Source organism: Manacus candei, unplaced genomic scaffold (assembly GCF_025592945.1).
Source record: "Manacus candei isolate 608988 ecotype Guabito, Panama unplaced genomic scaffold, ASM2559294v1 h1tg000047l, whole genome shotgun sequence".
NCBI lineage: Eukaryota > Metazoa > Chordata > Aves > Passeriformes > Pipridae > Manacus > Manacus candei.
The window spans coordinates 7,444,744-7,566,639 of NW_026138095.1; the positions used below are offsets into that span (position 1 = coordinate 7,444,744).

Consider the following 121,896-nt stretch of genomic DNA (forward strand, 5'->3'; position numbering starts at 1 on the left):
GAGAAGAGTGAGCGGCTCACCCACGGCAGCAAACGTCTGTCTGTACACCCAGTCCGTTCCCAGTGCACGCCCAGTTCCCCCAGCAGTCACTGGCACATGCTGTGGAGCCACCAAGCCCTCTCCCCCCCAGGCTGGCTCTGCTCCCAGCCTGTGCAGCCCCGCAGGAGGCAATGGCTGTGGGGGAGGTGGCCCTTCATTAGTGGGTGCTGAGCCCACGCGAGGGCTGCTGTGTCCGTGGTTCCCCAGCTCCTGGCTGGGAAGGTGCTGGGAGCCTCCCCCCTGCCTGGAGGGGTGATCCAACCCCGGGGGATCCCAGCTGGGCAGCTGGGGGGATGGAAGAGCATCTGGGCAGGAAGGGAAGACAGCCAATCCTGCCCTTGCTGCAAGTGCTGCCCCAAAAAGGGGGTTCATTTTCGAGGACTGAAGGTCCTGCTGACTTTTCCAAGTGTCACAAACACTGTTTTGTCACAGCCTCGGATGCCAAGGGCTCATGAGAAGCGTTCCCATGGGTTTCCCAGGCAGGCACTACACGAGGCAGGTTCCTCCCAGCTTTGCTAACTCAGCTCAAAGCTGTGCACGAGTGGGTGGTTTTGGCAAGCAGGAGGTTCTGAGAGCTCTCCAGGGCTGCGTGCAGGAGGCAGGTGGGTTTGGGATTCTGGCATCTGGAATTGCTCCTCTCACTCCTCCACCTGCCTCAGGGCTGGCTTTGCCCCAGGAGGATGAAGCCACCTCCAAATTCTCACCTGGGCAAGCAGGGCCCTCCGTAAACATTGCTGCAACCTGGTGAGTGGGATCCCCCTGAACATCCTGGGATGGTATCCAGTCTGGGGAAACACACACTGGCATTGCTTCTCCATCACATCCCTGCCTGCTGGACCTCACCTCCATGGGACCACCAGGGCTTTGCAGAAGCCCCACATGGACCCTCACACACCAACTGCTGGGTACAACTGGCTGCAGATGCTGCTTCAAGTTTCCATCCCTCCACCTCCTCATTCCCTCTCCCTTGGCTGGCTGGTCACCACAGCCACATCCAAACCTGCAATGGCTCTCTCCAGCTCAATATATTTTCACACCGTCCATTTGCAAAGTCCCTGGTTTGTTCGTTGGGGGTTTAAATGCCAATTTTCTTTTTTTAATTAAAACACTTCAAGGCACTTATCACACTGGTCCCACTCAGTCCCCAAACCCAGCAGGGGAGAACACCCAGGGGAGAGCTCACCCTTGCAGGCTGAGACTGAGACCATTACCAAAAAATCTCAGTGCCCCCAAAACTTGGAGGTTCCCTGAGCCCCTCATGCTGAGGCCTTCATAGGAGAAGGGCATGGGGATGAACTGAGGCTGGGTCCTCCCTCCTGCCCCCCAGCATCAGGTTAGGGTCCCTGTCCCGGGGGTAACAGGGAAGGAGGGCAAGGAGGGTGCTGGGAGAGCCTTGTTGAGGGAATGGGGGAGCCTTGCTGGGGGAAGCCAAGGCAGGGGGTTCTGGGGAAGCCCCTATGGGAGCAGCCCCCCGTGCCTGGGGTACCCTCAGGGCAGCAGAGCCCCCCTTCAATGAACTCCCACCTCGGTGAACCCCCCCCTTAATCAACCTCCCCTACAGTGAACCCCCCTCCCCTCAATGAAGCCCCCCCTCAACGAGCCCTCCCTACAATGAACCTCTCCCTCAATGAACCCCTCTACAATGAGCCCCCCCTCAATGAACCTCCCCCTCAATAATCCCCCTAACAATGAACCCCCGCTACAATGAGCCCCCTCCCTTGACAAACCCCCCTCTCAATGAACTTCCCCTACAATGAGACCCCCTCAATGAACCTCCCCCTCAATAACCACCCTTACAATGAACCCCCCCCTCTGTGACCTCCCCCTACAATGACCGCCCCACAATGAACCCCCCCCACAATGAGCTCCCCTCCCCTCAATGAACTCCCTTCTTAATGAACCTCCCTCTACAATGAGCCCCGCCCTCAATGAACCCCCCTCTCAATGACCCCCTTTACAATAAGTCCCCTTCCCCTCAATGGGCCCTCCCCTCAATGAACTCCCTTCTTAATGAACCTCCCTCTACAATGAGCCCCGCCCTCAATGAACCCCCCTCTCAATGACCCCCTTTACAATAAGTCCCCTTCCCCTCAATGGGCCCTCCCCTCAATGAACTCCACTCTCAATGAACCTCCCCCTCAACGAACCCCCCCTACAATGAATCCACCCTACAAAGAAACCCCCTCCCCTCACGGCCCCCCCAATGAACCCCCCTCTCAATGAACTTCCCCTACAATGAGACCCCTCTCAGTGAACCTCCCCCTCAAGAACCTCCCCTTTAAGACCCCCCCCAATGACCTCTCCTCTACAATGACCTCCCCTCCCTCCCTCCCCTCCCAATGAACCTCCCCCTCAATAACCCCCCTACAATAACCACCCCCCCCAACGAGCCCGTCCCGCGCCTCTCAATGAACGTCCTCAATGAACGTGACGTCACCAACGCCTCACACTCACACACCCCCCCCGCTCCCCACGCAGCCAATCAGCGCCCGCGCCGCTCCTTCTCCGCCTCCCGCCGGCCAATGGCGGCGCCGCCCGCAGCCAAAACACAGGCGGCGGCCAATGGGGGGGCGCCGGCGCAGCTGGAAGGTTCGAGCGGGGCGCTGGGCGGGGCGCGGGGCCCGGGCCCGGCCAATGGGCGCGGGGGGGCGGGGCCGCGGCGCCCCCCGCTGCCCGCGGTGTCGGCGGGCGGGCGCGGCGGGCGCGGGGCGCTCCGGGCGCTGCGGGGCCGGGCCGGGCCGTGCGGGGCTGGGGCCGCGCCGGGGCCGCCCCCGCCATGTCGGTGAACATGGAGGAGCTGCGGCACCAGGTGATGATCAACCAGTTCGTGCTGGCGGCCGGCTGCGCCGCCGACCAGGCCAAGCAGCTGCTGCAGGCGGCACACTGGCAGTTCGAGGTACGGGAATGGCCCCCCCCCAACGCTGGCACGGATCGGGATACCCCCTACCCTCTCCCCCTGCACCGGGATACCCCAGATCCCAATCCACACACCGCCGAGCCGCGGGGCGGAAGGAGGGGGGGCCAGGCCGGCCCGGCCGCGGCCCACGGACACGCGTGGCCGGGTTTTGGGGGGTCCTGCCCCCCCCTCCCCCGCACATACGCGGCGGGGGGGACCGGCTCGGAGCTCCGCCGGTTCTATTTATATCCAGGCCGTAACCCGAGCTGCGGCCCAGCGCCCCGGCCCCTCCCTCCCCTTCGATCTGGGGGTGGGGGGCCCGCCGGGAGGGGGGGGGACGTGTAAACAAGGGGGTTGGGGTGTCCCCCCCGCGCGTGGGGAGCCCCCGTGTGAGTGGGACACGATCCCCAGTGGGTCGGCGAAGGGCAGCCCCAGCCTCCCCCTGCCCTAGGCCTGGAGGGGTTGTGGGTGGGGGGCACCCCTGGATGCCCCCCGAGGGGGAATCCCACGGGGTTGGGGTCGAGGAGGGGGCTGCGGGGTGGGCGTTGGGGGGCCCGTGTGTTCCTTCCCCCTTTGTCTCGGGTGGACTGGAGCTGACAGCTTGTCCCCACAGACAGCCCTGAGCGCCTTCTTCCAGGAGACCAACATTCCCAGCAGCCACCACCCCCCCCAGATGGTAAGTGGGACCCCGGCCCCCCTCCTCACCCCTGCACCGCTCCATCCCCTCCCAAACTCCCACCGTCCCCAAAAAACACCTTTAAACCTTCCCCCGAGGCCAACCAGCCCCCCCGGCCCCCCCCACCTACGAGCACCACGTGGCTCAGGACCCCCCAGACCAGCAGCCCCCGTCTCGAGGCGGCCCCCGAGGGTCGCGCAGCCCCCCGGCCCGCGGAGCTGTCAGCTCCCCTGCCAGCCATATTGCTCTGCGCCCGCAGGAACACGCAGCCGGAGAATGTAAACACGAGCTAAAATGTCTGCCAGGAAATAGTTTGTCTCCGCGAGCATCGCGCTGGAAGTTCGGCTCCCCCAGCCCGGGGGGGGCCACGTCTGTCCCCCCCTCCGCCTCCTCCTTCCCCCCAAACACCACTTGACCTTGGCCGAGGGCACATCCCCCTTGGCCGAAGGGAGGAAGTTATTCCCCTCCGGGTGTTTTGTGTTGTGTTTCTTGGGGTTTTTGAATTTTTATTTTTTTTTTTTTCCTCCCCCGGTGAGGGAACTGAAAGGGCCGTGCGCGGGGGAAGGGGTGGATGTGGGTTAAGCCGAATTTTCCTCCTTTTCTCACGCTGCCAGGGAATCTCCAGCCGGCCAGGCACTGCCGGCAGCGAGAGCTCCCTGCCCCTCAGAGAAAGTCATTTTGCCGGCCGGCTCCCACTGAAACCCCCTTTTATTTTAATTCCCCCTCCCCCTTGCACGTTTTATTTGCCACCTCTGGGCGTTTGCAAAGGGGTCGTTTCGTGGAAAACCTCGGTTCCCGGTGGGAAGGGGGACGGGAAAGCTGCCGGCAGATCCAAGGCCTCGCTGTGTTTTCACACCAAAAGCCTGGTGGGGCGATTCCTGGGCGGCTGCCGGAAGCAGAATGCAAAGCAGCGCTGATGAAACCCATCCCAGCCCTTTCCCTGAGCTCCCCGGGGCCGAGTGAGACCCACCACCCACCCCAAACATGACACCCCCACCCAGCCCAGCACGCAGAGTCCAGAGCTGGTCAGCTCTCCCCCACCCCAGCTGTGTGTTTTCCTAACACCGTGTGCCCCACGTGGTGTAAAAATACCTTTCACCTTCTCCCCAGATACTCCCACTTTTAGGATTTATTTTTTTTTTACTGTTTGCCCCCTTCCCAGCACCCTGATTCCTGCAGTCTGAAACGCCCCACACGGCTCAGGGCAGGGGTGAGATGAGGAGCTTTGTGCTTGCGGTTTCTATTTCTTTTTCAAGCGTCAGGGAACAAAGCTGTGAGAGCAGCAGCCACAGTTCAGAGTGGGGCAGCTCGTCACTGTCACCCCTGTGGAGGGGGGGAACTTCCCAAACCCCTCCAAACCTCTGCAGATTCCAGGCTGGGGGACTGGGATTCCCCAGAGCTGTTTGGGGTGTCATTGTGGCTGCTTGTGGTGGGATCGACCCTCAGAGCTCCTCCACAAGTGTTGGGGAAAGAAAGCAATAATTACATGACAATTCTTTTTTTTTTTAATTAATGTTTTAAATTAATCTGGCAAACACCACCCCAGAAGCTCAGAGCTGTGTCGCCCCTCCAGCATCACATCCAACCTCAGTCCAGGGCTGGCAGTTGGGTTGTGTGTGTATGGCTCTGGTGGTGGTTGGGTTTTTTTCAAAACAGAGTAAATTACATTTTTTTTGTGTGTCTTTTTTTTTTTTTTTGCAACAGGTATCTTTTCAGATGCTGCCAAACGTATAGGTTATTTAAAAAAAAAAAAAAAAAAAGCTGGATCAGCACCACTTCAAGCTGAGCTCTGAAATGAGTTCTGTGGAAGAACATCCCTGGTTCACCACAAACCTGTTCAGTGCCAGCCTGGCCATGATTGCATTTTTGGGGTGCCCCAGCTCTGCAGGTTGATGGGAGCTCATCCATCCCACAGCCAGCACAGAGCACCCCAACTTCAAATAGACTGGCAACCAGGGTTTGGCCATTGCTCCTCTGATCCCTGCATCCCTAAGGGTGGCCGGGATGGGGATGAGGGCGAACCTATAACAGGGATTTAGATGTTGGCCTGTGCTGGGGAGCATCAGGGGGCTGCTGAGCACCAGCCAGGGGCAAATCCCAGGAAAGGGGAGATGCAGGAGCTATTCACCATCAGAAACTCCCCTCAATCCCCCTTGCTAAAGGCAGCAGATGCTGCCCAAGCCCCTTAACTCTGCTCAAAGTCCCCACAAGCATCTGACAGGAGCTGTGGCTCCCTGAGGGCCACAGGGATTTGGAATGGGTTTAACCCAGAGGGGTGAAGCCCCCACTATGCATGCACCACCCCCATGTCCAAGCATCCTCTGGCAGTGCATCCCCCTGCCCACATGTGCCCTCCCTGCCCATACCCCCTCCCTGTGTGTGCAGCCTCATGGGAGTTTGCACACACACCCACATCCCCCTTTTATCACCCCCAGTACTCAATTTAACAAGTGCTTTGCTGAACTGGGGGTTCCCTGTGCCAGCCCCTGAGCCCCAGTGCTAGGCTGGGTCCCACCTGATGGATTTTCCTCAGCTGGGGAGATTGGCTGGACAAAGGCCCAAATCCATCACTGTCCAGGTGCTAAATTTAGCTGGATACGCAGAAGGCAGGGGCTGTACCAGGAACTGGGGGGGCCTTGAGGGGCACTGCCTGCCTTTTGCTCTCCCTGCCAAAGCAGGGTGCAAAGGGGAAGAAGGGTCAAGGAACTGGATGAAAGAGGGTCCTGCAGGGCCAGGGGAGACCCCAACACCCTCCCCACCCATCACACTGCATCCTTTTGCATCAGCCCTGTCCCTGCTGCTCCCCAAACCTGCCTCATCCCTGGGCTTTGAGCATCCTGGATGGTCCAAAATGTCCTTCCCAGATTCACTGGAGACACTCCCCAGGCAGCTTTGTGGGAGCCACGCAGACCCTCAAGGGCCAGATCCCCCAGTCCTGGGCTCTGAGCATCCCTGGGATCTGTGGGGTGCCAGGTGTGGGATACAGGCAGGATCCCTAGTGGTGGTGAAACACGGGTGAAAGGCGATGGCTCTGGCTACTGTGGGTGGGCTGGGACCCCCCTCCCCCCCCCCAAAAGCCTCTCTGACTGACCTGACACCCCCCTTTCTCCCATGCCCCGCAGATGTGCACCCCCAGCAACACGCCGGCCACGCCGCCCAACTTCCCGGACGCGCTGGCCATGTTCTCCAAGCTGCGGACCTCGGAGAGCCTCCAGAGCAGCAACAGCCCCATCACCTCCATGGCCTGCTCCCCCCCGGGCAGCTTCAGCCCCTTCTGGGCCTCCTCGCCCCCCAGCCACCAGCCCGCCTGGCTGCCCCCGTCCTCGCCCACCACCCACGGCCTCGCCCACCACCTGCACCACCCGCAGCCCTCCTGGCCCCCTGCCCCCCCGCCTGCAGCCCCCCCACAGAAAGCCGTGGCCACCATGGACGGCCAGAGATAAGACTGGGGTTGGAGGAGGGTTGGGGGGGAGGGTTTGAGGGAAGGGGGAGGGGGGTCTGGGCCGGGGCGTTGGGAGCAGGGGCTCGCCAAGAAACGCACTGGAATAATTTTCTAGGTTTTATTATTATTTTTAAGGGGGGGGGGGGGGGTTTGGAGCACGTGCTGCTGGGGAGGGCACCAGCCTCTGAGTGCCTCTGCAAGAGTCGCTGGCTGGTCTTTTCTCCTCCCCACCCCCCCTGTTTTTTTTTAAATATATAACTATAATATATAAATATATCTAATGTATATAAATCCAGAGAGAAGGAGTAGCAGTGTGGAGGCAGCTGCTGGGTGTCTGGGGGGACGTTTCCCTATGGCTCTACCCCCACCCGGCATCCCTACATCAGGGCAGGAGAGGGAAGGGGGGGGACAGGAATAACAAAAATGAATGGATGGAGGTGGCTGTCAGCACCCCACATCACAGCCATGGGGACACAGAGCCACTGAACACCCCTCTCCCCCCAGCTCTGGATTTCCTGGACACTTGTCACAGTGCCCAGAGCAAACCGGCCTCTCCTCTGGCTTCTGAAATTCAGCCCAGCTTCTTGCACAGACCCCCCCTGGACTTCCCCCCAACCCCATCCTTCCTCCCTCCCTCCCTCAGCACCCCCAGGGCCTGGGGTATTATCAAGGTGATGCCCCCTCCATCCCTGCAACTGCCATACATGGCCCTTCCCCAGGGAGAGTTGGGGGGTCGGGGGGGTTTTTTTAGTTTTCAAATCAATCTTGCTTAAAAAAAAAAAAGAAAAGAAAAAAAGAAAAAAAAAAAAGAAGAAAAAACCAGCAAAAAACAGGTTGAAGGTTTTTTATTAATTTAAAAATAATAAAAAAAAATACCAAAACAAAAACAAAATCACTTTTTCAACACCAGCTGTCCCTGCCTTTTCTCTCTCCTGGGAAGGATGTCCCTGGCTGGGCACTGAGAATGGGGGAGACAACCCCCCCTGTGCTACAGTGTCACCAGTGGGGACTGCCCCCCCCCCAGGAGCTCCCCCAAGTCCCACGCTCTGCCTTCCCAAACCACTGCTGCCATCCCCAAAGAGGGGGGCAGAGGGAAGGGGAGACCCCCAGCACCCCCAAAGCCATGGAGGTGCTGTCCCAGCACAGCAAGGACCCCCCTGTGCCAGGGGGTACAGCCCAAACCCCATCTTTGTCCCCTCACAAAATCTCACAGCCTGCAAACCGCCCCATCCCCACCCATGTGATGAGCCCCCCAGGCCTCAGCACTGTTGGGACACTCAGGGGCTGCCAGGCTTTTGGGGAAACCATGTGCTGGGGGTGATGCCCTCTGACTGTCCCCCACTGCAGAAGGGCCACCAGCCCAAGGCCACACAACAAGCAACTAGGGTAACAACCCCCAAAATGGGAACACAGCAGATCTGGAGATGCCAGGAAGGGCTGGGGGGCTCAAAGCACAGTAGCAAAGCACCCCCCCCCCCCCAGGGATGGAGAGACCCCCAGGATAGCACAACCTCCAAGGAGAAAAGGCTAAAAAAAAATCCCCCATCTGGGGCTACTCACCTGCTCCAGCAGCACACAGAGCACCCGAGGAGGGACGTGAGGCTGGTGTGTGTTTAGGGGGGTACAGGAGGGTGGGGGTGTTAACAGGGTGCAGCTGGGTCTCAGGGGCTGCAGATGGGGCAGCGGGTGGGAGGTGCTGAGCGGGAGGGATGATGAGTGCCAAAGGGGTCCCCCCAGCTGGGCCATATCCTGAAAATGCAATTAGTCCCCAGGGTGTTTCTCAGCCCCTCAGCCCCACCCAGGGGTGCAGGATGGTTCTTTGATGGCTCTGCTCTGGTGCCTGGTGGTTTGCTCAGTGCTCCCAGTTATCCTACTGGAGGTGGCACTGGGGGGACCCCACCCCAGATCCTGCTGTATCCACCTCAGCACCCCCGAAGCAGGTTTTGAGCACTCATTTTTCCCCCCTGAAAAAGCAAACCCACCAAGGAAAACATTCGGGGGGGGGGGCTCCCTACAGACTAAGGTGCCTCTGGAGCAAGGATGGAAGGGATGGAGTCTGTGTGGCAGAAAGTTTTTGGGCTTCCCCCTGCAGTTTGGGGAGAATATTCACCAGGAGAGCAAAGTTTCCATGGGGCAGCCCCCGGGGACACACCACGGGGGTTGAGGGGATGTTCCCCGTAAGCTCTGGGTCCCCCCTGGCTGCCTCTGGGGTTCCCCTCGGTGTTTCTCACCCTCCCACTCATCCGAGAGGTGCCACCGGCTTTGTGTCCCCCCCTCCCCCGCGTGTCGTTGCCGGTGTGCTGTGGGGACAACCCCGGCCACGTGTCCCCAGCCGTGACACCCCCCGGCTGGCACGGGAGGGGCTGGGGAAAGCAGCGCTAATCTCTGGGGGTGGGATAAGGGAAAGGAGGGGGCGTGTTCCCCCCAGGGGGGCAGGGACAGGTTACGGTGCTCCCGTCTGGAGGTGGGAAGCAGCGGGGCTTCCTCGTGCCTTCCTCTTTCCGTTGATGGCAGCGCTGGAGAGGGACGGAGGGGGTGACAAAGGGGAGAGGGACAAGGGGCTTCCTTCGCTTGGAGATAAAGAAAGCAGCCCGGTGATGCTCAATGGGATAATCGATAGCAAACCAGCGGGCTTGGGGTGGGATTCGTTTTTGACATTAAACCGTGTCCTGCTGCTGCTCTTCCCACTGAGACCCCCCCCTTTCCCACTGCCTCCCTGGAGGCAAAGGAACATCCTCCTTCTGTGGCACCACTCGGCCCCCCCAGACCTCCTTTGGGGCCAAAGGGTCCCCTGGCAGGGGCCAGGGGGTGTCAGAGGGAGCACGGGGCTGACACAGACCCTGGAGTTATCAGCTCCTCCAGCAGCCCCTCCTTGTTCAAGAAGGAAAGATCCTGATCCAAGGCCACTTCACTCAGGAAGCACAGGTGCTTGGCTGCTTGTAGCTCTTTACTGCAGATTGGAATAGGTTGCTCCTTCCATCCAGGACCCCATAGGAGTCCTCCTGCACTGCCGGCCCCGGTAGACGATTCCATCCCTGCCCACCAGGTCAAACACGCCGGGCTGGGAAAGAGAGAGGGGTATGGCTGGAACTCTGGGCTGCATTCAGCATCCCTAAGCCAACCTCCCTGCTCAGCTCTTCCGGGGGGAACTGAGGCACGGATCCCCCCAGGACGCTCAGCATCACCCTCCCCGCCTCGGCTGCCCCAGCCTATAATCCCATCTTCATCATCCCTACCTTGCTGGGGTCTGGGAGGAGGGGCTCCATCGGCTGCACTGGGCAGATGCTGGTGTGCCGGCCCCCACAGTACATGGGGGATCTGCGGGAATACCCCTCTGCCTGCTCCCTGTGGGGTGGGGCACAGGGATGCTCAGTGCTCAGCACCGTGTTTCACCCTGCTATGCCAGGGAGGGGGACAGCGGGGGCTCCCTGGGGGGCTCCCGGCTCCCCTCCGGCTGCTGCAGGAGACCCGTGCCCGTCCAGCCCTGCAGGGATCTGCCCTCTCCCCGCAGCCGCGGACGGACCCGCGGCCACGGCAGGACCCTGTGCCCTCCGCAGGGGACGCCAGGAGGCAGGAGCTGGGCTGTCCCAGCCGCAGGGCTTGGTTTTGGGAACTAATTCACAGGAGGCACCCGAGCCCCCACCAAGCCTGAGCTCAGGCAGAGACCAGACACAACTCGCCACATGTGGCCATCGAGACCGACCCGGGCTAGACAGGGTGGGGCTGTAAAACCTCCTGACCCTCCGCAGCCCCTCTCTCCTGCCGGCGCCCCCGGGCCCCTCCGCCCCCACCCAGAGAAGAGCTCTCCTTGCTGGGCAGGGCTCCCCCACACCCCCAGGGCCCACGTCCCGACCTTTGGCCGCGCTCCTGGTACTGTTTGACGATGGGGGGCAGGCGGCCCGTGAGGCCGGGGGACGGCGGCGGCGTGTAGGGGATGATATCGGAGCGCCTGGAGCGGGCAGGAGGAGATCCGGGCGGAGAGAGCCCAGGGAGGGCAGGAGACCCGGGTGGAGAGGGCCTGGAGAGGGCAGGAGACACGGGTGGGTGACAGGGGCCAAACGAGCCATCCCTGCCACAGCAGGGCACTGCCAGCATCCCCCTGCCCCTGTCCCACCTGCGCACCCCCCGAGGCACCGGTGCCGCTGATACTCACGGGCCAGGAAACTGCATGGTGAAGGGCTGGTCTCTGGGCAAGAAGTCGGGAGAGGACACCTTTAGGAGCTTCCTAAAATGCGAAGAAAAGGGCTGGGTGAGCTCCAGGGGTGATGCAGCCCCGCCTGTGCAGGCAGCAGCCAGTGCCAGGCACATCGCTGCAGGGAGTTACGGTGTTCCTAGGGGGAATCGCGGGGTGCTGAGCGTGGTTTCTACCCCACCCCAGCACAGCCCAACCCACTGGCTGGTTACAAAATAAAGGAGGGCGATAGGGGAGGTGGGTTATTTTCCGGGGGAGAAGCTCCAGCTCATACCAGGCAACAGTGAATCTGCAGGGAAGTGCCCAAAAGCCTCGGGTCCTGATGGTGTCTCCAAAACGCTTGGGCTGCTCGTGGCTGCCCAGGCCAGGCAGGGAGGTGAGGTGGCACCACACCTGCCGTCCCAACCAGCCCTCACACCCGTGTCCTTGCTTGGTCAGTGCTCAGGACCCCCCTGAGCCATGCCAGGAGAGCAGGTCATGCCCGGCTCTGGCACTGTCACAGCACTGCCTGGGGGGATGACCTGCCATCCCCTGTCCCCTACACTCATCAGGAAAGTTTGTACTCACATCCCAGAGGGCTCCATCCTGAAGCTGCCCCTTCCTTGTGCCTCCTTTGCTGTCTGGGACCTGCTACCACTGGGAGGAGACAGCACAGCTCCATCACCAGCATCCCCACGGTTCGATCAGCAGATAAATGGGTCTGATGCCAGGGCCCCACATGGGCCCTGTGGAGGAAACAGGACCAGTGCTGTACCCAAAGCCATCACTGTTCCCGTGGCACTCACCTGTCAGTCCCAGCCACACTCTCAGCTGGCATCCAGAGGCTCTGTGATGCTGGGTGGCCTCGTGCTGCCTTCGTTGGGATGGGGGCGTGGATGCCAGGGGATCCTGGATGCACTCTCGGGGCAGTGACACTGCCATCCAAACTCTTTGTCTGAGCAAGCAGAGGGTGTTTCAGCCCCAGCTCTTGCCCCCAAAACTCCACTCCCTTCTCTCAGTGAAGCTCCCTGTGCTGCTGTGAGCTTGGGTTTAAACCAGGCCTTGGTCTAAGGGCAGCACAACGGTGGTGCAGACCCCAGGGGAGGGGGCATCCAAGAGGGAGCACCCAGGGGGCTGGGAAGAGTCTACCTTAGAGAAGCTCATCTCAATTCCTTCGTCCTTGATCCGCTCCATGTCGCTCATCTCAGGGGGAGAACCCAGCGGCCTGGGAAGAGACTCTGCCTTGGAGATTCTCATCTTGATCTCTTCGTCCTTGATATGTTTCACGTCCTTCATCTCAGGGGGAACATGCAGGAGGCTGGGAAGAGCCTCTGCCTTTGAGATGCTTGTCTTGATCTCCTCATCATCCCCGCTCTGATCCACGTCATCCCATCCCACGTCACTTTCCACGAAGGACACTCGGGGGCTGCTCGTGACCCCGTGCAGCAAGTTCTTCCCTCTGCTCCATGCCCTTGAGCTTCGAACAGCCGCTCCCTTGGAGATGCCCATCTTGATCTCTTCATCCTGGAACTGTCCCGTGTCATTCCATCCCATATCGCTTTCCATGAAGGACACTCGGGGGCTGCTCACAGCCCCATGGGGCAAGTTCTTCCCTTTGCTCCATGCCTTGGGGCCGGGAAGAGCTGCTCCCTTGGAGATGCCCATCTGGATCTCTTCATCCTTGATCGGCCCCATGCTGTTCCGTCCCATGTCGTTCCATCCCATGTCACTTGTCATGAAGGAGACTCGGGGGCTGCTCGTGACCCCAGGTGGCAAATCCTTCCCTCTGCTCTGTGCCCCGTCTGTGGCTTTTGAGGGCGCAGGGCTGGGGGTCCGGGGATCCCGCTGTCTTGGTGAGGATGCCCTGAACCTGTCCGTGAGGACAACTGGAAGAAGAGAACAGGGGGAACTCTCTGGGGTTGGGGGAGCCCTGGGGAACACAGCTGGGGGAAAACCCAGCAGTCCACAGGCCCCCTGTCTGCCCCACTGTGCCCCTCCCACCCACTGGATCCCCTCCCCAGGCCTGCCCAGACGTACTTTCATTGCCAATGACGATCAGCCCCTGGTCCTCCCAGGGGTGTGAGCGCGTGCCAGGCCCCTGCTGCCAGTCCGGGGGGACCTGCTGCCAGTCTGGGGGGACCTGCTGCCAGTCTGGGGGGACCTGTCCGTCCTCGCCCATAATGTCCTTCATGGAAGGCTGGGAAGGAGACAGTGGGATGGCTGCAACATGGGGCTACATTCAGCATCCCCAAGCCAGCCTCCCCACCCAGCTTTTCCTGGGGAAACTGAGGTATGGATCCCCCTAGATGCTCAGCACCACCCTCCCATCTTGGCTCCCTCTCAGCCTTCTCAAGGCTGAACAGGCCCAGCTCCCTCAGCCTTTCCTCAGGAGACAGATGTTCCAGGTCCCAAACCATCTTTGTCACCCTCCACAGGATCCAGAGGAGCACAAACCCCCAGCATTGCTGCCCATCCCCTGATGTGGGGGGACAGGGTGCACTGGGGGTGCAGCCACATCCTGGAGCAGGGCCCGGGTGTGCTCAGGGATGTACCGTGACAGTGTCCATGACAGGGTCTGTCAGCTCGTTGTGGAGGTTCTCTGCCATATCCTCCAAGTTTGCCTGGAGTGGGGCAAGGAGAGGGACAGGAGTCAGAACACAGGAGCAGGATTTAAAAGGAACATCTACAGATTAGCTCAGGTACAGGGCAGAGGGACTCTGGGCAGGGCTGTGCCCAGGGGCTGTGGCTGTATTGCACAGGTGGATCTTTATCTCCCCTCCTTCCCAGCACCCACTTTACTTTTCTGGTGGCTGTTTAGTTCACGAGTGCTTCAGCATCCCTGGCTGAGGCAGGCAGTGACTTCTACCACTGGTCTGACCTGCAGGCAGAGGTGCCCTTCTGCCCTCCCTGGGGCAGTGCTCTGGGGAGGGGGTGGCTCTGGGTGGGTTGGCACATTCCACTCTGGGGACACCCTTCCCACTCTTCCCTCCTGGTGCCCTTCACACTGGGAGCCACCAAGGGCTGTAGAGCAGGATGGCAGGGCAACACAGTAAGGGGCAGCTCCCAGGGGCACCGCTGGCAGCTCACCGTGTCCAGAATCTCCTGCATCTTCTGCATGTTCTCCTCCATGTGGGACTGCTGCTCCTTCACCTCGTTGATCTCCACACGGAGCTCCTCGCAAAGAGCCCTGACCTAGGAGAGGGGGATGGCAGGGTGAGCCCCAGGGCAGGGTTGCTGGGGAGCAGGTCCTTCCCCCCACTATGATCTGCACAGAGCCAGGGGCAGCACAGGGCACAGGACAGGCTGGCACAGGATGTTGCTGGGCCTCCATCACATCTTCAGCTACCAAGAAGGGGCAGCAGCTGCCCAGTGGTGCAGACCCCAGAGGAGGGGGCTGGGAAGAGCCTCTACCTCAGCGATTTCTCTTTCATTGGCTTCCGTTTTCTGCTTTAACTCCTCAAGGTCAGCAGCCATGGAGGCAGCTGGGGGGATTGTCGGGGTCCCCTCCGGGGGTTCCCCGCTCTCCTGGACGACCAGATCCCGCAGGCCCAGGTTCACAAGCATCCCGTTCAGCAGGTTGCGCAGTTGCTCGAAGTTGATGGGATCAGTCTTGGGCATCCCGATGGCCGAATCCAATATCTGGCCCAGGGTGAGCTCTGCCATGGCTGCTGACCTGTCCAAAAACACAGACCTGCTGTGAGAAACGGCCTTTTGTGCTACTGCTCCAGACAGGAGCAGTGGGATGGCAGGTGATAGGAGGTGTGGCAGGAGGTAGAGCAAAGGTACGCAGCTGACAGGCTCCTTCCCCTGCGGTCTCCCCCTCGTTCCTTGCTACATGTGGCTCTGTTTATGGTGTCCCCTGTTTCAAGGTGATGGCCCACCCTGGCACAGGTCACCCATTGTTACACAGCAGCAGCCCAGCCCTCTGTGGAACATCCCCATTGTCCCTCACTGCTGGCATGCCCAGGTCCTGGCAGCCGGTGGAATCCATGTGCCGAGGCGCCTCCAGCTTTACCATTTTCAGCCCCAAAATGACCCCGGGGACAGCTCACATTGGGCAGCCCATGCCCCAGGTGCCCCTTGCAGGGTGAGCTGTGCCCTGTGGAGAGGTGATCCACGTCCTCACACACACTGGGCCGTTCCGGAACACTCTGGGAGATCAGGCCCAGAGAGGTTGCACTGCCAGCTGTTCACTTTTTTGAGATCTCAAAAGCATGACAGAGTTTCCCTTCTCCTTTAAATGTGGGAATGGTGGAAGGCTGCTGCTGCTGGCATAGACACAGGGATTTCCAGCACCTCGCTCCAAAGCAGAGAGCCATACAAGCAGGGAAAAGCAGATAAACACGTGCTTCCAGACAAGCCTAGGAAGTAAAGCACTTGAATGCTGGGAAAAATCTTTTGAACCAGAGTGACCCATCAGACAAGTCCTTACAAAAACCATCAACAAGAAACTCTCTTATGAACTTGCAGATTCAACCATCAGGCAGTCAGAGTGCTGACATCTCCCTGTTCCAGCAAGGCTCTGGAGCCTTGAGCACAGGAGGGCTGGGTGAGCTCCGGGGGGATCCTGGCTCCTGGGCCAGGCATGTCCTGCAGGGAATTACAGTGTTTGCAGGGGGAATCACAGGGTGCTGAGCCTGGTTTCTCCCCCACCCCAGCACAGTCCAACCCACTGGTTGGTTACAAAATAATGGGGGAAATGGGTTACTTGTGGGTTCCCACCTGGGAAAAAGCGCCAACTCATATTAGGCAACAGTGAATCCACAGAGGGAAGTGCCCAAAACTCACCACTGTGGGAATTCCTCCCAGAGGCACCCACAGCAGCCCAGTCCCATGGGAACTGGGACAGGTGGCAAGGCCAACATGGGGCTGGATGCTGTGGCTGCAGGAGCTGGGGGGTCTCTGTGGGGTGGGCAGCCTTTGCCTTTGGGCTCTCAGGGGGTACTCGAGTTTGGCCCCATGAGCTCAGGGACTGGGGACAGGCTGAGGGGGCCTGGGTCTGCCCTTGGTGCTGACCAAGCAAGGACAGAGGTGTGAGGGCAGGTTGGGATGGTGGGTGTGGGTGTCTGTGTCCTTTACCTCACATCCCTCCCTGCCCTGGGCAGCCACTGCGTTTCAGAGGGGCTCCATCCTGAAGCTGCCTCCTTGAGTGCCAGGAACCTGCTACCAGTGGGAGGAGACAGGACAGTTACATGAGCATTCCCAGGGATTGTTTGCTGGCTAAATGGGTCTGGTGCCAGGGCACCACACAGGCCCTGGCTAGGACAGCCAGAGGGAATGGCTCCAGTGCTGTCCCCATGGCACTCACCTGTCAGTCCCACACTGTTGCCCAGAGGGTCCGTGCTGCTGCGTGGCCTCGTGCTGGCTGCACCCTCGGGACGGAGGTGTGGGTGCTGGGGAATCCTGGATGCAGGACCTGGCACTTGCCTTTGTTGGATTTCAAAAGGTTCCTCCCCAGCCCCAAGGGTTTCGGAGGGGCTGTGGTGGGATGTCAATCCAGGCTGGCCCTCAGGGGCTCCCAGCTCCTGCTGTTTTCCCCACCACCCTGAACAAGGCCCTTTTCTGAGCAGAGGGCACACACTGGACCAGCTGAGGAGCTGCCCTGGCTCTGCCTATGCCAGGTCCTGCCTCCCTGTGGGACGTGCAGGGAAGAGGAGAGCTGAGCAACCTTGGCAGAGGCCCTGGGGTGTGCAGTGGCTGGAGGTGCTGGGGGCTGCCAACAACTTTGTTGAGCTTTCACTTCTGTATTAAACCTGCTTTTACCAGTGATTCTATAAGTGACCTTAAAACATCCATTCACCACAGTGACCCCAGGGACAGCAGCACAACCCTCTGCTCACTGGTGCTGTGGTTCCAAGGTTTCTTCCCAAATACAGCCCAGTTAAAATAGGCTTGAAAGGGCCAACAGCCCTCAATGAGCCCTGGCCTTGCTCCTGGCAGGTCTGACAAGCAGTTTGAAGGGGAGAGAAGAGCAATACCTCTCACATTTTTAACACTGGTTTTCAGGATGGAGATCATGGTCTGGTACTGGCTTGGAACAAGGGGGCACACAAACGTCTACAAGGACTTCACATGCTTCAGTTGATCCTTTCAATACTTGCAGCACAGCAGTGTTACCCTACCAGGCTGAGGAGCCACACTGTGGCCACAGAGTACAGCTGGGATTTGTTTGTGGTACTCTGAAAATGCAGGAAACCCATCAACAGCTTTGAGACCTCATCCAGCCCTGCACACCCCTCGTGGGATGTGGCTCGGAGGTTTAATCCACGCTGATCCAACCACTCCATGCTGAGGTACCTTTGTCTGCCTGGTGTTCAAAGCCTGTCCTGCTCAGTCACTGCCAGCCCCTTGGCCCCATACATATTTTAGATGCTGGAGTGGAAGAGAAAGGTGTAGAACAAGGATAAGCAAAACTAAACAGTTCTTAGGCTGTTGAAGCAACTGCTTCCAGCAGCTTTTATTTGTTCCTCACATCAGCAGGCTAGAAAGCGGTGTAGGTTTTACTGGAGTGTGTTTGTCTCATCAAGGGGGAAGATCACAGTTTGGGAATTTATCCTTCTATCATCCTGGAGACAAAGCCTTCCACCTGCATCTTGTGCTCCTTCCTCAAGTGTCCCCTCCACCCAAAAATTAGTATCACTCAAGACAGGAGTGATCAGCAAGTCCTACTTCTCTGTGGGAGAAGGCTGCAAGCCAAGTGAGCCTGGTTACACCAACAGCCCCACTGAACACACACAGCAGCTGCTCAGAGGGTACAGCATTCACAGGAAGCACCGAAATTGAAAAACCTCACACTTTTTATTGCAGTTCAGTGTTAGTGTTTTGGAGAGCACAGCTGCATTAGAAGCAGATATTGTTCCAACTTCCCTTCCCCACGAGACTCCGCCACAAACTCATCAGCCCCAGGCAACTCCAAAAATTGTGCCTGGCTTTGCAGTGCAGACAAATGTTCAAGTGAGGACCAAGACCCTCATGTGACTTGTCACTGAAGAACAGTAATGATCCAAAAGCTTGCGAAATGAAAAGGCCAACACATTAACTAGCATTCCCTGCTCTGCTGGGAGACACGTGAGCTTGTTCCCAGCTCCCTGACACAAGGATGTGAGTAGCCCTGCGAACGGGTTGCCCTAAGCTGTCCTCTTGGGATGTTCCGCTAACTTAGTTCTGATGAAAGTCCTTGCTCTGCTGTGCAGGAGATGAGAGGCCACTCACTTGGCAAGGAGCTGCTGTGCTGCTCAGCTCTGCCAGCAGAACGTTCCCTTCTGTGCTCTCGGGTGAGCCACAGGCAGAAACAACCCCAAAGGCTGCTCTTGCTTGCCCACACAGCAATGAACAGTCTCTATTCCCTTCTCATAAGCTGACAGCTACTTCTGTTTAGCTTTTCTTTCCACCCCTACAGGGCAAGAGATATAACACACTAAAAAAAAAAAAAAAAAAGAAAAAATCATTAAAGGAACTTAAAAATTCAACACCACCTCTCTTAATTACGGTGTAACCCTCCCCATTGCCAGTGGCCTCTTCTATTCAACTGTAAAGTGCTGGTCAGGTTGACTTTTTTTCTATTAGATCTCATGGCTCAAAGACCCTGAAAGCCTCCACACTCCTACAAAAATAAACAGTTGTGTTATGCCTATATTTTATGGTATTGCCTTTTCATGCACATTTCCTTCTCCCGTGGAACCCAGGACGGGGGCAGAGCCGGGTCTAGTCATCCACAGTGATGTTGCGGAAGAGATAAGCCATGGACTCGCCGTTGTGGATCCGCCGGATGGCTTCCGAGAGGATCAAACTGATATCCACAGTCTTTATCTTGGGGCACTGCAGCTTCTGCACCTCATGAGGAACTGTGTTGGTCACCACCACCTATGGATGGAAAGGAAAGAAAGTTGTGCCACTGGAACACTCGCTCTCCCTGAGAAGCCACCCTGGATTAGCTCCAGGAGGGGTGTGCCCCTGCTGTTCCACAGTTCAGGGGGAGAAATCCTTGTGGGATTGAAATAAATGGTCTCCCCTACATGACAGTCAATCTGTTGAGGGGACCAGCATAACCAGCACTCTCCAACAGCCACCTCCACACAGGCTGATGGGTCCACTCAGTTCACAGGATCTGACATGTCTGTTACTAAGGGTGAGGTGTGAAATCTTGTCCTCTTGATGCCCCAGCAGCCCCTCAGCAGCTGGGGGAGAGGGGCAGGGAGAAGGGCTGCACAGTGAGATGGCAGCCCCACACCACCAGCTGCAGTAAGGGAAGTGTCCATGCAGGGATGACTAATTCCTGCATTAGGGAGAAAACATACTCAGGGAAGCAGACCTGATCTGAACAAGTATTAATCACACACTCTTTTTTTGTTCCACTGAAGAACCAGCTAACTGAAAGCACCTGATTACAGCAGTGATTTCAGAGATGAGCTGTGTGGCAGGGGAAGAACATGTTTGTGAGTTTGGATGTCATCAGAGCCAGCCCCTCCTCTGCAGAAGGCAGGCTCACCTCGTCGATGGAGGATTCCTCTATGAGACGGGGGGCATCTGCTGACAGGAGCCCATGAGTTGCCATCACAAAAATCTTGTAGGCTCCACGCTCTTTCAGGATCTCTGCAGCAGCTACAAAGCTTTCCACGTCATCAATGATGTCATCCTGAGGAGAAACAGAAGGAACTTCAAAACCAGAAGTTTACAGTGCCTGCAGGGCAGGAGTGGATCTGCAAGGTACTGCAGCTTTGGCCATGCACACAGATGAAAAATATAATCCCTGTCTACTTCAGCTGCTGGTGAGAAGCAAAAACACCCAGGAGCATGACTTTAATCTGCAAATGCCATTTCCCTATTTTAGGGACCCTTTTCCTAGTGTGGAGAACAAATACTGTGTCTTGGAAACAAATTAGTCCCTGCACATGCACACACACACACAGAGCTTATCATCAGCAAGGTGTTTTTTCATGGGGGTAGGAGCTGCATGTTGATTGCTTACACTGCAGCCTGGCACAACAAGTATGAGAAGCTCAGCAAGTTTTCTTTTTCATTTGTTGGGGGTTTTTTTGGGGTTTTTTGGGTTTTTTTTAAACACTTCAGGAGTTTATTCTGCATGTCCTGGATTTATTCAGTATTTGCAGACATCTGACATTTGTAGAATTAAGGGAGCAAGGAGATTTTAGGGCTTAAAGTGCTGAAGTACAAAGGGTTTTCAACAGCAAGCTGAAATAATCGAAGCCACCAGCAAAACTGGAGAAAACAGTGTCTAACAATCATGTTCCCACCCCTACACCAGCAATCCCCCTCCTACTCTCAGGGATAGAGCAGCTCAAGGTAAGATGCTGTGAGGAAGCCACCCCCAATTGCCCCTGTCACACTCATACCACTATGATGGCAATTCTTCCTCCAACGTCTCCAACCACAGTTATTGGCGGTTTCTCCTTGGCCATCATCACTAAAGAAGAAGAGAAAAAAGGACTCCAGGTCAGTGAGGTTTGAATCAAACACCAACAGCTCCACCACACAAGAGGCTGAACCCTTAAACATCTTATATTGGTGCACAGACACAGATGTGCTTTACATGATCCTGACACCCACCTCAGTGGGAAAGCACTGGTTTAACCATCTTCTTCCTCCTTAAATGAACAGCACTGCTGCACAATGAGGAGACTCTCTGTTTCTGTGGGGACCTCATACTGACCTCAGAGACAGCAAGCAAATCCAACAATCTAACAGGTCCCTGTGCAAGGAGAGCTACAAAGCAGCACCTGGTTTATGGGACATGGTGGTGACTTTCTTTTTCCCCCAGAACAAGATTTGAAAACAGGTCACGATTGGATGATCCCACAAATGGGATTCTCTGACCAGCACCTCTCAAAGGGCAGGTGCTTTACAAGCTGCAGCTTTTCACCTGTTGGACTCAGCAATCCATTTGCAGGATCAGAGACTTGCACTGCAGCTCTTGCTTTCTCACATCAACAAACACACAAGGCTCTTTCAGAGGGTCTAAGAACATTAATACCACCTGCTCAGGCAAAGAAAGCTTAAGGAAGTTTGCAGAAGCAAATTCGCTGATTTTTTTTTCTTTTTAAGTGGATTAATGGAAAGAGCAGGACAAAATCCAGTGGAAACACAGTTGTACAAGCTCAGTGCAACCAGCAATTGGATCAAAAGGATCTGACAAGGTAGCACTGACAAGCTGTGCTACCTGACACAGTGAAGAGATGTACTAGGAAATAAGGTTCCACTCCCTCCTGACTCTGCTTTTGCACTGACATGGTTTATGCCAAACTACATCCTGCCAAACTTCCAGCAGCAGCATATACATAAAGAGATATGAACCAGGATGCACTGAGAGTGTCCAGATGTAACACAGCCTTCAGACTTACATCAAACATCAACTGGCCTCTGATACGGGCCAGGGACTTGCTGTCCATCAGCCAAACCTGTCACTGCCACAGGGTGCTGGTTTGTACAGAACAAAAACTTCCAGCATGGAAAGAACACTGTGGTGGGCATACAGGTGACAATCTGGACTGATCTAACCACTGAAGCAAAGAGGAACATCCAGCATTTTGTAACACTTACCTGGCCCATCTCCACACCCCCCCCCTCCCAGATCTGATGCTCTCTGTGGGGAGTGCAGCAAAGTGTCCTACCAAGGCACTTGGTACCCCTCCTTTTGTAAGCTCAGGTCTTGCCAGGATTCTGACCACAGAGGCTTCTCAAGTGCTGAGGAGTTTCAGACAACCTACATAGCAAGACTTTTCTGCTTTAAGATAACCTACTTTGATGTAATACCTGAGCAGCAGGAGAACAGAAGCCATTGCCCATCAAAAAGCCTGTCTGAATATTGATTTCTGCCCTCCTGGATCAAAATAGTTCTGCATGAAACTCCACATCCTGCACAGCAGGCTGATCCAGTAGTATTCCCACATCTCATCAGTGCCTGGGAATGCTTAGAGTGCAAGCACAGCTGAGTGAGTGAGTCACACTGAGGGATGTGATGAAAGCAATTTTAAGGACCACAGCTTTGAAGATTCATGTGTAGAGCTGTTCTTCACATACACAACCTACTCCACAGACTGGTTCTCCATAAACCTACCAAAACTGTATAAAAGGTGTCCAACAGTTCTGTTCTGACCAAAGTTCCATCACTCATTGCCAGGTTTTGCAGTTAAAGTCACAGCTACCTTGGACTGAAGAGTTAATAGCTCTTCATGGTACAGACTCCCCAGCCTCCCTTGCATGGTTATTTGAGTCTCCTATTGAATGCAAAGTCACCTCTAATCCTGAAGGAAAAACATTCTTATGAGAAGGATGAGTATTTGCAATAAATGCAGATTAAGCATCACAAGAGATAAGCAGATCATAAATTTCAATTACAGGCACTACTGACCTGCTTAGATTAGCTATTAGTTGATTATCTAGTTTGGACAGTAATAAAGCTCCTGGTGGGAGCTGGGAAGTATCAAAAGGATTCCACCTGGCTGCCATCCCATCCTCCATGTGTATCCACAGATGAGTGCCATCTCTGGTTACAACAGCCAGGTTAGGGGGAATCTTTCTGCAAAAATGGTGAACAGAACTAGAGAGCTGAAATTCAACACTATTTTACTCACAGAGACATGAAGTTTCAGCAAATCAGTATCCTTCTATTCCATAAAGGAAGCAGACACTTGCTATGCTTAAAGGCTAACATGGCAACTAGCAACATTATCAGTGCTTTGCATCTCTGTTTTTAAAAAGCTGTATTTCGATTTTGTTTTATTTTTAAAGAATGGTAGGCAACGTGTCGACCTACCCGGATCTTAAAGAGATGTTCTCCCTTTTTCTTGTTCAATTTTCTCTGCAAAAAAAACAGAAACAAAAAATTGCAAGCCAAAGATCCACCCACAACCACATCAAATCTCAAGAGAACTGCTCCGACGTGATGAGAGTTTACACAAAGGTTACTGCAGCCAGTTTCTTCTTCCAAATCTTTGGACATATCAAGATGTGCAAGTCAGAACTGCTACGAGAAGGTGGCTTGAAAAATGATTCAAATAATAAAGGGCATTTTCCTTCCAGACTGAAAACCTCTGTTTATATGTAGACAAAAGAGGGTAACAGAAATAAGCCACAGTGGTACTTTTGCCTGGTGTAACCCCTTGGATCATGTACAAGTTCAGGTTAAAGAGTTGCTGACTTTTTTCTGGAGAGTCAGAAAAGATGCTTGTGGTATCTGTAGCTTCTGGAGGGGGAGGAGAAATAAAAGAGGGAAAAACCAGACCACCATTTTTATAAAACAAGAATATCAAAGAACACTTTCATTCTGATGTGTGTAACATATACTCAAGTACCACATGTTAAAGGCAAAATTATTACTGGCATGAGGAAACAGCATTCCCAGGTGTGTAAACCTGTTGCTGTAATTAAGCAGTTAAAAATGAGTTAAGAAACGCTAAAATAAATTCTGTTTGGAGCTGACAGTGTGCACTAAAGTGATAATCACCAAGAACTGTAAAGCTGCATTTACAACAGAGCCTGTGAGCAAAAGGCTGCTCAAAGAATGAACTGTTTTGTGTAGAGATAGCCCTGGAAGGACAGAAAACATCCCTGGGCCCAGCCTAAACACAGGAGAGATGGGGGTAGGGAAGGAGGAATGGACCTATGGTCACTCCAGTTTTCCCCCCCAAACTCTCTTCCTTCATGGCAGTTTGCTGAGCCCCAGGTTTGAACCATCAGCTCTGAATAAAGTACTGAATTCCAGAGCCACTGAAATGGTTTAACAGATGGTGTTCCGCTCTTTTTCTCTCCAGGACGAGGAGACATGCAAAGAGTCCACATGCATTTAAGGCACAGCCCTGAGCCAGCTGCAAGCTCTGAGACACAAAAGCCCACAATCAAAGGGAATAACCCCAGAGTGAAGTCCTGTCTCAAAGGCTCTGCTTTCAGGAGTGACGTGGGCTGTTGCTGCTGCTCGAGCACAGCATTTTAAGTGCAATTAGAAGCACTTCTGGCATTTTTCTGTTGTGGCTCCACACGAATCACAATATCACATCAGGCCACACTCACAGGACAATAAATAAGCCATTACACTGCACAGCACTCATTAATTAGAGGCACATGATCTCTCCCAGAACGGGGAGACAAGGTGCATGCCAGGACACAGGAGCCCAGCCAATTCACTAGGAAGCCCATGAGGAATGGCACAAAGCATAAGCCATCGCTGTGGGGCTCTGGGGCTGCTCCCAGACACAGGTTTCACCTCTCTCCTGGCTGTAACACAACTGCCTGGAGCCTGAACTGCCCAGTCTAGGATGCTCCACAATAGTCTGCTTGTAGCCTGGAGCAGGATGCTCCACAGTAAGTCTCAGCCACTCTCCAGGAGTATCCCCACCTGCCTGATCCAGGCCAGGATTCCTAAGCCAGGCAGACCCAGACTGGTTCTGTTTTGGCAATTAGAGGGGTTTTGGGACAGTTTTGGTGTAAGGAAGCATCCAGCTCTGGGTGAGCAGCACATGTCTGACCTTTCATACAGGGGCACAGCTTCACTCTGCCCTCAGAGCTCACACTGCCAGGAATGCTGGTGATGGCACATGGCAGGAAGAGCTGATGGAGGATTTGGTATGATGTGACATTTGAGGTGGGAAGATGCTTTTCAAATGACTGAATTGGACAAGAAAGGAGGCACAGTAGAGAGGGTAAGTACAGACACTCACAGCACTGCCATCCCTACACCCCATCTGCATTTTCAGCTCTATCTGGCAGAGCACAGCTCCCTGTCAGGCTGACACACAACCAGGATGCACTAAAAGCTTACAGACTGCCTTCAGACAGGGATTATCTCAGAATTCTGCACCTCCAGTAACAGAGTCCAGCTCACTCAAACCTGGGTATTTGTCAGGTTAGAAAACTGGACAGAAAATCAACTTCCTACTGAGAGTTTTGGACAAGTTTGCCCCACAATCCACCCCACGACTGACAGCTACCAAGCCTCAGCTTGACTGTTTTACATTTGTGCCTTAGGCATGCAGGGAGGTCATTGGTCAAGTGCTGAGTTTGTGCAAGAGATAAAATAAGAAAGTGGTGATACACAGCAAATTAGTTTGTGTTTGGATAGCTGAGGACTGAAAACAATTTTCCCCTGGAATCATAACTAAACTGGACAAGGACACATTTCTGTATGAGCTACCATTCACAGGGCTCTCCAGCAGCACAAGCTCTCACAGCTGAGCTTCCTTGAAGTGACATATGGTTGGAAATAAAAACACAAAACCATCAATCCCTCGGTAGCAGACAAATGTCAGCTAGTGATATTTTGGAGGACAGTATCCTCTTCAGAGTAGGAAGGGAGGGGAAGAAGGTAAGAGCAACCATGCAAATTCCTGTTCTGTTGGAAGGGCATGAAAAAAAATCCCCTTGTCAGAAGGGGGGGGCAATCAAGATGAAGTCCCACACTTCACTGCCAAACCCCACCTGGCCCTGAAGGCCCAAGAGGAGTTTCACCAGCAACATAAGCACTGTTTAACTGATTGTATTCTAGTGAGCAACGACTGGGGTGATGTGAAATGCCTGCAGTTTTACTTGCCTCCCCTCCACAAGCTGCCCACAAACTGGTTGGATGTTCTCCCTAAACTTCAAAAGAGGAGAGGCTTATCAGTAGCCCCAACCTCTGCTGGTGTAATTAAGTTTGGCTGCATGATGGAGAGCTCCTCACCACACACAGCAGCACACAGCCTTTCCCACGGTCACTGATCCCAACTTCTGTCCTACCACCACATACCTAGAAAGCTTAAATCCTCCCGAGAGAGAGATGTATTTTAATTCTACTGTTGTTATTGGACTGCTGCAGGAAAACAAGCAATCCTGAAGATGGCATTTCTCAGAACACAGGTTTCGTCCTTTCTCCTTTGCTGTCTGCTCCCAAATCAGCAGCTTATCAATCAGTGGCAGGAGCTCAGGAAACAGCTCAGCAATGCTCTTGGAAAAACTATTCACCACAAACCTCAAAACCTCGTTAAAACAGACGCTGGAACATGATCACCTGGCTGCCAGGATGAAGAGAATTTCCAGCAGTGACAACGGTCAGCAGAAGGGGGAGATAAAGGCCAGCCCTCACCTCCACAATGGAGCAGCAGCTCCCTTATTACCTGCACTTTTGCATTTCTTTTGTTTCATTAGCTCAATGAGTTCTGCTGCTGAGCACTGTAAAAGCACCACCTTTATCAGAGGTTTGTCAGTCTGACACTGTTGAGCAGGCACAGCCAAGGAGAACAATACTGATGCTCTGCATGGCCAGAAGGAGTTAAATAAAAACCTTCCCCTGTGACTTCTCCTACAACTCGCTGATATCAACCTTTCCACGAGAAAAATTCCACTGGTCCCACTGCCATCAGGTTGGTTATAAACCAAGAGAAACTTCCCACCAAACTTCTTTTTTCCCCCCCAAGGGTAAGCAGAGAAACTTGATCTTACAGGGCAGCTCCAGGCCAGGGTGCACAGTTGCATTTTTGAGCATTGGAGGGGAGTGACGCCCGTCATCCATGTCCTGCTCCGTGCACTGAGCCTCCCCATGGATCACTGCCAGCCCCAGCCGCAGCCTCTCGGCGTAAGACTGAGCCCTGCAAGACAAACAGCCTGTCAGGAAGGAGCTGGGCTGGTGCAGCTTCACAGCCCAGCCCACCAAGTCTCTCCCAGAGCCAACAGCAAGCAAAAGCTGCACCTCTGTGGCTGTTCCCCAGCAAGAAACTTCATTGGAAGTGATTCTTCATTTGTCCTTAATATCCTAAAGTTCACTCTACCCTTTGGCTCCACCGTGGGGGCCTCCTGTATTCCTCCATTCTGAGGACAGTCAGGCACTGCTGAAACTCAAGCAGCAAGTCTGATCCTAACCCCAGGTGAACCCCTTTGCTCTGCAGCAGCAGACACCCCCAGAGTTTACTCCCACCCTCCCATACTTTCCCTGGTGTATTTCCCACCAGCTCAGGTATTTTCCAGTTTAATTTTAACCAGCTAGTAAAGCATCCATTTACCTTTTAGCTGCACCAGGAGATTTGGCTACAATAACTGCATTTCTGTAATCTGGAATCTGGATGTGATAAAAGGTTATTTAATTAAAGAAAGACCTACTTGCTAGTAACTGGGTTGATACATGGCTAAATAATCATGCCCACCCTCCTCCCCAGACCCACATCTTCATTCTTCATTTCTCTCTGAAAGAGAGAACGAGGCAGCTGCACTTGCTTTCAACACCAGTATTTGTGTATTCTGTAAAGGTGGGAATGTTCATGGTGTTTAACCCTCCCCATATGGGGAAGCCTTGTTCCCACCATGTGGGAATAAATCATCAACTTCTGCACATGGAGAATGAAACCTCTGTGCTCTGCCCCCAGCTCAGCATTCCCAAATTCAGCCCAAGACAAAGTCTATCAGTAAATTCAGAGCAGTCAGAAATCCACCACTGCCCAAGGGGTAAGGGGAGGCAGTGGAACACAATTTTAAACGTGTTTAGAGGCAGGAGCACAAACAGCATCTCTGCAATGGCACTAACTCTACAGAGAGCAAGCTCCTCTCCTGATTGTGGTGGAGTTGAATTTCCATCCAGGTACAATCATACAGTGTAGCATCTTCCCACTTTCCCCCCCTAAGAAAGAATTCCTTAACAGAAGGATTGACCTAGACTGACAAGACCATCTCTACCTAAGGAGAGGCTCAATGCTGCTGCCATATTAAGATGAGTTAAGACAAGTTGATATATACAGAACTAGAGTAACCTCACTTCTTCCTGTATATACTGAAGCAAGAAAGGGGATGCTCTCAGGTTGTCTACTGGAAAGCTGAAGAAGCCTTGGATTTCCTTTTGATGAAGGTCCATAGTGATAATGTGTGTTAAACCTAAAGGGAAAAAGAAGAGAACAGTTTATGGAAAATATTCCCACGTGGCTGGAGTTCCTTGAATATCTCCATTTTCCAGACTGTTTTAGCTGTTACTCAGACTATTGTGCCATGGCATAAAATAATCATAAACAGATGGATGTAGAAAGTTCCAAGGACATAGAGACAAACAGGCAGGCAGTGTCACAGCACTGGGCTGACACTGCATTTCACTACAACACTTCTAGGCCACTTCCCCAGGTGTGAGTTACAAAGAAACACAAGAAAGCTGAAGAAAATCAATTCCCCTGAAGTGGCTCAAGAGCTCAGCAGCACATCTCCACATCTAATGGGAGAAGAACAGGAGGACAGATGCCCTCTGGATGCCCCTCCCTGTGACACTCACCTGCCTTGGCCAGCATGGAAGCCAGCAGCTTGCAGACTATAGAGCCCCTTTTCCTCATTTTGCTCTGTTTGCTGTAGGGGAAGTAAGGGATGACCCCGATGATGTTCCTGGCACAGGAAGTCTTCAGTGCATACGCCATTATCAGCAGCTCCATGACAGCAGTATTCACATCTCTAGGACATTTGAAAAACAATTCCATGTATTAGCAGGTGTTCTTCCAGTGTAACTCCTTTTCCATTTATACTCAGACCTCTTGTCAAAGTTCCAAGGAAATAATTCTACATCTTAGGCTAATGTATGCAAGACTGCAGCCATACAGCTCCTTCCACCACACCACAACACATTACAGTCAACTCTTACATGTACAGGACCCGACCCCAGCACTCAAGAGCTGGGGGCTGGAATTTGATTTTATATTCTAACACGAGGTACATGATGATTTCCCTCCATCATCACACAAAAAAAGGATTTCTTTAAAATTTATCTTGGAACAAATATTACCTGATACAGTGTATTTTGAAATAAAATAGTCTTTTAAAGAAGCAGCGCACATGCAGCCAACACAACTTCATCCACACTGGATTTATTAGGGTATTTTTCTTTTTTAACAATGTAAGGCAGGTTATTTTTCCTGCCTTAAGAAATACTGCATTTTGGAGCATACAGATTCCACACGTATCACTTAGTGAAGTCAGCATCTCCACACTCTCCAGCTTATCTAGAGATGGAAGGAACAACAGCACAGGAAATGCTAAAGGACTGTTTCTTGAAAGAAGAAAAACCCAAAACCAAAAAGCAACATAGGCAGAAGAATCATAGAATATGCTGAGTTGGAAGGGACCCACCAGGATCATCCTGTTGAACTCCTGGCCCCAACAACCCCACCATGTGCCTGAGAATGTTGTCCAAATGCTTCTTGAACTGAGACAGGCTTGGTGCTGTGACCACCACCCTGGGGACCCTGTTCCAGTGCTCAACCACCCTCTGGGTGAAAAACCTTTCCCTGATATCCAATCTACACGTCCCCTGACTCAGCTTCATGCCGTTTCCTCGAGTCCTGTCACTGGTCATGAGACTGAAATATCCCATTTTCAGTTTGCTCCACCATGATGACTGGCATGGCCCAGCAGGAGTGTATTCGTCTGCATTTTAAATCATTTTAGGAAGGGGAAGGAACCCCCAAGCCTCTTTAGTTCCTTAAAACCAACACCAAGAGACACTGTCTGCATGGTCACAGACTGACTCGAGACCATTTGGGAACTGAAGAACACCCACACACACACTTCAGACAGCGGGACAGACAATCCTCCTGCAACACAGACACCCTTGCCTGGGAGTCTGCAGCCTCCAGTGACACACCACATCCCCAGGCTGGTCAGGAGGGCAATGCTGGGGCTGACTGGGCCATCTTTCCACACAGCAGCAGAGGAATAAACAGCACAGAGCAGCCTAAAGCTCTGTAGAGCTTTTTGGACGTTGCCCAGACATTGCTCAGGACCTGTTTTCCTCCTGAGCACCAGAGACAGCTTCTCCAACTGCTCAGAGACACGACCCGTGACAAACCTCTGACCATTTCCACCTCCCCACCGCTCTCCCTTCCTTTGGAGATTAACCTCCACTTGTGCCTCTTCATTTGTGAGGCTCTGGGTCTCTGTTCTCCCGCTGGCCCCACCACAATGCCATGTACACACAGGAAAGCTTTGTTGGCTCTGCAGCAAGCAGCCAAGAATTACATAAAACACAGCCCCCTGCCACACAGGACAACGAGCAAACAAAGAACTGTTTCTTCCTTTTGGTGTTTTAGCTGTGCCAGTAGGGCCAGGAGAGAAGAAAGAGATGCTACTATCAGTGTCATACAAAAACAAAGTGGTCAAGTTTAAGCCTATTTAAAGTTCATCCAAGAAATGCATTGTTTTTCATCACTATTTTTCAACTTACCCCTTAAAAAAAAAAAAACATATATATATATATTCACATGGAAAGCAGATAAAAGAACGAGACTGGAAGAAAGGTTTTAAAAGGCACCTGCAGTCCTGGTGCTGCTGTGGGACCGTGGCAGCCCTATTGAAGTTACTCAAGGAGGAGCAATTTTCTCAGTATTCCAGCAGGATTCCATGCTGGGCTCCAGAAAGCTCCTGCAGACCAGCTGGCACAGGCACTAGGCAGGGGTGAGTGTGTCTGTCACTCCAGCAGGGCCCGGGGTGGGTGGCCTGGGGAAGTTGTTGAGGTGATGTTTCATGCTGAGCCATCACACTGCTCTGCTCCTCTGCAAGGGGCACTGACCCCAACCAAGGCAAATAACAGGGGGAAATAACATCTGTGGTGGAACCCCAGCCAAAGCATCTCCAAAACAGGGACCAGGAGAGCATCCCAGCCTCCCTGCTGCCCTCCCCACCTCCTGCCTTGCAGCCATGCTCCCATTTAGTTACTGCTGGGAAGGCTGAGCCAAGACCTCACATGGGGACTGTCAGCTCATTACCAGGACATTTAGAGACAGCTCAGCCATCCCCCTCACCCTACTTACCACCCCTCTCCAGCAGCCTGGAGCCTCCCTTGCTGCTCCCCATCCCTGTCTAGGACATCCCTGGACATTCCTTCTCTGGAGGCTGAGCAAACACCTCATGTGACACTGTCAATGGACTTTGCAACAACCAGCACCAACACTCAGCACTGAAAGACTCCTTTCACTTTCAGGGTATCACAAAACCGCCAACTTCTTCATTTTTCTACCACCTAAACATAAGCTACTTGAATTTCCCCTCATACAAATGCCAGTCCACACACCAACAGTCTTGCATGATACCTGTCTTTGTCACCTTTTTGTTGTGCTCTAGGCTTTTAGGACAGGGAGCCTGTAGCAGATATTCAGGTCTCTCTGTTCTCTCCTGCATTTAAGATGCAGACTGAATTCACACTGCAGCATAACAAGGCTGTTTCCCCTCTCTACTCCTTTCCTACCAAGTCCTAATATTTTGTTTTCTTTTCAAACCACTGCTGAGTGTGGAAGTCCTATTCTTAGATTAGCAAAACAGTTGCTGTTTTGACTTTCCTGAAAAGCTCCCTGAAACCCACTGGAAAACTAAAATGCCCTTGAACCTGTCCTCTCAAGCAATGCAGCAAGGCACAGCTGCAGTTTGGGAATAAAAGATGATTTGGCTGCACAACAGTGGCTCCTCACCTGGAGGGCCTTGAACATTTTGGCTAAAAAGGGACCAATTTCTTGGCCCACAATGCCAAATTCAGTTAATGGAAAAACAAGGGGATTGACAAGTTAAAAGCAGGGGAGGTTTTCTCCTCCCAGCACTGTTGCTGTCCCTAATGCTCTGAGTTACCTCTCTGTGAACACTCGACCTGTTTCGTGTTTACACAGCTCTCAGTTACAAGGCATTTCTGAGAACTCCCTCACAAGGGACAACAGAATGGCACCATTCACCAGAAAGGTAATCCTACAGCAGGGCATTTTTGTCTTGTGGAGATTTAGTTGCTCCCTGGGGGAGAAAACACTTGGAGCATCTCTCTGGAAAGAGATGACCCCTAGGAAAATGTTCCTGCCTGCAAGAGGAATTCCAGGAGTAAGCTGACCCAGTAGTCCTACTGATTTCTTTAACAACAGGCCAAGCATTACAAAGAGGAAATGAACTTGAATTCTCAGAGGCCTCTATTCCTTTGGCAAGCAAGGAAAAATTCTGTTTCTAGGCTATTCTGCTACCTACTTGAGCTCTGCTGCTTATTACTTCTTGGGATCTCCAAAATCTGAGTAGGATTTAGTAACCTGGAAAAAGCTGTCAGAGCAGGAATACTCTTGTTTTGCTAATTGTGCAATAGGCATCCTAACAACACCTCTCCTCTGAAAACAGTGCCTCCCCTACTCATAGTTGGTTGTTTTGCAGTTATCATTTAATGTGTGGGCTCCTTTCCCACCACACCAGTGCTGTATCATTAGTCTCTTACTCAGCCAGGGAGCAGCAAGGTTCCTGGGGTTACAGCTGTTTTTCTAGCCCCCAGGTTACTTGCAGCACTTCTCTTACTCCAAGACTAGAATAGCTCAAAATAAAAACAAAAAAGGCCCACCATCATCAAGAACTGTAAAAAATACCAGAGGGAAGCTGCAGGCTTCCACCTGAGCTAAGTTTCACATCACTACAGTGAAAAGGCAAGAATAATCCAGCCTGTAATTAAAGTAATAGCTGCTGTTTGATGTTGGCTCTGCTGCTTGGTAGTTGAGGAAATCAGCCAACCCAGGATGGAAATGCCAGTCAGAAATCACCAAACAACTGAGCCTGAAAGGCCACCACACACAGAGCAGGGATGTTTCACTTGCAGCCATCAGTCACACTTGTTCTTGCCTCAAGTGACACACTGGAGCTATTTGATGGGAAGAGTCTCAGCTTGCTGTGGCACAATCGATCCTTGGGGAATGTCAACAGCTTAACACTATGTGGGGTCTTAGATGTGAGTCAAAGCAATGACAGCACTGGCAGGAGTTCCACTGGTTATCCTGTGAGCAAACCATCCAACCCTCTGCTGAGCCAGGTATTCACAGCACATCCCAGGTGTAAAACTGAGCCACGAGTCCCTTACCTGGGGATCGTCTGTATGATGAAGATATCCTGTCCCCGGACAGATTCTTTTATTTCAACTCTTGTTTCTGAAAAGGATTGAAAACAGAGTCAGTTTTGTTTCCAAACATCAGGTTGACAGTGACAACACACCATGTTTTAGCAGCAACCTTGCCCCCTGGTCAGGGCAGATGAGGACTTGCTCCCTTGCCCTTTGTGCACACAGACCCACTAGACACACAGATGAGCTGAGCAGATTTGCCAAAGGCTGGTCCTGGGTAGAGCTGGCACCACATACCAGTGAGTTAGCTGAATTTACAAAGCAAAAGCAGGCTGAATAGCTGTTTCTTATGTTTAGAAGACAATTGCCTAATTCTCAATTAGAGATCCTTTTCACTCCTCCGTGGAGCGGTGAAAGCTGTCAACAGAACATTTGTTAGTGAGCAATGAACCACCCAAGGCAGAACAACCTTCAGGACTTACCAAGAAGGTAACTCAGCTCTTTTGCATTTTGCTCTTTCACAGCTGAGCATGGGATCAGCTCCATGCAGGCTGGACAGCCCAAGGCAACACCAGCAGCACACAGAATTCCCCAGTTTCACTACCAAGGTCCAGACATTTCAACACTGACATGAGCTGGAAGTCTGGGTCTCTGCTGAACACCATTCCTACAGTCCCTGACTCAACTGCAAAAGCTGAGCCCCAAGCAGCTCTGCAAAGCCAAAGCAGGTTTCCCAAGCGCCTGTCTTAGCCACTCATATCCTACACAGTCATGAACTAGAGGGTAGGGATAAGCAAAAGGAGAGAAATAGCTGCACAGCTATGGAATTCAAAGTCTAATTGCCTGGGCACTGGCAGTTACCTGAAGGGACTCAGCAGAGAGCAGACTGATGTGCTGTGCAGTGATGAAGAATGACTTCAGACCTTGTAGCAAGCAACCTGATTTAAAACCAACCCCAAAGGGCAGCGAGCTCTCACGAACATGAACACACCGGCCAACCCAACCATAACCACCCACGGTGTGGCCCATTCTGGCTGCAAGAGCAGCAGCACTATCATAAATCCTCCATCCCTTCCTCCCACCTGCATCAGCTCTCTGGTTCTAGTCTCTCTTGCCAGTAAGGTAATGGAGGTCTTGAAACAGTAAATGACTCTCAGCCAAGGTCCAAGAGGTGTGTTCCCCAGCACAGCCTTGAATTCTCACTCTTTAAAGCAAGAGCACAAGTCCTTGCTAGGGCAGCTGTAACCTGCCTGTGGCAGGGGAGGGCTGGAGGAAGGGATAATTTAAAAGTTCACAAGGCAGACACTTAGAAAGCAGGGCATTACTTCTAACCCTGGAGCTGTTCTGCTAAGCATAGGAGCCAGTAAGACTTGGCAGCAGCCAACACCTGAGGTAGGGCTCCAAAGGAGAGTTTGCTGATGGGCAGACAAACAAGATAACAGGGGCAAACAAGGAACACATTTAATTGCTTTGTCCAAGGTCAGACACAAAGGTTTAGCACTGCCAGGAGCAGCTGTAACATCACAGCTGAATCACTGCACTTATTAGACAGGTCTGGCTGATGGAGTTACCCAGTATTTCTAAGATTACCTCAAAGTAAAGATTTCTCTCACCTCCATTGGTTTCCTGGTACACCACAGATTTCCCCAGCTCGGCACCGAGACGCCTGGAGAGAAAAAAAAGGAAATCAAAAATGGAGAAACTCAGCAGTTTGTGATCCAAACCAGGGACTGGACCAGACATTACACACCAGTAAAAACAGTGTTGCCCAGAAGGGAGCTGAGTGAGCCAGCCAGGCTGCTCATCTTCCCCAGGAGCCTCCTTCCCTCTGACATCCCTGGGGAGGGCCCTGGCGCACACCACTCTGCAGCAGGTCACTGCTGTACTCCAAGAGCCAGTCCCTGTACTGACCACAGGCTGTTTCTCCTGCAGGAAAAGGACACCCTGCCAGCCTGTGCAAGGCCACCTTGAGCAGGTTTTGATGTGCAACTGAAGTTGAATGATTTACTCAAACTCAATTAATGGCATCTGAGTCACTCTTTTTTGACTCCCACATGTTTCTCTTTCTTACCTCTCCCCAAACCTTCCTTCTGAAATAACTCAGCTGACTGAAGAGATTTTAACTTCAAAAATTTATTTTTTTAAATTACTCCTTCCTCTTTCTCAAATGTCAGGTCTACAACACTCATCAAAACAAAGATTAGTCACCCCCCTCTTTTTTTAAAATTTCTTTCTTGCATACTAATGATTCACTTTGAAGAGCATTTTAAAAGGTTCCAGAAGGCAGACTTCTCCCTCAGGTGACGCTTCAGTATTTAACTGTGCTGACAAGTAATCCATTAGTAAGTATTTAAAGGCATTTGTGCTTTAACCATGAGCTTCAGCTGCGAGACTCCGCACCAGTGAGACTTTTGGGACAGATGTGCTGCTCAAACTGGGCAGGATGGAGCAGGTAAATCCCTCCTCTCCTAGGATCTGCTCAGTGGCTTTGCTCACACGCTGGATTAGGCAACAGTTTATGCCTGAAAAATACCTTTGCTCACCACACTGATTACAGCCATAGTTTCCTCTCTGCACACATACTGTATTTACCTGGACACGGGCCAAAATTTGGCATATCAGGACTAACCCTAAATGAAAGTCCACATCCGTTGCTGGCTTTTCCCTGGTTTACAGACTTCTACAGTCAGGCCCTCTATATCTCTGTGCCCAGACTCAGCCTTGTACTTCAGTTGTCACCAAGATTGTTTTTTTTTCAGGATTCACTGAGTGAGGCAGCCTGACCCTGGCGTGCTTCTGACCCACCAGCTACTGCTGGGCTCAGCCATGAGCCAGAGCTGGAGGTCCCAGCTGGAAGCCGGCCTGGAGAACGTGCCCAGGACAGCTGTGATAACAGACACTCCAATGCTACGGGATGTGTTTGCTTAGCTGGCTCTAAAGCACGTATTTGGCACGATCACACTCCCCATCGTGTGTCTGGCAGCACGTTTTGCAGTGGCTGGGGGTGGTGAGTAAACTCCCACAACTGAGAACTGTACGTGTGAGGCTGTACCCAGCCCGGCTTGGGTACCAACTGCAGCATCACCAGGGCAGGGAAGCCTCCCAAATCCCTAATTTGGCTTCTCTCAGCCCAGCTGGGTTAAAACTTGCAGCTGCAATGTAAAGGAATCCTCAGTACCTTCAGCATCTTCAAAAAAGAGCTGCTCAAGCAAGGCAATCCTGGGCACCTCGGGGACAGACTCACAGTAAAGGTGAGTTTTGCAGGTGGGAGCTCATGCTGCCAGTTGGGATCCTGCTTCCTTCCAATGATAGTCTGGCATTTACAACCACTAAGCTTAGTGCCTTGCTGCCAAGGCATCCAAGTCCAAACAAGCTCAAGAATCACACACACACAACACAAGCTGGTGGAGGGGTGAAATGTTTAATGACTCACACTTGCTCCTCCACAACTGCATGGTAAGTCTTGCCTCTGGAGGCACGTGCACCCTGACTGCTCTGCAGACAGCACGTTCCAACCTCACTACTGGGGGAAAAAATTCCATTAGTGAGACTGTGCAAGTCTCTCAGTCAGCCCTGAATCTCATGGCAGGAAGGAAAGCTTCAAAACCAGTCCAGCCAGACACATTGCAGCAAAACAAAACACCCCCTGGAAAGTGGCACTTTCAGTGCTAAGTGGTGGCAAACAAAACCAGCAGATTTGTGGTGCTCAAGGGGAAATGGTCTCAAGTTGCACTAGGGAAGGTTTTAGATGGATATTAGGAAAAACTTCTTCCCTGAAAGGGTTGTCAAGCACTGGCTGCCCAGGGAAGTGGTGGAGTCACCATCCCTGAAGGGATTTAAGAGACATGGAGATGTGGCACTTGGGGACATGGTCCAGTGGTGGCTTTGACAGTCCTGGGTTAACAGTTGGACTCAATTTTAAAGGTTTTTTCCAACTCTATGATTCCATGATGTATCCAGCAAGAAAAAAACAGAGCCCAGTGCTCCCCTATTCAGGCCATACAGCAGCAATGCAGTTTCTGTGCTGCTGAAACAAGAAATCCTAAAGGCAAGTTTGCTGCTCCACAGCAACAGGGACACTGAACAACTCAGCTCGTCAATCCTGGGTGCAGAGAGCAGCAGAAGGGACAGCACAGAGCTGCCACCTTAAAGGAATGGGAGGCACTGGATTGGTCTGGTCAGACAATAAATCCCAACTGTTGCCTAAACAAAAGGGGTGGCAGTGGGAAGGGCAGGAGATAAAACTGCCCATGAAAGCCACAGATCAGCCCCACCTGCAGCTCCACAGTCCCATGAGCCCCAGGCACAGCAGGACCCACAGGCAGCTCCCCCAAAGCAGCTCAAGTATGTGCACCCCAGGGGCACACCTTCCACTAAATCCCTTCCTGAAGGCCTCGATTAGCTGAGATATCACTGCTGAAGGAGTCTGATAAACACTGATTTGGCCAAGGACAATTACGAGGGGACTGTTCGGGCAGCTCCTGTTGTAAAGCACTGAATTCCAGAGCACTTTTATCAAAAGGGAGATTTGCACAGAAGTCAAGGGCAGGGCATGGCCTTACCCACCACATAGGCTGGGAGCAGCCACAGACTTCAAAGATAAACTCCCCCTTCCCACCACCTCTTCCCTTTTTTTCCTCTTCCATCCCAACTCTTCTCTCTCTAGATTCTCTCCATCCAGAAGGTCCCCACTGGTCACTGCTTTAGGGGATGGAGGAATTGAACTGACAGCAAGGACTGTTTGCATGTGGCTTCAGGACTAACAGCATAACCACACGAACCTGGGCCACCACAGTTGCTGATCACTGTCTGAAGACAGAGGACAAAAAAGGTGCCACTGCAGGTAACCCAGAGCACACAACCCCTGCAGAGACACAGCTGCTCCTGGCAAAAATAACATTTTAGGTCCTGTAGATAAATCACATCTCCAAGCAAAACAAGCTCCCATCCTTGCACCACCTAAAGCAACTCCTCTGGGCATGACAGCATCTAAGAGAAAAACATCTCTTTATGGCTTTAAAAATCCTCCTCAGAGCAATTGGCCACTAAAAATTTATATTGATCTGGAATCTCTCTCTCTGTAAACGCTGCTCAGAAAAGATGATCTAACTTTCCGCAGTCTCCACACGTGCCAAGAGGATATTAAGCTGTGGATACAAGAGTGTTTATAAAATCTCACTCAAATTCACATCTAAATGCAAACAGCTCAGAAGTGACCTGTAGTTTAATGAGGAAGTGACACACTGCAGTATTTTAGGAAACACTGTGAGGTGGTATTAGATTGTACTTTAAAATGCTCCTCTAAAGACTGCCAAAAACCACTGTACCAGACTCTGGAGACAAAGGACAGTCAATGAGACTTCACATTCAGCTGAATCAAATATCAAGAGGCAAATGCACTTGCAGTATTTTGTGCCATCAAAACCTGTTTCAGTGCCACTGAGAAAGGCCCTCAGCCCAGTCTGTGTTTCCTCCTCCCCCTGTGTGACCAGCATCCAAGACATTTGTAAGGTTTTCTCCGAAGGAAGCTTCCGGGGGAAATCTCCATACAAAGCCCTTAATTATGGTATGATTTTATTTTGGCAATATCCTCTTTGTTACAAAACACTTTCACTGGTCTCAGCTCTGCAAACACCCAGCTCTCCCCACACCTAAAGACTCCAAGAACTGCTGCAGACTCCGGAAGGATCTGGAGCAGAGGATCTGTGCCGTGACCAACCGTGGCCAAAGCAAGTCACAGCCTGACTTTGAATTGCTTTTCAAACTTCTGCAAATCTTTATTTAAAGATCAGTCATGGTCCAGCCAGCACAATGGCAGCTCTGCAGTCTATTTCCTAATCTCCCAGTACTTGAACAGCCAGGAAAGGGAAAGGGAATGGCAGCTTCCTGGACACAAGGCAGACTGTTCATATATCCTTAAAACTACCTGAGCTCTCCTTTACCACTCTCCATCCACCCAGCACGACTGGATACTTGAAGAACAGTCCCTACTGCTCATCTGCCACTTGGATCACTTGTTCCAGCCATGCCAAAAGCCATGCAGCCCAACTACTGGCAAATACCAGGCAGATTTTCCTCTCCTCCTACCAGCCTGCTCCTTGTGAAGGAAATTCCCCTAAAGCTGGTGCTGGCCAGCACAGAAAGCTCCACACAAGCCAAATCTCCTCAGCTACATTATGTGCTCCCCCTAAGCTGCACAGAGAATCCCAAAGCCCAGCTCCTTCATGCTCACCCTACTCCAGCACTGTTCCCTACCTGAACCCTCTCCAACAGTCCTGATTTTTAGCTGGTTATTCTTTTCCCTTTCCAAAATCCTTTGATGCACTTTCACCCCAATATCTATTAGCCTTCTGCCACACCTTCTGAGATGGAAAAGAGTTGGTGTCACCTCCCCTCCTCACACAGCTCCACACTGGAGCTGTTTCCAGAAGGCAAGAACAGGGTTTGGGGATGAGGGAGGGCAGCATCCAAAGGTCTCTGTGCTCTGGCTCCTCTCTGCCACCCTCTCATATGCTGGCAAGATAACCTAAAGGGAAGGCTGACATTACTCTTCCTTCATTCTACCAGAAATCCTCCTTCAGCAGAGGGAGGTTGCTGCAAGTCCTCTGGATATTTTGTCTCACCCAAAAGCAGGGCTCACCTCCTGATCACAGGAAACACCACCCTGGGTTTAGCGTCACCCAGTTCCCTGCAACCAGAGATCAGAACACAAATCCCTGTATTTTCCTCCCTTCTCCACGTTGTTTAGGCTCATGGTATTGCTTTATCTTTAGATCACCGGCATTTTCCATGCTGCAAAGCAAATGAATGTCTGGAATACTCACATCCACAGCTGGCAATGACAGTATCACGTTCCCCACCACAGAGCTGCAGGAGCACTGGGGAGGCATTAGCAGCTTCAATCACCAATCACCTCCAACCCAAACACATAAGCAGTGAGCAGAATGTAAAATTTGTGCCCTCTGAGCCAAGCACTGCAGTCAGGGGGAGATCTAAATGCATCTGTTGGACTCTGGAGATCAAAAAGACTTGTCAGACCTCCCTCCCCCCAGTAGCACACAGGCCCATTAGGGATCAGCACTGGTCACAGAAATTATTTTTCTGCCCTGCAGCTCATAATCAGGTGCCAAGTGTCCTAATTACAGCAGGAATTCTTTTTCCATCTGGGAAAGAATTTAAAAAAAATAATCATCCCTCTCAATTTATTAGATACAAATATATGGTTTAATTCATGCTTCAGTGGTGCCAAATCTAAGGAGCATCTTCATTATTTAAAGTTTCACAAGGTATTTGGTTCTTATAATCCAGCACCATCTCCTCTCCCTGGCAGACACTGATATCAACCAAAGCTCTGAAAACCCAAAGTGAAAGTGAGACTGACCATCAGTCACTGTCCCATAACCAGACAAGAATGCTCAATGGGAATTGCAAAGGTCAGAACTGTGCCAGAACATGACACTCAGAACCAGAAACGAAAGCAACTCGGGAAGTTCTGCAGTAAACAGAGTGAGGAGACTGACCTGATTTATGTCCCATTGCTCCTCTCCAGGCTCGAGGTTTTAAAAAAGGATAAGCCTACTCATGTATAGATTTTAAGATTATATCTACAGGCAAAGAGCAACAGAGCCCAGATGGACAGGAGTCTCAAGGGGCCCTACTCCTAATATTGCGTGTTGTTTTAAAGTTCTTTTACTGCTTATACTAAAGGTCATAAAAAAACTTTAAAAAGAACGCACAATATTAGAGGACGAACTCACCCTTATAAGATTGCTCCAACTCTACCTCAAGGTGCAACTGACCTCCCCAGCAAAGTACAGGCTGGGATGTGAGACAGGGGGCAAGGCAGCAGCAACCTGGAAAAACAAGGGATGTATTACAGACGTGTTGAAACAGCCCTTGAGCTCCTGGGGGAGGTCAGTGAAAAACCATCGTGGAAGATGCTGAAAATACCTTTATTTTTGGGACAGTTTTTACTGTGGGCAAATCTGTGCTGTTAATGGTTCCAGATTTTGCACCCACAACGAAGATACATGTCCTTAAGTCTCAGGTAAGCAGCAGCTGGGCTCTTACCACCCGAGCATCCAACATCCCGCTGTTAGAGCCAAGGTAAAGAGCCCACGTCGCCCCTATTAGGAATTTACGTGGTGAAAGACAGCTGGGAGGCCACTCTGGATTTGGATCCTGCTTCATTCCCCCTCGGAGCATCCCTGGGAGCCCACAGAGGGTAACATCAGCCAGCCGTGTGCGCCATGGCCCGGGGAACCTGCTCCGTGTCTCCTCTCATTACATCTTCAAAAAGAAGGGAGTTATTTTTAAGACAAAAAGCAAAGAATAAGGATTGCCCCTTTGCTCTTTCAGTCCCAAGAACTCAGAGCTTGTCCTCAGGGGACTTGTGTTATGCTGCGTTGACGCAACAGGACAAGCCTTGTAAAACTCTCTCCCATCTGTTGCAGCAAAACTTACTTTTTTATATAGAGAGGCTTTAGTTTCAGAGTTGTATCAGTGAAGGGAAAGTGATACAGAACTGACCAAGCATAGCAAGAATACATGAGCCAAAAAAAAAAAGCTTTCTACTCCCAAACACAAGGATTCCCCTCTCTGCCTCACGCCCAAAGAAGTCCATCACTATTATCCAACACACATCCCAGCCAAACAGCCAAGTCAGCTCCGTGGAGATAATCTGTGCTAAGGATTCAACACAGTGTTTACTAAGCTAACGGGACGGATAGCAAAGTGTTCTTGCAGTTTAAGGTGGCAGCACACCTGTACTTAGTCATGTTTCCAATGTAAGCACACCCTTGGAGGCAGGAACGGGACAGCAAGGGACAGCAGGGATGTTGTCAGCTGCAGCAGGCAAACAAGCACTGAGCCCCCTCGATTCTGGGGGCAGCTTCCTATGAGAAACAGCAGCAAAGAAACTCAAATCCTGCTTCAAGATGACAGCCCAGTATACAGATGCTCATTTCAGAAGAGCCCCTTTAGCTGGGAGTGCCCTAGTTTGAAACAAACGAATTCAAAACCAAAAAGATCAAGTGCTGGGGAAAACCCAGTGCTCTTCTTGTGCACCAGGAGCCCTGTTTTGGAGCCAGCTGTCACACCCCTCATTCTCCAGGACCCAGCACATCCATCACACCAGACAAGGTCAAACTCTGCCCAAATCGATGGGTTGAAAAAAAAAAGGAGGAGACTTCTACCTTGAACTAAGCTCCCTTTTGTCAGCACATGCTGCCCACCTCCCCAAAATCCACGCTGGTCAGTGCAAGGGCAGGTGATGTGCCCGAGGTGCACATGAACGCTCCCCGAGCCCCAGACAGGGAAGCTGTTGGGAGAAACAAGGTCATCAGCCAGAGAAAAGTTTTGAGCGTCTCCCAAACCTGCTAAAAAAAACGCTCTCCGAGGTTTGCTCAGCCGAGTTTCGCCTCCTGCCTCCCCTAAAGCAACAGCCTTTGCTGCAACCCGGCCCTTCCAGCACCGAGATGGGTGTCAGAGGCGCAAGAGGCGGAAAGCAGCGGGTCCATCCCCAGCGCTGGGTCGGGCTGGGATAACCGGCGGGGACGAGGAGCAGCAGGAGGTTCAGAGCTGATGGAGATTCCCAGTGCGAATCCTCCGCGGGCAAAGGTGTCGGCAGCAGATGCCCTGGGAAGGCGGGAGGATGCCAGAAGCTTCTCCAGCCGCTCAGGAGGCGCCTGAGGAGCGACGGGGGGCGGGGGGGGAAGAAAGAAACTTGAAAAGAGAGGGAACTTACTCCGTGATCTTCTTCGCCAGCTCGGTGGAGGCTGCCGTGGAGTTGGCCGAGAAGACCCGGTAGCCACTTCTGGCCGCGTTCATCGCCAGAGAGTCATGCAACCCCCGCGGAGCTCGAAAGTGGGAAAAAACAGATTTATAAGGCAACAACAGCTTCCGTGGCATCCTTTTCTTCCTCTCCGCCGCGATCGCCGCCCCTTAAGGGGTGGGAAGGAGGAGGAGGAAAGGGAGGGGGGGAGCCCTTCCCGCTACCTATGGACTTGCCGCTGCGCTCCTATGCAAAGGGAGGGTGGAAATTATGAATATTACAATAAAACGGAGCAGCAGATGCCTTGGTGGGGCGGGGGGCTTGGAGGGGTGGGCAGGCAGCAGGTAACCACAACCCACACCCACCCCGTGCCCACCCAGTGTCCCCTCACGCACCGGGGGAGGGACGACCCCCAAAATGAGCGGGGGTAATAAGGCGGAGAGGGGTTGCCTTGGCTGGGGGAGGTGGGGCGAGGTGAGGGGACACAGGGGGTTTGTGTGTGAGGCAGCAGGGCTGGACAGGGGTCTCTGTGGTGGGATAGGGGGTCACTGGGAGGCAGGGGAATCCCTGGAGCGCACGGTCCCCTTCCGCTCCCCTCACCCAGCGCAGCGAGTTCCGCCACACGGCCAGAGCGCCGCTCCCCTCCGCCGCCATCTTATCGGGGGGAGAGCCCGCCCCCGCCGCCATCTTAGGTGAGGGCACCGCAGCCGCACTCCCCCCTTACAGCGTCCCCTCACCTACTGCCCCAGCAGCGCCGGTACCTCGGGAGGAGAGCGGCGGGAGCGTCCCTCTTCGGGGACAAATACACCTCCCGCTCCGCGAGGGCGGTTCGCAGCGCGGCCACCTCGCGCTTCTGCGCGGCGGCGCGGGGCACGGATTGAAGGCGGGGGTTAAAGTGCCCGTGCCTAAGATGGCGGCGGGGGAAACGGAAGCGCGGCGGCGGCGCTCTGGCCGCGCTCTATGGCGGGCGCGGCGGGAGGACCCGCCCGCCCCGCCGGCTCCAGCCCCCGTCCTGCACCGCTTCCCAAGGGAACACTCGCTATCAGGCGCTCCGATGGCGTCTGGGGAGTAGGGACAAAGTCCCTCTCAAGTTCAGGGACTAAACGGCTTAGCTAAGCAGAAAAGTTCAGCTCCAACCCGTCCGGCAGAGCACTGTGCTGACCCTTCCAGGCACTAAGAGCATGCTTATAAATATAAATATATAAATACAACAATATGTATTATATATAAAAATATGTATTATATATGTATATAATATGTATATCATATGTTATATATGTATATAATATATATGTATTTAATATTTATGTATAGGAAGGAGGCGAAACTTGGCTGAACAAATATATATATATTATATATTTTTATGTATTTATATTTATATATATATATATACATATATATATATATATATATATAATATGTATCTCAGCCTCAGGAGCTGGGAAAGTGAGTGAAAGTGACACCACCATGAAGATCCATCCCCCTATGGTCAGGATGACTCAGAGCACCTGACAAAGCAGCAGAAATGAGGATATCTCACAGAAATTATACATTGCAGGGAAGGCAAACAGCATTAATTTCACCACCACCAGCACTGCCCCCGTCACTGGGTTCCCCGTGGAGGGGAGAGGTTTTTCCTGGCAGTTTCCTAAGTTGCTGTGCAAAATCATCATCTCTTGGCCTGTGTCCTTATAGCTGGGAGTGGGGAAGGAGGAGGAAGCCTGGTGGGCTTCATTCAGGCCACGGAGGATGGACATTCCATGACTCAGTGGCTCCCCAGGCTGCTCTGGCACGTGGGGCTGGGTGTGTGACGGCAGCAGTGCCTCTGGCAACGACTCCCTGTCACAAACATTTCATGCTCAGCTGGGAGCTGCAGCATTGCCATCGTTCCCCTTCCGCTGAACACTTCATTGAATGTTGTCCCTCTGCAGCGTCCTCCGTGCAAAGGAGATGGAATTGCTTGTGTCCCCTCCATATGGCACCGCTGTGCTGCCCAAGCACCAGGAGGGAAAGTTTCATCTCCCTTCACCACACCTGGTGACATGTCACCTGTCCCTGTGGTGTTTCCATCCCCACATCTCCCTCCTCCCGTGTCCCCTGCAGGTCCTTCAGGCCTGGGCAGAGCAGGGGCTATTCCAGCTCGACTCCCACATCCCAGCTTGTCCCCAAGACAAGGCAAGAGCTGACAGCATCAGCTGCCCGAGTTCACTCTGAGGAGGCAGCACAGCCAGGTGTGGGGTTCTGATCGGGCCTTCAGGCTGGAATAATCCTGGGATGAATCTGCAGCATCCATCTGCCAGGCACCCCAGATCATCCCCCGTGGGCACCCCAGGCCAGGCTCCCCCCCGGCCCCACACACAGAGGTGTGTTATCAGCAGCTGCTCACAACAGTCACAGCACCCTCGCTACAGCCCCAACCTCCTCACGGGGGGCTGGCTTTGTCCCTCAAAAGGAGCCAAGGAAAAAAATCTGGGGGGAGCCAGACTGTTTCTGTGAGGTTAACAGGTTGGCTGCTTCCCTCCTGCACCCACCTGAGAAATGGCAGCTCCCAGGGGAGCAGGGACATTCTCCTGCAGGGACACTCAGACAGGAGGGAACAAGGGTGAGAAGGAACCCTGGCACCGCAGGGACCATGTTAAAACAGCTCCACAGAACACACAACCCCCAAAGACCTCCTCCCACCCTTCTCTTTTAAAGCCCTTCCCTCCTGGCTGCCTGGAATCAGGTGTGTGGAGAAGGAAGGGCTGTTTAACCCCTTCCCAGCCGGATCCTCGCTTGGCAGCCTCAGCTCAGGGATGATGCTGTGGCCTCTGAGTGCCCTCAGCCTCTGCTTTGCCCTCCAGGTCCCCAAGCACCCTCCTCCTGCCCTCATTCCTGCTGCCCTGTGGGGTGCTCAGAGCCCTCCCGGCCACTGGGGTGGATCCTGCTGGCATTGTCACTTCCCTGTGCTCTGTCCCAGCTGCTGAGGCTGAGATGCAACAAGTTTGTTTGTTCTGCTGCAGGGCAGCCCCTGGCACAGCAAGACACACCTTGGAGGGGCTTGGTGTCCCAAAGTCATCCCGCCCTGTGTTCCTGAGATTCCCCCTTGGTGAATCAGCAGCTTCATCCCCGCAGGGGGAAGGCCCAGCAGCCTGGGGGTCCCACCACGATGGCTGTTGGAGGTGCAGGGTTGGGATCAGCCCCTGAGGAGCCCGGGCAAGGGTGGCGGGCAGAGATCACGCTGTTATCACTGCCACAACCAGCCTTTCTCCTGGAAAAGGGAACGACTCTGATTTCTCTGCGGGCTGAAGGTCACGCTCAGTTTTACAGCCAGGCAAAGGAGAAGAAAGGAGCAATTCTGTTTACTTAGGGAGTAATTAATATCCCAGTTCCTGGCATGTACAGAGGCAGCAGGAACCTCCCCCACAGCGTGGTGGAGAGCGAGGCTGTGCAGCCCTTTATTATTCCATTATGAGCTGGGCAGGATTAGGAGGGCGGGTCAGGGAACAGCGCCGGCTTTGAGCAGGTTTAGCTCCTTTCCAAAGGCTTATCCCGGCTCAGTCTCACTCTCTGGACACCACGCAGTTATTCTCTGCACAGAGGGGCTTGAGCAACGCTGGAGGGGGAGAGTGGGCAGGAGGTCATGGAGCTTTAATAGCCCAGCAGGGAAAACCTGGGAGGTTCCTTTACCAGGAACTCGGTTTATATGTTGAATTTCAGCAACCAGGGAGGGCAGTTCCTCAGCTCTGCCAAGTCCTGCATTGCTCCCCAGGGAAAGCCAGGCCTCGGTGCTGCTCTGGGGCAGTTCCGTGGGGTGGGACGGCCATTGCAGGCAGTTTCCTGCAGAGCCGGATGAGGTTTTGCTCTTTATTCTTAACCGAGTTTCTCCCTGGAGCCCGGGTGGGGTGGCCGGAGCGTGCCTGGCAAGGAAAGAGGAGCCGTGGGAACTGAAGGAGCAAATCCCTCTCCTTCTGTCCCAGGCCAGAAGTTGGGGGCTGTGGTGGGATGCTGTGCCCCTCATAAGTAATTCCACGCTGGGAATGCTGCCCGCAGGCATCCAGCCTCACAGCAGGGATCACCCCTGGATGGGGATCAAGCCTCCCAGGCCAGCCCCAGCCAGGTGGTTCTCATCGCAGCCTCTGACTCACCTCTCAAAAATTCCTGCACTCCCATCATGGCAGGAAACCGCTACAGGGAAGTGGTGAAAGCCCTTCGAGGGCCTGAAATTCAGCTTCCCCCAGCCGAGGGGGAGATCAAACAGCCGACTTTGGCCTCAATCCCTCTGACGTCAGGGCTTGTCATCGGAGGAAGGGGTGTCTCGGCTGAGCGAGCGGGGTGTGTGGTTACTCCAGACTCAGCAGCTTTTTGCCGGGTGTTTGGGAGTGTTTTCCCCGAGGAGGCCTGAGCTCCGAAATATTTTTGAGCAAATAATCAGCTGGGAGGAATGATCTCAGCTCGTCGGCATTGTTCAGGCTTCCCGGTGAGCCCTGTGGTCCCGGGCTGTGCCGGCAGCTGTGGAGAGCTCGGCGGAGGGTCAGGGCTGGGGAGCAGCTGCCCCGCAGGTTGCAGAGCCTGGCTGAGATTTAGGAGCTGCCAGAAAACCCCCAGTTCCTTGGAGACTGGGAATCTTCCAGGGCCAAGCCTTGGGCCCTGAGTGAAGCTGGATTGTGGGGGGATACCTGCTGCTCCTGGGTCATGGAGACAGGGAGAGGGTGCAGCCACTTGCCCAAGTTCTACAGCAAATCAGTGGCAGAGCCCAGACCTGTGTCCCAGCTCAGGTGGGATGTGATCCCAGTCACCCTCCAGCAGGAGATACCTCTGTTAGTCCTGTCCCCTCCTGCTCCGTGCTGGTCCCCTGTGTCAGCACCAACCCCAGGGCCAGAGGGGCTGAGCTGCAGGCCCTGGGCTGGCTCTGCACAGAAGCGGCTCCGTCTCCGCACCGGCCGCTCCTGCAGGCGCTGCCTGGAAAGTTCCCACTGCTGCAGTCGGTGCCTGTCCCCCTGCCAAGCCTGCAGCCCTGCCAGCCGCGATGCAGCCCCGAGCCGCGCTATTTATGGCTCCACCTTGAGACGTGTACCTTCAGCGGTGGGAACGATGCTAAAAGGGATGGATCTGGGATGAGTGCATCTCCCTCCCGTTCCTGTCCCTGGGCGGCTGCCGGCGGATGTGGCAGAGCAGGCAGGGATCTGGAGGAGCTGCGTGTCTCGAAGGGAAACGCTGCAGCTCATCTTGCAGCAGAGCCATGTCCTCTGCACAACTCCTCCGGGGCTGCGATGAAGGCAGTGGGATCCCAAAATCCAGGCCTGCCCTGACACCGACTGTTCCAGGTCCGTGCTGCAGCTCCCGGGATCCATCAGCGGGGGCACAAAGGGTTACAGCAGGGCTGGAAAGCCCCCAGCCTCTGTGCTTTCTTCCCCCAGCATAAGCTCCCTGTGGGGTCTAGCTCCTCTAGCAGCTGGGGGCAGAAGCAGAGGAGCCTGGGGAGGGTTAATTGCCATATTTAACCCTTGGCTTCTTGCACAACTCAAGACAAACCTTGTCCGCTGCTTCTGCCTCAGTATCCCCAGACTCAGACCATCCACCACCTTCTCCAGCAAGCCAGAGGCACGGTGCTTCAAACACACAAGCCTTCTCTCCCAGATGATGTCTGTGGGGCCTGGGATACCCCACAGGCCCTCCCAGTGATCTCAGCGGTCACGGCTGGGCTGGGCACGCTGCTCCGTGGGCGATGAGGAAGAAGGTGGGGGGATTCTCCACCAGCTGTCTCCGCTGGCTGTGGCTCCGTGCTGCATCCCCACACTCCATGCTGCATCCCCACACTCCATGCTGCATCCCCATGCTCCGTGCTGCATCCCCACGGCGTATCCCGGCGCTCCTGCCCACGCACACGGCCTGTGCCGCCGCCCAGGCGGGAATGGAGCCGATCAGGACAAACCTGACTGACAGACACCTGCCCATGGCACAGGAGCCCTGGCTGCTGAGCACCCCTCGGGCTGACGTTGGGGTCAAGGGAGCTCATTAAGGCTCCCATAATTATGACAGCCCTCAACTGGTTGCCAGCACTAAGTGGGGAAGGAGCCGATCCCACTTCCACATTAGACAGCACATCTGAAGGCAAACAAGTGGTGTCCATGTGGGACAGGGTTGGATCAGCCTGTGGCTGCAGGGAGCAAAGGGACCTGCCTGGGGCTGATGGTGGCCACAGGGCTGGCCATGGCATGGAGTGGGTGCCCAAAAGTGGCACAGCATCGAGATGGGCTTGTCCCCACAGACCAGCACTAAGATGAATAAGCTGTGCCTGGGTGTCCCCTGCCATCACAGAGGCTGAGTTTATGCTGCTCCCATGCCCCACTGAGAAAAACCTGGCTGCAGTTCCCTCATTTCCCTGCCCTTGGCATCCCTGCCATGGGCAGCCCTTCCCTAACCCTTCCTGCCCCCTTTGCCATCCTCGACACCTCATGATGAAGCCACTCTCAGCCCCTTTGCCCATAGCATGCCCGTGGCCAGCAGAGCCTGGATGGGCATTCCACTCCTATTCCAAGCGCAGGCAGGCAGGGCAAAGGGGGATTCCTGCCACACGGGGCCATGGACGGATGTAGTGCAGTGAGGACAGAGCCCAAAGCAGCCTCATCGCCCCGTGGCACCTGCCAGGAGCAGTGTGACAGCTGCTCCCACATCCTCCCAGAGTGACTCGTGCCTTCCTGAGCGGAAATTGGGAGCGGGTTAGTCACCAAGAAGGGTGAGGGGCAGGTCAGGACGCTGCACTCTCCGGCATCCAGCTATTTCCTCCCATGACACCTTGCTGAGGAACCTCAGGGCTGTTTACAAACGCTGGACTGTGTCATGGCAGAGGCCAGGAAAGTGGCCGTGCCTGAATCTCACCCAGAATCAGCTGCGAGTGCTGCGGTTCCAGAGCCAAAAGCATCAGGTCTGGGAGCAGGTTTTGCCCCATCTGCCCCTCTGAGCATCCCTTTGTACCCACAGAACCCAGAGAAGTCTTTCTGGAAAGCACAATGCTCCAAAGCATGGCACCTGGACTCTCCTCTTAGGTCACTGTGGGAAAACAAGACTCAACAGCATTATCTGCCCAGCTGATCATCCCATGCCCTCCCTGCAATGTTTTGGCCAGTTCCAGTGGGTATAAGCAAGGACAGAGGGCTGAGGGCTTTCTGCTAATTAAACTGCCCTAAGTGTGAAGAGCGATGCCCCCCTGAGGTGCAAGCTCAAGGTTAAGGCAGAGCTGCATCCACGGGGAATTGGTTGGCAAAAAAATAATCCTTGTTGGGCTGGGCCAGACCCCCTGGAGCCTGACAGTCCCTTGGGAGGGTGAGGTCAGTTCTGTCGCCAGCAAAAGCTGCTGTAAGTGATTTTTGCCAGCTGCCACCGGGCACGGAGCAGCTCGCAGCCATGCTGGCACCCTCCGGGCAGGTCCCCTAGGCTCTGTCTCTAGCGCTCTGTGCCCCCAGGTGGGGTTCAAAGCACAGCCCACCTCCCTCCACGGGGCTCCGTGGCCATGGCACCCTCCAACCCTCACGGATACCTGATGGCGAGCCACCAGTCACAGGCAGGACATTGTTCCACTCCATCCTCCCTCCTGGAGGTGTCCCCCGCCGGCTGCCCGCTGTCCTCAGCCCTTGCCGTGCCTCGATTTCTCCAGGCCCCCACTCTGCTCCTCTCTCCCTGTGCCAGCTGGAGAGATGCAGAAATGGTGTCGAACGCCGCTCGGCCCAGCGTGGGGGCTCGAGGGACCTCTGCCAGCGCCCATCTGTGCCTGGCTAGGAGCGATGTGCGGGAACCGGGGCTGCGGTGGCTGCCCGGTGCCGCTTTGCCGATGCTCTCCCGGCGTGACCGTGGGCCGGTTCCCTGCCCGCCCCAGCACCCGCGGGAGCACCCACGCCAGACACCCGCCCCGGCAGCGCAGAACCACCCGCGGCAAACCCGCGGCGTCGCTTTGCCCCCGCCCGTCTGCAGAGCCGGTTCCCCCCGGAGCCCTGCCCGGAGCGCGGGGCGGCGCTTGGGGAAACTGAGGCAGCTGCCGGGGGGGGCGCGGGGGGTGCCGGAGCAGCCCCGGGACGGGCCCCCTCCCCCGGCGGGGGAAGGGGTGGCCGGGGGGGTGGGTGGGTTAAATTTTTATGAATGGGGCCGCCCCGCCTGCCATCGCCGGGCGTCAGCAGCGAGCGGCGGCGGGCGGCGCTCCCCGGTGCCTCCCGCTCCGCTCCGCGCCCGCTCCGCCGATGGCCGCCGGCCGCCGCGCTCCCCCGGAGCCCGGCGGGGGCCCGGTGCTCCTCCAAGGCATCTTCGGCGCGGGGCCGGCCCCCGGTGCCGCCGCCTGCTCGCTGTCGCTGACGGCCCGGGAGCTGCAGGTGCGGCGCCCCGGCGGCTCCCCGGGCGGCTCGGCCGGTCCCGACGCCGCGCTCCGCCTGGCCGACTGCGTGGGCTCGGCCGCCTTCCCCGCGGCCGCGGCCGCCGCCTGCTTCTCGCTCGTGTGTTACCCGCTGCGGGGGCCGCGCTGGGGGCCGCCCGCCCGCCAGCGCCTGGAGCGGACCTTCCGCGTCTCCCGGGGGCCCGACGCCGAGGGCAACCTGCGCATCGCCCAGGCCTGGAGCCGCCGCATCCGAGAGCTCGCCGTGCCCGCCGTGCCCGCGCAGGACGGTGAGTGCCGAGCCGGCCCCCCTGGGGCCCCCTCCCCGCGCCCCCGGGGCTCGCCCCGTCGGGGCCGTGCGGGGGTCGGGGCCGCTCCGCCGCCCGGCCCCACGCGGGACGGCTGCTGCCGAGCCGGGAGCGCTGCGCGGTGCCGGGTTCCACGGGGGGACACACACGGGGTCACCCGGACCCCCCCCCGCCCCGAGCTTGGAGGGGACGGGGACATCCCCCCGCGCAGCCCCGCGCCGGGGGTGGGGGTCTCCCCCCTTTCACCCTCAGTTTCGAGGGGCATCAGGGACGTGGTCGCACCACAGGGGCCCTTTGCACGCAGACACCCCCCCTCCATCGCTCCCGTTCGATAACTCTAAAGCTCCAAAGGGCAGCATGATCCAAGGAAAAAAAGTAATCATTGCTGACGCAGGCAGGACGGGAGCCAGGCACTGTCCCCTGTCCCCAGAAGGTCCCATCCATCACTTGGGATTTGGGGACAGGCAAACGCTCCCTGGGACCCCCCGGGGCCCAGCGGGGTCCCAGGGCAGCCCGGAGGGGTCTGGATTTCTGATCCCTCTCCCCCCGGGAGTTGCCACTGTCTGGAAGGGGAGGGTCCGGCTCGGGGGCCGCATCCCCCAGCTCCCGCAGGCAGGGCAGGGCGCGCTGGCAGATAGTTGAACATCTGAGCAGAGATTCAATTATATGCACTACTTCATTTATTTGGCTGTCCAGTCGCTCTGATCAGACTTGGAAATTAAGAGGCATGCGGTTAGAGGGATCCTGTCAAATCACATTTAGCCCAGCTCTTCCCTGCTTGGATTTTAAAATGCAGCTTTTTTTTTTACGTGACCTGCAGCTACAAAACAACTTTCTGCTCCTCTTCCTTAAGAATAACAACAACAAAAAAAAAAAAAATCAGGTGGAATGGGGTGAGGGCAAAACCAGTTCCCCAGCTCTGTATCCAGCCTGAACTCTGCAGCTGGAAGTCTCGGAGCGCTTTCCAACCCTCGCCCTGTGAGCAGGCGGTGCGAGGGTGCCGGGGCAGGAGGCAGCTCGTGGCACGCGGGGGCCCCCGGGGAGCCTGAGGAAGGAGGACGGGAGAAGGCGGTGCGGAATTTTGCAGTTATTTTTCTCGCTGAGGGCCGGCAGGATTTGCAAACCTCCTCCCACAGTTTTGGGACAGAGCTGAAAGTGCCCCTGGCCCACACCCTGCGCTCGCACGTGCCGGTGGGGAGGCCTGTGCGGGCAGATAAGGCCGTGCTGGGGAGGCTGCGTGCGAGTCCGTGCCGAGCAATCCTGCCACCCTGTCCCCACCGGGAGGGGACCTGGGAGCCACTAGTGATCCTGTCCTGGTGTCATCTCAGCTCCGGCATCCTCTGGGATAAAAGCCCTGCGGAATGCTACAGCAAGGATGAAGCTTCCCCCTTCTTATTTCACCCCAAAGGATAAACAAAAAGTCTCTCTGCGGTTGATAACCCCAAAGCTGGGGCTGCCCGTGGAGGGCAGGGATGTGTCCCAAACTGCAGCCATCTGGGAGGGAAGAAAACTGCCACCAGGCTTGTGTCCTGACAGGGAAATCCAGCCCCAGGGAGCTCAGTCCCAGCCTTATACCAGCCTGGCACACTTGTTCCTTATGCCTAGAGAGTTTCTAGAAGGATGCAGGGACGCAGTGGAGTGGCTGGGGCTGCAGACGGCGGGGCTGTGGCAGTGTGGTCCCATGTGACATGAGGGGATGTGGGCAGAGGGACTGGAGCAGAGTTTGTGGACTGCCAGCAGCCAGAGCCCCTTCCTCCTGCTGACTCAGTGTCTGCTCTGCTCCGCGTTTGAGGCTGAAAGCGACCGCAGTGTGCCGGGAAGTGGCTCAGCCTTGCTGGGATGCCAGGGACTGGCCGGAGTTGCGCAATGGGAAGGGATGCTCTGAAATCTGTGTTCCCTCCGAGCATCGCCGCTGCTGGGCTCCAGCTCTGACCCAGCACCTTCCAGTCCCGCCCTGGGGCTGAGCCTGGTGCTGCTGGTATCACTGGTCCCTCACTGGGGTCTCATCCTGTCGCTGTTCACACCCTGATACCAGCAGTTTGCCCCTTTTGATGGAGTCATGGCATCCTTCTGTGCCCTCCAGGCAAGGATTGGGTCCCTGTGGTCCTAGCCATACCCCACTGCCCAGAGGTGGCCACGGGGCAACAGCTACAGGTCCAGGCAGGATTTTCAGGCAAGACCTGACCGCAGCTCCATGTGCGTGTCAGAAACGATATGCCTGGTTAACAGTGTGGGGGTTAAAAACTGCTTTTATGTTCTTGAAGCGCCTCCTACTCTTATTCTGCATCTTCCAAGGTTGAAGGGGGAGAAAGAAAGAGAAAAGCCCCCCATCACCTTCCTCTAGCAGCTGAGGTTTGAGCCCAAACCCCTGCCTAGGGGCTCGTTCATGTTTGCCATAGGGGATTTAGTGGCCGTGAGGGCCAGGGAAACTCCAAAGGGGAGGGAGCAGGGCAAGCCCAGCCCCGGGGTTACTGCCTGTTATCCCTGACCCGAGCTGGAGTGGCCTCTGCTCCGGGTGCTTCACTGCTGTCCCCGGGGGAAGCCATTCCCCTCTTGTCTGGTCCCCACTGATAAGGGGCCGGGAGTGGCAGCAGGGAGAGCCAGCCTGGAGCCAGCACCCAGAGCCAGGCTCAGCCCCACTGATGGGGATTTCACACGCAGATCTTGCCTGTGGACTTGGTGGCAGGTCCCAAACAGGTGGCAAGGGGACAAAGAGCTGTGCTGGAGGGTGACAGCCTCAGCCCCCATCCACGGGGTCAGGAAGTAATCCTGATGGCACTGAAATCAGCAGAGCTCTGTGTGCTCCCAGAGCTGGGATGGGCAAGGAGGTGGGATGCTCCAGTCATATGGAGCTCATGGTCATGACTGATGTGATACTGGGTGTCACCCAGGGGAGGTGACACATGGTGACCTCCATCACCCAGGCTCACCTCTCCCCACCACCATCCCCAGAGCGGGTGGCAGGAGGGGGTTTTAGCTCTAAAACCCCAGCTGATGTGTTCAGACAGCTCAGATCATCCCAGATGAGGCAGGGGCAGGCAGACACCCCCAGCCCCCTCGAGTGCCTAGAGGGGGTTCCAAGCCCAGGACAGTGCTGGCAAATGCCTCTGCTGTCCTGACTCAGCAGCTCTTCCTGCTGAGTCAGCAGACACGGCCCTCATGCTGTCCCACAGAGCCCGTGTGCTGGGGTGGGCACCCACCACCCCCCTGGGGCCACGGCTTAGGGGGCCCAGAGCTGGTGGGGACACCCCCAAACTCCCCAAAACCGGCTTCACCCTGCAGAGCCAGGGATTTCCAGAGGCACTGAGGGAGCCTGAGTCGCACTGCCCTGCTCACTTCAGGGCTTGGGGTGCCCCTGCAGCACCCGGGGGTCCTGCCCTCCTCGTCCTCCCTGTGCTTCCCTCGCAGGGCAGCTCAGTGGGCTCTCCCTGTCCCCCTGCACGGGGACCACTGGGCTTGGGGAAGGTGATGCTGGAAGCAAGCAGGGCGGGGGGGGGGGGGGGGGGCAGAAGAATGGGACCCCTGCCAGGCTTGTAATTACAGCCCGACTGAGGCCCTCGCAGGCGAAACCTGAGCCCCGTGGGGAGCAGGGGAGGCAGAAGTGTCCGTCTACCGGCTCAACTGGCTGTCCTGGCCCCTCTCCATCTGGGGGGATGTGGGGAATTGGAGCCCTTGTCCTCCTGCTGTGGAATGGCTGGGGTGCTGCGGGGCCCCATCCTGGGTGTAAAACATCCCTGCTGATTGTGGGGGAGCTCAAGGTGAGCCCCTGCAGGCCCCCAGGTCCCACCTCTGCTGCTTCCTCAGCATTCCCAGCAGGGACCCTCCATCCCTGCTCACCCCCCATTGCTTCTGGGTAGGGATGCCGCCCAGGGAGCTTGTAGGGATCAGGGAGGGGCAGCTCCCCTTCCTGCAGGGTTTTGGCAAACGCTGCTCTGGATGGCAAAGCCCTCCCTGGGCAGTGCCGTGACCCAGCAGCCTGAGCCCCCTCTCCCCCTGCAGGTGACAGCTATGGGGTGCTGCCCCGGCCCTGCCGTGCTCTGGTGCTGCTGAACCCGCAGAGCGGCTCCGGCCGCGCCCTCGACGACTTCCAGGCCGTGGTGCAGCCCATGCTGGCCGAGGCTGAGATTGCCACCACCATCTTCATCACCGGTGAGTCTGTCAGCAGCTCCCTCCTCCTCCTTCTCCTCCTCCTCCTCCTCCTCCTCCTCCTCCTCCCTCTCCTCCCTTCCCTGGGATCTTACCTGGGCTCCTCCGATGGCCTCGTTCCTCCTGCATCACCGCAGCTCTGGGTCCTGTGGGTTGGTTGTGCTCAAGAGGGGTGAGAGCCTCGCCTCCTGAACCCCTGGCTGGGGTCACCATCTGGGGGGTGGCAGCAGGCAGACAGAGGGTGATCTCAAATCTCTCCACCTTCCCCCTGCAGAGAGACCCCACCACGCGCACGAGAAGGTGCGGGATGAGGACCTGTCGCAGTGGGACACGCTGGTGGTCATGTCTGGGGACGGGCTGCTGTACGAGGTGAGGGGCACCTTGGGGCGTCTGGGCTGGGCAGAGAGCCAGGAGAAGGGGGTGCCCGGGGCAGGAGCCAACCTCTGGTACGAGAAAGGCAGGCAGGGAATGGCAAAGGAGAGATGGCACCAGGCTTGGAGCAAAGCAGCCATGGCCTTCGTCCTGGCCTGGCCTGGGACACCGTGAGCTCTTTCCCCCTCAGCTGGGCAGGGGCTGCTGGATTCCTTGGGTGCCACAAACTCCTTCATCCCTGCAGGTGGTGAACGGGCTCATGGAGCGTCCGGACTGGAAGGACACCATGAAGAAACCGCTGTGCATCCTGCCAGGAGGCTCTGGGAATGCCCTGGCTGCCTCCATCAACTACTATGCAGGGTGAGTCCTGGCCCCGTGGGGCACCTGCTGTCTGCACTGCACTGGCCAGCATACAGGGCTGTGCTGGCACCAGGTGGGGGAAGAGAAAGGCCATGCAGGGCTCTGGCCCAGGGGGAGGGTGCTGGGATGTCCAGGGGTGCCTGTCGGGGTCCTCACCTACCCACAGGCTGGTGTAGAACAGCCATGAGCATGGGATTGCATCCTTGTGTACCCACCTCCCCACACTCCCTTTCTCCTCTCTGGGCTCAGAGTCTGGTAAAGCTTTACCCTAAAGGATCCACCCCAGGCACAGCCAATCTTACTGTGGAGTGGGGGGATCAGGATTGCCATGACTCAGTACCCTCTTTCAGGAACTGGTTTATCCTTTCCACCCCCAGCTAAACCTCTCCCAGCAGCTGTCCCTGAGGGACACTGTCACCCAGCTGGGATATGTCCCAACCATGACAATAAGGGTTTGCAGGTGGATGTTGGGACAGCAGGAAGGGGCCCTGAGCTCCAAACTCACCCTCTCCATCCCCTCGCAGCTACGATCACGTCGCCAAGAAGAAGCTGCTGACGAATTGCACCTTCATCCTGTGCAAGGGGCTGCACACACAGATGGACCTGGTCTCACTGAGCACGGCCTCGGGCAAGCGCTTCTTCTCCTTCCTCGGCTTCGGCTGGGGCTTCATCTCAGACGTGGACATCGACAGCGAGAAGTACCGCTGGCTGGGCAGCGCCCGCTTCACCCTGGGCACCCTGCAGTGCCTGGCCAAGCTGCGGGTGTACCAGGGCCGCCTGTCCTACCTGCCCGCCGGCCCCGAGCAGGGCACCTCCCCGGCCCCCAGGGACCCTTCCACGCCTGTCCCCAACGGCCAGGCCGGCCACGTCCTGCCGCCGGCGGGGACGGACGCGCCCGGTTCCCTGCCCACCGACTCGCTGCTGGCGCCGCTGGGGCAGCCGGTGCCGGCACACTGGACCGTGGTCCCCGAGGAGGAGTTCGTCCTGGTCTATGCCATCTACCAGTCCCACCTGGGCACCAACCTGCTGATGGCACCGGCGGCCCGGCTGCACGACGGCTGCATCCACCTCTTCTACATGAAGGCCGGCATCAGCCGCGTGGCGCTGCTGAAGCTCTTCCTGGCCATGTCCAGGGGGACCCACCTGGACTTGAACTGTCCCCACCTGTGCTACGTCCCCGTCCGGGCGTTCCGCCTGGAGCCGCGGGTGGCCGCGGGCATCATGACGGTGGACGGCGAGGCCCTGGCGTGTGAGCCCGTGCAGGGCCAGATCCACGGCCGCCTCTGCCGCGTCGTCAGCGGCTCCTGAGCTCCGGGTTCGCCCTCCCTGCAGCGCTGAGCTGCCGGCACGGCCCAGCACGAGGGTGGCAGAGCCTTCCTCCCACTCAGGAACATCCCCCTCCTCCTCCTCCTCCTCCTCCCGTAGCAATAGGTCTTGGGGGCTGCGGGGCTCGTCCCCTCGCTTGCCCCCACGCTTAGCTTTACCCCCTCGGGGACAGCCATCAGCGCTGTCCCAGAAATGAGCCACGAGCCCCATCAGGTACTCGGTGCCGGCGAGACGCCAGCGTGTTTCATCCTGGTACGAGGTCCCGGTCCAGGCGGCTGCGCCGGCACAGCCCCGTCCCCTCCCCGGCTCGGACGCACACGGTGGCATTGCTCGTGTCCCCGCCCGCCGCGGAGCCAGTGCCACCCCCCAGGGATGGTCAGGACCAATAGATCTAATACAGGAAACCGACTTTTTTTTTAAAGAATGTTTCTACCCAAAGCTTCCTGTTAGAAGCAGAGTTTATTCTTGTGATAAATGCAATAAATGTCTAGCGTTTGCAAAAAAAAAAAAAAAAAAACAAAAAAACCAAACCTCCCCCGGGTTTTAAATCCGAGCTCATGGCTGGTGTCAGGGGCAGGGCTGCGGTGCCGTCACCCTGGGCTGGGCTCACACGCAGATGTCAGGACGGGTTTAGCTCAGCGCCGTGGCCCTTCTCTCCCTGGCACTCTGGGGCCAAGACCAGCACGGAGCGATGGAACCAGGGGATGCTCCCAAGGGAGATGCCGAGGAGGCAGGACGTGGGGCATTGCTGCCACCCGCCCCGATTTTTGGGGTGTGTCGATGCCTCCGGGCTCAGCCTCACGCTGTGTCTGATCGAATCCAGGGAGCTCAGCCCTGCAGTGACACTTGGGGACATCTTGGGGAAGGTTCAGTGCCTCCGAGGGAGAGCAGGGAAAGTTTCATGGAAGAGGTTCAGGGAGGGGGTTGTTGGAGCCGAGGGGTTTGGCTTTCTGCCGGGAGCAGGGGCCCTGTGGGGCGCTCTCAAATCCCCTTTCCCGGGCAGTTCGGGGCCAGCTGGAGCCCTGCGACAGGTCCCTGCCCGGGGGCTCGCCTGGGGGGGATTACTCAGCCTGTTTGGTATAAAATTGCAGTAATTAAACCTCATTTACAGCGCTCAAGTACAAAGTAGGAGAGTAAACAGTGGTGGCTGTTTGCATTTATTCATCTGCAAACTATGCAATTAGGATGGCAGATCCGGGAAAGAAGAGCACGATTGTCCTCCCCCCTGGCCCCACTCGCTCATGGAGAGCCGAGTTCCTGTCCCTGAGCCAGCAGGGCAGGCGGCAGCTGGGAACCACCTCCCAAAATAAAGTTATTTCCCCCGTGGCTTTGGGCCAGGTGTAAAAACAGGCTGAGCAGTAACTCTCTAACCCTCTTGAGCTGCTGGAGGGAGAGCCCAGGGCAGGGGACACGCTCTGAGCTCTTGGCTGTATCTGCCAAGTGACACAGCTCAGCAGAGCAGAGCCGTTCAGGCTCACAGCACCTGAAAGGCTCCCTGGAGTCTCCACCGGGAATGGCTGTGTGCCTCACAGCAGCAGGTCGCCTTCGATCACCCTTGCCCTCCCCTTTCCCAGGTTTTGCTGCGCATCCTTTCCATCACCCATCTGCTTCCAAAACCTGTTAGACAGCAGCAACGGGCTGATCCTCCCATACAGCCCCTCGCTCCCGGCACCCGAGGGAGGTGGCAGAGCTGCCGCCCACCCCTCGAGAGGTCTGAACAACTCCTGCAAAGCCGTGAGTCTCAGCACACCGAGACACCGCTCCTGCAGCCAGAGGGGGTGAGGGAGGGCACCCACGGGGGGCAAACACGGCATCCCCCCCATCCAGCCCAGAGCCTGGCACAAGGGGTGGGCCGGAGAAGTGCCAGAAACGCGGCAGGGGGTGGGAAGGGAAAGAAAGAGACAGCAGTCAGAACTACTCACAGAGGCAAAATTTAATGGCAAGTCATCTTCCCTCCTTTATTACACCTTGGTTAGCCAAACAAAAAAAATCTGCAGGTAAAAAAAGTTTTAATGGTCACACAGCACTTTATACATATATCGTAAGCAACCAAGCATCCACATCTGCACGTGAACGACACACCTCTAAGCATGGCCTCAATAGTCAGGTCTGGGTTTTTTTTAATTCATTAAATACTGTACAGAATCAAGGCTACAAACTGATTTTGTAATGCTTCTTCCCCAACCCCAGCACTTAAAACAGTTACAGGCTGCTCTCATTTGTACATCACACAGTCGTGTAGCCAGTTTTAAGGCTAACAATATGCATCATGCTTTGGCTTTTTTTGTGTGTTTTTAAATTTTTTTTTTTAAGGTTTTAGCCTTTTAAATTTTGTTACCCTTAAATATTACATACATACACAAAAAAATTACATAGCTGCAGTGTGCTCACCACCAACCTCATCACCCAGGAGCTTCACATTATCAAAAGCTTTAGAAAATTTGTAAACCTCTGTGCACGCTTGGGTTTGGGACAGCTGCAGAGAGCGAGCGATGCCGGGGGGAGCAGCATCCCAGTCCAGAAGGCCTCACACACCTCCTCGGAGGGAGCCCCAGCAGCCTGTGCAAAAGCTCTTGACAAGGATCAGAGACTTTTCGGGCGAGGGGGAGGACATGCTGCCTGCCCAGCCCCTGCCCTGTGAGATGAGAGGTGCAGAGAGTAAAGGGGGGGCACAGTGGAACCCTACAGCTCCTTCACCCCCAGAGGGTTTCTCCCTCCCTCCCTGTCCGGTGGGGGCTCAGGCAGCCACAGCCCGGCACTGGGGACAGAGGAGGTAGTGTCTGTGGATCACCAACCGTGGTTTTGCCTGGAAGAGGTTTAATCATTTGTGGAACCAGCCTCTCTGCCTGCCCTTCCCCTGCCCTGGAGCAGCAGCCTCACCCCTCGGCCCCGACACTCTGGAGACGCTCCCGTGCTCTGCTCAAAGGGATCCATTCATTGCAGAACGTGGCCGTGGCTGCAGCTCACACTGCCCTGCCCAGGGCTCTCAGCACCTCTGCACCCCAAAGCTGGGTCTGCCAGACCTCCCACCTGCCAGGCAGGGAGAGCTCCCAGTGCCAGAGCAGGGCCAGAGCCGCTGCACAGGCAATCCACCCACAGACGGGACCTGGAGAGAGCTCAGCCCAGGTCTGCACTCACAGCCAAGCCCTGTGTCCTCCAGAGCACCGGGAGCAGCCTGTGCCTTCCAAAATCCCAGCAGTGTGGATGGGGACACTGGAAGGGCTTTGTGCAGCCACCCCTGGAGCATCGGGGGGCAGCTGGAAAGAGCAGGGAGTTGGGGGGGGGGGATTGGGGCTGGTGGGTGCAGCCCTTGGTGTTTGAGGGAGCAGAAAGCACCATGCCAGCATGTGGCATTCTCCTGCTGTTCCTTGTTTCTAACTGAGGCCAGACCCTGGCCTGGGGTGAGGGGAGGAGGCCACAGCCATACTGAGCAAGAGCAAAGGAGAGCTTTGGCTCCCATCCTTACTTCTGGCAGAGCCATCTGCTCAGCCCGACTGGTCCCCAGGAAGCCTGGCACCACTGTCTCCCTGTGCAGCTGGAAGGACCAATGGACTCTCCCTGACAGACTGTGCTCCACATGGATGCTAAATGGGTGCCTCTCCAATGCCTGAACACTGGGCAAAGGCAGTAGTGTTGGAGTGTGACCTCTCAGCTCTAGAAGCAAAGGTAAGTGTCTGCAGACAGGACCAGAGGCCTCGTGAAGGTGTCTTGACCATGGGACTCTGGCAAGTCACTGCTTCAAAAAGTGCTCATGGTCACCAGCTCAGGCTGCTGAGGCACTGCCTGCCCTCACCAGCTGTTTCCCAGAGCTTCCAGCAGTGCTGTGGTTGGGATTAGGGACAGGAGGTGCTGTGCCCACAACACTGCTGAGCAGAGCTGACCCACCCCAGGAAACAGCTGGCGAGGGAAGGAGCTGATAACAGCCCACACCAGTGTCTGATGTAACAGCACAGGAACCGCCACAAACTGCTGCTGCTGCAACAGGGCCTCACCACGACACGGCTGCTCCTTCCCTTGGCTCAAACCGCTCCGGAACACCCCTGCACAGCTGGATGAGGGAGCAGCAGCCATGCCAGGTCCATCCAGACTCCTGCCAGACCTACAAAAGGATCATTTGCTGCTGCCTGCCCGGATGAGGCTGGGATCCAGGGTGGGTGTAGTGCTGTGTGACAGCCGGGATGGCTGGGAACAAAAGATGTGGATACCTAAGCAAGAAACGAGGGCAGAACCCTGAATCCCATGTATTTCTAGAAGACAGGCATGCATGGTGGGGAAAAGGGAAGTTTGCCTTACTCTGGAGAAAAAGAAGTGGGGATGGCTAGACTTGCTTCCAGGAGAACGACTGGAAGTTGCAGAACTGGATGGAAACCCCGCAGCACTACCAGGGCAGCATGAGAGCCAGTGCAGAGCTCTGGCCCTGCCTACCAATCCCAACTGGAAGAACCTTGTAGCTATCAGTGAACAACTAAGACTAGAGCAACTCTGTATGGTGTAGACAACGCCAATGCAACACAATCCAATGTCTAAGTACAGATAAGCTGGGGTAGACTTCATAGAACCCATGGGAACGCCGAGAAAAATGAAAGACTGGGAGGGCATTGCCCTTCATTTCCAGAAACTACAGCAATCCCTTCTTCTGGCTGGAACCCCACCAGAAAAAACTGCTGGGTGTAGCACTGGGTGGGAAGAGTCCTTGTGTGGAAAGGTGCCCCAAGATGAAAGTGCAGAGGGAACGTGGCTGCAAGACTGCTTCTGTGCAGGTCTCAAATCTTACCATTGCAGGGTCAAACTTGCAAGAAGAGCACGTACATGGGACAGGGGGAAGGAAAAGGGGCTGGGGGCAAAGAGTTATTCATGCTTAGACAAACCTTTCCTCAGAGGAGCAATCAGGCCTACCACCTTCTTTGGAACAAACCAAGCTGAGGAAGAAAAGCTGGAAGGAGAAGCCAGTTGATTGGTAACAGCATTTGCCAATTTACTTTCTGCTGCTTTCCCTTCTCCCCTGCACCTGCCTGTCCCTATCCTGATGGTTTATTTGTCCTCTGTCCACTCTGGGATGTTGGCCCCTGCTAAGGCAGCCCGGTACTGCTGCAAGACACCGCGGATGCTTTTAATGAACCCCTTGGACAAAGGGAAGAGGGGGAACCCAATATCAGGGTAACCGCTCTTCTCCGGCAGGAAACTCCTGTAGCTCTTTCTCCGTTTCTTTGGTTTCACGCTGGGCTGCGCGGCAGAGTCCGGGGCAGCCTTCCCCTCGTCCGTTCGGTCTCTGGCCAGGTCCCCCCTGGCTTGGCCTGTGCTCTCCGAGTCTGAGTACTGTTGGAGGTCACCGGCGTTGGGCGTCGGGGTCGTGAACTCCAACTCGTCCAGCTCCTCCTTCCCATCGAGCGCCGAGTCGGACAGTTCGGCGGCCGCCCCCTGCTCCGAGCTGCTGCCGTACCCCGCCAGCGACCCCGCAGCGTCTCCGGGGCTCTCGGCCAGGGCGGCACCGGCGGGGAGGGGGGAGGCAGAATACGCCCCGTTGGCCTGTTCGTGGCTGCGCTCCACCAGCTCGTTCGTCTCCAGCCAGGACTCGATACGGGACACCAGGCGCCAGCCGTGGCAGCGGAAGTGCTCCCGGATCTCGTGCTCAAAGACCTCCACGGGCCGGCGCAGCAGCTGCATCATGGACTGCACCACCCGGATCAGCGTCATCTCGTTGTAGCAGCGGCTGTTCTCGTAGCCCTCCTGCAGCCCCCGGTCGCTGTCAAAGCCCGCCTCGTTGTAGTAGGGCTCGTTCACCAGGATGAGACCTGCCGGGACAAAGGGACACCGAGGCGTTAAGGGAGGAACACCACTGGGAATCGCCATCCCAGGCAGGCGCTGCTGGGCCACGACTGCTGCCAAGGCAGCAGAGAGCGAGGGTCAAGCAGGCAGCAGAGGCCAGGCTGAACAACTAGAACCTGCAGGATGCAAAGGACTGGTGTCGCAAGAGGAGCATCATGTGATGTGGTGGGGACCTCGGACACCACAGGGAGTGGCATCCAAGATCCTTGGCTGGCAAGAACAGTCCTCCACCAGCATGATGCAGAGGGCACACAACAGCAGAGGTCAAAAGGGCAGCAGGGGAGAGGTTTCACAGTTCCTTTTCCTTCCTTCCCACTCCCCTCCTTTAAAAAAAACCACAAACACACCCAAAGCTTTTTTTTCCTCCTCCTCTTAATCAGAACCAAGGCCAATCTTCAGTAACAGGCTTTGAGCTGGCCAGGTCCTGCCCTGTCCAGCACAGTCCCTTCAGACAGTGGAGTTCTGAGACAGAGAATACTGTGACAAGTCACCCATACCAAGATTTCTCTTGCTTGTTTCTGGTCTAATGAAATTACACGTATGTAGCAACAGCACCGGTGCTGCCAGGCTGCTGGCAGCCTGCCACAAACTGCATTAGAGCTGGAGGAGGTGAGATCATAAGTCTCCCAAAGCCCAGGCAGCAGGAGAGCAGGTCTTTCTCTAGCACCAAGTTGCTCCAGTAAAACATTTAGTATTTAATTTTCTAAATTTGGATCCTTGGCTTTGTAAATGAGAAAAGGCTTTTCTTGTGGTGTGCTTCCCCCACAGGAGGATACAGGTGGACTGTGGGGGTTCAGGGAGCAGGAGTTGCCTGCTGACTCGAGGCAGAAACCCTTGCTCTGTGTCAAAGGTTTCACATCACAGGGCTCCCTTGAACAGAAAGTTGTCCGTGAGGAAGCTCTGTGATTTAGTCTGTCTGCTCTCAAAATGGATAGGGCAGAGCAAAGGCCCATGGCAGGAAGCCCTGGGGCTCGTCTAGGCACACCCCTGATTATTCTCTGCTTTGGAAGGAGCATAAACACCAGCATCATGTACAAAACATGCCCCATGTAGGATGGGTGGGTGACTCAGTGGGGATAAAAAAAAAAGTCCTGCAAACGAGGCCCAGTTTAGCAACTTCAACTAACTTTGGTAACTGGCTGAGGACACAGTGGTTCACCTTTGTCAGCTCAGAGCAACAAGCAGACCAGCTCTGTGCTTGGCTGCTGCAGTGAGAAGAAGGGAAGGCATTGTGTCAGAGCCCTGGGACGCAGCCAAAACTCTGGGCATGAGAAAAGCTGGCACCTGCTTCCACCGCTCAAGTGGAGAGATAAGGACACTGCTTTGTCCACCAAGGTGAGAGCAGAAGGCAGCACTAATCTGACTGGGGTGGCAGATCCCAACTGTGTGCCCCCCACAGCCAACATCCCCTCCTCCCACCACCTCTTCCTGTCCCACAGGCTCAGCAGGAGCATTTACCTTGGATGGAGATGAGTACTTGAAGGAGACTGGATTTACTGGTCCACCTTTCTGTCCCCTGAAATGCACACACAAATGTGTTAAAGGGCTGAAGCACCAGCAGTTTGCCCTGTGACAATGGTCAGATGAAGTGAGGCCCCAGTTCCTCTGCATTCCTGTTGCTGACAGCCTGTGGCTCACAGCAGGAACAAGGAACTGACTCCACAAGCACGTGATGTACTGGTGTCCCATCTCAACAACCTATCTCTCCGTTATTTTTTTTTACCAGCACCACACCCCATCAGGCCAGGTCTGCCTGGAACAGTGTAACCCTACACACCAGGCATCAGCTCCAACCCCTCCCCAGCTGCCTTGTCCATCTACCTGCTCATAACACATAATGTCCCTGGCTCCCTGTTTATTCCAAGTTTTCAGCTGGACTTTGTACCATGCTACAGGATTTGTCTACAGTGTGGGAGACAGGGACCTAAGCAACAGAATATACCCCATGCTGGTGTTGGCACCTCTGCTATGGCTTCTGACCACAGGCTTCTCATTGAGGAAGAACAGACAAGCCAAATACAGATCCAGAAAAAGCCAAACTATACGTTACCTGCTCCAGGCACCTAAAACAGGGCCCAAAACCACCCCCAGCTCAAGCATCACCCGAGACCAGAAGTCACCCAGGTCTGGTAGGAAGCAACTTGTTCCAAAAGCAGCTCAGCACAATCCCTGCTTCCCAAAGACAGGTGGATGACAGCATTACCTTGCCTATCCACGTCCCCAGGAGGCTGACACACACTTTGCCATTGTCATACAGGTTGGGATTCAGTCTCCCACTGCACTGGGAGAGGTAGCGGAAGAGAGGTGGGACCGCAGGGTAAATGTTGGGGAGCTGGATGTCAAAGAGAAAGAGTCCATCTTCATAGGGCGTGCGTGTGGGCCCTTTGATAAGTGCTGAGAAGAGATCCTGTGGGGAGAGGCAGCAGGTCAGACACCGGGAAACATCCTCTTACCTTGCAAGGGCTGTATTTATGCACAGGGAGAGAAGGGATGTGATTAACTCAGCCCTCATAAGAGTCAGCTCAAGCAACACATCTCGGGGCACCTTCCCCCTAGAAACTGCACTCAAGCCTTTGGATCTGCAGCAGGGCTTCAGGGATGGCCAAAATCCCCAAGCTGCTCACTGCTGACACCAGCCCCTTGCTGGCTGCCTGCCTGTCTTCCTGCTCAGCACCCGGAACCGGCTCCCTGCAACCAGGAGCTCCTTGTTTGGCCACCCTGACTCGGGGAATGCAAAAGCAGCCGTTTTGGGTAATTACAGCCCTGTTTCACATGCTGCACACATTCCTGCAGCTCTAATGCACTGGATTAAGGCTAAGCAGGGAATTCCAAAGAAAGTGATCCGGATGATGAGCCCAGCACTAACACAGAGGCATTTGAGAGCAGGCACTTGCCATTCGATCCTCGAAGGTTTTAACCATGATGCCATCGGGCAGGGAGGTGGCCAGGAGAGCCATCTCCTTCCGCACGGTGCTGAAGAACTTCTTTGCTTCTGGGGGCTGGAACTCCATTTTCTTGAAGGCATGGGAATCTGTGGGGCAAGGAAGAGAACAGGATTACAGCCTGCCTTTGGAAACTGCCACAGGTTCTTTGTGAAGATAGATCTGATCATGTGTAATATGCATCGTGAGGAAGAGAGGAGTTAACTTGCTTTGGTGCTGAGCCAGGAGGCAGGAGAGATTATTTGATGTTTCCCACACGGTACAGCAGCCACAACCTGCATCTCCTGTTCTCAGAGTCCTAACACAATGCTGTCCCTATGCCCACAGCCAGGATAACCCCACAAAGAGATGGCTTTTTCTCTGCCAAACCGAAGCACAGCTCTCCTTTTTCCTTTATACACACCTGCAGGTTCAGAACAGTTTGTCCACCTTTCTCTCTCAAGTCTGGTCTGGCTGTACCATGAGCACCTTGGGCTCTGCTGTCACCAATGTTCCACACAACCAGATGCTATTTGTTATTTCTGGCCATTAACATTGGCACCACTCACCCACCAAGGACATCCAGCCCAAGAACACCAGCTGTCCCTGCTCTGCTTCTCAGCCAACTCAACCAAAAAAAGCCTGAACAAACCCTGCAACTTTCAAGGAAGTCTCTGCAGCCCTCCTACATTAGTTACCAGTGTGGAAAAGAGGGAAGCACACTTCTGAGGCTTGAGGAGGTGCAACAGAGCCTAGAGACACCATGACACAAGAGACAGACACCTAGGGACACTAAAAGCCAGGTTTGGGTCCCAGAGCACACTGTGCTACAGAAGTTGTGGTAATTTCTCATCCCTGGTTAATGAGCTGTGGAAACAACCAGGAAGAAGAAAATACACAGTCCAAAAGGCCTTGAAGCAAAGGTTTTGGAGAAAAACACTGCAGGACAGCAACGAAGGACAGAGCATCCCACACTCACCTGGAGCATACTCCAACACAGAGAACACTTCTCCCTTGGCACTGGTGAAGGTGACTCCAGGCTTGCCTCCACTCTGCTGGCAGAGCACTGGTGTCTCACTGGGCCACTCTGACCTCACTGGTGTCTGTGCCTCTGCTTTTTCTTCCTTCTTCTCTGTCTCCACCATGGCTTCCATCTTTTCCTCCTCAGCAATAGCCACATTATCCAAGGTCTTCTTGAGATTTTCCTGCAGCTTTTTAATATCATCCAAGAACTTCTTCTCCCGAGTGGGTTTTTCCAGCTCCACAGTTGGGGAGGTGGGAGAGCCAGTCAGCAGCTGCTCCACAGTCATATTTTTCAGGCTTTCCAAGATCTTGATGGCCTCCTTTAGCTCCCGGAAGCTCTTCGGGGTTCCGTCCTTGCCACCTTTCTCTGTAGCAAGATCTGCAACTGCCATAGCCACAGCTCCCTGGACTTGCTCCTCTACTTTTTTCACCTCCTCTGCTGCTGGCTCCTCAGGCTCAAAGTCCTCAATTTTCGGGTGGTCATCATCCATGAGGCCATTGTCTGTCTCCCAGCTGTCACTTTCATCCTCCCACTCCGAGGATGCCCCGCTGGTGCTGCCGTCCACAGAATCGTAGTCCGACTCCTCAATTTCTGATTCGATGTTGTACAAGTGCTAAAGGAGAGCAGAGTTACGTGAGACTAAGGGTGAGGCACAGAGTTTTAGTTGTTTTTAAAAGCAAGCCATGAAAAAGGAGCTTCCATCTGGGATTGGCTGGGCTGTTTCAAACCCTTCCAATTATAAAGGGCTGACTTGCACAGATTATGAAACCACACAGCCCCACTGTTCAAAGTATTGGGGGGTTACTAGGGCAGGTTTTCAGTGGGCTGTAGCCATCCTAGTGTCTGGGATCCAGTCAGGGACAACAGACAGGTGCCAAAAAACTATCTGGATGCCCCAGGGTTTCTGAACACAGAGCTAGTTCATAAGGTATTTGGTATCATATAAGGAGTTAGTATTTCTGGTCCTGCTTTTGCACCAGGAACTGTGTTGGCACAGAGCCCTAGTTTGGCTGCCACTCCATCCTTCCACAGAGACAATGCTGGAACTAGGAATGCATTCCCATACCAACTTTCCTTTTCTGTGGCACACACTACTTGCTGTCAGAGCCTTGCTACGCTGCTTTAGCTGTTATATGTGGCTACTGCTTAAAATTCAGCTGGGACAATGAAGCCTCACCCAAGCTGCTGAATAAGCTCTTACATAAAATGTTCTCTTCCCCTTCACTACTGAAAGCTGAACCCATCCCCACTCCATCCAGCCTCACCTTCTACAACCTGCTTTTGCACATGCTACGTCTCTCAGAAGGTCCTGCTGCAGAGGTTTTCAGGTAAGAGCACCAACACAGAACCAGGGGAGCAAGAGCACCTTTACAGGGTTGTGTTTGGAGTTACAAGATGGGAGCATTTTATCCACACACTTTTAACACTTGAGTGACAGCCCAAAAATCCTCTTAATGTGGCAAGATATGACCCCAGAGGCTAAAGCACATGGACACTCAGTCATCTTGTCAAAGCCTTCAACTGAACCAGCACTGTTGAGCCAGTCCTGTGCCAGTCAGAGACAGGCAGCCAGTAGAGGTTAGTTGGGTTCAACACAAGTGACTGCAGGCAGGAAAAGCCATCAAAACTCACTGCCCTCAAAGCTAATCCAAATCTGAATTGGAAAGTTAATTAGCCAGTTATGCCATCTTTATTTTTAGAGCTGAGAAAAAGCACCCAGACAGCTTGTCTCTGGGCACATGGTCAGGCATTGATAAATCACGGTTTTACCAACTGATAATTCCTGCTCCTGACATTTCCCCGACTCCCATAATTACGCAGACGAGCAGAATCGAAGGGACTGGCGTGACACAGCAGGAGCTGCTGCAGAGCCCCGGCACCGCAGTGTGAGAACAGCCCTTTGTGGAGCACACATCAGACCTCTGATTGTGCCTGTGATCCAAGCACATGTGACAACAGGGGGAAGGGAGACAGCAGCCTGCTTTGTATGGCTCCAGTCCACTGCCATAGTGCGGGCATTGACTATTCTACTGTAATTAATGCAGAGCTGCTGGGTTTAAAAAGAAATCTTGATCAAGTGCTTTGTACTCGCAGAAGGCATCTCTGCAGCAGAGGTAGTGGTGTCACTGCCACAGTGATGGAGATGGGACCCTACAGATACAGGTCGGCTCCTATCTTTAGGCTGTCTGCCTTAATCCAAGGAAACAAGGAGACAAGACAAGGGATGAAACTGTATGGGGAATAGTGAGCACAGTACAACAAAAAACTCAGAGCAATGCAGAAACCACGGGGGTGCAGTGGATTAGCAGTGTGGTTGTATCTGTATTTTTAGGCTTGCACTCAACCCTTTTCCCTCCCTGCCCTGGGATAGGATTCGGGTCTGATCCCTAGGTTAGCTAAGGTGACAACTTGTGGCTCTAGCCCAGCCCCTGGAGGAGCTTCTTTAGCCAAAAAAACCCACTATGGTGCCATTTCACAAGCAAGACAGAACATGCAACAGTCTTTCAGCAGTGCCTTGGTTGGGCAATGCACCAACCCGGGCTCCAGTTAGAACGGATGATCCCTGAGCTCTGCAGAGCAGCAGGTGCTGGAGGCTAAGGACAGGGCTGTGGGCAGAGCTGTGAGTATGCAGTGCATGTGTGAAGGCAAAGCCCAGGCTTTCCTATTCTCTAAATAGAAGAGCAGTGATGACCAATTAGTTGCCCAGACCTCCTGACAGCAGATGGATTTTCCTGTGCTAACAGAACTGGGAAGCTGCCCTGCCGTATGGGAACGCAGCAATCAATAGAGCAAGATTCCCTTACCCAGGAATCATCCAGGATTTAAATCCAAGAGTCGTCACTCAGCTAAAAATTACAGGGATATTGTGAGCTGGAACAGGACCTCACCTGAGGCAGAATGATAGTCTTGGAGTTATCTGCCCACACCACTTCCACCTTACTGCTGACATCCACACGAGCCACCTGTCCAACAGAAGGCTGTGGAGACAAGAGTGGTTTGTCAGTCCCTTTTCTTTCCCAGGCACTTCATGCACAAGCAGGAAGGTTTTGACCAACACACACTCCCTAGCTGGAGAGCCACTTAAAGTAACACTTGCATCCTACACATAGAAACCACACAACACTGCCACGGAGATGGGGAAAGCTCCCCTCAAGGAGCAGGGCACCAGCAGGGCTGGTCTGGCAGGAGATCCTGATCTGTGATCAGGACCAGCGGCCTTTCTGCAGGCAGCAGGGCTGGGGCTGTGCCAGCAAGGGACAGGAATTTCATGGAATGGGGGTGCCCTCTAGTGGGGTGCCCTCAGCTCCCCCCTCCCCAGCACCGGGGGCTCCCCACAGAGCACAGGCATGAACAGACAAGTTGCAGCTGCTCAGGGTGTGCACAGTAAGGAGCACCTTGCCCTGGCAGCAGGTTATTTAGGTCAGCTGAGCAGGCTGGGATGTTGTTTCACGCTGCTGAAACTAGAACTGCAGTAAGGGCTGCACTATACCTTTTAACCCTTTTTTAGGGCAGCAGGCTCAAAAGCTGGAGGTCTCCCTCCACAGTAAGGGTGTTTCCTAGCAAAGGGTGTATCCTCTACAATATAAACTGTTCCCTCTTACTCCCCAGGAGATCGCTCAGCTCAACAAAATTAACATGTACATAACTCAGGTGAAACCCAGAACTCCAGTCTTCTGTTGCCAAGTGAAACTGGTTTCATGACAAATCCACCTTCACTATTGCTCAGGAGCCCACAGAATATCCTTTTATTACAAGTTACTCTGAAATCCTAAGCAAGAGTTTGATTAAAAGCCCTCAGGCTTATGTTCAGTTCTTGTCTCAACTTCACTCTTGCTCTGCTGCAGACTGTCATCAAGGTCAAAGGATTTCAAGGTCACATCTCCACCAGACAGAGATCTGATGTGTTACTCATGACAGCAGGGGACACTGATACGAAATTAGCAAGCTAGGGAGTTTAGGATGCCCCTGTGGGGTCTAAAGCCCTCCTACTGACTCTTTTAAGTGTCTCCACCAATACTTGGTGACAATGTGGTCAGCTAACTGTGCCCAGGACCCACCTCATCTTCCTTGGCCGCGGCTCCGTCCGAATTGCCGATCCGGATCACGATGTCAGTCGTGCGGAAGCGAAAGTCCGGATGATCAGCAATGTCATACACGCTCACATCCTCCTCCTCCCCGATCAGCTGCACCGGAGACAGAACGATGTGTCAGCCCCAGGATGCTGCACTGACCCCCACAGCACACCTTCAGCACTTCAAAGTACTTTGTGTTATATTTTGTCCATTTTCAGCTGCTCCAACAGCCTGCAAGGAGCTGCTCCTGTCCCTTCCTGTCACCTCATCCCTGTAGCACGTCAGTCAAGGCACAACAATGAAAGGAAGCAGATATTCTGTCTCATCTGCTCACCTCACCTTTACTTCAGGTTCCACATCACCATGAGGATGAGACATGCAAGCACAGTGTTTTATTCCCTTCCAAACACCCAGATTTCTCAAAGCAGTTCGCTGGGGCCCAAAGGGTCAGAGTTTACTTTGAAACGGTCCAAGGCAACAGGAAGTATATGACAAAAAACTTGTCACTTAATGGGAAACATCTTTCCTTTGATTTCTCCTGGAGGAAGAGAGCTACAAGCTCACAAATAATGAGAAATGGGTAAAGAGGAGCACAACCCCAGGTCAGACTGATGTTCTGCTTCTGGATGTGAAGGGCCCTGCTCAGCTATGACAATAAGGTCCTAGCCTAAGGCAGAAAGCAGAACACCAGTTTTGTTCAAGTCCCCCTCTCATCTCCAGCTAGGCTTAAGTCTGTCAAGACTCTGGAAAATAGTGTTCCTACAAACCCCAAGAAAAAGGCATTAGGCTGACTATGGGCAATGGCACTTGGCAGAAGCAAGCATGACAACTTGCAATAGATTAATCCTCTTTCAGTGAACTAGCAAGGACATGGGGAGGAAAAATTCTTAGAGTGAACTCAAGAAATCAACTGCCCGTGAAAGCTTCAGGAAAAAAAAAAAATCTTCATCCATACCAGAGCCTGATGGTTACCACTGGATGTAAACTCTGCTTGCTCTTCACTGCCTTGCAGACATCTATGAATATGAAGTGACATCACTCTAGCTAAGCCTCTCAGTCCCAAAAGCACATTGCTGTTCCCATCCTCAAGGACACACTCCAGTACAGAACTGATTCCCACACTTATCTGTGTTTATCTGTGAAGCTTGTGCTTTTTTGTGGCTGCTTTTCTCTTAGTTGGTTCCAGCAGGCACTCACCTCCACATCATCTCCACTGGATTTCAGCTTGAACCACTTCACCACACAGGTACGGCCGATATGGTCCCCAGACTGCACCACTCCATATAACCCGGGGTCCTGGGAGCTCTGACCTTTGGGTCACAAGGGTGGAGAAGAAAACAGACAAATCAGGCAAAGGAGCACAGGCTTTGCTCAGTGACTGAGGCTGTCAGCTCCCAGGCTCTCATGGCTGATGCCTTCCATTTGTGAATGGCATGAGGAAAAACAGTTCTTCCCACACAGTCAAAATTGTTGCCAAACTAGATCGGTAGAGCTGGAGCTGATGGGTAACTTCAGTTTCCTCAGACTACGTCCAACCCAGAAGACCAGTCAGAGTATTACTCACGGGAAATGGCCACGAAAAACAGCCTCTGTTTTTGCTAAGCCAGCTTTTCTGCTCCCCAACCTGACAGTATCTTCTACTCCCCCACTGTTGAGGGTCTACCCCCACTAGAAAAGGAGTTGAGAGCCAGAATATGTGTCACCAGTATTTCATCCAAAAGTTCCAAGTCTCCTTGAACCTGTAACCTTCACTAGCATCAACAATTTGTTTGGTGAAGAGAAGGGATTCAAGAAGATGCCTCTGGATCCCAAAACTCCTCATGAAAAAAATGGGAGAGTCATGATAAACCAGCCACACAGAGAAAGCAGCCTGAGGTGAGCTGTTCATTTCTCCCCTCATTCTGTGAGAGAGCTCAGAGCTATTGGCACTTTCAAGGAGAAGCTGGGCCACCCCTGCTCTGCAGAAATACTGAAAATCCTAGCTTGGCTCCTTGGCATTTATTCTTTCCACATCTTGCCTATTGTCACAGTTCAACTTTGGTATGTAAATAAAGGCTCTCTGCTGCCATTCATGTTAAGGCAGCTGAATCACTGCCACCCCTGGTAGGTGCCCACCTCAAGTGAGCACTAACAGCTACTTAAAAAGAGTGACTGTACACGAGGGGATCCAGACTGAACAATACTTTGCAATTAAAAGCACATTTGTTCCCCGGGAGCATTGTTTGGACACCCAATACCTCTTTTGTCCACCACGAAATCGCCGGGGCAGAACTCGTTGTTGTCCAGATGATGGACCGGGATGAGCTCGTTGGAGCGGATGTTTGTCTCCACGGTGCCGTCCTGCCACATCACGTCAGCTGAAGTCATCGTGGTCACCACTTCCACAGCAACCCTGGGAACACAGAGAGGCAGCGAGTTACCAAAGGGAACGTGATGCTGCCAACATCAGGAACCAAGATGGATCTCAGCAACGCAAAGGTACACGGGTCAGCAAGTCAGGAAAACCCATCTAGGCCCCGTGGAAGCAGCTACACAGCAGGCTTTGTTTTGATGGGTTCTCAACCCCTGCAGATGTTACACTGCTGCAAGTCTATACTGAAGGAGGACTGACTCTCCAGGGAGCTGATGCTGAGCTCTCTTTTGTTCCTTATGGAGCTAATTAATATCTACCAGCACTCACTTTCTAGCCCTGGCAGAGGCACAACAGAACATTCGAATACTTTGAGAGTTAAGATCTTCTCCACTGGAGCACCTTCCAGCCTGGCAGCTCTGAGGAGTCTTTGAAACTAGAAGAGCATGGGACTGGAAAGATAAAGCACCACAGCCCTTCCAGAGAGAACAAACAAAACAAAAAGAAAATAGGCAACACATTGAATATGGGTAAAGCAGAAGGATTTTGTTTAAAAAGAGAAAAGTGTCCTTCCCAGCTGTTCAAACACATACATATGTCTCTGCATCTCAGAAATTAAACCCAAACATGCCACAATGGACCACATGCTGGTTTTCTGCTGTGGGGCTTCACAGGGATTCTTGAGGAGGCAAAGTGCTTGGGGCAGGAGGGACAGAGCTGCAGCCTAGCTGGACAGACTCTTCTCATGAGCCCTCTGCTATTTTCATCTCTCCTACAGCACAGAACAAACCAAATCCCATGCTGACTTTAAATCTCCCCTTTATTTTGTTGGCCAGGCCTTCCAGAATAACACAAGTGCTGGGTTTATGTTGGTTTCAAGTCAAACCGTAAAGACAACACAATAGGCACACAGCTGTTTGCTCCCAGCTCTGCTTTCATGAATGTCAGAGAAATATTTTTAAGTGGAAATATGAAGTTTCTAGTAGGGCCAGCACTCAGTAGCAGAAATTATCAGAGAAGGGTCTGTAACAGGCCAAGTGTGGTGGGTGATATGCCAACAACATGGTTCCTTGGGGGACATTGCAGCTGAGAATGGGAGTGGAAAGACAGGCTAAGCAAGGAAATGACACAGTCCTGTCTGTAGCACAAAAAAATCACGGTTTGACATTAATAAAAATCCCTGTATGTCCTCACTAAAAGATACCCAGTGGTCCGTGTGCTGCCCGGAGAACTGCAGCAGGTCACTCAATGATGGCAAAGCCACATGCTGAGCTGGCCCCTGCAGTCAGAGCTCCAGGAGCTGACACATCAGATCTGGTGACTAACTGCAGGCAGCCCATCCACCCTGCATTTCTCAGCAGTGCCTGGCAGCACATCCCCGATGGCCTCACCAGCCTCATCAGAATATTCAAACAGCAACGACCCCTCACACTGAGCTGTGACCAGCTGCCACATATGCCCTTGAAAGTGTCAGCTGGAGGCTCACTGTGTTGAAAAAGCTTCTGTTTCTTTCTCTGTGACATGGTCATCTCTGCATTTCCTTGTAGGGAGCTGCCCAGATCCAGCACAGGAATCTCTTGGTGGTGCCATAGGGATTTCTCCCCACCGCCTGAACGGTGCAGAGACCCACCAGGTTCTCTAGCTAAGCTCTCCTTAGCAAAACCTTCAGTAAAACAGAGACACTCTGTGGGGGAGTGAGATATGAAAAGTGAACCAAGAATCCTTTCCCAGGAACTCTGTCACACACTCCAATTTTTTAATTTCACTGGAATACTGCTCTGCTGAGCTTTGCAACCTTCACACCTAATTTCTCCAAAACCCACAAGGACTCAAGGAACAGCTCTCCTTACATATAGGGAAAGCTAAAATACCTGCACAAAACGTCAGTGAAGTTCATGGCATTCTCAAACTACTGGATCCCTTCAATACTCAAAGTCACTTTCCTGGGAGAATTCTCACATGTTCTCTTGCACCAGCTCATTTCTGATGCAGGATCTGTACACAACTAAGTAGCCCAGGGAAGCAGCAGACAGGCAGGCCAGTTGTCAGATGTCTTTGCATCTCATGAAAACACTTCAAACATTCTCAAGTTAGGTAAAAGGCAAAAGCTGCTGAGATCCAGCTTTATCCAGAAATGGGCATATATATGCAATGCTCCCTCCTGCAAGCTACTGAAATTCCTCCAAGGCTCTCGAGGAGTAAGTGCACTTAGTTCACTAAAAAAACAGCTAATATTTAAAAGTATACTGCTGGCAAAAGCTGCAGATCTCAGTGCAGAGGAGGTAAGGATAACAGAGACCACCACAGCACACCCCTCAGCCAGCCCAGACCTCCGTGCTGCTCTGGAGACAGCTCTCTAGGATAAGCTGTCCATTCCTAGCACAGTCTATCCTCAGTCTCTCTGCAGAAGCCGCCAATAAGGTAACCAATTAGTGTCATGTTTAAGCTGTATGATCTTTATTCACCTCTTGCCCAGCACAGATATGCTGTCGATGCCCTGAGGCACAGCTGAAGTAGAATAGCATCAGTGTCATGTCACGTGGCCCCCGTTTCATCAGGAGCTGGACTGAGCCCAAGCTGATTCCACACAGGCCACTGCACAGTCATCACAAGATAATTGCTGGTGGTTACTACCAAGTGCTGTCCTAACTCATCCTCCACCTCCACGAGGTGGTGTTTTACATCTGAGAACTCTGATAAGGGAGATTCTGGCAATTATACGCGCGTTTGGAAACCCAACTCACCTGTCTCCTGGCTTAAACTCTCGTGAAACCTTGGTCTTCTTCTTCTTGTGCTTCCTCTTCAAGTTTTTGATGGAAAGGGGGATGCTTTTCTTGCGGCAAGTGCCGCTGCCGCTCTGGGACGAGGCGGTGGAACTCGCAGAGGAGGTGACAGAGCTCGTGTCGTCAGTGTCATCGGCGGCCTCATCGTCAGCATCCTGCTCCATGGACTGCAGCCGGTAGTCGGACAGTCCTTCATCCTTCAGCAGAAAGGGAGGCTGCTGCTGTCGTGCTGCTGCTCCCCCTTTCTCCTTCCCTGTTTCTTCAGGCTGCTCCTCCTTTCCCTCCCCAGGACTCGGTGCATTGTTGGAAGAGTCATCCAGCTCACATTTTGATTCAGGCTTAAGCTCTTCTGATTTTTGGTCAGCAGCTGCAGCAGATTCTTTGTCAGGGGCTTCAGTCGTGCCCTGAGACTCCGGGGAGCAAGACATGATCTTCACTATCTGCTTCTTCAGCAGCCGCCTCACCTGGAGAAAGCAGATGTGGGTCAGAGCTGTGCCTGGACACTCAGCAAACTGCCAGCCAGCCTGGGGAATACTCAGCTTTGTGCACAGCAGCACCCATGGGCCTCTGCACATTTCACCTGCACCACAGTACTCTGCAAACCAGCATCTCCACTGCTCTGCTCTGCAGTAGCACTCACTAGTCCAAGGAAAGGGAGCTTTGCTCCTTAAGGTTATTTTAAGCATGTTTTGAACTGTTTTGTTATGGAAGGTCACAAGAGGATGCATAAGTTAATCTGTGTAACAGACACAGCTATGCAGGGAGGTCACCATCCACACTGGTGATATCCTGTTATTCTAGAACACCGTGGCTCTGCAGCCAGCACGTACAAACCATAGCATGACTCACTTGGCCTAGCAAGCAAAGACAACTTTCTTGTCTCACTGTAGCAAGGATTTAACTGAACAGTTCAGCTCCATGAGAAACCTGAGGTCATGCTAAATGAAAAGAATATGTTTTTAAGTCCAGGCTGTCAGAGCACACCTTGACCCCTTCAAGGTGACACCTCTGTGCACAAGGTCCTGTTCATGTTCCCTCACTGTGTTAGCTGCATGCTTCACCCAGTGCAGTCAGACTGCTCTACAAGGTGACTTCTCTGCTGGCAACAACAGGCCATTACTCTTTACAACCATTTCAGGAGTCACATTTCAGACCACATGACTACCAGGAAGATCTCTGCTTTAAAAGCCACAGTGACCAGAAATGCTCAGAGAAGTCAACGCCTCCCCTCCACCCCTCAACTCACCTTTTTGGCAACTGATCCTTCACCCAGCACACAGTTCCTCTCAGGGCATTCACAGGTGATTTTTGCAGGTTCCACTTTGTCTGGGAACACATAGAGGCACCTTTCCCCAAGCTGCCTTTGGGCATGGTCAAAGCACCCCAGACGCTTTACCCTGTCAAAACAGAAGGATAGCCATGAACACAGAGCAAAACAGAACAGAAGCCAGCAGTGATCAGGGCCTTCACAAGGCTGGTGTGACCTCAGGCTGACAGCACTTCTTCTGGGGTGGCAGAACACCACACCAAATCATTTCCAGACACACAATTCTAAAGCAGGAGTGGGAATCTCACCAGGGACTGGGTGGGACACTAGTCACTCCCCTCCCTCCAGCTCCCCATCCCAGAGAGAGCTGCCAAGAGACATTTGGGGTTTTTTTGCTGTCATTTGAGAGTTGCTCTCCTCCAGCACATGAGCTCCAGGCAGGACCCACTGCACTGTGCTACTGCTCATCTGACCTTTCTTTTGATCTTATTCTGGCAGCTGCAGCCTGCAGAGGGCACTAGTTGCTGCCTCAGCACCAGCGTGGCCAGAGCTCCACACCTGAGCTCCACACCTGAAACCCTGGGTTAGGAGATGCAGTCTGCTCCAGGTAGGAGAGAAAGGACAGACACCACTTTCCTCTATGCACTTCTCAGCTGGAGAGTACTTGGAGGGGATTGGTAGGACACCAACCCTTGTGCTAGTAACTCAAAGTGTCTGCTAAACTAATTTGGAAGTTATTCTCTCAGTTTTGAAGCTCTGGAAACAGCAGCATTGTGTCTAATCAGTTGGTAGGTATATCACCCTTAGTCTGTGCAGGTCCTGGGTGCTGGGAGTGGAAAGGGGTTTTCAAGGGAATCTCACCTGGACAGCTTATCCTGGGTGATTATGGAAGGAGGAGGGCTCACACTGTCAGTACCTCCAGGACAGAAGCTTTTAGTGATCCAAGTGACCTTTAGCTCTACCACCTGTACCTACAGTGCAAAGACAGAAATGGCAATTTCATATTACAGAGGCCTTCCTAGACCAGTGTCTCAGATCTGAATGCTTACACACAGGAAAGCTGCAAACCTGCTTTCATCATTTAAGATGGCCAAGTGCAGTTTCACCACATCCAGGACCACTACAGTGCTCCCATAGCATGACTGTTGGCCACACGAGAGCTTCTACAGCTTTTAGCTCCAAGAAAAGGCTTGGGAAAGAAGCTACAGTACATACAAATCAGCAGTCCAATGTCACAAAGAGACATGCTAATGGACTTGGAGCTGCTCCCTCTTTCAGCAGAGAGTCAGCAATATTTCTCCCTTTTTGGACATGCAGCACTAAGTTTCAATAGAAGATGTGCCTCTACTACCCTAATGATCAGCAGTACTGGTCTCCAAGTGCACTGGCATACTGTCACCTTACAGGGACCCTTGGTAGGAAAAGCCAAACCACACTCAGAAGTCTTGTCAGTCCACAATGAGAAATTTGTCACCTCAGGACACCACAGACACAGTGCACTTGTTCCTGGGAGGTTACCATGGCAAGCTGACTCTGCTCCAAACAGCCAGCCAGGACCATGCTGTGCAGAAGGTGGACATGTGTCAGGCTGTCAGTCCTTACCTCTTCCACCACCACTCTGAACTTGCTCTTTGTGCTCAGAACAGGCTTCACACCCGAGAGCCACTGCACGCTGGAGAAGACTTTGGAAGGCCCGATGAGGACTTGCCCAGGATAAAAGCCATATGAATCATCAAAGAAGAGACCCTGTGGGGGAAAGGGAGGAGGAAAAAACAACATAAAGGACTCAAGATTCCAGCATTTCTCTCCTTTGTGATCAGTAAGATTAATCATAAAGGTAAAGTCTGCAAGATGCCCATCTCCTAAAGCTCGTTCTCTCCTGAAGTCAGCCCAGCAGTTCCTATAGCAACTCACTCTGTCACACATCCAAATGGGACTATGACTTCCTGGGGGAGAAGCAAAGGTACTTGCAAGGAACAAAAGATGCATATTTCCACACAAAGGTTCTCAGTAATAAGGTAGCCAAGGTAGGTTGAGTCCTGGGCAAGGACATCCATCTCTTTTCCATGCTCTAATTCAAGCACCTACAGCTTTCAGAGCCAGAGGATGTTTGCCTTCACTCCTCTGCTTGTGAAATTAAGTGTGTAAGTATTATTCTTGTCTTAGGTGGATTAGTTAATATGACAAGTTCTTTGAAAACAAAACAGGACAGTAAACACAACAATTGCTTTTCTAGAGCTCCTTCCTACTGCTATTCAGATTCAGAGTGTGGGGGCGGACAGAGCAGTTTATGGTAGATAAAATACTGAGCACAAAACTGCATCAAGTCTTGTAATTTGTCAGAAAGGATAAGAGCAGTGTGACAAGATCTAAGTCAGGGAAGTATCTAACACAAAGCAATTCTGAGCACGGGATGAAGAGTAACACTGGAGACAACCCACGTTTCAAACCAAACCACAAGTCCCCAGAGGACTATGTACATTTTAAAGGCAGCCTGACTCGAAACAAGCCATCTCAAAATTGGGTAACCAGAAGCTGAATGTTGCCACAACATCTATTTAGCAAGCAGAAGACATACTGCACAACTCAAAGTAGCAGAGATGAAGGTACCGGAGAATATCGAGTGACAGACCACTCCTTTTCTGTACAGAACAAGAAAACCACAACAGCACATCCTATTGAACTGATATTCCATTTACTGTTCAAGAAACAGGTATCAAATTTTAGCAGAAGTGCAGTTTTAGATCAAAGGGATCTTTGCTTTGAAGGTTGGGAAGGATAAGAGCTGACTGCACTGTTAGTTCCTAAGAATTATACACCATCCTCTGTCAACTCCCACTGCTGCTCCCAACACAGCCAGGCCCTACTGATGTCCTTTGGAAGAACAAGTTAGCTGTCATCAGCCTTAGAAGGTGAGAGAGGTTAGATCCCATCACATAGCAAAGTGTATTTTACCCAAAAGCCAGCAAAACCTTCCCTGCCATGTGATTTGGAAAATGCCAGTATGGTGGCAGGTCTCCATTCAGAGAATGCCAGGGACTACAACAGACAGTATTTTATGTGACCTGGGAACACACCTGTTAAACAAAATGCCTTTTTCCAGAAGAACAGTTTCGAAAGCAGTAAATGGAGTAAGAGTCTTTTGAAGTATGTGCTGATAGAACAAGCAGTGAGTGAACTGCCTTGACACCAACAATCTGACAGCATGTTATACAAGTTGTTTACAAAGAAAGCAGCTGGATATATTAATTGTAATACCCCTTCAAAACCTGTTCATTACTAATATTACCTTTAAACTATATCCTGTTACTCTTACTTCAAGTGAACTTCAAGTGAAGCTTTTTTGAGCTGTTTAATTCTTAGGATTAATAAATGCCTATGAATTTTGCCTCCTCCCTCCCTCCTGCACAAAAAGTTTAGAAGACAAAGCTGATCAAGAAGACTCTCAGGAGAGCCAGGAGCTCACCGAGTCACTGACGTGAGGACAGACGTCATACAGCTTGGCTCCATCTTCTGTGCTCATGGAACACCTGGAAAGCAGACAAGAGACACACAGTCACATTTCCAGAGCCATCCTCCTCAAAAGCAAAAAGCACCCAAGGATCTGCCACTGCCTGAGCAAGTCTGCCCATACAGCCACGTGGTGTATCACTAAGCTTTTATGGTCCAGAGCAAAAACTGGTTATAGACAAACTATAAAAGCACTAAAGGTACCTAAAGGTCCCATTTGGCATGTAAAAAAAACCCCAAACTAATGACAGGCAGGGTGCTGGCAAGATCTGTCTGCTGCAAATTTGTTAGTCACACCACGCTGGAACCTAAAGGCAATTTGGGTATACTTATTTCAGTAATAGCTTCATTTCCAGAGTGAGTTCTGGTGGGATTTCAAAGGATTCATTAGGAAGAGATTTTGCAAACAGTTACCTCATTTTACACAGCTATGCAGGAGCTGGTAACAGATTCCAAGCAAGGTTTTAAACTGCACCAATAACTGCAGGCATTACAGAGAGAGAAGCGTGGCTATTTTTCACTCCCAGTTTAACACACACGTAAGAGCCTTCCAGCCTGTGTTAACTGAACACTAAAACAATCAAACTCACAGATGCATCCACCAATCATCTGCTACAGCTCTTGCATTACTCACTTCTCTTAGAGCTGGCTGCAGGACTGTGGATTTGATTGCTGTTTTTTAAACATCAATGTCAACACTCAATTTACAAGACAGATGGGCTATTCCCCAGCTGCCAGGCCCATATGCCTCTTGGCCCTCCACTGGTTCCTTCCTTCCCTTGAATCAATAAAAAAGTTTGTTGGACAAAACAGGCCTCACCAACAGAGTGAATTCCTAAGGGTTAGCACACAAGGAACTGTCCAACATGCACAAGGAGGAGAATTTGGATCCTTGTGCTGGCTATGCAGAAATAAGTTCACGAGATATTTCTTTCAACATCTCTGGTTAAATCTCTCTCTAGAGATATGAATTTGGATTATGTCTTCATTGGAAAAAAATCCTAATACAGTTGCAAATAACAGAGAAAAATCAAAGCTGTTGGGCTGGTTTTTCATTTTTGATTGAAAACCACCAGCCTGCAAGTTTCCACACTTTCACAGACTCTTTTTTAAGGTAAGAATTCTCTCTGCATCTCAGTGAAATTATGCTCTCCCACTGAGAGAAGGTCTGGAATAACCACTCATCTTAAATGGTTACTTCTGCAGAGGAGAAGCACAGTTTAAAGACCAGTGTGCTTTAGTTCTGGAGCAGTGATCTGCTGGAATTGAACAAAACTGTCACCTCTCAGAGAACACCGTTTATAGAGGGTGACCAACAAATCTCAATGTTTTCAGAGAAAGATGTATTCTGTTACTCTGCATCCAATGATTATGCAAACAGACAAGTTATCAGCATGTGAATAAAGCCCAAGCTGCTTCTAGATCTCATAAAATAGATCAGGATTGTGAAAGCCAGGGGGACAGTCTTCCACAGAAATGAGAGAAGTACCTGGCTCCATTGGACAGCTTGAGGATGACCTGGTTCTTCAAATCATAGACTTTGCCCAGCCAGCAGTCATAGGCTATGTAGTCACCATACATGAAAGGCTGGGATGAAAACAGGAAACAAAATCCTATAAATATCAACCCTTGTACTTGGAGCTAATTTTTATCACTGAGACTAATTTTCCATCCCAGAGGAGCTCATATCCCACTGTCTTCCCACAGGCTGTGAATTCAGAAGGGTTGTGACACTCCTGCTCTTCACTCCCAAATTACCTTTATTTCAGAGGAAAAAGAATGATGAAATCCTATTCCACCTGGTCTCTGGAAATCACCAGATATGTTTGAGACTGTTCCAGCTTAACAGAAAGACGCTGGACTCATCTCAGCATCTCAGCATTTTTATAGCCTGTTTAAGCAGCTCAGCAGCTCTGGGCCACTGCCATGGGGTGCCCCAGTCAGGTTGTCACACCAGCCCATCTCAGCACAGGAGTTCTCACACAATTTAATGCCAGTCTAGCCCTTCAACACAATTTGGTCTCAGCAATGTGATCAGAAACACAGAACAGATGGGGACATGAGGAGATGCTGCACCATCTTCTTCCAGGGAGGATGCCTGCAGCAAATTTAAAATAAAACCAAACTGCAGATGCACAATATGGATGCTTTGCCTTCAAGAGTGACTTCAAGTACAGCAGCATCCCTCCAAATCACCCAGATCTGGCTCCCACATGTACTTTGGCTGTGTTCTCACCCAGATATGTTGCAGGTCTTTGCTGTTGACAGGGTAAAGGATGCAATTGGTTCCTACCAGCTTCACAGCACACTCTATGTTGACATCAATTACAGTTCCACATTGACTGTCCTAAAAACACAAAAGAGAAAAAGGGTTTATCATCAAGGGGAGGTCCTACATACACAGGTACATGTACAAGTCATAAATGCAGAGACAAGTAAATTTTAAGGCTAAACTCCCTCTTTACCCTTCAGACCTTATTCTGCAGAGGCATTTCACATGACACTGAGACAGCTCTGAAAGTGAGTTCACTATTACAGACCTGTACTGTTTTATTCCCAGTTAGAATCTGCAATGGCTGTCAAAGCAGGAGTACAGGCACTCCTCTATCTGGTCAAATAAGACCACACTATGTCAGGTGATGAGTATTTACTGCCTTTAAAATCTGCCTGGCTCCTTGGTCTGTTCAACTGAGTGGATCTCTGCAGCTCCACAGGACCATCCTTGAGTCAGCAAAGGCAGTGGTAGATCAGGAACAAAAAAAATTCTTGAAAGCTACTGTGACTTTATCTCACATAATTTTGCAGGAGGTTATAAACGGTCATCATTTTCTGTCCTACTGAAAAAATATAAATCTGGCACCTTTAGTGAGATTTCAAGGTTTCCAGACAGATCATTTACAGTTGGCCCAATTAAGAGATGGTCTGTCATTATCTCCCTCACTTAGAAAAGTTTTAATCTTTTCTGTCCCCAGGAAAATAATGCATGCTGTCAGGAGCCTTCTGGGGATAGCTTAGCAGGGAATGTGAACATTGCCCACATATGGTGGGGGCCTGCAAGGAAGGGCTGTTAACCCAGACACTCACACACAGCAGCTGCCCTGGCCTCCTGACAGCTGGGACAATCAATATTCTTATTTATTAAAGACCACAAGTCCATTATAAAAGCTGACTGAGGGCCAGCATGACAAATGCCCTGAGATCAGCAACTTCTGAAGCTGTCCTTATCCCAAACATCAAGGTCTCTGCTCCAGCAGGACTTGAGCACAACACCCAAAGGGCTTATACCCTGTGAGAAGTGGATTTGTTTGCTCAGCCTGCTTATAAACATGCTGCTCTTTGTAGCACATGAAATGTTTACTCAAGGCTTTCACTCAGAGCCCTGGGCAGCCCTTGTGGGACTTCAGGAGTTTGCTGGTGCTCAACTCATTCAGTCTCATCTTGAGGACTGGTAGAGCAAAGATACCCCATGGTCCTGGATAATTCCTGGACAGATTGTTCAGCCCTTTTGGCTGCCTTGCTTTCCACCTGCCTGCTGTGAGTCCTCTCCTCACACCACACCAGCCCTGTGCTCCACAGCCCCTGCTCCCGAGGCAGCAGTGATGAGGAGAGTGGGAACTGCCCCACAGAGAGCCCATCCAGAGCTGTGCCAGCACAGCCAGGAGGGCTGGGAGAGCCAGGCTGGCAGACCCCAAAGCAGCAGGGGCTCATTCCCTCCAGCTGCTCCACATTTCTTTCCAGAAAGGTTGGGAAGTAAAGGGAGCCTTTCTCAGCTACAGCTCCACAATGACAGGCCATAGCTGAGCCTAAGGCAGCCTCCTGCCACCACAGGCTGCCAGGGAAGGGCCCTGCAGAGCTGTACCATAACTTTCACCTGAAAAGGGTTGGCCACGACTACCTCAGGTTCACAACAACTACTGCCAGCACGATTTGAGCTATAGGATGAGTGAAGCCTGCTCAGGAGTGGCACATGCTCAACAAACCCACAGCTTCTGCAGGCTCCAGCACAGCCACCTGCCCTGCCTTTCCTCCAGATTAAACTGAATTAAGCATGCCCAGTCCACCCTCCGCTGGTGCTTTTACAGTTCAGGCCCTGTGTTTTAGATTGCTTAGTAATCAGAACTAAAAAAAACCCAAGAAACAAATTTTTTGCCCTAACACTGCACATTTCAGAATTATTTTTTCCTTTATCAGCAGCCAACATGACAGCAGCTCTGAGACATGGTACAATCCAACACCTGTGCTGCTTGTGGATCATCTCTCTCAGCCTAAACTCCCTCTTTTATGGATGGTGAAAGAATAACAAGCAATAAAACCAGGACTGATGTACACCAACACCCCCTGCCCATTCTCTGAGTGAGTTTCCCCATGGAGAAGGCATCTGTACAACCCTAAAGTTGGCCTCCCACCTAACACACTTGGGTGTTATTAATCATGGGCAACAGCACCAGGTTTAGTTCAGCTTGCTTCTCCTTCCAGTTGTAAAATGCTTGAGCAGGGGTAGAGCCCTGTCTGTGGTTAAGAAAGCAGAGATCAATGTATGAGCAGGCCCTGGAGCTACAGGGCTGTTGAGTTACAGCTCTCCTCCCTCACCTACCACTGAATCTGCCTTTATTATGAGTTTATTTATTTCACTGTCACATGAAACCTTAGCCTGTGACAGGGGAGGCAGATTTGCAGGCTGAGGGGTTCTGCTGAATCACTCTGGGATTATAGCAGTGCTCAGCAATGCAGTCCCAGAGAGACACTGCCAACTCATCTCATCCTCTGCTCTACAGCCGGGGCACAGCTCTGCACCAGCCTGCTCAAATACACCCACCCTTTCACTAGATGATCCCATCGAAGGAAGGGCCAAATGAAACAAGATGACATTTCACAATTCTGTTACAAAAACCAATTTCCATCAACCCCGAGAGCAGAACTGGAAAGGGAGGTGACTGAACTGCATTAGGAGAGCTGATGGGTTCAAGCCCCACTCACTCCAGAATTAAATGCATTCCCTAGACCTTCCTCCTGCTTCTCCTGGTACCCCAGCAGTATGTACCACACTGGAGACACTGAGTATTTAAGCAGTGGATGGATTCCTTCCCCATCAGAGACAAGGCCTTAAGGCAGACTAGCAAAATCTCATCTAAGAGCAGCACCTCTGCAAGCACAGGCTTCAGCCTCACATCTTCTACCTCCCATCCTTCTACTCTTTCCCTCACTACTCTCTTTTCTAATAAGAGGATCTTCACCCTTATTCCTTCATTTAAAAGGGACAGCATAGCCCAGCACCATTTGAGGCAATAAAATCCAGGTATCTGACAGATTACACACCTACTTCTAATCTGTCCCCCAAATTAGCTATCACCTGGAAAAATGAACACCACTTTTACTGCTTCTCATTCAGCTGGATTAGACTTAGAGGCCCAAGTGCATTCAGTGAAAATGATCTCATTTTATGCCTTTCCCCCTGAAGCAGTCTTTCCCCAAACTCAGTGCACATGAATTTGAGTCAGCTCTCCTCTCTTGAGGAACAGAGGATTTTGAGTCCTTCCTGCTCAAGGTTAAAAACGAGCCCTAAGAGAGTGTGGTGAATACAGAATAAGTTCCACATTGTGCATTTGCCAGGCCAACTGGTGCAGGGCAACCATCCCACATCCTGAATTTGGCACGCTGACACTTGCAGGTTTTCTATTTTAAATGCTGCTGTAATTTTTGGAATACATCTGGTTAGCAAGTGAAGGTTTTCTTTGGGATAAAAGGGGTTTACTGTTTAATTTACCAGTGACATTTAAAACATTTGAGAAGATGAAGTATAAAGCGTCTTCAGACTTGTTATGCTTTTTCATAGAGGGAAGAAGTTGAGTTATAACCTCACCATTTCATCAATTAAAAAAAAAAAAAAGAAGTTACAGGCCACTGGTACAAATGGTCAAGCAAATGCCATTATTTAAACATGCAAACAGACAATAAATGAGTGTGCAAGACAATTGCTGGGTATGTATCTACCAAAACACATGCAGCAAGCCTGGGGAGCCAATTTCTGCTCAAATGAGTATGGAAATTGCAAACAAAAGCAGCACATCCATGTTTGCCAACAGGAGAACAACCTGCTGTCCTGAAAGCTTAAAATGACTTTAAGAAGCACAAAAAATAGTTGAGAGACTCAAAGGATCCCTCTGAGCAAGAAGAATATCCTGCAGACTCCAGCTGTGCCAGGTACAACAGTGTGAACAGCTGATATTTCCATTTTCTACCTGTTCATTGTTTTGGATTGAAAAACTGCAGTTTTAGTAAGATATGTAGACTCCAATTTTCCATTTCAAACAACCATTAAGTTTCCTAAGGAAATATTTTGTTTCAGAAAGTTTCAAATTACCCTTCAAATTCTTCCTTCCCTTTTTTCACTCTCTGAAATATTCTGCGAAAAAGGGGTGGGGTTATTTTTATTAATTGAGAAAAAAAGACTTTAATAAAGAAAAAACCCAAGCCACCCAAGTTCAGAAAATGGTTTTCCCCACCCCTGCACCAGGCTGCACACCATGTGGTGCCACTGCAGCAGTTAGTGGCCAGCTGCCTCCTTCATCACAGCCTTGGTAGCCACATTGCTGGAAGGAAGTCAAGAGAAGAGAGGCAAGCACATGGCAGCCCATATGGCTCGGGGTTATAGGTTAGCTGGGAGCCACAGCAAGAAACTGCCAACCCAGCTCAGCCCCTAAAGAGAGCACATCCCATCTGATAATCCATACTCAACAATCTCCCCAGCATTCCCTACTCAAAACCCAAATCCACACATCTCTGATAAGCACAACTGCTGCACAACTAGAACAGAGTGACTGGGACACAGAATAACATCCATAAAGAGGAAAAGGAACGATTATCAGCTGCTGATTAAGAACCAGCTTGCTTTCTAGCTGTGTTGGATGCTCCAGCAGGGTTGGGATTTGCTGTATTTCTGGGAGAAACTGGACAAGATGCTGCTCACTGTAAGTTGAGAGGTTTCTCTGAAAATATTCCCTCCAAATTCTCTACCAGAGCACACCAAAAGGCAAAGGCAAGCAGTGGTACTGGGATTTGCCTCCACTCCAGCCTGTTAGTCAGGGAGAGCAGGTCCACAGAACCAACATCTCAAAATAGACTAATTTAAAACTTTAAGGATGGCAGGATAATCAGGCTTCTTGTCTCATTCCCGGACCATTACCAGGCTTGCTTGCCCAGGAGACCTCTGCAGCAGCCTTAGCAGCACTTCATTTTCACTGGATGCAGCTAGGTCTATCCAGCACTCTAAAAATAGAACATGCTCAAAGCATTACTGTTCAGCTCCATTCAGGCAATTTGGCAAGTCCTAGAAATCCATGCAACAGTATCACAATCAAAAAGGGGTAAAGGAAAAAAGCACTTACGCTGGAGCTCATGTGTCTGACCACATCTCGAGGGACCACAGAGCGATCTTCAAGCTTCAGCTAAGGGGAGAGAGAGAGAGACTGACTTCAGTGACCCCAGATGATTCTTAGTCAGAAATAACATGACAATATACAAATAACATGACAAATATAAATGCACAGTGTCCCAACCCTCTGGACTGAGGAGGTTTTCAGCAGAGGATGCCAAGGCACTTCCATACACAGAGTAAACTCCCTTGGCACATTCACAAAATCCAGCTGACAGATCTGAAATACAGCAACCAGGTGATCCATCCACAACTGTGCTCTAAGTCAGCAGATACCTAAAAAGGGTGCAGACATTGACTCATTCTTCACCTCAAGTCTCCCTCTCCCCCCTTCCTCCATCTGCACGACGCATTATTTCCTACCCACATCCAGTCTATGTACTAGAGAAGACAGAAGACACACGAAGGAGCACATCACACCACAGTTCTGTCTCACCCCACACGCTTTTCACCCAAGATACCCCCAAATATCTGTGGAAATCCTGTCTGGCCTGGAACATTTTAAGCAAGGTAAGGTACTGTACAATGAGAAGTCTTAGCTGGCAGAGGAATAGGTGACAAATTCACTGCAGCAAGCACTTGCCTTGAAAAAAATAAGGAAAAGAAATGGCTGCTGCTGCACTTAAAAGCTCTCGGGTCCATGCAGGCAACACAAAACATCAATAAGAGCATGGATAAAGTCAAAGTACTGCTCATTCCAGCTCCTGCTAAAGCACTTGTTGGCAAAGAGCTCATGCTGGCAATAAAAGATGTGGCTGGACCATCCTTATATACTCTACATCAGCTCACGCAGAGCTGTGGGCACCAGAAGTTGTTACTGGAAAGGGAAGTATCACTTGATGAATCTCTAGTGATTAACCAAGTGATGTCCTTCCAAAAGTGGCCCTTCATCCAGCTATTTCAGCTATCTCAATGACTACTTGAAAGCTATTTCATTACTGTTTTCAACAAGCTCAAGCCTACAAACTGCAGTTGCAATCCAATACACTAAAACACTACAAGAGGTGTAACGTCCTCAGGGTACTAACAGGGAGGCCACAAGACCAAACTCCAACTTCAGGCTTGCTCAGCCTCCCAGTAACTCAGCTAAAATTTCCTGCTGTTGAACAGGGAGAAATCTCATCTGCATTTCAGTGGTCAAGATGATATTTGTGTTGGCACCTCACTCTGAGGGAGCCCTGCAAACACACTGATTACACACCACGTGCTTTGGGAAGCGCCACGGGAACTCAGCATTAGGGACAGAGGCTCTTCCACACCTCACTTTCAGAGCCCACCTCATCACTACTGCTGCATTTGTGGCTTTGCCTTGTCCATCCCCAGCCCTAAATCCACTGTGCTTTGTCAGCATTTCATCCTACCCCACTCCCTGGCTTACAGCCTGCTTTACTAAATAAGCCATAAATCTAGAATCCAAGGACAGGATCCGCAATCAAACCAAAGTACCTGAATATTTATCATCTTCTTGATTGCGTGTTTCAGTAAGAGGGGAAGAAAGCCAGCCAGGCTTTTAGACCCAACTTCTGGAGTCAGAACCACACTGGAGTGGGAAAACTAGAAGCCCACAGCCCATTTCCAGACTGCTGAAGTGATTTCATTGCCTCCCACATCCCATGGGGTATATAGACAGACATCAATTTTTATACAGCTTTCTAAAATTATTTGTTAAAGTAAGTACTCCACAGGTAGCCTCTTAACATCCAGAGTTAGGCTGCAACATTCACATTCCAGTAAGTATTCAAGCATGAGCAGCAGTTTGGGTGTTGTAACTGAAGTTCTCTCACTGCAGAGCTCCAAGTGTATGATGATACTTTTATTTCAACACGCATTAGGGCTTAAATTGATGAATTATGTTTCAACATATCACTGAGCCACAGTGCTCCATTCCCTGTGATACAGCACCTGAAGAACCCAGACTATCAAGATGATCTGATGCTACCCAGCAGCAGCAATATCTGTGTTTTAGTCAACACTGGTAAATCAGAAGTTGTAAATGAGTAGCATTCCCATTTTGTGATCCTTACTCAAGAATATAATCACACAAATACTTCCCAAAGCAAGACATAAAACCTCCTCAGTATAAACTATATTTAAACTATTTTCAGGTCTCTCTTAAGGCAGCACAACTATTTTCAGCTTCATGTGCCAGACCCACCTGCCTCAGTTACTAAGATAAGCAAGCCAAGGAGTAGGCAGAATGCCAGCATAAACAATAAACACTTCACAGGTCTGTCACTGAACAAAGACTGTGAAAACCCCCAAGAAACCCAACTAGAGGAAGCTGGAATGAACAACAGTTCAGTCATTACTCCTCTCTTCTGTTATACCCAGAGCAATTCAATCATTGATGGACAGACAACCCCCTCCCTCAGCAGTGAGGGAACTCTGTTGGAAAAGCACTTTTAAAACAGGTCCTCACAGCTCAGTTGCTGTATTTACCTCTGTGGAAGTCAGGACTAACACAACTGGTTTTATGCTCCACACGTACCGCAGGAACAGCCCGAAAACTGAGAAATACAAGTTTCCCAGAGACGCCCTCAGGAGTCCTACACTCCTGTATGCCAAGCTGGGCTCAGTACCCTCCTCAAATGCAGGACGTGTTTTGTGTTGCCTTTTTAAAAAATAAGTTCACTATTATCTACGTTAAATCAGATAAACCAAAGACATTCATTCCCGCACACACATTTCACACAGGTGAAAAGGGATGACACCCACCCACCCAAGCTGGGGTCAGTTCTGTTCCTCAGTGCCTCAACTGCAGAAAGAAGTGGCAGAATAGCTCTGGACCCTGATTATTTCCTTCCTAATTCAGATGTTCTCTTGGTGCTCAGCACTGAATCAGTGCCTGAGCTCCGCAGCAAATCTACTCATCAAAAGCTGCAATCTGGAAAACATCTGATACTTCACCAGGGTTGATGATGCTCTCAAACCACACACAGCAGGAGGGCTACACAAATTCTGATTTTCTGCATAGAGAACAAGCACCAACAGGAGCACATCCCCTTCTAAGCTGAGTCATCTCACCTCAAATTCATAAGGGAACCATCACAGCTCGCACCTGGAACTGGGCAGACTGGGAGAGGACAGACATTTCTGCTGAGCATTAACTCAGGAAGTCTTGGGAACTTTCTGCTTCAAATCCTTTGCCTAATTTCTTATCACCAACTTGTCATTTGAAGCAAAATCTTTGTGGGTTTTTTGTTTCTTTAAATTAACAGCAGAGGTTGTGAGGTATGTCTGTGACAGAAAACTGGATCCTCGCTTTAACAAACGATTTGGCAGTGAGGTGTAAACATCCCTGGGCAGGGGTGGGCTAAACTCCCCCTGTAACTCTGTGGGTTTAACCTCTGAACTCTATAAAACAACTAGAAGACACAAGACAAATTTTCCTCTCCAGCAACCAGTGTCACCATCCACCCAGATGTTTTATCCAACAAAGGACAACACACTCATGCCTATTGCCAGCACACCCCTTCCTTTCCTATTCCCACACAGTGTCTTTTCTGCACGGGGCTGAAGTCTTGACATTTTACTTTAGGAGAAATAAAAGGTAATTCTGCCTGCAAACAGCATTTTGGTTTTGCTCCAAGTAGGCAATGTTGTCACAGGAGGTAATTATGGATAAGCCATCCCCTGCTCCAAACATCCCAAGAACAGAAGCTGGGGACAAGTTTAAACACAGAAGGGAACCCGAATGCATCGACACGCAGTCCTTGGTTGTTCAATGTCAAACATGGACACACTTTTTGCACAGGTTCCCTCACCTGCCTTCAGAGGAGCTGACTATTCTCTGTTGCAAATTCAACCCACACCTGGACATCAGGAAGAACAGGAGACCTCGGCACTGGGACTCATCACCACCCAAGGCTGAGCTTCAGATCACAGGTCCTTATCTTCAACTCCCAGCTACACAGTGATTTGGGAGCACACCTTTCACCTGGATCAGCCATGGTTTTACAGCTGCATTTCTGCTCAGCTGCCCATCAATACAGTCCACTTTGGCTCTGGAACAGGACACCTGATCCAGTACAAAACTTGCCAATGGCAACTCAAATTGGTAAAGTTCACGCTCAGTCAGTGCTGTCTCAGATGTCTGGGGCACAAGTGCTCTGAGGAGCAGCTGAGGAGGCTCAGGGGGGATCTTATCCCTCTCAACTATCTGAAAGGAGTTTGTAACAAGTGGGGACCAGTCTCTTCTCCCGAGCAACAACTGGCAGGACAAGAGGAAACGGCCTCACATTATGCCAGAGGGTTAGATTGGGTATTAGGAAAAAATTCTTCACCAAAAGGGCTGTCAAGCATTGGAACAGGCTGCCCAGGGCAGTGGTGGAGTCACCATCCCTGCAGGGATTTAAAAGGTGTGCAGATGTGGCACTGCACTCGACTTTGACCAGCACAGAGCTGACACCACTACTCAGTTTGGGCTACTTGTTCATCCTGCACCTCCCAGTACTCCCCTCATACTTACCTTGTGTAACTGATCTAATTTAAACCACTTTTTCCAGACTCTGCTCCTACATTTAGTAAGCAAAAAAGTAAAAAAGAAATTACTTGCAATTTTATAAATGTTGTTTTGTAATAAGGATGGTGAGTCCTCATCCAAAATGCGTTTTGGATGTATTACTATTCTGTGGTCTCCTTTTTAGTCAAGCCAAGGTTTTATATACAGAAAACATATCACACTTGTCTTTTTGTGACAATGGACACATGTTGTGATGGAGGAGAGATGAACTACATATTCCTTTTCTGTCCAACATTAACAGTTAGGATTTTAGACTCACACATATTGAGGTTTTTTTAAACTACACTGGAAAGTGCTCCTGGCAAGTCAATGTCCAAATCTGCTCTGGAGTTAAAAACTGATATCCTTCCTGGGACATCCCTCCAGATCATCAACTCTGACTGCCAGTGTCCTACAACCCCCATATTAGTGTTTTTGTTTTGAAGGGACAGCACCTATGTGGTAGCTTGGAAGTTGCCACGGAAACTTGTAACATCAGTGCTCACAAGATAAAGAAAAACCACAGTGAAGAGCAAACCACAGGGAAAGCAGCTACTGCAGCAACAGGTAACAAGGCATTGAAGAGCTCTCCAAACCCCAGGACACACCTCAGAACCAGTTAAAAGCTAAATCCAAGGGCCTGGTGCTGGGAAAAGATACCACCTTGCTTAATTCAGCTGCCAGACAGGCTCCTCATGGGCATTTTGAATGACCTGGCCAGCATCTCAGCACCTCAGGTGCCACCTGAAGCAGGACATGGTATGCCATATTTCCCATCCTGGTTTCTCAACCTGACAGTAATTGGGTCCTTCTCTGCAATGGTGAAGCTGTGACTTGGAAAACTACACCAGACAGCACTGGTTTGTGACTGGGATCACTGCAGGGCTCCTACTGGAGGTTGAGGGAAACTTCCTCACTACCTGCAGCAGCTCCTGGACACCACCAGCTCCAGTCCCAGGCACGAAGAGAAGACAAAGCAGCTCCACAGCAGTTGTGGGATGGATGCTCTTGGAATTGGACAGGAGGGAGCACAGCTGGCAGCAGCCAACCCAACCCAGCATCCCCCAATTATTATTATTTTACACTCCCAAATTTACTTCAGCTAAAACAGTAGTGTAGCAATCAACACAAGCTGTTTTTATTTTAAATCTAAATGCAGTGTCTAAAAAAGCAAGTCAGCAGTCCAAATATAGCATGGATACACTGAGTTAGATGACGAAGGTTCAGAAATTCAAAGACCCAGAAGATCTGAAGCCAAGATATTTTTAATATCATTTCAGTATCAACACATTACCAGTGGCATCACATACTACTCTTGGAAAAATATGTTCCCCATCCAGAGTTCACTTCCCATGAAAGACTTGTGTTACATTGATCATATTGCATTGCACATTAACAGCCTAAAAAGCAGGAGGAGGATAAAGCAAAAGTACAGAATCCCATGGAAGCTCAGATTTAATTCACACTGTGACATTTGAAGTGGCACATGTTGCTTCACTTCTAACAACTGGAAGTTACCAATCACGCTGGGTTTTTATGGGGAAGAAAGATGGGAGAATGGGGCAGAAAAAGACTACTAGAAACTTAAGACTCCTGAGAACCAAAGCTCTACTACCCAAAAGAGCTGAACAATGAGCTACACAATACAGAGGGTTTTAAAAACAACCCTTGAGGGATGCAGCTGCAAAACTATGAAAATAAATTTTCTGCACCCACTGGCACACAAGTTCTGCCCGTGACAGCTCCTGGTTACTCCTACATGGCAAGCACAAGTAGTCTGTGGCTCCTCCAGACAAAAAGTTCAAAATCTGTTTGAGACAGGAGGTTGTAGAGACTCCTGCATTACTTACAGAAGAATTACACCCTTCCAGGGTAAGGTCTAGGCTTCTGCCTGCTCAAGTGGCACGTGGCTTCCAACACCACTGTAAAACAGAACTAGTCACTGCTCTGCCACGTAACTAATGCCTTTAGATCACTGAATTATCATCATAGAATAGTCTGGGTTGGAAACAACCTTAAGAGATCATCCAGGCCAACCCCCCTGCCATGGGCAGGGACACCCTCTACTAGACCAGATTGCTCCAAGCCCTGTCCAACCTGCACTTGAACACTTCCAGGGATGGGGCAGCCACAGCTTCTCTGGGCAACAACCTGTAGATGCCTTTAGGTTTTTAGCTATTTTGCTTTAAGATCATTCTGCATTTTCATAATATCATGATATTGCTTGTCATCTCAAAGCACTCAAAGAACCACAAAAGGAGAAAATTAGAGTTACTTGGAAATTGCATCAGGAGATTAAAAAAAATTGTTCCACATAACTTGTATCGAACAAATTCTCAAAAACCTTGAGTGATTCAGGAACATGCAGCTCCCATTTGGATTGGTCAAAGTGGGGGAAGGACAGCAAGAAGGATCTTTGTTTCCTATATTCAGTGCAAGAGTCCAAAAGCTTGCTCATGAGGCTGCTCTGGGCAGTGCAAAACACCTTTCTGTGAAAGGTCAGGTTGATGATTAACTGCAGGAGCAGGAAGAACAGAACAGAGGTAGGTAGGGGTGGGCTAAAACGCTCCTCCAAACTGAAATAAATGCTTTAAAACACTTCACAGGGGCTAAGATGAAACCAAGACAGCTTTGCATCACAGCAGCACTACCTGCAGGCAGTCACCTGATCACATATTACAATTCTTTTGTTCATGCAACCGGCAGCTCTGAATCTGCCAATCATCCAACATTCAGCACATTCACATCAGTACAAACTAAGATCCACCACTAAGCCAAGCCCAAGTGGCTCCTGCTACCTGCAAACTGCTGTGGATTGATTGTACAGTTTGGACACGACATTTTTTCAGAAAACAAGAAAAAGGCACGACCTAAAGTAGAATTTCCTGATTAGCTCACGAGGATCTCACCAGTGGTAAGGGTGAACACAGCAGTTTCCAGCCCCAGGCCACCATACACTGCTCTAAAATACACTTCCCTGTCAACAGCTGAATGTCTACAAAGCTCTAAAAACCCTGTACTAAGGGGATGTGACTTTTTATCAAATTACACAGCAGCTGTACGCAGGACTGGCAGAGTTAGGCAGCACCTGTGATCATGTAGAGTCACTGAGGAAACACCAGGCAGATGAGTGTGTGGAAGGCAGCAGAGAAGCCTCTACAACACCCACAGGAGACCAGGCAATCTGCAAAACCCAGAACCAAATCACCAGCTCCACGTCGCTGTTCCCTTCGAACGCTGCTAACACCGAGGGAAGGTTTGTAACACAGGCAGCTCCACAATCCAGCTGTGTCATTAGTTCTGATAATCTCCCAATGCTGCAAAGCCTCCCTGGGGACCTGCAGCTCTCTTAAGACAAACTGACAGCTCTGCAATTTGTCTTTATGACATATTATGGAGACACAGAAACCTGAAGTTGTGCCGCTCAGTTGCGTTCCTCCAAACTTCAGGCTGAAGCTCCCTTGAGCCTCCCCTATTTTCACATCTACCTGCAATGGACTCGTAGATACTTTTGTCTCTGTCCATATTTCTGACCACCCAACCTACTGGTTTTTTTTTTATTATTTTTATCCTCCACATAATTTTTGGGTAGTAAAGTCTTTTTGGTGGCGGTACAAAACTCCTTCTACAGCACAGTTCAGGTGCTTTAGTCACAGCCAAATGATACAGAATCTTGCCCTCCTCCCAACAAATATCACCTTTGTGCCTCCTGGCAAAAAGGCTCTGAAAGGTTCCACTTTCCCTTTTCAAGAAGTGGATTTTTAGCTAAAGTCTGAACGAACCATTGGATGAAACAAAAATTCAGTTTAATTATAACATAGGTAAATGCTGTGCTTTGGAGCAGCAGGATCTGGCTTTAACAGAAATCTTTTGCTCAGCCAAAGTAAATTTTTTATTGGGACCTCCCTCGTCCAAGACTGTCAAATATTGTTTATTATACTGGCAACAGATCACTTCTGTTGCTCTGCAAATTTACATGACATTTTGGAAAACACTACAAAGATTCCCTGGTCTGGTGAATGCACCACTCTGAAAACAAAGTACAAGGCAATCATTCAAGGGAAGAAAGATAAGACAACAGGAAAGTTACTGGGTTATTTATTTATATATATATATATATATATATATATATATATATATGTTTGGAAGCATTTCCCAGAAGAGGCAGCAACGTGGTTGGGAGAGAAGAGGATCCTAGAAGTAGAACAAGGAGAGCTGCACACACAACAGCAACTGTCAGCTTTTCAGCATCCTCAGTATCACATCTCTACCTCGTGTGTAAATGCTGAGCACCACCACACACTACTAAGAACCCACATGTGAGCCTGGGTTAGATGTCTGAAGAAGGGGTAAAGCAGCAAAGACAACCTGGTACCTAAAGAAAAGTTACAGAGGAGTTTGACTTTGTCCAACCTTGTCATCAAGTGATGTTTTTCAAACAAGTTTACATTCCATATACTCACTCCCTTAAACCAATAACCAAGACTTTCATCTGGGAATGCAACGTGAACCCTGTGCATGCAAAAGGGTTTTACAAAACCTTAGAGGAAATAAAAATGATAAAATAATAAAAAAAATTCAGAAAGCATGAACATAATCCTTAGTATAAAGATATGGAAGGGCAAAGTTTAAAAGAACGTGGTTATGACTATAAAATATGGAAGGATCTTGTAAGAGAAGATTTAGTGACTCAGAAGTCACTTAGAGTCCTGTGAGGAATCTTTCAAAGATGTCCCCAGTTACAGGATTTAATCTAAATGTTGGATTTTAATCCTTAGCAGCAGTTTATAGCAAAAGATATGATCTCCCTTCTCAGTGTCTATAGTTCTTGCCTCGTGTACCCACTCTTCTGGGTATAGCAGTTCTGGGAATGTGAGTTGTTAAATACAAAAGACAAGCTGGGCCTAAAGGATCTCCTCCAGCTGCAATGTCCCAACAGCATGGATTATTACAGGACACCCCCACTCCCACCTCCTTACAGCAAGATGGCTGATTCACAGCCATACTGCCCTACTACCTCTGCCCAAGAATTTGAGAAAAGCTTGACCAAGGGCAGTGCTCCAGCACCAGATGGCACTGTTACCTGAGAAACCCACAGGAGACCGCAGCTACAGGCTCAGGAGAAGCTGGCGGGAAGCAGTAAGCGGAAAAATGGACAACACTTTGCCTGTACGTCAGCCAGCACTTCTCACAGACAGGCTGCCTCAAGACCTGTCAGTAAAGCTTCACCTGAAGCACAGGTCAGAGCCAGCAATCCCAGAGAAAACCGCTGTGAGGAGCAGAGCAGCCCCACAGACCCCCGAGCCCAGAGATGCCCAGTTCCAACAGGACCTAAGGGAATGGCTGTGGAGACCCTCCAGGGTGAAAGCAATGGTTGTGCTGGTTTTTGACAGGATCTGATAAGGTCTAAGGGAAACACATTTGACTGCTAGAAGTTTTTCCCCTAAGGAAAAACTCACCTGGATGCTGACACCATACAGCGTGACAGGAAGAGTAGAAGCCCATTTCAGCCACCAGTCTGGATTCCTGGGATTCCCAACAGCCCACTGTTTCAGCTTGCCCATTAATAGTTGTTCCTCCTTGTGTGCAAAAATAGTTTGTCCAGTAGCTCTTTCATTTGCCTGGAGCAAAAGAATTCCTCAAACTGTTGCCTTGGGAGTTAATTACGCAACAGGTTTTCCAGGTTCTTGCTGGACCGCGCTGGGGATGCCATCTGGACGGTACCAGTGCCATAAAAATTAGTCACTCGCCACTCTGAACAGCATTTGGGGCACACTGCCAGGTCTGGAGGGAAGAGTGGGGCTGCTCAGACCTCCATCTGCCTTTCCAGAAGATAAAAAGGATGCTGTGAGGAAATCTGTGTGACTGTTGCTGACCATTTCGCTCCTGAAGCACAATAAGTGCACCTCACCTTTCTACGTCTTTGGGAGGAGGAGTAAAGAGTGTATCCATGAGAAATATTCCTTTGCTCCATTTCTGGAGCAAATCAGGGTGGGCTTTTTTGCTGAGCCCAACTGGACTCTGCTGGGTTGGTGGTGACTATGCTGGGGCACCAAGCACCCTCCCTCCCCTTGCAATCAGGTCAACAGCGTGCAGGAGGAACTCCTCATTAGCCCACAGCAAAAATCCACCTTGCAAAAACTGCCAGGGAACAACAAGAGGGAGTCATATCAACAGAAAATCACCGTGTCTGCTTTCCAGCTGGTTAGCTCATTTGCTGCTGCTGTGAATACAAACCAGCCATTTAAATTAGCTTCTAATTGTTCACAATTATTCAGACACAGCATAACCTGCAAGCAGTAAGACGTCAGGCAAGTAGGAGAGAAAGAATGGTTTAAGATGCCTTAACAAGATTCACATATTCATGCCTTGCAAGTCTCACAGCCACTGCCTCTCTAACAGACCCCCCAGATGTATGTTTGGCATTGCAGAGGAAGAAGATAATCCACGGGTGTTTCTACACTTCAGGTTTCTACTCTTTCTTGCTCCCATTTTTGGGCTGGTTCAAAAATTACATCAATAATATTTTGGTCTACCCCAGTCGTTCACAGTCTCTGCACACACAGGCAGTTTGAGCAACACTATTTATAAAGCTGCTTAAAATTCTGGACACAGCCGGAGCTCTTTGATAGGATGTCAGCCATGCGACACCCGAACGTAGGAGGTTGACACAGGATGGTTAGTGTAATACAGCCCACTCTTCTTTCCCTTTCTTTCACCCAGAGCCTCCAATACCACCCTCACAGGAGTCCCTTCCCCCACAGACAGTAACGTTTCACAATTGCTCCTAGGAAAGAGGGAAGACATTAGCCTGTTATCCTTAAATTCCTACTGTGCCCATTTTAGTTCACATACGAGATTCAATGCAAATCCAGTCTGCAGGTCAAATTACTTTAGGGGACTGAATCCAGACATACCTTAAAGAAAAAATTCCCTTGCATTCAGCCATGTTTGGACCCAGAGGTAGAACATTACCACAGAGACAAAATACTCATCGAGGTCTGGGAACTTTAGCAAATCTAATAAATTTGAGCAAGATTATTTTATCGAGTAAAGAATCTCCTAGAGGAGTCAAAATAACCCTGAAAAGCAACATATAAACAGCTGTAGCTGAAAGCACAGCAAATGCTGTGTCATGCCACACTCCTAAGTCAGTCCTGAGCAGTGAGTGCATGGAGCTGCCTGGCCCCTCTTCTACCTTCTCCGAGTTTCCTGCCTGCTCTGAAATGAGAGCATCTCCCTGGAGAAATATTCCTGGTTGATCTCACATGCAGAACACACTCCCCAAACACGCTGCAGTGCTTTAGTGCTCTGCTACATAGGAGGAATGCTGCACGGACAGACAGGCTGCCTGGAGCCCAAGGAGAAGAGGCAGAGCAGTGGATTCCACAGGCAGATCAGGACCTGGCTGCCTTAGCTGAGAAATACAGGATGCTCAGGCTGGCTATGGGAGTAGTTTCCACAGCTAGTGATTAAGAGCACTCTGGGGACACTCTAATTTAGCTGACATGGAAACCAGTAGCACTGTCTCCTCGTTGGGACAGAGCCAGGGCAGAGGTCGGGGTCACATCTTCACATGTGCCCTCCTGGCACAGAGTGAAGGTGCTGCTTTAAGAGGCACATTGGCCAAGGCTTGTTGCTTCAAGGTAGAGCAAACATTCTGCAAAGGCTTCCTGTTAAATAACACGCCTTCTGAGCCAGCTGTATCCACAGTTATCTCACATATTGGTTAAAAAAAAATAATCAAAGCCTTTACACCCAGTTCAAGCAACCTCTGGAATGCTAGAGAGAATCCACCTAAAATTCAGTGGCTGTGTGGGGACCCTGTACATGCATTTATTTCTGATAAACAGCAAAGCCACTCCCCCAGCTCACACTGCAGAAGAGTGTGTGAATGCTACTGGGACAATGCAGCACAGTTGCATCATTGCCCAAAAAACCTCAGCTGCATTTTCTATTCACTGAAAGAGTTTCAATTATCCTCCCCATACATAAATGCTGTATTGGCCATTACAAAAAGAAGGAGCAGCCCCTACTTAATCCATACACCAGGCTACAGAAGCCCAGTTATTTAATGACTGGATTTCTGCAACCCCTGCACTGTGAACACCCCTTTTTGTGAGGGGGGAATCCACCACCTGCAGAATGGCTGGGGGAAGACTAAAACATCTCCCAGCCACAGCAGGTTTAATTCATTGTCTCCTGTTTGTGCACACTATAATACAAAAGCAACCAACCTTCAATTCCCTTCAATAAATGTGAGAAAATCTCACCAGGATGGGTGACAGTTATGATACAATAGGGACAGAAGTATAAAAGCCCTGCAGAGTCTGTCTTAATACCCCTAGAGCTAAGCCTTGGTTCAACCCTGCTGCACAGGTAAGTCTAGTGGACTGAATTTTCCTTCCCATCTCAGCCAGAGCACAAAGCTTTCAACAGGATATTTAAAACTCATCAATGCCACCATAACAACACTGCTGTATCATTTTGCCTTTGAGTGTTTTCTAGGCTGACTTCTAAACCATTTACCATAAGCTCTCCAGATTTCTGCCAGTGAACTGAGGCAACACAGCGTTTGCCCAGTAGAATATCCAAAATCCACATGGAAACACTGCCCTCCTCCCCATGTTACTCCGCAGGTATCCATTCAGTTACTCAGCAGCATATTTGATGTGACAGTAATTCAAGGTTATAGCTCAGGGATCTTCTTTTCTCCCCATCTCCTCCTTGGGAGCTGAACAACCAAACAGCACATCTAGAGATGGCTCATGAACTCACTGAGCCACTGGTGTGAGTAAACACTTACAGCAATGGCACAGGAACCAGAGGAGTGATAAAGCCAGACGTTCCCTGTTTTTGTGTGATGTACACACAGTTCCCATTCTAAACCTGCTTAAAGGCAGATTACTAAGTGTCTCTCTACACAGGTTTTAAGGGTAAAATCCTGTCCACCTTCATTAATCCTTCCTAGCCTGGTTTTCTTCTAGACATAGCACACAGACAACAGTAAACTTGCTGCAGGAGAACATCTTTATGCTCCTCTGCTCTGCACAGGCTCTACAGCCCAAGAGCTGTACAGCAATCACAGATTACTGGGAAAAATATATTTCCCAAGATGCTTGAATCCAGTTTTCAAGGAAGGCTTAGGTGTTTAGGAGACTCAGCATCACAAGAGTCCCCAGGGGAGTAACATACTTCTAGGTGAACCAGGAAACTGTGAAATCTTCCATTTTTAACAAGATGAGCATCTCAGAGAAACCTGGAATGGCCCCTTCACTAAAACATTTCTAAAAGGTCATCTCTTGTAGGCAAGCAAGGAGAGACTGACTGTTAACAGAACTCATCTCAGAGCTGAATATTTTCCCATAAATGTCAAACACTAAAGCCTCAGAATTTTCCAAACTGGAATTTAAAACTGTTTTAAGGGATGCACTACTGCATCCTTCACCTCTGCACACAGGTCAGGAAGCTGCTCCTAGCAGGTTCTTTAAAAAGCCTTCTCTGAATTTGTACCCTTTCAGCAGGAACACGGGAACACGTATTTAGTCTCTTCTTGGCCCAGTGTGAGAAACATCACAAAGTAAGATTACCTGTAAGATATGTCAATGCAGAGTTGGTTAGGGAAGATGCTAAAATAGCATTGGGGGATGTCACATTTGACTCAGTATCTCCGTCAAATGTTGCACACTCATAAAAGTGCATTTGTTCCCCTCCTGTCCTTCCCACCCCTCCTTCAGACGTGCTAGCTCAGCCTAAGGTCTGAGATGAGCTGAGGTCTTTCATCTTAAGCACCTTCAGTGCCTCTGTGGACTCTCTCAGGTGTAACCTGACTGGATATAAGCAGCTCTGCTGAGGATGCCCTCAGAGGAATAAATGCTCACTCGAGACAGCATGAGCAAAAAGCAGTAAAAGCCTGTTTGCCCCAAGTCAGCAGTTCTGCCTCCAAATGAACACATGGCCAGGCAGTGAGAGGCATTTTTTTTCCCTGTAAAGAAAACATTCACCTTTCAGAGCAGAAACACACTAGATCCTAGCACAGGTGCAAGTCTTGCACCTGCACCTGTACTAACAGCAAATACCTTAACCAAGAAGAAAAAATGCTAAGGACAAATGATGCAGCTAATCCATTACAAAGCCACTGATCCCTGTCCCTGCAGTGGCATGACTCCAAGTGTGTGCTTTGTATATCTGGATGTCTTTGCATCTGCATACCAAAGAATAAACAGTCTGGTGAACAACTAATCAATAGTGCTGTCTGAAAAATAAATTTTACCTTCTTAAACCCAGTCAGTTATCCTTGTCAGGGAGCCTCGTATTTCCTGGAACTGCAATTCACTTCATGCCTACTTCCTAAAATGAGGATATATTGCTATATTTTTGAGGATCTATTGCTATGCACGTATGCAGCAGGTAAGTGGGTATTTTGCTTTAACATCAGGCTCTGTTATGTGCCACATACATAACATGTTCTTTGCTTTAATGACTTCAGCTATAATAGAGGGATTTCAGTCCATCACAACCCCAGTGAAACACTGAGCCATAAACACGATTACAGTAGGTTTGTAAACACTATAAAAATACTTTCCCAAGATGATTGACAGCACTCTGCTCCTGATAGTTGAAGCAGTGCTCTGGCTTCTTCCTCCTTCTCCTCTTCCCTGATTCCAGCAAAACGAAGGTTAACTGAACTCTGCCTTTGAGCAGCATTGCCAAAATGCCATGGTGAGGACTGTCCTGAAAAAACCCTTGAAAGGGGGACAGAGCTGCAGGCCTCTGACTGAGGAAAGGAATGACTGGACAGCAGATTTCAGAGTTGCTGAAAAGCCACATGGCATGAACTGAACAGCATTAGCACAAACAACATTAGCAGAACTGCTCTGAGGTGCTGAGCCCCACGTTCTGGGAAGGATCCATGGGTTGATAAGCCTTAGGCTGCATTACATGGCCTGTCATTCCTAATTAAACACAAACTAAGTTCTTCCTTAAAACTGCCCCTACTCATTAACTGTCAGTGTACACTCCTCAGATCTGGCAGACTCCTGAATAGGGTGTGCAAACTCCAGCAGCAGCACAAAGCAAGTCAGGTAAGGCACTACCAGGACACTCCTATGCTTACAACAGCGATTTCCACTTGAAAAGGTTCCCCAGCTTTGCAGGCTGTGCATATGCACAGGTACTGTGCCATCAGCCACTGAAATGCAGCAGTGCTGGGGTTGAACATGGTACCTATGAGAAACCAGGTGCATTAAATTGGGAACAATTACATGCCAAGAACATGGCACTTCTCCATGGGAAGGTGAACACTCTATATATACTCAAGTATGTACTCAAGATACTGTCAAGATTAAAAACTCTGTTAAAAATACAGAAAATGTCACAGAAATGGCACTTTTGCTAGGAATATGAAATGACCACTGTGTTCTTAAACTCAAAAATCCAGAAAGCACCTGATGCAGTAGAATCCTCAGTGAAAGGTCCTCAGCCATGAACATCTGCATACCATAACCACCAGCCTTAGGCTCGCTGTTGGCAGGCATTCCTTGTCTTCCTGTCAGATTGTTTTTGGGATACACCCCTCATCAGGTGCGCATTAGGTGGTCTGCATAGTACAACACATGCCTTTGCAACAGAGTCACACAGTGAACACAGAGCCCCTCCCTCCCCACACAGAGCCAGCTTCCATCCCACTTAATTCATCCATTCGGATTCATTCCTCATTACCCCGAGCACTGTGCAGGCTCAGAGAGCACGGATGCAGCATTACCTTTATCCTATCAGGTACTTAATGGTGCCTCACACCTCGCTGCTCTCCTTCTTTACCCTTGCCTTGGGCACTGAAGCCTGACAATTATGATTTGGAGAGGGAAAACGTGGCACAAAGGAGGATGCACTGGTCAGGATGCCAACCCTAAAGCCTTAAGGATCACCATGTGCCATGGTATTTAGCAGGGCTGAAGCTGCTATTTAATTAGGCTTGTTTAATGAGTCATATTAAACAGCATATATGTAAGAACAGGTTTCTATTAGTGCAAGGACCTCACTGGATTATGTAGGTGAAATGCTGCCACTACAATGGAGTCTTTTTTCATTTTATATACTTAACCATGACCTACATTCTTTTGCTCAAAGGAGCCCCATCTCCAGAGGGAATGTGCCTCTTTAATCAGCTCTGGGATTTTTTCAGGGTTCAGCAGGGATGGATGGAGCAGCCTCATGCCTCTTCAGCTAACCCAGAGCTTGCAGAAGCTTCAGGAGAGAGTGGTAGAAAAGCCACCACCTTCAAATGAGGGCAGGCAGTACTCACAGCCTGATCCAATGGGCCCCTCTGCTCCAGAGACCACTGGGATTGATGCACACCAAAGCTTCCATGTGCCCCCTGTGAGCCTGGCTGGCTGCTTTACCTTGCTGGACAATGGGCTGTCTCCTGGAGAAACTGCAGTCAAGATTGGTTTTGAGGAGGAACACAAATTCAGGAGAGGTCTTTGGGGTAGTCATCAACCTCAACTCTTGTCTCCACAGGAAAGGAGTCTGTGAGCCATTAGTGAAGAGAACAGAGACAAGCAGACTCATAGGCTGCACTAAAATACAAAAAGGGAGCAGCAATTCACATGTAAGGATTACACCTAACCCTTGTTTCCCAAAAGTTTTGGGAGATTCAAGCTGGTTCCAAGATACGGCCTCTCCTCTGTACTAATGCAGAGCTAGCAAAAAACAACCCCCCCAAACACACATCCCCAACCCACCCTAAGAAAGCCCCAAAGAAACTAAAAAGGAACCACAGAAAGCTCAAAAGAGAAGGAATTTGTGTAAAGTTGCTCTGGGGCAGCATATCCAGGGAGCCAGGCTACAGCCTGAGCTGCTCAGAGCTTCCCCTGGGCACACCAGGGACATGGACACAGTCTGTAAGCAGGGCATCAGGGACAACAGCTCATGCTGAAGGTATCAAGGATGCAATAGGAACTGAGAACAGCTGGAAAATGCAGTGACAGAGTAACACACACCTCACTGCCAGAGCCTTTAGAAAACACTCATTTGATCAATGCATTCTCCTCATCAGATGTGTTTCAGTTTTACAGTTTTTCAATCCTGTACCAGTATTTAAAAGCTCAACAGTTTTTACAAGCCGAACCACATCATTCTCCTGCCCTCTCCATCACCACCAGCAGCACAGATCCCTGATCCCTCCCAAGGCTGTTTGCTTTGTTGATGTTCGATGCAGAACAGGATACGCCCAGTGCTGCAAAGCTCAACACCACTGACAGCAGTAAAAATAACTCCTGCTTTGGTACACACTAAGCAGTTAAGATCAGGAGATGCACAGAGAATGTGCATACAATAAGCTGTCAAAAAACAATGAGGATTATGTTGCACAGAAATAGGCCTGAGGTATAAAGAGATATGAGATCAGCACAGGCGGGGTAAGAAAGCCACAGACGAAGAAAATCCCATGATTTTTCCTTTTGTTCATATCACCCCAAACAGAACAAAGTAAGGAGAGATCAGGCTTCAAGTTCCCTCTAACTGGAAGGAAACAAGCACGTTCTTTCTGTTATTTGAACTCTTTCCCTCCTCAAGGCAACTCTGCTGAGACACGGCTGGTGGGTGTCAGTGAAAAGGACTTTGCACCAAGGCAGTGGTCAGACAGCTCTGGCAGCCAGACCACATCCAGATCCAGGCTCCCTGTGGCAGGCCCAAGCCTCACACTGCAGCAGGACCCACCACCACAGAACCATTTCTACAATGCCTTACCCCCTCACTGCAGCACTGGCACCTCTCAAGCTCCTGGTGCTGTTCAGCATCACACCTTCTCCTGAACTTCTCCATCCCAGGTACCAGACTTGGGGAAATGAAACAAATCTCAAACCCAGATGTGTGCAAGCAGGCACTCTCTGTACAACATACAGGCTGTTTCAGACCCAAATTCAGAGTTCTCCCTAGCTTTCAGTCTGGTCAACAACTCAAGCTGAGATGGTAACACAAAAATGGGAATTATTGAAAATTATTTATACAGAGGTGTGGTACACACTTGTTCATCAAGCTTGAGTCTTCCACCACAGCTGTGCTCCAGATCCTTTTCAGGATTATATTGTCCCAATACCACCATCACTCACAAGCACCTGCACTAAAAGCCTCCTTAACAGAGGAGCAGGGCAGTGCACAGATAACTTCCATGGGCTTGGGATATCCAAATTCTCCAGCCAGGTGCTCAGAAGCCTCAAGTACCTCAGTGCTGAAGCATTTAAGAGTCATGCACCTTTTGAACAGGAACAGCCCAAAGATCTGGCGTCAGCTTAAAAGTCAAAGCCCGTAATTCAAAAGTCACAAATCTATTTCATCCAGGAAAGATGTTTTTGACACAGTAGCTTTATAAAAATATGTCAGTGAAGTTTAAAAAGAAGCTGCTGCTCTCATCTCAAGGGTAAGTGATGATTGGTAGAGTTCATCTCAGAAAGTGATCGTAATAATGGCAATTTGCAATTGAACCCCACTTTTCTTCTGCCACATGCACCGATCTCAGACCTCCCCACAAAGCTCAAGTAATACTCCAGGGTTGAATGGATCCAGACAAACTGCAATTTTCGTCTTGCAGAAAGCCTGAGTGTCAGAAGGCAAGTCCCACAGCAGCACTGCAATGGATAAATATTTCAATGGGAAGTCACCATGGCTCACTCTTTCAGAGGACAATTATAAAAAGAGAATTGTGAAGATACTTGAACACTGCACCAAAAAGCGTATTGCCAGATGTTACAAAGAGTCTGGGCATTCAAACAACACTTCTATTCATAATAATTGGGGGAAAAAATAACCCCTTGTGATGTGCGCAAAAATAGGAACTGAAAAAGTGTAGTTTCCTGAAAAAGAAAATCACTTATGGTGGGGGAATAAGGTGGGTTAAAAACAATACATATAAGTGTGACATTTGAACAACAGCAGCAGCTTTTCTGAATGGAGCAGGGAGATGATTCAAGGAAATATTAGAGTTTCAAAACACTTCAAAGAGGAGCTCTGATCGATATCTATCTCACCATTACAACATCTCTTGGCAGAGACACACAGATCTCAATACATCTGATGAAGACAATGCTTCTCCCTGCTCTGTGACACACACAACACATCACTCAGATTTCACCCAAGTGACATTTCAGTAGCACCTGCCCCCAGTGAAAACAGCTATTTATAGCAAGGTGGGTGTTGAGAAGGGTGATTTCACCCATCACTTAAGGCCTGGGTGCAAATCACACACTGTATGTTGTCATTTCTGATTAAAAGCTCTTCCTGGTCTCTCATGGAGATTTGCCACTTTGCTAAATCACAGTGTAGCTGAATGTGGCAGGTGCCTTGTTTTCCTGAAAGCACAAGATAAACTCAAAGGCACTGTTTGGATGAGGCCAAGCTGAAGCAGCAGCACTAGTTACTCACACAGCACATACTAACCTTGCAATGTTCCTACCAGGGCCTCATTTCCATCTGGGAACACAAGAAACATCCTTTGTTTTACTCTTCTTCAGAACACAGATCGTCCTGCTTCATTTTCAATATCCTAAAGCAACTCAGTGGTTAAAAAAAAAGTCCTTTTGGCTCCCACAGCAGCATCATTCACTATCAGGAAAACCTAAAAGCCCAGCTCAACATCACTCCTCAGTTCAGATGCACTCCCAGGTTAGGTCATACTTAACTAATTAAGCATTTTGGAAACATCCAGGGATTTTTTTCTGATGAACCTGGAAAATTGAGATGTAAACAGATGACCTGCCAGACAGGGAGGCAAAGCATTGGACAGATCTGCCACCACGCAGAGCAGGATAGGGACCACTCTCAACAGCAGTGAACATGCTACTGCCCTGAATAACAACTCCCAGAGAACAATGAAAATAGCAAAGATAGGGATGTGAGGATAAATGGGTAGGGGAAAAAGGGTCATTGAGGCACCAGAGATCCAAGTGTGAGGAGAAAACTAAACCTAACCAAAGGGTATGAACACTTCAGGGCCTCTGAAGCAGCAAAATGGTATAAAAATGAAAGAAAAGAGCTATGAAAAACCAATCTGCTACCACAACAAACTTTTGTGTGCAGCAGGAATACCCGATCCTCTACATCACAGCAGGAAGCAGCTGAGCTAAGAGCCCAGCTTGCAAATACTTAAGAAGTGCAATTTGGAGTATTTTCTACTATGCTCAGTAGCACACACAGGTTGGAAAATGATGCTCTGAATGTCATTCTGCATCTAATCCTTGATCTTTTGTTTTAAGGCTTCATTCAAGCGTTGCCAGCACTGCAGATCAGAGGCAGGCAATCCGAACTGGGCTAAGTAAGCAGCACTAACAAAAACAACCAGCATTTTATAAAGATTCCTTAGGCTGCCTTCCAGAACAAGTAACATAGACTCCCCAACTCCTGGGGTGTTCGGTTCACTGCCACCAACAACTCCTCCAGCAGCAAGGAGAAGCAGAAAGGAGCCACACAGCAGATTTTCAGGATTGCTCACAAATGCTTCTACAAAATGGCTTGCTAGCCCAAACAGTATCAAGAAGTCATAAAAATCCCAGATCTGGAAAGGAAGAACTCTCTACCCTGAGTTTGTTCCCCTCTCCACATGCTCCCCCTCAGCAGCACAAGAGCACAACACTTATTCAGAGAAGCTGGCACAGGAGCACAGAGATGGGAATCTGCCCTACAAACACCACCTTTAAAAGCTGATTTTTCAGTCCCTTCATTTCTCATCGCAGCTCTCCTGACAGCAAGCATTCATCACTGCCAGATTAGAAGAGATTATCACGAGAGAAAGTTAAGGTTCATGTCAGTCACCAGGACACTAAAATGGACTCGATGGTAACTTATCAGAGGTAGGGTGGGTGATGAGACCGCTCCACCCAACTGTGGCCAAGGTCAAACAGTTTGTCAGACCCAGCAGGGAGGGTTTCTAACGCCATCAGTTTCGAACCATTTCCACAACCACTAAAGGGAATGAAAATAGCTTTTGCAACTCTCTGTTTGCAGCGCTCACTTTACAGCGAGTATGGCAGCTTTGGGAGTTCTCAGATAAGAGTATTTCCTCCCCAGAGCTGCCTCGCCTGCACGGCTGTACTTATGCTAATCAGAGACTGCTGTAAGCTGAAGAGAAAGCAACTGCGTGGGGCAGGAACAAAAGAAACCAAAGCATCCCTGTGAGAGAGACATTAGGTGTGAATACACATGGTGTGTTTGTACCCGAATGCCAATTAGAGAGCAGAATACACAGAATTACTTCGACACACAGGCATTCACTATGCTAAGGTAAGATGAAATTCAAATCACAATTATTTTGACCATTGTGCATGAGCAGGTAGATTCCAAATGGTAACCAGTATCTATGGATGGCAATTTGGTACTAAATTATCTTACTGTGAAAAGACAGCACGATTAAGAGGAAGCCAGGAACTTAGCCTGGATTTCTTCCAAAGCTCCAAGTGTCAACACTAAAAAAAAACAGAAAGACTCTTCTAACTAAAGAGTTTACGCAGTGACCACAGCAATTACCATATCGGTGATATTTATTTTCTATACGTTAATCTCTTTCTAAGATCCCCAACAAAACAAGAAATACGAGCGGATCACATCATACTCCTATGAAATACTAAGAGTGTTTGATACGGGAAGTGTGAAGTTTTCATCTAACACTTGGGCTCTGATAAAGGCAGGCTCGGGAAAGAAACATTAACAGCATTCAACAAGGTACTCGAGGCTGATCAGGGCAGCCAGAGCCAATTCTGATCAAGAAAGTGTGGTGTGAGCTGGAATAGGTGCAGACCAGGGCTGCAGGAATAGTGGGGAAAGAGCCTATCTGGGAGGAGTGATCCACAAACTGAGGGTGAAAAGGGAGAAAATAATTGTGCTTCACCACATAATAGCACATTTATAAAGACAAGCAGCTATTTAGGAGCCAGATTTGTTTTTAACAATAAGAGATGGGTGTAAACTGTTTGCATGTTTATGCTGGAAATTACAACTTTTATCATCAAGACTGGGACAGGTTCCTAATTCAAGGAATCAAAGCAAAGATTTAACTCTTTTAAGGACAGACTTTCCCTGGGGGACACACGAGCAGGCTGCTGCTGCAGTGATGCCCTCACCAGCACCAGCCTGGAGGGCTCACAGGGAGCTCCTGCCCAGCACACATGTTGTTACAGCACAGTCACCCCGCACTTTGCTTTATCATTACAGGGCAGATTTCGTTTTGTGAACTAAATGACATTTCTCTGTCATGTACCAGCACAATCCCCAACAGCACACAAAACTAAACAGAGGAAGTTTCTAGTCCCAGAGTCAAAAGGGCCAATGAGCCTATTCAGCTACGTGGGTCAGATGTCCCGGGTGAAAAAATAGTTACTGAGCCAATGACACACTCGGAATCTAATTGTCCAATTTTAACACAAAGTGAGATCCCACAACACTGATAAAAATATCAATTAATGAATTAAAAAAAAAAATCCTGAAGTTTCTTCTTAGTCTAAGCAGCCAGCCAGGAATCCTGGTGTTTCCTGTACAGTGTCACCTTACCTGCTGTGTCATTCCACAGGGTGCTCTCTTCTTTCATGTATTTCAGGAATGTACTGAGATGCATAGTTGAGGAAGTTCTATGATTACATACTACTACACCTCCTTAGGAAGAGCCTCCCAACCTCTTTGGAATACACCCAAAATGTTGGCCAGCCCAACTCTAAGAGGAAGCGAATGAATCACCCACATTTGCAGACTTCAGAAAAACCAAAAAACACAAACCCACAAGTTTTCCAGGAAGGACGGAGATTCCTCCCTCTTCCCTGCTCCCACTTTCTGGTTTAAACTGAACCCACAGACAATACACTAAGACAAGGTTGTACCCCAGTGTGGGAAACCAGAGCAACTTCAACAACCTGTAGCACAAGGACAGAGAAAAGGCTTCTGACAGAAGTCATATGTGGTGAGGACAAAACAAACACAAAGAGGCTGTTCATGATGTATCATTTCCAGCCTGTTATCCAACTGCCTAGTAACTCTAAATTTAGAAAATGTGGCTATTTTGTCTCAAAACTAATGTTGTTTCAAGGAACTTGGACTCAGAGGCTGAACAGAAGCATGAATATTACTTGCAACAGTCATGAGAATTATTCACTTGGATTAGATACGTAACCCATCTTCCAAGAGGAAAAACACCCCACAACTTTTATCTTCAAAAGCAGAAAGAAGGGCAAAACCAAAAGACAAACAGGGCCTTGCTGGAAATCTGATGAACTCTCAACAAAAATATTAAGCAGTGCTCCACAGACACCTCAAATAGTGAAAAGTAAAGGTGTGAGGGCACTTGGGATGGGCAGAAGCCCCCAGTGCTGTAGGGCTGACACCTCAGACCCCTCTCCAGCAGCAGGTTAAGACATAATGACCATTTTAGTGGCACGTGGAGTAGGGCTGGATGAAGGAAAATACAAAGGCTCCTTGGTGATCAGAGTGCTACTCAAGCTCCAACTGTGCTTCAGTACAGCTGCTGCCAACAATTTCACTGAGGACTGAGATCTAGGACCAGTTCTTTAACAGATCATGAGCCAAGAGGCTTGAAACACCCACTTGATTCTAGAAACACCACCACAGACTAAATTAACAGCCTGGGCTGCTCTTCACTAACTACATTTCTAATCCAGCCTTGCAAAATCCTCAACTCATGAGATTTACACCTAAACTAACTTTAAAAAACGCTGGGTTATTCAGACCAGCTCCTCACACGAGTATAACCAACTCAAACTTGAGTTTCACAATACCAAGTGAGACAGTAAGTCACCAAATTCCCAAGCATCCCATTTCACACATATGCCAAATAACCCATGCACTGTGGTTCTGGAGGAGAATAATTTACCCAGACAGAAATCCGTAGCTGTAACTGAACTGAGGAACATCAGAAGTTTTTCCACCAAGCAGACAACTCACTTTCTCCAGCCCTGGAAAGGGTGAAATAGAGAAGGCACTGAGCACACACCAGGAAAACACCACCTGGCAGCACTAACTCCGGCTGTCTTACCCAGAGTCACCTGAGGGGAAAGTTTTTGTCACCTTTCCAACACTGCACTGCCACATCAGAGCCCAGAAAATGCTTTGAAGATGAAAAGTGCTACTTATTTGCTAAGTATCCTTATCAGCAGAAAAGCAGGACCGTTTCTTACAACCAAAATGATTCACATGCAAAATTCGTTTATTCTCAAAGAAGTTATATCCTTTCAAAAGCAGGTAAAAAAATAAATCAGCCATGATGGAACTAATTCCAGCTCACAGTATTAATGTATTTCACTAAGCAGAAGGTTCATCATCCACTGACAAATGAAAACTACCCAGTCACTTCCACAGGAATGAGGCACCAGGAACTCCCAGCTTTGGGCTAAAAAAACCCAGTTAAAAGTCTTAAGCTCCTGATCTTTTCAGCTGGTGATTAAATAGCCCTCTTCACTTGTCGGTCTCCAAACCCCTCCCTCACAAGCAGAAAAGCTGAAGGCTTCACAGGCAGTGCTAAGAACAAACCACAGAGGCTGTGTCTGATGTGTGCAGAATACAGAACCATGTTACCACTGCTGCAATTTTATTGTACAAAACCCACCCCACTTAATGGACCAGGGGCATGGCTGTGCAGCTTCTCTTCAACTCAAGAGGCTGTAACCAGAGGCTGTGAAGTGATACCACTGCAAATGCAGGCTGAGCAGGGTTTCCTTGTTCCTAATGTGCTCCTGTGAATTTAATTTTTTCCTAGCCTGGAAGCTACAGTAAGATACCAAGTACTCCTGTCCTCTCCTGCAAGTCCTTGGTCTCACCTCCCACCAACAGCCTCCACAATGACCATCCTTTCACACAGAGGGCTGCAGCACCAGCTGTTGAGGAAAGAAACAGAGGTCACAATTTTAAAGGAAACGGCAAAAGCATGGAAAAAACCTCAGCTTTGTAATCCCAAACAAGCACCTACCTAGAGCATCCAACATACATCAGCAGGTTGTTCAAACCCTTTGAAAAACTGGACAGACTATTTAAAGGTGTAGCTTGATATGTCCCACTTCCAAGATCTCAGCATATGTGCACAAAAAGCATTTTCTGTCTTGGCTTCCACCTGCTCCCCCTGTATACTCAAGCAACTCCTACCCCATGCCAGCAGCTAACAGAGGGAGCAAGTCCAAAAAAGCCACCAAAACTAGAGGGGATCCTCAAGACACTGCTCTAGACACCACTTACACATATTAACTATTCATTTGTTAAATTTCAGACCAGCAGGCACACGGTGTACATTTTAAGCTTACAACATACAGGCATCAATGCTATTTAGTTTAAGTCTTGCCTGTAACCTGAACTGAACTGCCACCTGCACCTGACCATTGGAGAAGGCTGAACAAAGCATGAAAGTGGTGTAATTTCTGTTCAAAACAATCCAAAACGTCTGGTGTACAGAGGCACAGATTTCTTAGTCTGAAAATCTGATTACTCTCAACCCACGATTTCAGCCTCGATCTACAGGTCATGTTCTGTAAGAGGGAGGAATTCCATCTGCAGGTGGCTTATGGGATCTGTCTCTCCATTCAGTCACTTTAAATCCTAACATCAGCAACAGAAAACAAAGGTAACACGACCTGTACTTCCCCTCACCTCTCCTGCACAGGCACACATCCAACATACAGTTATCAAGTCCACATCCACCACCAATAATGTTTGCTCCCATCTACAGCAGACTCTGAAGATTTCAGCCCAGTAAACGTTCACCATTCCCACCTGGGTCACTTCCACAGCCCAGTCCAGGCTCTCCCAAGGGCTGGGGCAGAAAGCACAGCAGACACACAACTCCATACCTTTCTTTTTGCCAGATGTGCAGTCAAATGCCTGAGGCTGGTAAGACTAACCCTGAAATGCACAGTAAGAGATGCCTTCTATCCAACAACACATCTGAGCCCATAACACACCAAACTGCACGAAATTGGGCTGTGTGTGCTCTGCAGGCACAGGACTCTCTCTGAAATTCAGTCTGCACAGACTGCAAACAGCATTAAAGCTAAAAAGACACCTGTCAACTTGAAACTCAGGCACATCTGCCCATGCTGCAGCTATTACAGTAATCAGCAATTTTCACCACCTCTACTGTGAAAACCACACATTTTTCATAGTATTTGATGTTTGTAATCACCTCTTACAATCATTACCGCTCTACCCCCCACGTAGTCTGCTCCCTTCACAGGAACATTTAACATTCAGAAAGAAAAAATCCTATCAGTATCTGTCAAAGAGAAACCTCTGCAAAGTTCCAGGGCACTGCCATCAAGAGAAACTTGCTTTAGCTTAAGTTAACTTCATAAATTCCAGTTAGCAGAATATTTTGGTTTCAGTCACAAAAATGCACACTTATATTTAGCTGCAAGGGCAAATGGAAAAAAGCTCAAATATTACCATACAGTCTCCCTAGGGTTTTTTTTTTTTGTTCCAGGAGTTAGCATTCTCCTACCTTGCCACAGATCTAAAGATCTCAGGAGTGGAACACACCAGCTACACAAGGTAGAGCCTGATCTGAGTTACAGGTCAAGTGCTCTGGAGCACTACACAAAAAGCAGAAAGCCAAGCCATCATCTCACATCTCTCAGTTCCAGGAAAATCAGGATTGACAACCTCAAAAGCAAGTGCAAAGGCTTCATCTTAAAGTATCAGCTCCTGTGATTAGGACTACCCAAGCAGAGGTGTGTTGGGCAAAGACCCTGCACGTGGTGGGAGGTAACAGTGGAGTGGAAACAATGAGGCAGGTTTTTCCTAAGTAGCATTTAGGAAGGTGTCATCACCTTCTGAGCCTTTGAAATCCCCCAAGTAATTAAACAGTCAGAGGAGAAGAGGCTTTTAGCTTTGCAAACACCAATTATTTCCCAGCACCAACACAGATATTGAACATTAAAAATAATGTCCTTTCTCTGAAGACAGGGGAGGAGCTGAGGACAGCCGCCATGGGCAAGCAAGACCTTGCCCTGAAAACTATCTGTCAAACCTTCTGTCATTTAACTCCAATGAAGAATTTTCAGCCAAATAAGAAACTTTTTAAAATTGCTTAAAGTCACTTTTTTTGCAGAAGTCTGCACTGGAGCTGCATCACATCAGCAAAGAAAGAACTTGTATGTGAAAGCTGCAGCAAAATGTTTCACTCACACAGGTATTTCAAAGCCTGTCACAGGCATTGATTGATTTCTTCTAAAGCTTTTAGTGCACATTAGTTTGTTTACTAGTCCTAAAAGCATTACTAATTTAGTTAGGGTTTTTTAAGCTATGCCAGCATGTTGGAAGGGAGTGCACCTTGGGAGAAAGTGTGTCACAAAAACTGCCTGCTGGGGGACAGGCTCCATCCATTTTAAAAATAACACTCCTGTCTACATTTGGAATAATTATAATAAATGGCTTAGCCCAGATGGCCACTTGCAACTCCTGAAATACCAATTCACTGTGCAAACTGTACACAAAGCAGTAACAGTGTACACTATTTAGTACACTATTTAGTACTCCTGAGACTTCCACACTGCGAGTTGAGCCGGATTCCACTTTTGCAGTAAAATATTAATGATGATCCCCAAGTCTACATCACAAGAGCCAAACAAATCAAAGTGAAATGGAGAATTGACTCAAGGGTACCTAACCTTGCAATGGATACTCACAGGATGGAAAGGTCACGCATTAATCGGTTCTATTTTACGCAGAACTGTAAAAATTCCCGTAAGCCTTTTCTGTCTCTAACAGCTACAAACATCAGGTGGTTTCAAAGAACCCCCCTGGGAGACTAACTGAAATGTCAGATGCATGAGGAGGGTTAGATACAGCTTCCTCACACAGCAAAACCCACTGTTAATAGATTTATGGGCATGGAATTTGTTTGCTGCAACAAAACTAGAGTTCTGCACTGTGGCAGCATTTCCTCACAGCTCCTGAGCAGGATCCTGCTGTCCCTCTTCACCTGCTGCAATGTACCCACGCTGCATCACAGCACTTCCAGACAGCCAATGTTTTACCAGGTTTGAAGATGGAAGATTTTTAAGGCTGCTTTCACCCCTCAGTTGCAATTAGGTTCCATGGAGTCACTAGCTAGGATTAACATCTGAAGAGCACACACTGGAGGGCTGGGATCCCAGCAGTGAGGGCTGGGTGGCTGTGAAGGGACAGAGGGAAAACCTAGACCTTCAGGATCTTCAGAAACTTCTTCTGCAGCCATATATTCCTGATTGAATATCTGAGGTCAAGAAATTATAGCAGCGAAGGGTGGAAAGGAACAGAAGGTCTGTGTGGGATGAAGCAGAGCTGAATTCATAGAGAGTCCTTTGGAGATAACATCAAAATAATTTCCAGGCAATGAGTTTATGAGCCACTGGGTCTGAGGAGTCCTGAGAGTTTGAATCTGTTTGTGAAGCAAAGATGAATGTGGTAAGAAAGTCATCCAAACCCAACTGTATTCTGGATCTTAAAAAAAGGCTTCTAAAAACTGTAAAAAGAATTGCACCTTGACTCTCAAGGCAAACCTCCACGGTCTCTACGTGTCCATCAATCAGCACTGCCTGTGTACCACAGCAGCACACCAAACCCTGGCTCCCAGAAGCAGGCACAGAGCTGGAGGCAGGGAACTGGGAACTGGGAACTGAAGGCCTTCAGATAAGGTGCTGAAACACAACACCTGCACTTTCCATTTCCCCCAGCTGCCTCACCCAGGCTTTGTGAAAATGAAAGGTGGCAGAGAGCTCTGGGGTTCTCAGGTGAGAGGCAGGAGGAAGGGCAGCAGCGTTTCAAAGTCCCCGAAGCTGACTAATACCTAATATGTTTGAGCACTTCCGTGAAGTTCCCAAAGGCAGCTCAAGTGTGCAGCAGGAATGCTAAACTACAGCTGAGAAACCCTGAAATTAAAATTCAGCTGGGTCTCAAGTACTCCTGCTAATTTGTCACAAAAAAATCATCAGGGGTTAACACCAGTTCACAGTACTTTTACAATCTGCATTCCAAATTACATTTGAGCATTCAAACAGTACCACGAGAGAAGAGATATGGCTTTAGCCAGCCAGAGAAACTGCTCTGCAGGTTTGTTGGGTCAGGCAAGACATGGATGGCAAATATAATTGGAAAGGGAAGCTTTCTTCTTTCAGGCCTGCTTGGGTTTTACAATATTCAGCAACAGTGTTTTAAACGGTCATGGAAAGCAGGAAAGGAGCATGAGGAGCCAGAGGGTAAGAAATCCTGGCTCTTCTGTTATTCACATCACTGTTGTGATACTGCTAATGACCATCAACAGGGGAACCAAAGGCAGGAATGTGCTCAGATATACAATTATTGCAGGAGCTGGTGGGGCTTTGTACCAGCTGCTAAGCTCTGTTTCAAGAGAAAGTTTCTATTACTGATTAACATCAGTGATTGTGTGCCTGGGTTTAAGTGGCATCCTGCCTACCATTCCCAACAGGAAAGAGCAACAGCAAGTGTTGAACTTTTAGAAGCAACAGCAAAAGTGACTGGCCAACCTATTACCTGGCCAAAAAAAAAAATTAACTGTCCATAGTTTAAAGAAAAGACAGGAAAGCTCAAGGATTATAACTGGGTACAGAAAGCTGCTTTTCACCTTTGCACTGGGAGCCGAAGGTGCAATTTCACCAGCCTCAAAATTTGCAACAACTTTTATTTGTCCCTCAGTTACAACACTCACTCTATCCAATGCGTGCACCAGGGTTTGTGGATCTCGAAGCACCTGACAAACGGGAGGTGGAAAGGCACCTTCCACACAGAAGCAGGACCTAATACACAAAATAGGCACATGAAAGCCTTGCCCCCATGAGCACTTCTACCCTCTGCCCATTTCAGAATTAAGAGTTCAGGGAAATAAAAGGGCACAACAAGCACCCTCTGGAGCCCATGGTTTAATTGTGACCATGACAGGTTAATATTTAAGGACATCAAAGAATCTCACAGCCAAAGATGCCAGAGAGTCAGTCACAGCCAAAAGATGTATCTTCAGGCAACAGCACCCAAAAGCCAAGAAACTTTAGACCCAGGACAACCACAGCCTATGGTTTTTACCCCTCCCAGCATGGACACTGATAAGCATGCCAGGCTTACCTGGCTAGTTCTCACACACTGGTGTAACCCCAAAAGGGCTGGGTCAGCGGACAGCTAAAAAACCCGATTGTAACAACGAAACCACGATCGGTCCAACTGCATGTTCCAAATGGTGTCAGGTTTGTTTTTAGCAACCCCGAGCTGCAGTGCAGACTGTACACAATGCCTCTCAATTTTGTTAGTGGGCAGCTTTTCAAATGAAAAAATCAATAGCAGCACACCTAAATTTCTCAAGCACTCAGGAAACTTCTCCCTGGGGTCCATTACCTGAGCAGTAAAAGCAACTACACCAGAGCAGGATCACAAAAAGGAAAGATAGACAGTTTATTTACATAACTGTCTTTGATTTCTGATCCTCCCCAGTCCAGCTTTTTCTATCACTGCAAAGGGTACAGTTACCAAGTGACTGAAGTCAGAGCTAATGCTTCTGGATTTGGGAACCCCACAGCAACAACTAAATCTGTGTTTACTCACCCAAATCGAGGCAGCTTTGTTTAGATGCTGAAAACCACACTCAACTTGGGACAAATTTTTGCTGCAACAGCACACGGAGATTTTACTGGAAGGGAGCAGTGATTGAATCGTGGGATCTTTTGGAGAAAATAAGCTTTTTTTTTTTTGTTGTAAGGTAGAAATAAGTCACGTAGCAGTATCTTTTCTGAATACCTGTTTTCATTTTCCTTATCTCCAACTGGTCACGTGTCTAATGACACTACCACCTAAATTTAGCTCATTCTGCCAGCACTGGCAATCCTAGCGATGCCTGTAGGACTGCAACACACCTTTCTTCCTCTCAGTCTCCCCTCTCTCCTAGGGTGTACGGAGCCACTTCTGAAACAGCAAAGCAGACGGGTCTCCAGAAGGCTCCTGCCTCCCTCTGCCACTCCAGAGGGGCAGAGGGACCCTGCAGGGACAGTGCAGGCGCCTGGTTCTGCTCGATGCAACGCCCATCCCTGGCAGCCCCTTTGTGCTCCATTACAGTGCCCCCCTCGCCCGCTTTTGTCTCCAAACTGTCAGTCAGCCCGTGCTAAAACCCCACGCCAGACCAACTTTGGGAAGTGGGAATAGTCCAACGCAGACCTACACCCTGTGGCTCGTCAGATATAATTAAGAGGTCACAGATTTACATATGCCTCATCAGCAAGGGGTGAGGGCTCACGTAAACAAGGGCAGATCCAAACCATGGTTGCTTCCTGCCGAAATCCTTATCCAGTGGAGGTTTCCCCTGCTCGGCTGCTGACTCCCCTAGAACAGGCGATGACGACACCGTGCAATAAAGGCAAAGACACTGGCCCACATCCCCCAGCAAGTAAGACGGGTCTGGAAGCTCGCTCAAATCACCTTCACAGCCAGGCTTCGCCTTATGCCAGGAAGCCCCAGTAAAGCACCAGCACACACAGCAGCAGCAGCATCCATGCCGGGCTGCCAGAAGGAGGGCGATGAAGGGAGCGAACAGGATTTCACCCTCCGGAGGACAGCGGGCAAGGACGGGGGTCACGGGGAGGAGAAAAGGGGGAGCAACCACCCCCTTTCCTCGGGAGCCCCCGGAGCACCCGACACCGCACCCGGCCCCGCACCCGCAGGCCGCGCAGGCCCTGCCCCGGGAGGCCTCCGAGGCGGCGCCCCCGGGGACGGACCCAGGGCCGCGGGGGCCGCCCCCCCCCCGGTTACCTTGGTCTCCTTGACGTGCTGCTTGATGCCCTCCGGGTACCACTGCACCCGCACGTAGCCCCGCCGCAGCGGGCTGGCTCGGCCCTCCTCGCCGCCGCCGCCGCCGGGGCCCCCCGACTCGGAGCCGCCCGAGCTGGCGGCCCCGCCGGCCGCGGCCCCGCGCCCGCCCTCCTCCGAGTCCTCCTCCGAGTCCTCGCCGTGGATGAGCCGCACCAGGCCGAACCGCACCGAGCCGCGGTAGCGGCCCGACACAAGGTCGTGCGAGAAGAGCAGGCGCTGGGAGCCGCCGGGCGCGGCCGAGAGGGGCAGGGCGGCGGGGGGAGCGGCGGCCGGCGGGGCCGGGGCCGGCGGGGCCCCCTCGTCGGGCTGTTCCGCCATGGCGCCGGGGAGCGGGGAGCGCGCGGCCGGCAGAGGGGAGGGCGGGGGAGGGGCCGCAAGTAACGGCCCGGGGGCGGGGCCACGGCGACGGGCACGCCCACCGCGGGACAGGGGACACGCCCACCGCGGGACAGGGGACACGCCCACCGCGGGACAGGGGACACGCCCACCGCCGGGCAAAGACACGCCCACCGCCGGGCAAGGACACGCCCACCGCCGGGCAAGGACACGCCCACCGCCGGGCAAGGACACGCCCACCGGGAGGGAGGGGCGGGAGGGGGGGTGTGATCCATTCGGGGGGGTGATCCTGCCGACCCCAGGGATGGGACGGGGAGCGACATCACCGGCCATAGACCCCAGGGGTGGGGGGCTGAGCTGTATCACCGGCCATCGACCCCAGGGGTGGGGGGCTGAGCTGTATCAC

At 51.0% G+C, this 121,896-nt stretch overlaps 5 protein-coding genes across 11 annotated transcripts; 2 read left to right on the top strand and 3 right to left on the bottom strand.

Moving 5' to 3' along the window:
- Window positions 1–2,728: 2,728 nt before the first annotated feature.
- UBALD2 (UBA like domain containing 2) lies at window positions 2,729–7,344 on the top strand. Its single transcript, XM_051797893.1, has 3 exons — window positions 2,729–2,935; window positions 3,549–3,611; window positions 6,734–7,344. Exons 1-3 carry the CDS (start codon window positions 2,816–2,818, stop codon window positions 7,052–7,054), a joined length of 504 nt encoding a protein of 167 aa, XP_051653853.1. The 5' UTR covers window positions 2,729–2,815; the 3' UTR covers window positions 7,055–7,344.
- A 481-nt stretch (window positions 7,345–7,825) lies between these two features.
- On the bottom strand, window positions 7,826–15,111 carry LOC127475760 (uncharacterized). The gene is made up of 12 exons (XM_051797869.1): window positions 15,011–15,111; window positions 14,636–14,897; window positions 14,312–14,416; window positions 13,777–13,845; window positions 13,262–13,421; window positions 12,374–13,110; window positions 12,031–12,179; window positions 11,813–11,881; window positions 11,207–11,278; window positions 10,907–11,071; window positions 10,290–10,398; window positions 7,826–10,114 (listed from the first exon to the last, which is right to left on the bottom strand). The coding sequence occupies exons 2-12, from the start codon at window positions 14,885–14,887 to the stop codon at window positions 10,001–10,003; spliced, it is 2,001 nt and encodes a 666-aa protein (XP_051653829.1). The 5' UTR covers window positions 14,888–14,897; window positions 15,011–15,111; the 3' UTR covers window positions 7,826–10,000.
- A 2,892-nt stretch (window positions 15,112–18,003) lies between these two features.
- On the bottom strand, window positions 18,004–43,706 carry PRPSAP1 (phosphoribosyl pyrophosphate synthetase associated protein 1). Of its 7 annotated transcripts, XM_051797877.1 has the most exons (12): window positions 43,390–43,404; window positions 42,763–42,874; window positions 40,775–40,870; window positions 34,631–34,683; window positions 33,039–33,105; window positions 28,458–28,630; window positions 27,957–28,072; window positions 27,211–27,266; window positions 26,654–26,799; window positions 20,578–20,648; window positions 19,713–19,859; window positions 18,004–19,087 (listed from the first exon to the last, which is right to left on the bottom strand). In XM_051797877.1, the coding sequence occupies exons 6-12, from the start codon at window positions 28,609–28,611 to the stop codon at window positions 18,929–18,931; spliced, it is 849 nt and encodes a 282-aa protein (XP_051653837.1). In that variant the 5' UTR covers window positions 28,612–28,630; window positions 33,039–33,105; window positions 34,631–34,683; window positions 40,775–40,870; window positions 42,763–42,874; window positions 43,390–43,404; the 3' UTR covers window positions 18,004–18,928. The 7 variants fall into 7 exon arrangements, with proteins under 7 accessions (XP_051653837.1, XP_051653838.1, XP_051653839.1 ...); XM_051797878.1 differs by lacking the exons at window positions 40,775–40,870; window positions 43,390–43,404 and adding an exon at window positions 43,527–43,706; XM_051797879.1 differs by lacking the exons at window positions 40,775–40,870; window positions 43,390–43,404 and adding an exon at window positions 43,531–43,696.
- A 7,052-nt stretch (window positions 43,707–50,758) lies between these two features.
- On the top strand, window positions 50,759–59,444 carry SPHK1 (sphingosine kinase 1). The gene is made up of 5 exons (XM_051797868.1): window positions 50,759–51,420; window positions 55,438–55,587; window positions 55,859–55,953; window positions 56,201–56,316; window positions 56,841–59,444. Exons 1-5 carry the CDS (start codon window positions 50,901–50,903, stop codon window positions 57,622–57,624), a joined length of 1,665 nt encoding a protein of 554 aa, XP_051653828.1. The 5' UTR covers window positions 50,759–50,900; the 3' UTR covers window positions 57,625–59,444.
- Window positions 59,445–59,557: 113 nt separating this feature from the next.
- Window positions 59,558–121,472, bottom strand: UBE2O (ubiquitin conjugating enzyme E2 O). Its single transcript, XM_051797864.1, has 18 exons — window positions 121,095–121,472; window positions 88,782–88,841; window positions 83,633–83,743; window positions 82,886–82,983; window positions 81,353–81,416; window positions 79,489–79,632; window positions 78,748–78,857; window positions 77,866–78,016; window positions 76,581–77,083; window positions 73,724–73,878; window positions 72,684–72,796; window positions 71,472–71,597; window positions 70,302–70,391; window positions 67,369–68,026; window positions 66,363–66,499; window positions 65,672–65,875; window positions 64,927–64,984; window positions 59,558–63,434 (listed from the first exon to the last, which is right to left on the bottom strand). Exons 1-18 carry the CDS (start codon window positions 121,470–121,472, stop codon window positions 62,674–62,676), a joined length of 3,921 nt encoding a protein of 1,306 aa, XP_051653824.1. The 3' UTR covers window positions 59,558–62,673.
- Between the last annotated feature and the right edge of the window lie 424 nt (window positions 121,473–121,896).

What these genes read in the sequence shown, in the direction of transcription:
- SPHK1 (XM_051797868.1), top strand. Translation starts at nt 50,901, where the DNA reads ATGAATGGGGCCGCCCCGCCTGCCATCGCCGGGCGTCAGCAGCGAGCG. An exon ending in CACCACCATCTTCATCACCG is followed by an intron (nt 55,588 to 55,858) that starts GTGAGTCTGTCA and finishes TTCCCCCTGCAG; the next exon opens with AGAGACCCCACCACGCGCAC. An exon ending in TCCATCAACTACTATGCAGG is followed by an intron (nt 56,317 to 56,840) that starts GTGAGTCCTGGC and finishes ATCCCCTCGCAG; the next exon opens with CTACGATCACGTCGCCAAGA.
- UBALD2 (XM_051797893.1), top strand. Translation starts at nt 2,816, where the DNA reads ATGTCGGTGAACATGGAGGAGCTGCGGCACCAGGTGATGATCAACCAG. An exon ending in CGGCACACTGGCAGTTCGAG is followed by an intron (nt 2,936 to 3,548) that starts GTACGGGAATGG and finishes TTGTCCCCACAG; the next exon opens with ACAGCCCTGAGCGCCTTCTT. An exon ending in GCCACCACCCCCCCCAGATG is followed by an intron (nt 3,612 to 6,733) that starts GTAAGTGGGACC and finishes CATGCCCCGCAG; the next exon opens with ATGTGCACCCCCAGCAACAC.
- PRPSAP1 (XM_051797880.1), bottom strand. Translation starts at nt 39,907, where the DNA reads ATGCCTCCCCAGTGCTCCTGCAGCTCTGTGGTGGGGAACGTGATACTG. An exon ending in GTACCAGGAAACCAATGGAG is followed by an intron (nt 33,106 to 34,630) that starts GTGAGAGAAATC and finishes AATCCTTTTCAG; the next exon opens with AAACAAGAGTTGAAATAAAA. An exon ending in ATCATACAGACGATCCCCAG is followed by an intron (nt 28,631 to 33,038) that starts GTAAGGGACTCG and finishes CAAATGTCCTAG; the next exon opens with AGATGTGAATACTGCTGTCA.
- LOC127475760 (XM_051797869.1), bottom strand. Translation starts at nt 14,887, where the DNA reads ATGGCAGAGCTCACCCTGGGCCAGATATTGGATTCGGCCATCGGGATG. An exon ending in TTGAGATGAGCTTCTCTAAG is followed by an intron (nt 12,180 to 12,373) that starts GTAGACTCTTCC and finishes CTGCTTGCTCAG; the next exon opens with ACAAAGAGTTTGGATGGCAG. An exon ending in ACCATGCAGTTTCCTGGCCC is followed by an intron (nt 11,072 to 11,206) that starts GTGAGTATCAGC and finishes TGCCCTCTCCAG; the next exon opens with GCCCTCTCCACCCGGGTCTC.
- UBE2O (XM_051797864.1), bottom strand. Translation starts at nt 121,472, where the DNA reads ATGGCGGAACAGCCCGACGAGGGGGCCCCGCCGGCCCCGGCCCCGCCG. An exon ending in AAGACCTGCAACATATCTGG is followed by an intron (nt 82,984 to 83,632) that starts GTGAGAACACAG and finishes TTTTCATCCCAG; the next exon opens with CCTTTCATGTATGGTGACTA. An exon ending in AGTACTCATCTCCATCCAAG is followed by an intron (nt 63,435 to 64,926) that starts GTAAATGCTCCT and finishes TTGTCCCGGCAG; the next exon opens with GTCTCATCCTGGTGAACGAG.